The 143,140-nt window shown below is 43.6% G+C and overlaps 7 protein-coding genes, 1 long non-coding RNA gene and 1 pseudogene across 13 annotated transcripts; 7 read left to right on the forward strand and 2 right to left on the reverse strand.

Annotated features, from left to right (window-relative positions):
• Positions 1-9,041: 9,041 nt before the first annotated feature.
• Positions 9,042-11,380, forward strand: LOC120044573. Its single transcript, XR_005476562.1, has 5 exons — positions 9,042-9,152; positions 9,528-9,630; positions 9,740-9,898; positions 10,078-10,190; positions 10,856-11,380. It is a non-coding gene; the product is annotated as an uncharacterized LOC120044573 (long non-coding RNA).
• Positions 11,381-13,730: 2,350 nt separating this feature from the next.
• On the forward strand, positions 13,731-43,986 carry LOC120037845 (trinucleotide repeat-containing gene 6B protein-like). 3 transcript variants are annotated; one of them, XM_038983817.1, is made up of 21 exons: positions 13,731-14,020; positions 15,585-15,672; positions 15,941-15,962; positions 17,880-18,239; positions 18,386-21,085; positions 21,172-21,327; positions 21,423-21,607; positions 21,738-21,800; positions 29,796-29,954; positions 30,202-30,336; positions 30,523-30,681; positions 30,885-30,983; positions 31,180-31,375; positions 31,687-31,839; positions 31,968-32,135; positions 32,261-32,404; positions 40,594-40,686; positions 40,847-41,062; positions 41,253-41,323; positions 41,788-41,927; positions 42,168-43,986. In XM_038983817.1, the coding sequence occupies exons 2-21, from the start codon at positions 15,616-15,618 to the stop codon at positions 42,718-42,720; spliced, it is 5,829 nt and encodes a 1,942-aa protein (XP_038839745.1). In that variant the 5' UTR covers positions 13,731-14,020; positions 15,585-15,615; the 3' UTR covers positions 42,721-43,986. The 3 variants fall into 3 exon arrangements, with proteins under 3 accessions (XP_038839745.1, XP_038839751.1, XP_038839755.1); XM_038983823.1 differs by lacking the exon at positions 15,585-15,672; XM_038983827.1 differs by lacking the exons at positions 40,594-40,686; positions 40,847-41,062; positions 41,253-41,323; positions 41,788-41,927; positions 42,168-43,986 and adding an exon at positions 32,823-32,923.
• Positions 43,987-45,445: 1,459 nt separating this feature from the next.
• Positions 45,446-56,886, forward strand: LOC120037868 (casein kinase I). Of its 3 annotated transcripts, none has more exons than XM_038983837.1 (11): positions 45,446-45,737; positions 47,885-47,975; positions 48,207-48,317; positions 48,612-48,760; positions 49,159-49,387; positions 52,608-52,778; positions 52,942-53,090; positions 53,437-53,626; positions 54,045-54,184; positions 54,507-54,573; positions 54,706-56,886. In XM_038983837.1, the coding sequence occupies exons 2-10, from the start codon at positions 47,900-47,902 to the stop codon at positions 54,537-54,539; spliced, it is 1,248 nt and encodes a 415-aa protein (XP_038839765.1). In that variant the 5' UTR covers positions 45,446-45,737; positions 47,885-47,899; the 3' UTR covers positions 54,540-54,573; positions 54,706-56,886. The 3 variants fall into 3 exon arrangements, with proteins under 3 accessions (XP_038839765.1, XP_038839772.1, XP_038839780.1); XM_038983844.1 differs by having other exon boundaries at positions 45,446-45,603; XM_038983852.1 differs by lacking the exon at positions 45,446-45,737 and adding an exon at positions 45,823-45,955.
• A 2,100-nt stretch (positions 56,887-58,986) lies between these two features.
• LOC120037892 (transmembrane protein 184B-like) lies at positions 58,987-80,567 on the forward strand. The gene is made up of 9 exons (XM_038983861.1): positions 58,987-59,421; positions 64,977-65,213; positions 66,293-66,458; positions 76,852-76,942; positions 77,151-77,226; positions 77,320-77,411; positions 77,785-77,954; positions 78,112-78,306; positions 79,233-80,567. The coding sequence occupies exons 1-9, from the start codon at positions 59,359-59,361 to the stop codon at positions 79,457-79,459; spliced, it is 1,317 nt and encodes a 438-aa protein (XP_038839789.1). The 5' UTR covers positions 58,987-59,358; the 3' UTR covers positions 79,460-80,567.
• A 12,408-nt stretch (positions 80,568-92,975) lies between these two features.
• Positions 92,976-110,769, forward strand: LOC120037914 (probable ATP-dependent RNA helicase DDX17). 2 transcript variants are annotated; one of them, XM_038983884.1, is made up of 13 exons: positions 92,976-93,447; positions 96,528-96,684; positions 96,992-97,088; positions 97,277-97,410; positions 97,981-98,046; positions 98,180-98,321; positions 98,458-98,618; positions 104,998-105,170; positions 105,327-105,437; positions 105,596-105,657; positions 105,781-105,840; positions 108,854-109,081; positions 109,282-110,769. In XM_038983884.1, the coding sequence occupies exons 1-13, from the start codon at positions 93,392-93,394 to the stop codon at positions 109,722-109,724; spliced, it is 1,890 nt and encodes a 629-aa protein (XP_038839812.1). In that variant the 5' UTR covers positions 92,976-93,391; the 3' UTR covers positions 109,725-110,769. The 2 variants fall into 2 exon arrangements, with proteins under 2 accessions (XP_038839812.1, XP_038839807.1); XM_038983879.1 differs by having other exon boundaries at positions 105,596-105,840.
• A 310-nt stretch (positions 110,770-111,079) lies between these two features.
• On the reverse strand, positions 111,080-119,749 carry LOC120037904 (annotated as a pseudogene).
• LOC120044024 (MICAL-like protein 1) lies at positions 119,296-128,492 on the forward strand. Its single transcript, XM_038988617.1, is given in 16 exon segments — positions 119,296-120,458; positions 121,904-122,107; positions 122,243-122,384; positions 122,498-122,592; positions 122,741-122,865; positions 122,973-123,294; positions 123,297-123,510; positions 123,694-123,736; positions 123,831-124,986; positions 126,662-126,760; positions 126,855-126,972; positions 127,112-127,202; positions 127,352-127,425; positions 127,580-127,694; positions 127,805-127,848; positions 128,009-128,492. Coding segments are annotated over 15 exon segments (2,811 nt in total). The 5' UTR covers positions 119,296-120,458; positions 121,904-122,011; the 3' UTR covers positions 128,086-128,492.
• A 444-nt stretch (positions 128,493-128,936) lies between these two features.
• On the forward strand, positions 128,937-131,494 carry LOC120037932 (DNA-directed RNA polymerases I, II, and III subunit RPABC2). The gene is made up of 5 exons (XM_038983893.1): positions 128,937-129,077; positions 129,410-129,479; positions 129,761-129,891; positions 130,655-130,726; positions 130,858-131,494. Exons 1-5 carry the CDS (start codon positions 129,058-129,060, stop codon positions 130,946-130,948), a joined length of 384 nt encoding a protein of 127 aa, XP_038839821.1. The 5' UTR covers positions 128,937-129,057; the 3' UTR covers positions 130,949-131,494.
• A 4,598-nt stretch (positions 131,495-136,092) lies between these two features.
• On the reverse strand, positions 136,093-139,302 carry LOC120044574 (transcription factor Sox-10-like). The gene is made up of 3 exons (XM_038989239.1): positions 138,860-139,302; positions 136,996-137,261; positions 136,093-136,874 (listed from the first exon to the last, which is right to left on the reverse strand). Exons 1-3 carry the CDS (start codon positions 139,300-139,302, stop codon positions 136,093-136,095), a joined length of 1,491 nt encoding a protein of 496 aa, XP_038845167.1.
• Between the last annotated feature and the right edge of the window lie 3,838 nt (positions 139,303-143,140).

Consider the following 143,140-nt stretch of genomic DNA (forward strand, 5'->3'; position numbering starts at 1 on the left):
ACAGGTAAAACCACACAAACATCTGGTTGTTATCCACAAGGCCCAACAATGTGCAATGCACCCAAAGTGAATGACACTATTCAGACTGGAACTTGAAAAATCGGGAATGATATACATAAACTACATTCATGATGAGCCATGGTCGAAGGCTGTCATACATTTTTTTAATAGGGATGTACAGTTTCTATGCCCAGTGTACTGAGAGCTGGCTGAATGTGTCTCCCACAGGCTGCGTCAGGACTGGGAGGCAGGCAGCAGGGAGCTTGGCCGGCTGAAGGACATGCACCTGGAACAGGCTGTGAAATACTCTCGTGCCCTGGAGGATCAGGCCAAGGCCTCCGCACGTGAGAGAGAGCTACTGGAACAGGTATAGAGAGGAGAGGGGGCCAAAGGGTCTGATGGGTTGTTGAAGGAGAGGGATGGTGACTGGGACAGAAGAAAGCAGCTGGAGAAAGATAAAAGGATGGATGGAGGTATAATTTTTTTGAAAGAGCTGTTGGGACATGCCTTTATAGGAAGCCTTTTCCCTGGTAGGATTCCCTTGTAATACTCTTACTCAACCTTTTCTACAGATGGAGCAGCTGAAGACCAGACTGATGGAGGCAGAGAAAGAGACTGACCGTAGTCCTGTCTCTATTGCGCCAGTCAGAAGGAACAGTAGTGTCACCCATCGCACGAACGGCACCCCCGCTGTTCCCGAGAAGAGTGAGAAGCCACGACAGCACATTGACATTCAGAAGTTAGGTCACATTGAAACACAGGTGAGAGCCACCACTCAGAGTGAATCTGATTCACCTTCTGAGTTTGTGATGTTTTCCCGCTCCGACGGTGCTGCTCTAACTCTTGTATTGTTCCGTTTTGACCTCAGGCTCTGTTGGACATCCTGAAGCAGGACCGCAGGGAGGCAGCAGAGCAGACACACGAGCTGTGTGGCAACATCGCCAGACTACAGGGAGAGCTGGAGAGCTCTGAGGATTTCAGGGACAAGGTGAGAGCAGAGAAATAGCATATTCACACCATTCTGTCCCGTGATTCACTCTCAGAAGTCACTGAGCTGGTGACGGTTTTTCAAGTTGTCTTTGTTCAGGCTTCATAAAGTGTTAAAACATGCCTCTTGTATATCAACACAATTGTATTATTCTGTCTTTGATGGTATGGTGTGTTGTGAAGCTGGAGTCTCAGTGTGAGCAGCTGCAGCTGAAGGTGATGACTGGACTGGGAGACAGAACAGGAAAGGAGCATTTCCGACTTCAACCAGATTATGGAGCTAGAGAAGGAGAGGGACCAGGTCAGTAGGTCTGAGTAGGGATATGGGTTAGAATTAAGTAATCAATGTATGGTAAGGTTTTTGTTTCTGTTGGTTTAAATTGTTCATGGCTGTTTGGACACTGAATGCACATGCACAGAGGAATATTGAGGTCGGAGTGTTGAGTTTGAGGCCTTTTTGCTGGATAATATAAGGCCCTTCTCTGCATAGTTGCCCCTTTACTCACCGTAATACATCATTTTTGTCTAGTCACGCAGGTGTTTCCACTACTCAGTATCTCCCCCACTCTGTGTCTGTCTGTCTCCTCATAACTCATCTCTCTAGCACGTTCTCTCCTCCTTCCTCTGATACTGTATATCCTTCAGGCTCTGCGCAGTCGAGACAGCCTGCAGTTGGAGTATACTGACTGCCTATTGGACAAGAACCGTCTGCGTAAACGCATCGCAGAGCTTCAGGCCAATCTAGAGCAGCAGCAGAGAGAGCTGGAGAAAGAGAAGGACAGGAGCAGGGAGCAGAATTCCCCCTGTATGCACTGTGTGAGTCTCAGCTACTGTATGTACACACATTCTGTGTACACACTTTTGATTATACTTGCACAACACAAGTGTGTTTTCCCTATTCTGTCAGACATACAGTTTCACACACTCACAAAAATATGATAATCAAATTACAGTGTGGACCTGTTAGCCTTCTCCTGTACTCTTCTAATGTGATTGTCTCTCTGTCCCTCTCCTAGTCTCACCTGTCTCTGTGCAGCGAGGACCAGTGCTACGGGCCCTGCTGCTCCCCAGCCCTCTGCCCAACGGCACTCACCAGCTGCTCTGCAAGGTCAGAGTTCATCGCCATCTTATCATCTTCATTGGCAGCAGCTAGAATATTAGCAACATTATAGTGTTACCATCAACAGTAGCCACAACATTTATCTCTTCATAATCATGTAATAAATAGTCCTTGAGGAGTGTGGCAGTGTTGCTGTCCAACCCGTCTTTTCATTTGACTCATTCACAGAGTTGTACTGAAGTAGGTACCATTGAGCTGATCCCCGTAATAATAATGATCATTTTACTTGGCATGGTTATTCATGGTCTACTTACAGAGAATATTATTTTTAGATCAGGGTGAAGCAACTCCTGTGTGCTAATTAGGTCACATTGTTGTTTTGCATAGAGTTAGAGATATGATGTTTTATGTATTGTTTATTTAACTTTTGTTTATTACCTACTTCACTTCTTTGGCAATGTTAACATATGTTTCCCATGCCAATAAAGCCCCTTGAACTGAATTGAATTGATGTTGCCAGAGAGGAATTTGTGTAACTGTCAGCATGTTGGTACCTGTAGGATAGCTTTCAGTGAACAGTTGTTGATGATGTCTCTGTTTTCATTTCTGTGTCACAGTCTCCCTCTACAGACCAAACCCATGACCACTCCGAAGGTAAGCCTATATTTCAATTCAAATCAAATCAAATGTTATTTGTCACATGCACCGAATACAACAGACCTGCAGTAAAATGCTTACTTACATGCCCTTAACTAACAATGAAGTTTTATGAAAAATACCAACAAAAATAAGAAATAAAAGTAACAGATAATTAAAGAGCAGCAGTAAAATAACAATAGCGAGGCAATATACAGGGGGTAGAGTTGAGATGAATGCAGTGGTTCCCAACCAGGGGTACTTGGCCTATCCACTGGTGGTACTTGAGAAGACTCATGAGACCATAGGCTTACTGGCAAATGCACACGAGGGGGTACTTTAAGGGTACTCTGGCCAGAGCAAATATACTTGGTGGTAGAGTAACGGAAAAAGGTTGGGAACCACTGGATTAGGGGATTGGGGTTTTGCAAGGATAGCATTGAAGAAAAGAGCATTCCTGAGTTAATCCCTCTTTTTTTTCATGTTTACTTTATTTATTCTACATTTTTACATCACTGTAGCTGATGAAGGATAAACCTTGTATTTGAACTACTGTTTGAATAAGACATGGTAGAAATAGGCATGGCCAAAACAAATGTTTTTTTTTGACAACTTTGATGAAAGAGGATAGGCTTAGACTTCTAAATACTTTATTTTACATTTACATTTACATTTAAGTCATTTAGCAGACGCTCTTATCCAGAGCGACTTACAAGTTGGTGCATTCACCTTATGATATCCAGTGGAACAACCACTTTACAATAGTGCATCTAACTCTTTTAAGGGGGGGGGGGGGGGGGGGTTAGAAGGATTACTTTATCCTATCCTAGGTATTCCTTAAAGAGGTGGTGTTTCAGGTGTTTCCGGAAGGTGGTGATTGACTCCGCTGACCTGGCGTCGTGGGGGAGTTTGTTCCACCATTGGGGTGCCAGAGCAGCGAACAGTTTTGACTGGGCTGAGCGGGAGCTGTACTTCCTCAGAGGTAGGGAGGCGAGCAGGCCAGAGGTGGATGAACGCAGTGCCCTTGTTTGGGTGTAGGGCCTGATCAGAGCCTGAAGGTACGGAGGTGCCGTTCCCCTCACAGCTCCGTAGGCAAGCACCATGGTCTTGTAGCGGATGCGAGCTTCAACTGGAAGCCAGTGGAGAGAGCGGAGGAGCGGGGTGACGTGAGAGAACTTGGGAAGGTTGAACACCAGACGGGCTGCGGCGTTCTGGATGAGTTGTAGGGGTTTAATGGCACAGGCAGGGAGCCCAGCCAACAGCGAGTTGCAGTAGTCCAGACGGGAGATGACAAGTGCCTGGATTAGGACCTGCGCCGCTTCCTGTGTGAGGCAGGGTCGTACTCTGCGAATGTTGTAGAGCATGAACCTACAGGAACGGGTCACCGCCTTGATGTTAGTTGAGAACGACAGCGTGTTGTCCAGAATCACGCCAAGGTTCTTAGCACTCTGGGAGGAGGACACAATGGAGTTGTCAACCGTGATGGCGAGATCATGGAACGGGCAGTCCTTCCCCGGGAGGAAGAGCAGCTCCGTCTTGCCGAGGTTCAGCTTGAGGTGGTGATCCGTCATCCACACTGATATGTCTGCCAGACATGCAGAGATGCGATTCGCCACCTGGTTATCAGAAGGGGGAAAGGAGAAGATTAATTGTGTGTCGTCTGCATAGCAATGATAGGAGAGACCATGTGAGGATATGACAGAGCCAAGTGACTTGGTGTATAGCGAGAATAGGAGAGGGCCTAGAACAGAGCCCTGGGGGACACCAGTGGTGAGAGCACGTGGTGCGGAGACAGATTCTCGCCACGCCACCTGGTAGGAGCGACCTGTCAGGTAGGACGCAATCCAAGCGTGGGCCGCGCCGGAGATGCCCAACTCGGAGAGGGTGGAGAGGAGGATCTGATGGTTCACTGTATCAAAGGCAGCCGATAGGTCTAGAAGGATGAGAGCAGAGGAGAGAGAGTTAGCTTTAGCAGTGCGGAGCGCCTCCGTGACACAGAGAAGAGCAGTCTCAGTTGAATGACTAGTCTTGAAACCTGACTGATTTGGATCAAGAAGGTCATTCTGAGAGAGATAGCAGGAGAGCTGGCCAAGGACGGCACGTTCAAGAGTTTTGGAGAGAAAAGAAAGAAGGGATACTGGTCTGTAGTTGTTGACATCGGAGGGATCGAGTGTAGGTTTTTTCAGCAGGGGTGCAACTCTCGCTCTCTTGAAGGCGGAAGGGACGTAGCCAGCGGTCAAGGATGAGTTGATGAGCGAGGTGAGGTAAGGGAGAAGGTCTCCGGAAATGGCCTGGAGAAGAGAGGAGGGGATAGGGTCAAGCGGGCAGGTTGTTGGGCGGCCGGCCGTCACAAGACGCGAGATTTCATCTGGAGAGAGAGGGGAGAAAGAGGTCAAAGCACAGGGTAGGGCAGTGTGAGCAGAACCAGCGGTGTCGTTTGACTTAGCAAACGAGGATCGGATGTCGTCGACCTTCTTTTCAAAATGGTTGACGAAGTCATCCGCAGAGAGGGAGGAGGAGGGGGGAGGGGGAGGAGGATTCAGGAGGGAGGAGAAGGTGGCAAAGAGCTTCCTAGGGTTAGAGGCAGATGCTTGGAATTTAGAGTGGTAGAAAGTGGCTTTAGCAGCAGAGACAGAAGAGGAGAATGTAGAGAGGAGGGAGTGAAAGGATGCCAGGTCCGCAGGGAGGCGAGTTTTCCTCCATTTCCGCTCGGCTGCCCGGAGCCCTGTTCTGTGAGCTCGCAATGAGTCGTCGAGCCACGGAGCAGGAGGGGAGGACCGAGCCGGCCTGGAGGATAGGGGACATAGAGAGTTAAAGGATGCAGAAAGGGAGGAGAGGAGGGTTGAGGAGGCAGAATCAGGAGATAGGTTGGAGAAGGTTTGAGCAGAGGGAAGAGATGATAGGATGGAAGAGGAGAGAGTAGCGGGGGAGAGAGAGCGAAGGTTGGGACGGCGCGATACCATCCGAGTAGGGGCAGTGTGGGAAGTGTTGGATGAGAGCGAGAGGGAAAAGGATACAAGGTAGTGGTCGGAGACTTGGAGGGGAGTTGCAATGAGATTAGTGGAAGAACAGCATCTAGTAAAGATGAGGTCAAGCGTATTGCCTGCCTTGTGAGTAGGGGGGGAAGGTGAGAGGGTGAGGCCAAAAGAGGAGAGGAGTGGAAAGAAGGAGGCAGAGAGGAATGAGTCAAAGGTAGACGTGGGGAGGTTAAAGTCACCCAGTACTGTGAGAGGTGAGCCATCCTCAGGAAAGGAACTTATCAAGGCGTCAAGCTCATTGATGAACTCTCCAAGGGAACCTGGGGGGCGATAAATGATAAGGATGTTAAGCTTGAAAGGGCTGGTAACTGTGACAGCATGGAATTCAGAGGAGGCGATAGACAGATGGGTCAGGGGAGAAAGAGAGAATGTCCACTTGGGAGAGATGAGGATCCCAGTGCCACCACCCCGCTGACCAGAAGCTCTCGGGGTGTGCGAGAACACGTGGGCAGACGAGGAGAGAGCAGTAGGAGTAGCAGTGTTATCTGTGGTAATCCATGCTTCCGTCAGTGCCAAGAAGTCGATGGACTGGAGGGAAGCATAGGCTGAGATGAACTCTGCCTTGTTGGCCGCAGATCGGCAGTTCCAGAGGCTGCCGGAGACCTGGAACTCCACGTGGGTCGTGCGCGCTGGGACCACCAGGTTAGAGTGGCGGCGGCCACGCGGTGTGAAGCGTTTGTATGGTCTGTGCAGAGAGGAGAGAAGAGGGATAGACAGACACATAGTTGACAGGCTACAGAAGAGGCTACGCTAATGCAAAGGAGATTGGAATGACAAGTGGACTACACGTCTCGAATGTTCAGAAAGTTAAGCTACGTTGCAAAAAATCTTATTGACTAAAATGATAGTGCTGCTGGCTGGTGGAGTAGGCTAGCTAGCAGTGGCTGCGTTGTTGACTTAGTTTGAAAGTGTAGCTGGCTAGGTAGCCTCGGTAACTGGCTAGGTAACCTTGACAATTACTCTAAACTACACAATTATCTTGGATACAAAGACAGCAAAGACAACTATGTAGCTAGCTAACACTACACTAATCAAGTCGTTCCGTTGTAATGTAATAGTTTCTACAGTGCTGCAATTCGGTAGACGGTAGACGTTGGCTAGCTGCTGGCTTGCTAGCAGTGTTGCCTACGTTAGGACGAAAATAGCTGGCTAGCTAACCTCGGTAATTATGATAATTACTCTAAACTACACAATTACCTTGGATACAAAGACAGCAACGACAACTATGTAGCTAGCTAACACTACACTAATCAAGTCGTTCCGTTGTAATGTAGAAACTAATGTAATAGTTTCTACAGTGCTGCTATTCGGTAGACGGTAGACGTTGGCTAGCTGCTAGCTGCTGGCTAGCTAGCAGTGTTGACTAGGACGAAAATAGCTGACTAGCTAACCTCGGTAATTACGATAATTACTCTAAACTACACAATTATCTTTGATACAAAGACGGCTATGTAGCTAGCTAAGATCAGACAAGTCAAACCGTTGTACTGTAATGAAATGTAATACTACCTGCGGAGCGAAATGCGACCACTCGCTCCACCAGTGCTGCTATTCGGTTTGTCTGCAGGTTCACGCTCAAACTCAGAGGAGAATCTCTTGACACCAGTGAGTTGTTACATTACTCCACAACACTTTGTGACATGCCAACATATCAAAGCATCATGTCTCATCTTGCGTTCATCTATATTATATTAACAAATGTATTTTTCTCACTGAACAGTGTAGCTGTGAATACACACAGTATATGTGGATTATTGAATAATTAATCAACTTTTCAAGTTGTCAAGGAGACAATGAATAGGTTTAAATTGTGGGCCTGCATCGATACTTTAGTCATTCTCTATTTCACTCTTTGTTTGTGTCCTGTGTGTTTTACAGACAGTGGACAGTGAGAGGGATGTTAACAGGCTCTCCATCTTCCCCTTCTCTCCCTGTATGAACTCCATCAACCGCAGGGTCAACATAGAGTATGTCATACCCATAGAATTAGGAATTAGAATTATTATTAATTTAATAGGATATCTATGGTCATACCATAGCAGATCAACTTTTACATTATTCTCCGATATGGAGATATCACTCTCTTAAATCCCATGTTATGCTGTAAATGCATTTAAAACTAAATAAATGATGATGAAAAGTCCTCTTTTGTGATCTTATCCCTTTACAGGTTTGACCTGGACTCCTGGGGCAGTGATGAGAATGAGAACCTCACAGGTTTGGTTTAGTTCAGTACATCCCTCCTGTCTGTCTAAGTCTGTAGTTACCTGTAATACCTGTAACCCCGGCTAAGTATAGATGTGTGTAGTGATGTCTCATTATGTTGTGTTTCAGGAGTCCAGAGTGAGGTCTCCCTGTCGAACTCCTGTAGCTCACTGCATTCTCACCTCTTCCCCCCTGATCTCGTCAACCTGCCCCCTGTCCCACCTCACAAACCCAACTACAGCAGTCTCTGGTATGTCTCCATCTCTGTGCTGCCTACATCAGGACAGTTAATCCAACGTAGTGTAGGTATACTTGCTAACCCTTTATGGTGTGAGATATAATCTTAACTGTATACTGATAAGTGTAATTACCATCTCTCTTTCCACTTCCTCTTTCAGTTTCGAGCCCCTGTCCCCCGTACCTAGTCCCCCCACTACGCCCAAAAGAGGAAGAGGCAGCCTGGCAGATGACATCACCATCATTGGGGGCAACCGCACAGGCATCTTTGTTAGCAGCGTCAGAGCTGGTTCTCCTGCTGAGCAGTGTGGTCTGAAGGAGGGCAGTGAGTTACTGGAGATGAGAAACAGAGGCATACAGACAGATGGACAGGCAAACAGATAGTAGAAAAACAGCCACACAGGCCTGAGTATAACTGTCTCTCTCCTCCCTGCCCAGCTGGAGAAGGTTCTGTTTGGTGGGGGCAGTGTGCTGATGGGCCAGTGCACTGGAGAGGTGGCCCACTTCTCTCTGCAGTGGTGGACAGAGCCCTCTTCTCTCAAACACCAGACCAACACAGGGGGTGAAGTTCTGAGACAGCTTTTACAGTTGTTTTCCTTGACTGATGTGCTTTTTCAGTACAGTACACCTTTATAGTATATGGTCTTTATCCAGGCGTCAGACTGTTTATAGAACCAAAAAAGATAAAAGAATAGAGTGTGTGTAACTAACTGCCCACCCCTTTTCCTCTTCTCAGCTTACTCCAAGTTATGTGCCCAGCTCCCTTCTCCTACCTTCTACTGTGCTGACTCCTTCTACGTGCGCGTCAACCTGGACCTGGACCCTCATAGCGACCTGCCCTGTCTAGGGGGGGTGGGGTGGGGGGGGTGTGATGACATAATACACGTCACTGACACCCGTTACAATGGGAAGTACCAGTGGCGCTGCACCCTGGTGAACCCCCGCACAGCCAAGCCCTTGCAGGCGGGGGTCATGCCCAATTACAACAGGTAAGGGAGAGGTGCCACGTACTGTAATAATACCTTTGTTACAGAGTTCAAATGAACGGGTTATACAATGTAAGACATTTTAATAAGCATGAGAAGAAGAAACATTCCATTAATCTATAACAGACAGTTGTGCAAATGTTTAGCTTTGTTAGACTGCACTCACAGACTGCATGGGACACGTAGTGATAAATGTGTGTCCCCCTAAATCTTTCTCTATCTCAGAGCCCAGCAACTGTTATTGGTGAGGTTACGTACCTTAGCCCTGGAGCAGAAGGATTTTTTTTTTTTAAGTACGTCTCCTCTTGTCCCTACTGTGTGTGAATCTCTAGTAACCAAGGGTAACCAGACTACTGATTCCTCCATTCCTCACTGTAGGTATCCAAGAAGGGCTCTGAGCGTGTGCGATTGGTCAAGGCTGTGTCCCCCAGCTGTCGTGGGACTGGTTCCACCCCACAGGTCCTTTACACACTCAGCAACCGTAAGCTCCTCCCATATGACTTTATTTATATTTTTGTCCTTTGAAGACTATAGTAAGATAAAAATGCATGAACCTAAATGTGTGTGTGTGTGTGTGTGTCTTTGCTCAGGTCATGAGGAGCACCTGATTCCTTACAGTATGGTCCAGCCAATACAGGTCAAGACCAAACGGCCTGTCATCTTCTCCCCCTCCTTGCTCTCTCGCGGCCTCATAGAGAGACTGCTTCAGCCAGCAGAGTCTGGACTGGACTTCAACACCTGCCAACCAGGTACACACACACACACATGCTGACACACATGGTTATTTACATAGTGTCACTACACACTCAAATTTCAGAAGCACTAGTTGCATGCTTGTTGTCCTTCTTGCATGATCGGCTGTGTTTTAAAGTAATTACTTGTAGATATGTTGTCTCTCTACCGCTTCTCATGGAGTGATGTATTTCAGAGCCAATCCAGGCCACAGAGAGAAATATTAAGAGTGTTTTCCTGCTAGATGCTTCCACCCCAGAGCAGGCTCTTGGAATCAGTCTGCAGTCTATTCAGGATGTAATAAGCCAGGTATACACTCTTTCATTCATTCTCTCTCTCGCTCTCACACACACACACAAACAAACAAACACTTCCCATGGGGAAAAAACTGGTTGTGTCAATTTGTATTTTTTATTTAACCTTTATTTAACTAGGCAAGTCAGTCAAGAATAAATTCTTATTTACAATGACGGCCTACCCCGGCCAAACACTCCTCTAACCCGGACGACGCTGGGCCAATTGTGCACCACCCTATGGGACTCCCGATTACGGCCAGTTGTTATACAGCCTGTAATCTAACCAGGGTCGGTAGTGGCGCCTCTATAGCACTGAGATGCAGTGCCTTAGACCGCTGCGCCACTTGGGAGCCCCAAAATGTTGCTTCCACGCTATTTCTGTCACGTCTGCTCCCGCTCTTCCCTTCCCCTGGCGCTTGAGGGCGCCAGAATGCCTTGCATCACTCACTCCTGCCATCCATCACGTACACCTGCCTTTCCTCGTCACGCGCATCAGCGTTATTGGACTCACCTGGACTCTCTTATTACGTGTTCATTTTCTCCCCTATATGTGTCAGTTCCCCAGCTCTGTTCCCCGCTTCTGCAATGATTGTTTTTTGTTTGCTAACGCTGTTTATGTCTCGTTCCATGTCCGTTATTTATTAAATGTTACTCCCCGTACCTGCTTCGTCTCTCCAGCGTCATCCTTGTGATAGATCGTGACAGAATGCAGAAGCCATCACACGAAGCATCGGGGAGTACTGGCGTTCTGGTTGGTATAGTGGCATCGGCTCTGGGTCACCACCGATGGAACCGGGGGTGCCTAGCCTGCTCGTCGGGCTTCCACGCCCTAGCAGGCTCGAGAGGTTTCCTTGCCCGGGTTGGCTCGGATGGCGCCCATCCCACGTCGGGCCTCAGCTGGATCGTCAGTTCTTGTCTGCCCAGCCGGTCCAGGAGTTTTTTGTTTGTTTGTTTTTTGTTTTGTCGGTGACGTCGGGGGTGGATTCTGCCGCCGATGGAACCGGGGGTGCCTAAGCCAGCCCGTCGAGCTTTCATGCCCTGGCTGGCTCGAGAGGTTTCATTGCCTCGGTTGGCTCGGTGGCTTCCCATCCCACGTCACACTCCACCGGATCATCGGGTTTCCTCAGCGGGATCGACAGGCGTCTTGACTCAGCCGGATCGTCAGGCTCCCATGCCTCAGCCGGCTCGCCAGGCTCTCACGCTCCTGCCGGTTCGTCGGGCTTCCACGCCTCAACCGGCTTGCCCAGCGCCCATGTCTCGGCCGGTTCGCCCAGGTGGGACGCCGGGTGGCGCCCCTAGAGGGGGGGTACTGTCACGTCTGCTCCCGCTCTTCCCTTCCCCTGGCGCTTGAGGGCGCCAGAATGCCTTGCATCACTCACTCCTGCCATCCATCACGTACACCTGCCTTTCCTCGTCACGCGCATCAGCGTTATTGGACTCACCTGGACTCTCTTATTACGTGTTCATTTTCTCCCCTATATGTGTCAGTTCCCCAGCTCTGTTCCCCGCTTCTGCAATGATTGTTTTTTGTTTGCTAACGCTGTTTATGTCTCGTTCCATGTCCGTTATTTATTAAATGTTACTCCCCGTACCTGCTTCGTCTCTCCAGCGTCATCCTTGTGATAGATCGTGACAATTTCAACGAGAAAATGTTTTGTAATGATGCTTAATCGACGTGGAAAACTGAATGGATTTGAAAAAGTCATCAACATAAGGGAATTTTGTCTTTTTTCATCAAACATTTAATCTAAATCCAATGACATGGTGACATTTTTTTGTTGATTTCACATTGAATTCATGATAGTTGACAACTACACCTAATGTAAATCAAAACTAGAGGTTGAACTGTCTGTGCCTAGTGGGTTACCTTTCCCATATAGGTTTCTGTGTCTTGTCTCTCAGGACTAAACATCAGCATTAAACAACCTTCATTAGTTAACAGAGCATCTTTTTAAATTATTGAATAATTCATAATAATACATGGAATTTGTATAGCACTTTTCTAACACCCAAAGACATTAATATTAGTAGTTGGGGTTTGCCTACATTTGCCTTTGGCCACTAGTCACAATACAATAGCTTTTGAAAGTTCTTCTAAAAATAAAAATACAACTTATGACTGCTTTATGGTTAGGAAAAACTTTGGCCTTTAGAATGTTGCTTTCAAGACAACTGGAAACTCGGGAAAATAACGAGAGCTTAAAGGCGCTGCATTGTCAATACGTCATCTGTATTGACAATACAGTATTTACTGCGATGCGGCCTCCGCAGAAGTCAGAGCAAACATATTTTTTGCAGAGCAGCCCAGAGGTGTTGTGAAGGAAGTTGTTAATAAAGTGTGTTTGTGTATATCTAAGACTGCCCCCCATCTACTGTCAACCAATCAACCTTCCACTCAATTTGACCTCTGCATGCCTCTGGAGACTCCGTAATTGCGTCACACCATCCTTACGGCGCCTCAGACCACATTTTCGGAATAAGCGTGGTGATACGGCAGAGATATAATAATGCCGAGGTCAAAACAACTAGGAACTCGGAAAAATACGAGGTCAAATCATGACGTCAGTGATCTTAAGGCTAGAAAGTCGGAGCTCTAGAAAGAGGCCCGAGTTCACGAGATGGAATTCCGAGTTGGATGACCGTTCAAATCGATTTGCCCGTCGGAGCTCGTTTTTCCGAGTTCCCAGTTGTTTCCAACGGACTGAAGTCGGAAGTAGGAGATTTCCGAGTTACCAGTTTTATTTGAACATCGCATAACTTATATTAATTTTTCATTAATTTTGACGTTTTTGCTTAGGAGATTTTAGTCGCGCGATTTTGCATTTGACTATGATATTTGGTGCAGTATTTCTCAAGTGACGTGCCTAGTTTCTCTTTGAGACTGCACATCATTAAGTATCCCTACTGTTGACCAATCGCCGACGAGGGGGCGTAGACTTCATCGACCGACTTCCGCTTGCCTCTAGAGAAAAATGGTGTGCCCGAACTGCTGAAAAAAAACATGCCGAAGTCCAAAACAAACAAAAACGTCACAAAATGTCATCATAATATATTCACGAACTGTTCCGTCTGGGATGCATGCGGACGCCACTCGGCAACAAAAGAGAAAAACAACAACATGCTGGAAATGTTACATAACAAAGAGGGTATAAATAAGCAGTCAAATGAGGCTGGGATTTTGACGTCAGTCGTATGATACAGATAATACATTGTGTTCTGGAAAAGGTATGATAAAGAGAAGAGGGGGAATGCATTGATTATACTTATTATTATCTCATTCAGGTGCTGACTGTAAACCAAAAATGAGAACGGACTAGGTTATTGATGAGTTTTTGTTTTGCAATATCTAAGTTCACTGAGTTATGGTAGAGGTTGTTCAGGTTCCACTGTCTAGTTATGGTTCTGTACTGTTGCTTTGGCTTACATTTTTTTCTACCAAACTCGAGAAGTGTCATCCCTGATAACCTGGCTAATTGGATGTAAATGACGTCACGCTTGGGCGAGAATACGCCCCCTTGCTGCAGAGTGCAGATATCCATTCAGCCCCCCTCCCTCTGGTCAACAACACAAGCTGCACAGAAAAGCAAAATGGCCGATAGTAAACGAACCGACCTCACAGCGCTTTGCAACCACCAAGAGGTTATGCATGTGTAGTTTACAGCGAAAACTACATTCATACGAAAGGATATACGTTAACTGAATTTCTCGATTGTTAACATTTCGCCTTTTGGTGATGTTATTTCTTATTTGGTTTAGCCTTGAACTACAGTTAGATTGCTAAACTAGCTTTAGCTAAATAGGTCTGCAAGAATTTCTCAAAGTACTTTATGTTTGATTCCTGAGGTGAGTAACTAAAACATTATTTCACACGATGTAACGTTAAGTTGTTCATTACAATGTTGTAAAATGTGTGTGCTATTTTTTTCTATCCATGTTAAGTTATAAGCGACAGCTAGCTAACGTCAGTCAGCTAAGTTAGCTACAGAGAACGTCACTGAAGTTTTATCGTAGCTTCTTTGGCCTTGTCAGTCACTTCAGTCCAAAAACGACAGTTGATTGTACAGACAAGTCATACCATGAAGCAGTATTATTGTCTTGTGTGTATGCATGAATAATTTGTGAAACACAATCAATTCAATTGCTATAAACTATTTTCGATTACCACGGAGTACTCAACTAATCAACAGTATATATGTGCGGCCGATATGTATGGATATTTTTTTTTTTAAACTATGTATGGAGCTTAGCTATGTGAGGTGGTTAGCAAGCCGGCAGCTGTACGTCGTGTTCCCTACTAGGCTTTACCTTTTGAGCGGCAGTTAACGACGTCAAAGTCGTTCGCATGAAAGCGCTATCTTAGTTCATGTCAATACTATTTTGACAATTTAGCTAGATAGGTTAACACACGTTTGTATCGTTTGCGTGACTTTATTCTCGCGGAGTCTGTTTCGTCCGTTTTTTAATTTTACGGTCACGGGGCGTCCAGCTTGGGGCTACTCTGTACTCGAGCTCGAGGCTGGAATAGGCCTTTGCAAACGTCAGAGCGATACCACCAGGCAAGCTTCTGCTAGCTGATTTGTATTAAGTGGCACTATCTAGCATAATGTAACGTTAGCTATTATGGGAATTGTTTTTATTAAATGCCGCGTATAGATCCACATATAAAATTTTAACTAGTCAATAAATAGTTCTAGTAAAAACGAACATTAGATTGCTTGCTAGCTAGTTCTTAATCTGACAATTTTGAGCGGCTTAATTTGACTGCTGGCCTTAAATTGTATTTACAGACTAGACTACTACTTCGCAATTTGGACAAGCTCTTGTCCAAATTGCCAAAATGCCTCCCATAGCGCAAACTTGCTTTGTTTACGTTTCCCATACATACACTCAAAAGACCCCACATTTTCAGCTTACTAGCGTTTTCAGTGGAGCGCTTTTGTAAAGCCGAGTCAAACGGGGACTAAAACGAAATGCCACCCCGTGATACCTGACCCATCTAGCCAACTAGCTCGCTCTATCCTGCACACACTCAACTTCTCGCCATCTCTACTAGCTCGCTAGGCCTTGACCTACGTGACAATGAAATATTTCTACCAGCAAACGGGTTCTTTTATCTAACAGTCAGGTACTGCCCAGTCTTACATTTCCTCTCTGTTGATGTGCATGTATTACATGTTTGGAGTTGTAATCCTTTGCTTGAAAATGAATCATTCAGGGTGGCTACCACAGATTGTTGCCAAGGTTGTCTGCTTAATTCTATAGTTCTGACAATATTAACTAATTGTGTAAGTTCATTTTAATAAACTGTTGATAAAACGTTTTTAGGCAAGTCGCAGCAAATGTATGTAACTTCATGTTGATGCCTATCGCCCAATATCAATGCCCACATCCATTTAAATGTGCCCAGATAGGAGAATCAGGAAAGGGAACAGCAGTTCATGGAAGACAAGAAAAAGAAGAAAGAGGATAAAAAGAAAAGGGAAGCTTCCCAGAAGGTATATAATATCCACTTTTCATCTGGAAATTAGGCCTACATAATTCAGAGTGCTCTGGTAGGTTCCTCAAAACAGAGTTGTCTGGTGTTTGATCCAGGTTCATGGCCCATTGAAAGTCAGAGCCACACTGTTCCGGCTGTGTTTGTCGTGACAGCAATAATGATTTACTTGGCCTGTGCACCATAGTTGCTTGTGGTATTATCACTTGACATTCGTTACAAAAATGTGTTGGCTGTTTTATGGCACTGACGGTCTTCTATACTTTCAGGTGACTGAACAAAAAGTCAAAGGTAAGTTTTTTGTTGTTGTAGTCCTGTATATACAGTACCAGTCAAAAGTTTGGACACCTACTCATTCAAGGGTTTTTATTTATTTTTCTAAATTGTAGAATAATAGTGAAGATGTCAAAACGCTGAAATAACTCATGGAATCATTTAGTAATCAGTGTTAAACAAATCAGAATATAATTTATATTTTAGATTCTTCAAAGTAGCCACCCTTTGCATCTGACAGCTTTGTACACTTGACATTCTCTCAACCAGCTTCACCTGAAATGCTTTTCCAACAGTCTTGAAGGAGTTCCCACATATGCTAAGCACTTGTTGGCTGCTTTTCCTTCCCTCTGCGTCCAACTCATCTCAAACCATCCCAATTGGGTAGAGGTCAGGTGATTGTGGAGGCAGATCATCTGATGCAGCACTTCATCACTCTTCGTCTTGGTCAAATAGCCCTTACACAGCCTGGAGGTGTGTTTTGGGTCATTGTCCTGTTAAAAAACAAAAGATAGTCCCACTAAGCGCAAACCAGATGGGATTGTGTTTTGCTGTGGTAGCCATGCTGGTTAAGTGTGCCTTGAATTAGAAATAAATCAACGTCACCAGCAAAGCACCATCACATCACCACCTCCATGATGCACGGTCGAAACCACGCATGTGGAGATCATCCGTTCACCTACTCTGCGTCTTACGAAGCCACGGCAGTTGGAACCAAAAATCTAAAATTTGGACTCCAGACCAAAGGACAGATTTCCACCGGTCTAATGTCTATTGCTCGTGTTTCTTGGCCCAAGCAAGTCATCTTGTTGGTGTCCTTTAGTAGTTTAATTTAAAAAAATATATATTCATTATTATTTAACTAGGCAAGTCAGTTAAGAACAAATTCTTATTTACAATGACTGCCTAACCCGGACGACACTGGGCCAATTGTGCGCTGGTTTCTTTGCAGCAATTCGACCGTGAAGGCCGGATTCACACAGTCTCCTCCTATTTGGGCTGCAATCTGAGGTACAGTTAACTGTAATGAAATTATTCTCTGCAGCAGAGGTAACGCTGGCAGTCCTCAATAGAGCCAGTTTCATCATAGCGCTTGATCGTTTTTGACTGCACTTAAACGTTCTTAATGTTCCTTATTGACTAACCTTCATGTCTTAAAGTAACAGTGGACTGTCATTTCTCTTTGCTTATTTGAACTGTTCTTGCCATAATATGGACTTGGTCTTTTACCAAATAGGGCTATCTTCTGTATACCACCCCTACCTTGTCACAACTGATTGGCTCAAATGTATTAAGAAGTTAAGAAATTCCACAAAATAACTTAACAAGACACACCTATTCATTTACATTCATTTCAGGTCACTACCTCATGAAGCTGGTTGAGAGAATTCTATGATAGCTTTGCGCAAAGGGTGGCTACTTCGGCGTCAGGTAGCCTAGTGGTTAGAGCGTTGGACTAGTAACCGGAAGGTTGCAAGATTGAATATCCGGGCTGACAAGGTAAAAATCTGTTGTTCTGCCCCCGAACAAGGCAGTTAACCCACTGTTCCTAGGCCGTCATTGAAAATAAGAATTTGTTCTTAACTGACTTGCCTAGTTAAATAAAGGTTAAAAAAAAACTTAGAATCGCCAATATAAAAATATATCATTTATTTTTTTGTTTCTACATGATTCCATGTGTTTATTTTATAGTTTTGATGCCTTCACTGTTATTCTACAATGTAGATAATAGTAAAAATAAAGAAAAACCCTGGAATGAGTAGATGTCCATACTTTTGACTGCTACTGTACATCTGTAACACCCCTTCCTTTCATCAAACAAGATAATGATGAGAGGAAATGGCCAAGTTTATATTATGTTACATAACATTATGATTAGGATCCATTCCAGCTTTAACTTTATTGACTTGGTTCACTTGTTTCATTTTCCTTAAGTGCCAGAATCAACCAAGGCCAGCTCCACGCAGTCACTAGCCACTCCTGGCTCTGTGTCTCCCAGCCCTGGCCCCACTCCACCACCGTCCCCCTGCCCTGCAGCTGGGTTCGCTGTTCCTCCGGGTGGGAACAATGCAAACCGGGCGGCTGTGGCCAACGGACAGCCCCCCACCGGAACTCAGCGCTATATGCCCAGAGAGGTGCCCCCAAGATTCCGCTACCAGCAGGACCACAAAGTGCTTCTGAAGAGGGGCCAGCCACCACTGTCCTGCATGCTGCTGGGGGGAGGCAGCGGCAGGGGAGACGCACCCCCTCTTTCACAGGGAGATGCCCCCAATGCAACCACATCTGGATCCACAGGTGGGTCAACATTGAAATGAAAGGATGTGTTTTGGATCTGAAGTCAGCATTAAAATGAATATTCGTCCAAGTGTAATTAACATGCTGTTTTAACCTTCTTAACACGGTCCTCAAGTTAACAAAGTATGTTTGCTTATTATCTACAGATCCCAATCTGGGTTCACCTTCTCCTTCACCCCCTCACTCCTCACCCTCATCTTCAGTCGCTGCTTCTTCAACTTATGCAAATTCCACATGGGGGTTGGGCTCTGGCAGCCAGCCCCCTTCTCAGGGCTGGGAGAAGGTGATAGTGGATGGGAGTGACCTTGAAGAGTGGCCCAGCATTGTGGGTGGGGATAGAGTGGGTACCGAGGGAGCAGAGCTGGATGTCCCCAACAACAGCAGTGCCTCACGGACTGACAAATGCACCCAACAGCATCTGAGGACAGGAGGAGCAAGAGCTGGGAGTTCAGACAGTCCCTCCCCACCCCACTCTTCCCCCTCGTCACTCACTGAATGTGTCCTGTCTGGTGTCGTGTGGGGCTCTTCCAGTCAGCCTGGAATTGGAGTGGCCGCAGCAGCAACAGCAGAGGGGCCAGTGCTCAACAATTCCAAAGTCTCCTTTCTTCCTGGGACTCAGGAGAGCCCTCTTAGTGTGAACAGTGGGATTCCTGGTGCCAACTTCAACCCTAATGCCAACCCTTCAGCCTGGCCTGCCCTTGTGCAGGATGGAACGACAGGGCTTGGTGCAGCTACCACCGAAGCTGTGCCCTCATCCATCACAACATCCTTCTCTGCCAGTACCACCCATACTCATCCACTCTCCTCTGTGAATCAAGCTAGCCATCAGCACCAACTCCATGAAATGCCTGCCAGGGATGGAGAACATCTCCATGGGGACTGGGGGGGCTTGGGGCCGGAGCTTGGAGAAGGACCAAATCAAGGAGGCAGAGACCTTGTGGACAGTGAGGTTGTTGGAGGGAGTGAGCATCTCTCTGCCTCGTCATCCTCCTCCACAACCTCTTCCTCTTCATGGAGAGCCTTGCCTCCCCCCTCTAACCTCAACACAGGTGCCTCTAAGACTGACGGTTGGAACAGAGTAGGGGGAGATGCAGCTCAGGGGGAGGAGGCAAATGTGTGGGGCTTCGGCAGCCAAGGTGAGAAAGCTGGGTTGGCAGGAGATGAGGAATGGGTCAGGGGAAATGATGTTAGCTCAAATACCCCAGTGGTATCTCAGGGAGCATGGGATGGGGCTACAGAGGAGGGTTGGGGCGGTACACAGGGATCGACAGATGTCAGGGGTTCCAGCAACCCAGCAATAGGAAGTAGCGGTGGAGGCGAGAGTAGCAGCAGCAGTGGAGGTAGCGGTGGTGGTGGCGGCATATCCCAGGATTCTGCCTCACCAACATTTGCTACTATGACAACAGCTTGGGACAATCAGAAAGGGGTTGATGCTATGGGGGAATGGGCAGGTCAAGGTGGCAGAGGAAGTGGAGACCCCTCATCCTCCAGTGGAGGAGGGTCTAGGGCTGGGAGTCACAATCGGCACCAGGAGCATTCCCGCCACCGCTCCAGCAACCCACCCCCCAACCCTGAAGTGGCCTTACAGAGCGTGCTCAGCCGGTCGGACCTGGATCCCAGGGTGCTGTCCAACACTGGATGGGGGCAGAACCAGGTACAGCAGAATGTGGCCTGGGACCTGGATAAAGGAGCAGCCAGTCAAAATGAGGGAAGCAGTTCCCCTGCATTTCCATCTCAAGCTGTTAATTCTACTGGTCGGGCATCTACTTACCCCGCAAGCAACAGCACAATGACTACTGATCCATCTGCTGGGGCCCATATGCCTACTACGAACACTGGTCCTGGCCCTGTATCTTCAAAGGGCGGCTGGGATGACGAGTCAAATTGTGCTCCACCATCCAACATGCGGAATTCTACTGCCTCCAGGATGCCAGTGGAAGATATTGATGGCAGCCAGGGAAAGACGAGTGGAGCCTGGGGCGACGTCAGTACTTCAGAGAGCCATGGCAAAGGCTGGGGCAGTGAGGAGCAGGAGGGAAGAGACCGCAGAGGGGGCGGAGGAAGTAACTGGAGAGATTTCGGAGAACAGGGTGGCGGAAGAGGGAGTGGCTGGGGAGGTGGTCAGGAGGAGAAGGGGACTGCAGGGGGTTGGAAAGAGATGGGTAGGGAGGGAGGTGGATGGGGACAAAAAGGGGGAGGCAACTGGGCGCAGCGTGAACCCAAGACAGGCAATGGAGGCTGGGGGGAAGGGAGGGGCAGAGGTGGAGGCAACACGGACAAAGGATCTTGGGGTAACATAGATGAGGGAGGCCAACAGAGGAGTTGGGGAAGTGGAGGTGACATGGGCGGCAAACCGCACCAGGACTGGTGCGTGAAGCCGCATTCACCACAGATACCAAACAGCCAAGCGGCAACACTGAAATCCCCAAATCAACAGCAACACCAATCACAGACCCAACAGCCACCAGGAGGCTTGGGCAGGTCAGGAGGTCCTCCCACCCAGAATCAGAACCAAAACTCGGGCTGGACTGCTGGCCCCATCCCTCAGATCCCTGTTGGGCCTGCTGAGGCCCCTGAGCTCAGCGGGTGGGAGGAGCCCTCCCCTCAGTCCATCAGCCGCAAGATGGAGATTGACGATGGCACTTCAGCCTGGGGCGATCCCACCTGCTACAACAGCAAGAATGTGAACCTGTGGGATAAAAACAGTGCCCCCTCTGGTCAGCCACCGCCACTTCAAGGCAAAACTCAACAGGGTCCACCGACATCCGTACAACAGCCACCACCAAGGAGACAGCCTGCGATCCCAGCTAACCGGGACTCAAACCCTGGCAATGCACCTGGAATGGGTAAGCTATGCCCGATTTATTCCTTCGAAGGCTAACAACTTGCATTTCTGGCAGATTCTTTAATCTGATCTTCTCTGTATTACCAGGCCCAGGTATGTGGGGAGGGGGTGGCAACCTCATTGGACAATCTGTGGATAATGGCACTGCTTCCTGGGGGCAGACTTCTGATCCACCATCTGGCTGGGGAGACCCAGATAACTCAAGCAAAACTGCTGGTTGGGGAAACCCCTCATCTAAATCTGGTAAGACACTTCAAGGAGTTTTCATTGTAAGGCAAATGTGTTGTTGGTTGTTACTCCTTAGGACATTGCATGACCAATATTCGCATATCCCATAGGTTCAAAGTCGGTGCAAGAGACCTGGGGCAAAGGAGAGGGCCCAGTTCCAGCCTCTCGACACTCCAGTTGGGATGAGGAGGAGGACGTTGGTGGAGTTTGGAACAGCACAGGCTCACAGACCAGCAGCAACTACAACTCTGGTGGCTGGGGGCAAGGCCCTGGGGGAAAAAGAGGCAACATCAAGGTATTTTTGTGATTAGGGTCTGCTTGCTCAATTTTGTTTTTGTATCCTAAACTGTGGAACTATGAAAGACATCTTTCTGATTGAGGGAATATGTTTAGCTACATTGCATGTTTCTGTTTGTTCCCTAAAGGGTGGAGGTGGAGACAACTGGATGAACCCAATGACACGACAATTCCAAAATATGGGACTCATGGTAAGCCCTATTAATTATCGGAAGAAAGGATGGTGACATTTTCTGTTGAAGGGTAGGTAGCATAAACGTAACCACATGTAAAATATGGATTTGCATTAGAATACTCATCAAAAGTCCCAATACAAAGTTGCACCTCACTTTTACATTTTTTAATTTATTACATAAAACTGATCGGAATGCTGGAAAAAATATTTGCGGGGTGTGACATTGGAGGACCTGGCAAGTCAGTCTATTCCCTATAATGCAAGCCCTCTGCCTATTGGCTACATAGCTTTATTCAAGCCTGTCTCAAAATACAACACTGCCCCTTTAAGACAAATAAGCTCTTTACCTGACTCGTCTTTTAAAGGTGTCTAGAAATGTACATGTTTTGTGCTATTGTAGGAAGCAATCACTCCCCTATTACTGACTACAAATTATCTATAACTGGGCTAATAACTGACTTGTCTAGTTAAATAAGGGATAAAAAAAATATTAACAAATGTGCACATGACTACATGAGTACCCTTATCCTACTCCTCCTCTGGTGATGTAGAGGTTAATCCAGGCCCTGCAGTGCCTAGCTCCACTCCCATTCCCCAGGCCCTCATTTGTTGACTTCTGCAACCGTAAAAGCCTTGGTTTCATGCATGTTAACATTAGAAGCCTCCTCCCTAAGTTTGTTTTATTCACTGCTTTAGCACACTCTGCAACCCGGATGTCCTAGCTGTGTCTGAATCCTGGCTTAGGAAGGCCACCAAAAACCCAGACATTTCCATCCCATACTATAACATTTTTTGACAAGATAGAACTGCCAAAGGGGGTGGAGTTAGCCTGCAGAGTTCTGTCTTACTACCCAGGTCTGTGCCCAAACAATTCGAGCTTCTACTTTTAAAAAATTCACCTTTCCAGAAACAAGTCTCACTGTTGCCGCTTGCTATAGACCACCTACTGCCCCCAGCTGTGCCCTGGACAACATATGTGAATTGATTGCCCACCATCTATCTTCAGAGCTCGTGTTGTTAGGTGACCTAAACTGGGACATGCTTAACACCCCAGCCATACTACAACCTAAGCTTGATGCCCTCAATCTCACACAAATTATCAATGAACCTACCATGTACAACCTCAAATCTGTAAACACAGGCACCCTCATAGATATTTTCCTTACCAACCTGCTCCCCAAATACACCTCTGCTGTCTTCAACCAGGATCTCAGCGATCACTGCCTCATTGCTTGTGTTTGTAATGGGTCTGCGGTCAAACGACCACCCCTCATCACTGTCAAACGCTCACGAAAACACTTCAGCGAGCAGGCCTTTCTAATCGTCCTGGCCCGGGTATCCTGGAAGGATATTGACCTCATTCTGTCAGTAGAAGATGCCTGGTTATTCTTTAAAAGTGCTTTACTCACAATCTTAAATAAGCATGCCCCATTCAAAAAATTTAGAACCAGGAACAGATATAGCCTGTGGTTCACTCCAGACCTGACTGCCCTTGACCAGCACGAAAACATCCTGTGGCGTACGGCATTAGCATCAAATAGCCCCCGCGATATGCAACTTTTCAGGGAAGTTGGGAACCAATATACACAGGCAGTTAGGAAAGCAAAGGCTAGCTTTTTCAAACAAATTTGCATCCTGCAGCACAAACTCCAAAAAGTTCTGGGACATTGTAAAGTCCATGGAGAATAAGAGCACCTCCTCCCAGCTGCCCACTGCACTGAGGCTAGGAAACACTGTCACCACCGGTAAATCCACAATAATTGAGAATTTCAATAAGAATTTTTCTACAGCTGGCCATGCTTTCCACCTGGCCACCCCTACCCTGGTCAACACCCCTGCACCCCCCACAGCAACTTGCCCAAGCCTCCCCCATTTCTCCGTCACCCAAATCCAGACAGCTGATGTTCTGAAATAGCTGCAAAATCTGAACCCCTACAAATCAGCCGGGCTAGACAATCTGGACCCTCTAAAATGATCAGCTGAAATTGTTGCAACCCCTATTACTAGCCTGTTAAACCTCTTTCGTATCGTCTGAGATCCCCAAAGATTGGAAAGCTGCTGCGGTCATCCCTGTCTTCAAAGGGGGAGGCACTCTAGACCCAAACTGCTACAGACCTATATCTATCCTACCCTTCCTTTCTAAGGTCTTCGAAAGCCAAGTCAACAAGCAGATCACCGACCATTTCGAATCCCACCGTACCTTCTCCGCTATGCAATCTGGTTTCCGAGCTGGTCATGGGTGCACCTCAGCCACGCTCAAGGTCTTAAACGATATCATAACCACCATCGATAAAAGACAATACTGTGCAGCTGTCTTCATCGACCTGGCCAAGGCTTTTGACTCTGTCAATCACCACATCCTCATCGGCAGACTGAACAGCCTTGGTTTCTCAAATGATTGCCTCGCCTGGTTCACCAACTACTTCTCTGATAGAGTTCAGTGTGTCAAATCGGAGGCCCTGTTGTCCGGACCTCTGGCAGTCTCTATGGGGGTGCCACAGGGTTCAATTCTCAGGCCAACTCTTCTCTGTATACATCAATGATGTTGCTCTTGCTGCTGGTGATTCTCTGATCCACCTCTATGCAGATGACACCATTCTGTATACTTCTGGCCCTTCTTTGGACACTGTGTTAACAACCCTCCAGGCGAGCTTCAATGCCATACAACTCTCCATCCGTGGCTTCCAACTGCTCTTAAATGCAAGTAAAACTAAATGCATGCTCTTCAACCGATCGCTGCCCGCCTGTCCAGCGTCACTACTCTGGACGCTTCTGACTTAGAATATGTGGACAACTACAAGTACCTAGGTGTCTGGTTAGACTAAACTCTCCTTCCAGACTCACATCAAACATCTCCAATCCAAAATTAAATCTAGAATCAGCTTCCTATTTTGTAACACCGCATCCTTCACTCATGCTGCCAAACATACCCTCGTAAAACTGACTATCCTGCCTATCCTTGACTTCGGTGATGTCATTTACAAAATAGCCTCCAACACTCTACTCAGCAAATTGGATGCAGTCTATCACAGTGCCATCCGTTTTGTCACCGGAGCCCCATATACTACCCACTACTGCGACCTGTATGCTCTTGGTGACTGGCCCTCGCTTCATATTCGTCGCCAAACCCACTGGCTCCAGGTCATCTAAGTCTATGCTAGGTAAAGCCCCGCCTTATCTCAGCTCACTGGTCACCATAGCAGCACCCACCCGTAGCATGCGCTCCAGCAGGTATATTTCACTGGTCACCCCCAAGGCCAATTCCTCATTTGGCCGCCTTTCCTTCCAGTTCTCTGCTGCCAATGACTGGAACGAATTGCAAAAATCACTGAAGCTGGAGACCCATATTTCCCTCTAACTTTAAGCACCAGCTGTCAGAGCAGCTCACAGATCATTGCACATGTACATAGCCCATCTGTAAATATCCCATCCAACTACCTCATCCCCATACTGTTATTTATTAATTTTTTTGCTCCTTTGCACCCCAGTATTTCTACTTGCACATTCATCTTTTGCACATCGATCACTCTAGTGTTTAATTGCTAAATTGTAATTATTTTGCCACTATGGCCTATTTATTGCCACCTTCCTTACCTCATTTGCACACACTGTATATAGACTTTAACACTATTGTATTATTGACTGTATGCTTGTTTATTCCATGTGTAACTCTGTTGTCGCTTTGCTTTATCTCGGCCAGGTCGCAGTTGTAAATGAGAACTTGTTCTCAACTAGCCTATCTGGTTAAATAAAGAACATGCAGCTCTCGCTTTGATCTCAAACCAACCCCATCTGCTCATGACTGCTCATGCTGTAAACACAGTCCAGTTCAAAGTAAATGGGACAGATCCATATATGGTCTATTTGCATATAGAGCTACTGCAGCTCTGATATGTTTATGCCGCCCCGGGCTGTGTAGCGTACGGGCTGAGTAGTGAGTGTCAATGCAATAGAATTCTACTCCGATGCGTTCTGCCTACATAAACATTTCTTGCGTAGTTTTTGTTTCAGTATATTACATTGAAAGTGGCTAATATTGCATTGATTCGATCACAATTGCCACAGTAAAGGGATACGTTGATGGTGTTAACAAGAAACAACCTTTTCTGAGTCAAAATATAAGCTGAGATCTACCGCTCAGATTTTTTTTTAACCTACTTAAAACAACCTATGCAACATTAACCAGTTGAAAACAGTACTGTAGCGATCATGTTTGTGCAGTAAGCTATAGGCCCAATACATTATCACCACATATTAGCTTTGCTTGAATAGCCCTGCCAATGTATTTTTGTTCGGGCCATTTAAAAATATATTTATTTATTTATCAAAGTTCGAGGTAGGCTGTATGATCACACTGGTAATAGATCCATTGTTGTATTACTTGTGAGACAGCTGCGTGAGCACACATTTAAATAATTAGCTTTTTATTTTACTGTTCTTATGGGGCCTGCATCTGATGTTCAGTCTCAGCGGAGGGAGGGAGCAGCATACAGAGACTGCCTCTAAACATCATTCTTTGGTCTCCCTTTCCTCCACTGACCAAAAAGGGACACGGTCTTCCAGCTGATTGCAAAACTCGAATTGCACCGCATTATTGCACAAATTCATGTTACTCCTATGAACAGAGGGGGAAATATTCCTCTATTAAAATGACCCAAGCTGATAATAATAACGCAACTCTCTAGATACTTCCCTACTCATTCATTACTGCTGCATTGCATGTTTTAGCACTGAGTGGAAATGGGATGAACTCATTTCATGGCTTTTAAGTGTTGACAGCGCTGAGTTAAACTTGAACCCACTCATAAAATCTTTGCTGTATTCGTTGGGTCTCTCTGGTCATGGTTTTGAAAACTCACAGTATCAACTTTGCTGTAGCTTCCTTTTATGCCTGCTACGTTACTGCAGACACGGTCATCTGAGCCATCCGATTGGCCAGTGGTAGACATAGTGCACTTGATTTGCTCTCTGGGCCCACCGGGAAGGCAGAGATTGTGCCATAAGACACATGAAATGGTTCAAAATGGCAACCGTTCACCTACACGGCGCACAGGGCAGCTGAATTGGGTGCGTCTACCGACAACAGTGGTAAAAATAGGAACACATTGCTTTATCGTTAGGTTTTTATTTGGCGATCGACTAGGAATCCCTTCACTATCAACTGGTCGATCATGATTGACCGATTGGTGACCACTGAACTTTCTAGAGCAGTGAAGCTCAATCTTGTGCATCTCTCTGTGGGTTGATATTCCTGTGCGGCAGTCCCGGGGAGCTGTGTGGAATGCGTGCAGTTTAGAGGGACCATTGGTTAGCACTGCTTGAGTCGGCCAGTTGCTGTCAACACCTAGCTTACAGCTACATTAAAGTAAACCACATTTTTGGAAATGCATAATGCCATCTAACCAGTTATCAAATAATGTTACCAGTATATGCAGTCATCTTAGCAAGCCAGCAATTTTTATTTTAGCCTGCTAGCTAGCCTAGCCAGATAGCTAGCCAATCACCACTGTCGACATGGCTAAGTAGTAAGCCAGAGAACAACTAGTCTAGCACAGGGAGAAACCCACAGAACAGATATACAGCAGATATAAAGTAAAGAGAGCGGAGACTGAAACTTCTTATGGCTGCAATCCCGGTAACGGGATCGATATGACAACAGCCAGTGAAAGTGCAGGGCGCCAAATTCAAACAACAGATCTCATAATTAAAATTCCTCAAACATACATGTATCTTATACCATTTTAAAGGTAATCTTGTTGTTAATCCCACAAGTGTCTGATTTCAAATAGGCTTTACTGCGAAAACACCACAAACGATTGTTAGGTCACCGCAAAATCACAGAAAAACACAGCTGTTTTTCCAGCCAAAGACAGGAGTCACAAAAAGCAGAAATAGAGATCAAATTAATCACTAACCTTTGATCTTCATCAGATGACACTCATAGGACTTCATGTTACACAATACATATGTTTTGTTCGATTAAGTTCATATTTATATCCAAAAACCTCAGTTTATATTGGCGCCATGTTCAGAAATGCCTCCAATATCCGGAGAAATTGCAGAGAGCCATGTCAAATAACATAAATACTCATCAACTTTGAAAGATGCATGTTTTACATAGAATAAAATATACACTTGTTCTTAATGCAACCGCTGTGTCAAATTTCAAAAATCTTTACGGCAAAAGCACAATATTCAATAATCTGAGAACCGCGTTCAGCCACAAAAGCAAGCCATACAGTTACCCGCCAAATTGTGCAGTCAACAAAACTCATAAAAAGCATTATAAATCTTCACTTACCTTTGCTGATCTTCATCGGAATGCACTCCCAGGACTCCCACTTCCACAAGAAATGTTTGTTTTGTTCGGTAATGTCCATCATTTATTTCCAAGTAGCTACTTTTGTTAGCGCGTTTAGTACACATCCAAACGCTCATGCAGGTCCAGGCGAACGTCGGACGAAAACTTAGTTATATTACAGGTCGAATAAACTTGTCAAACTAAGTATAGAATCAATCTTTAGGATGTTATCAAATATTCAATAACGTTCCAACCGGAGAATATCTTTGTGTCTATAGAAGTAATGGAACGCAAGTCGATATCATGTGGAATGTGTGTGACCAGGACCTGGCTCTCTGTCAGACCACTGACTTAAACAGCTCCCATCCGGCTCAACATCACAGTAGAAACTTCATTCAACGTTCTACAGACTGTTGACATCTAGTGGAAGCCGTAGGAAGTGCAAACAGATCCATATCCTACAGTGTTTTCAATAGGCGATGAGTTGAAAATCGACCAACCTCAGAATTCTCACTTACTGGTTGGATTTCTTCTCAGGTTTTTGCCTGCCATATGAGTTCTGTTATACTCAGACATAATTCAAACAGTTTTAGAAACTTCAGAGTTTTCTATCCAATACTAATAATAATAATATGCATATATTAGCAACTAATGACTGAGGAGCAGGCCGTTTACTCTGGGCACCCCTGTGCACCTTTCATCCAAGCTACTCAATACTGCCCCTGCAGCCATAAGAAGTTAACAATTTACGGCTGAGTTGGCTACCAAAGAGCCAAGGAGAGGACTTCAGAGGGAGAGTCTGCATGCTAATCCAATAGTGATTTATAGTGCGGTAAATCCACATTGAATTTACACGGTTTCTCATCACTGCTGACACTCGATGTACCAGTAGGAAATCGAGCAGAGATGGTCAACTGGATTTAGCCGTAGAACGATTTAAAAAAATTATTGCGTGGACGGTCTGGGGGGGCCGGAACATAATTACAAATCATTTGTAGACTGCAAATTATCCACGATAAGCCCAAACCGATCTGTTTGACTGAAACATAATCATTTCAAACCTTGCTTACATTTTTATACAATCGCATCTTTTTATTATGCTTGGGAATACTTTGAACACATTTCCAAAATTAAAAATCACTTATTTATTGGTGTTTTTACAGTCTTATGTCCAACAATGAACCATTAAAAAAATCTATATTTTTGACACACAGAACTTGGCCCAAATAAGGCCACCAGTTGGGGAACCCTGAAATAGAGCTTGCAGGCTTCACAAACAACGCTCGGCACAACACCTGGTTTCATTCTGAATCCTGCCTTCCACTGGTTATACTAAGCCATTGAAGTCCTCTGGGATGAAATGAGCACCGCATACAGTAGATGTGCGCACGGTTCCCATACTTCACCAAACACTAGGAGTTGAGGCTTTGCAGATTTTGGCATGAATTTATATGGTTTCTTATTAGTGAATGCACGTAGTATCTCACCATGATTTGCAATGTAATTACATGCTAGCTTGGCTAGTAGCTAACGTTAGCCAACTGGAACTAGCTAGGTAGCATAGATTCTCAAGATGATGTTCTGAAGAGGTTTTTAAAAACACTAAAACATAACCGTGTTTGTAGTAATGGTTAACCAGATCGTGACTACTAAGTCTTTGATCACTCTGTTACTTTGAGTAAAAACTCAAGCTTCCCACTCCTTTAATAGGGCGAGGACTTGAGTCTTGATAAAAAGTTGGAAGGAGATAAGAGAGGGATGAACGACTACAGCGGTGAAATGCGGAGAGGAGGAAGAGGTGGCGGAGGCTACCGTATGCCCAGTTCCAAAGACATGGGGCCTGGAGACATGGGGCCTTACAGTGACAAGGTAAGAGAGTCATACTCCTGTCAAAGGGTTCAAGCTGTCCTTGAAGCTGTGCTAAGCAGTGTTTGCATGGTCTGTCGATTGGCCTAGGTGAAGGAGGCTAGATATGTTGACCCTATCATTAGCTAGCCAGCTAACATCAACTAGCTTTTTTTGTCAACTAACTTTATAGATATTTTCCTTTTATCAGCGCTCACTGTTCCTTTTTATCTTTTCATATTTAACTGTACTCTTATGTATATCGTTCCAGATGGGTGGTCATGGTTTATTTAGTGGCAGCGGTGGGATGCCTCAGTCTCGGGGAATGCGCCAGCCTGGGATGCATCCCATGAACCCCCCCCAAGGGTTACGCGGACAAGTCCCTCATCAATTCTTGTCTGCGCAGGTGCGTTGCCTGTGTTGTACCTCATGAATATTAATGTTTATTTGCAAAGTTGTTCCATGTTGGGTATGCGCAGGTGCTCAAAGTCAATAACAATATATTTTCTAGCTTGTCTTTAGATTACCATTTTGGAATATTGGCCAAGGTTGTCTAACAAAACTCTACCTTATATATTTTTTTACGTCACAGGTGCCGGGTCCCATGCTAAAGCAGATACCCTCTCCTGGCAGCAGTGTTGGAGGAGTAGGTGTTGGAGGAGTCGGAGGAGGGGTGTTCCCACCTCAGCTCTCACCACAGCAACTTGCCGTGCTTAGTAACATTTACCCTCATGTGCAGCAATTCCACCTGGTAAATATCGTCTCCGCCTCGATGTTGTGGTTCAGGCCGTCTGAACAATTTATCACAATTTTCAAAATTGCTCAGTAATTCAAATAATCTTGTATTGATTGTATATCAAGTAATTGTAACTGTAAAACTGCTACTACACTAGCTCTCTCAGTGGAATAGAATAGTAAAACTACTTTGTGCCTGTCAACTCCATACCCCCCCAGGCTTGTCAGCTCCTTCTGCAGCAGCAGCAGCAGCAGCAGCTCCTGCAGAACCAGAGGAAGTTGCCCCAGCCTATACGCCAGCAGACTGATCCACAGCAGGTACTGAACGTCCCATAGTAGTGTAGTGGCTTATCACTATACCTATAGCAGTTCGGACTAATTTAAATATTAGATGCAATAGTTGTGCTAGAATTTCAGTATGAAGTAGCTTTCTAGCCAGCTTGTCTTTTAGTCTCTTGATGCAGTGTTTGTGTACATATTTTTAATTCTTTTCTCTTACCCCATGTCTCCATAGCTGGCTAGAATCATGGCTATTCTGCAACAACAGAGACAGCAACAACAGGGAGTGGTAGGTGGAGGCAGTGGGAGCTCCAAACTGTCCCCATCTCTTGGAGGGGCACCAAAACAGCCGATGGCAGACTCAATCCCCCACCCTGGTATGGGTGGCCCCTTGTCAGATCTTCATGCCAAAACACAGGGGATGTACTCTGGTAAGTTGCTTAGGTTTGGTCTTCGTTATTATCTCTAACATATCTCAGTCCAATCTGTCAGTTTAGAGCAGTGTACTCAGTATGACGTCAAAGGCAAACCATTACTAAATCATATCCAACTAATTTGTGTAAACAGTAGCTCGTATATCACTGTTGCCGTGACGAAGGTCTTTCATTTAAATCACCTAGCAGCTATTCCGTGATGTTCGATTTCAGGGGGATTACACTGGCCCAGGTTTTATCAACACAGCCATCTTTGCTCATGACTGCATTGACTGAACCATCTGACCATGTTTTTTCTGGTATATCAGGTCTTGCTCCTGGAGGCAATCTGTCTGGGCTGGAGCTGGGCTCCATGGTGGGGGGGGTGAAGGATGGAGGAGGGCAGCAGTCCCGCTTCAAATGGATGATGGAGGGTCACTCTCCGGCCCCCTCTCCCCCAGATACAGCCCATCACAAGAATGGTGAGTCATTAAAATCCAATTTCTTGCTAATGACATGAATAATCATACCTATATAAAGCCATAAAAGGAAAAGCCATGTCACTGACAAATTATTTGTATTTCTGTTTTTGTCTTGTGTGCTATTGCAGGTCCTTTACCCATGGCCATGAAAGTTCGAGAGGGCTCCCCATATTCACAGTATGAGTTGCTCGGGGTTGATGGTTTGGGAATGCCCCCTCAGGGCCCTTCTGACAACTGGCACCGTACCCCTGGAAGCAAGATGGGCACCATGACTGGGACATCCAGCTGGCCCCCAGGTAAGCTGCTTTCAGTACCCCAAGTTCCTAATGCACAATTTTGACATGCACATATGAAACATTGCAGTTGCAAAAAATGTCAATATTGCCAGGCTCAGTCTTCCCTGTGGTTTCTGCGGTGACAGAGTTCCAGCCTGGAGTGCCCTGGAAAGGCATCCAGAGTGCCGACCCGGAGTCGGACCCGTACATGACCCCTGGCAGTGTGCTGGGCTCCCATGGACCCTCTAGCCTCAGTGACTCTGACCACCAGTTACTTCGAGACAATGCAGGTACTCACTGTTTCTGTATAAGTATTGAATGAGATTAAACCTATTGGCACACCTTGGGCTGTTGCAGTGACCGTATTACTGGCGGTCACGAGGGCAGTCGAACTGCCTGGTGGGGAAAGTATCCTCCATTTGCTATTTAAGTGCTTTTTTTTTTTTTTATCCCGCTGCCCCTGTTTTGGTGCAGGTGCACGCACGACAGTGGTCTGTTCTAAATCAAAACAAATTTCACAAATATATATTATTTAGTATATGTAAAAACAAGATTAAATCAAGAATAGTCTGACGGGGGACAATTAGGGTTGCAAAGGGTCTGTAAATTTCCGGACATGTTTCATGGGAAGTTGAGCCCTGGAATTTGGGGAATTTTGCTTAAATTCATCAAAAAGGTTAGCTTATAACAGTGGACCTTTTTTTGTAGGATACATATAAGGCAATTGTAGGTCTTGTGGCATATTTTGGTTAAACCATCCCCAATTCAATGGAATTGCAACCCTCTGCATGCACAGTGCATTCTTCCATCACATGTAGAGCTGATTCTCAAGATCTTGCACACTAATGAGATGCTGTTGAGCCCACACTACTACACTGTCTGAGCCAAGTACTACATGCTTTCTGGTAAGTTTTCATTACAGTACTGGGTGGGGTGAATATATTTTATGACATAAATCATTTTTTATTAACTAGTAAGTAGTAGCCTAGAGCAAAGTGTTTAAATCATTTCTAACTTGTTAACAATTTCTGCTAGTTAGTTTTTGCTTCCATGTGGGTTTTAGTTTGCTTGAGCCTGGTAACTGAGTGTTAATTCACCTGTTTCCATATGTTTCATTTTAAAACATTTATCTTACAAAGGAATTGTTTAATCTAACTGCTTAACTATTTATCTGTACATGGAATTGTATTTGTTTTTATTTACTCTTAAAAAAATTCTTTGCAGGAAAATGCCAAGGGCACTATCTGATGTGTGGAGACATTTCACTGCAGCTAATGTAGAAGGAAAAACTGTGTACATTTGCAAGTACTGTGCCCAATCATATGTGAAGAATGCAACAGATGCAGAATCATCTGGCCAAGTGCATAAAGTTCCCTCACTGCTCACAACAAGCAACCTCTGACAAAAGTACCTCTACTTCTATTCGAGGTGAAAATGACGAATCAGACACCTTATCGATAGCAACAGCTCATGGTCCTCCTGGAATCAGAAGTTTTTTTGACTCAATGGAGGAACGTAGTCAGAGAAATGCTGATGGATGTCTTGCTCGAGCTGTGTATGCAACTGGTTCACCTCTGATGCTCACAGGCAATGTGTATTGGAAGAGATTTCTGAATGTTCTTCGCCCACCATACACCCCTCCAACCAGACATGCTTTATCTACTCATTTGCTGGATGCAGGATGCAGAGTTCAGAGTTCAAATGAAGGTCAAGCAAATTATAGAGAAAGCCGACTGTATTGCAATCATCTCTGATGGGTGGTCAAATGTTTGTGGGCAAGGAATAATTAACTACATCTCCACCCTTTAACCAGTATTCTACAAGAGCACAGACACAAGGGACAACACACACCGGTCTCTACATTGCAGATGAGCTGAAGGCATTCATCAATGACCTTGGACCACAAGGTATTTGCACTGGTGACCGACAATGCGGCAAACATGAAGCATGCCTGTCTAAAGTGGAGGAGTCACACCCTCACATCACACCCATTGCCTGTGCTGCTCATGCATTGAATCTGCTCCTCAAGGACATCATGGCACTGAAAACAATGGATACACTCTACAAGAGAGCCAAGGAAATGGTTAGGTATGTGAAGGGTCATCAAGTTATAGCAGCAATCTACCTCACCAAGCAAAGTGAGAAAAATAAGAGCACCACATTAAAGCTGCCCAGTAACACCTGTTGGGGAGGTGTCATCATGTTTGACTGTCTCCTGGAGGGGAAGGAGTCTCCAAGAAATGGCCATATCATAGTCTGCCGATATGGACAGCCCCATCAAGAGGATCCTCCTGGATTATGTATTTTGGGAGAGAGTGGTAAGCAGCCTGAAACTCCTGAAACCTATAGCAGTAGCCATTGCACGGATTGAGGGAGACAATGCCATCCTGTCTGATGTTCAGACTCTGCTTGCAGATGTAAGAGAAGAAATCCGTACTGCTCTGCCCACTTCACTGTTTCTCCAAGCAGAGGAAACTGCAGTTCTGAAATGCATCAAAAGCGTGAAGACTTCTGCCAGAAGCCCATACACACCGCATCGTACATGTTGGAGCCCAAGTATGCTGGCAAGAGCATCCGGTCTGGTGCAGAAATCAACAAGGCCTATGGTGTCATCACTACCGTGTCTCGCCACCTTGGCCTGGATGAGGGAAAGGTTCTTGGCAGTCTGACGAAGTACACTTCCAAGCAAGGGCTTTGGGATGGAGATGCAATATGGCAGTTGTGCCAACATATCTCATCAGCCACCTGGTGGAAGGGACTTTGTGGATCTGAGGCTATTTCCCCTGTTGCCTCCATCATCCTCCAAATTCTACCAATATTAGCCTCCTCAGAGCGCAACTGGTCCTTGTTTGGGAACATACACACCAAAGCATGCAACAGGCTGACCAATACAATGGTTGAAAAATTGGTGGCCATCCGGGCAAATTTGAGGCTTTTTGAGCCTGACAATGAGCCATCCTCAAGGTTGGAAAGTGACAGTGAAGATGGGGTGTACATTGAGGAGGTCCAGGGAGAAGACATTGAAGCCTGAGAGGAAGACAACTAAAGCTTTAGTTTCTAGACTATCATTTTACAGATGTATGTTAAATGTTTTTGGGAGATGCGATGGATCATTGGGGATCATTCAATATTTCCTTTTGTTGTTCAGTGAAAACATCCCATGTGAAGAGTCAATTCATTGAATTAAACTTAAATTCATAACTAAAACATTTGTATTTCTATTGAAAGGATTTAATCATTTACAATTATCTACTTATGGTAAGGTTTGTTTCTATCTCCATATTATATGGTAAATATATCCAATACAAAAAAACATGTCGTGTCTTTGGCATCGTTAGATTGAAGACTTATTTTATTAAATCAATTCTCTGTAATTATTATTACGTGATTTAAACAAATAATGTAAATGTAATTAACTAGGAAGTTGGGGCACCAAGGATAATCTTCAGATTACAAAGTTATAATTTTCCTAATATAACTCTTCAGATATTTTATCTGATCAGTCTTCTAATTAATGAAATATTCTTTACCTCACGTTAGTCTCATTCCAAACGTCGTAAATTGTTGGTTATCTGCACGAACCCAGCCTTTACTATGACTCATCATACACCAATTGTCTTCATTATTTATTTACTAACTAAATAATCACAGAAACGCATAAACAAACATTAGAAATGGTTACAAGGAAATGATAGGGGCGGTTCCCTAGTGGGCTAAGCCGATATGACGGCTTGGTGGACCAAGGGAAGTGGGTGTGGTAAAGACAGTCACTACACAGTTGATAATTATATTAATCGAAATGCTAATCATTTGCACATGAACACACTCATTTGGGAATAATTGCAATCAATATATACTTGCTCCTAGTGTGTCGTTGTGATCTGTTGGAATCGTCAGTCCTTCTGTTGGAAAGTTCATCCGAGCGTCTCTCTCTGCTTCCCTGAAGTCTTTCGTGGTTAGAATGGATACTTCAGAGTACCATTCAAAAATGTTCTTATAGATTAGATGTTTTGGCGGTTGTCGGTCTTCGCGTCCCAGGTTGACAATTTCTAGCTGCAGACTAGTAATTAGTATCTAAGATTTGCTCTTATTCTGTCAGGATCGATAGTCTCAGAGTTTAACCATTTCCTGCCGTGTAGCCAATGCTCCACGTTGTATGGTTAGAAATTCAACAACCATTACAACCTTAGCTTAAACTGAGGTTTGTGGTCTCTACTCAAACCTTTGCCCCCTCAGCTGACCGAGGTAGGCATGGTCTGAAGAGGATTTTTTCAGGTGGGGGTTTTATTCGTAACAGTACAAAAGGGCTGTCCCACGAGCCAGATCATGTCTGCTCATGGGGGCGGGCCAATGACTTAAACTTTTTAAAGGGAATACAATTCTCTCACATTAACCTGTCTAGCCCCCCCCCCCCCACATTCCACTGAAAAGGCAGCGCGCGAAATTGCCAAAATATTTTTCCGCGATATTTAACTTTCACACATTAACAAGTCCAATACAGCAAATGAAAGATAAACATCTTGTGAATCCAGCCAACATGTCTGATTTAAAAAAAATGTTTTACAGCGAAAACACCACGTATATTTATGTTAGCTCACCACCAAATACAAAAAAGCACAGACATTTCTTTCACAGCACAGGTAGCTTGCACAAAACCGACCAAATAGAGATAGAATTAGTCACTAACCAAGAAACAACTTCATCAGATGACAGTCTTATAACATGTTATACAATAAATCTATGTTTTGTTCGAAAAATGTGCATATTTCAGGTATAAATCATAGTTTTACATTGCAGCTACAATCACAAATAGCACCGACGCAGCTAGAACAATTACAGAGACCAACGTGAAATACCTAAATACTCATCATAAAACATTTATGAAAAATACATGGTGTACAGCAAATGAAAGACAAACATCTTGTGAATCCAGCCAATATTTCAGATTTTTTAAGTGTTTTACAGCGAAAACACAATATAGCATTATATTAGCTTACTACAATAGCCAACCGCATTCATTCAACGCAAAGGTAGCGATAGCGGAAAAAACCAGCAAAAGAGATATTTATTCACTAACCTTCACAATCTTCATCAGATGACAGTCCTATAACATCATATTACACAATACATATATGGTTTGTTCGAAAATGTGCATATTTAGAGCTGAAATCCGTGGTTATACATTGTGAAAACGTAGCAACTTTTTCCCAGAATCTCCGGATATATTTCTGACACTCACCTAATCTGACCAAATTACTCATCATAAACTTTACTAAAAAATACATGTTGGATAGCAAATGAAAGATACACTAGTTCTTAATGCAATCGCCGTGTTAGAATTCAAAAAATAACTTTAGTACGACATACAGCTTACGTTATAGCGAGACAGCGCCTGCAATGAGGGTGGAAAATAATACTAAACATTTTCCACAGAAATACAAAATAACATCATAAATGGTTCCTACTTTTGCTGAGCTTCCATCAGAATCTTGTACAAGGGGTCCTTTGTCCAGAACAATCGTTGTTTGGTTTTAGAATGTCCTCTTATCCTGTCGAATTAGCAACCAAAGCTAGCCAAGTGGCGCGAAGCTGTCCATCGTCAACAAACGCAGAGAACGGAAAAAGCCAAAACTCCCGATAAACTTTCAATAATCTGATAAAACTATATTGAAAAAACATACTTTACGATGATATTATCACATTTATCAAATAAAATCAAAGCCGGAGATATTAGCCGTCTATAACGAAAGCTTTTCAGAAGCCAATGCTGATGTCCTTCCCGCGCCTTGCTGAACAAAGGAAATTTGGGGTCATGTCATTCCAAGAGCTCTCGTTTGACCTCAGATCAAGCTATACACCCCATTTCACCTCACTGCCTGTTGACATCTAGTGGAAGGCGTATGAAGTGCATGTATATCCATAGATTTCAAGCAAATGAATAGGAAGGCCCTGGAACAGAGCCTCGATTTCAGATTTTTCACTTCTTGGCAGGAAGTTTGCTGCAAAATGCGTTCTGTTTTACTCACAGATATAATTCAAACGGTTTTAGAAACTTGAGTTTTCTATCCAATAGTAATAATAATATGCATATTGTACAAGCAAGAATTGAGTACGAGGCAGTTTAATTTGGGAACGATTTTTTACAAAGTGAAAACAGCGCCCCCCCCCCCCCTATCCCAAAGAAGTTAACGGTTTAACATAGCATTACATCATTTCACAAATGGTTTAATCTTTACTCATTAATTTTATACAATAATTAGATGCAAACCTCATAATGGAGGCACCGTAGAAACAGAGTTATGGTAATGTAGCTGTATTGACTTTCATGAGGTCACAAACATGAAACCAAACAGACCGGGTCTTAGCTTGCTTCTCCACCGACTGTTTACACATTCTCCAAAACATGGATATTTTCTGTGATGTAGAAGAAGTTCATTTGTTCTACTGTTAAACTATATACACTGCTCAAAAAAATAAAGGGAACACTTAAACAACACAATGTAACTCCAAGTCAATCACACTTCTGTGAAATCAAACTGTCTACTTAGGAAGCAACACTGATTGACAATACATTTCACATGCTGTTGTGCAAATGGAATAGACAACAGGTGGAAATTATAGGCAATTAGCAAGACACCCCCAATAAAGGAGTGGTTCTGCAGGTGGTGACCACTTCTCAGTTCCTATGCTCCTGGCTGATGTTTTGGTCACTTTTGAATGCTGGCGGTGCTTTCACTCTAGTGGTAGCATGAGACGGAGTCTACAACCCATACAAGTGGCTCAGGTAGTGCAGCTCATCCATGATGGCACATCAATGCGAGCTGTGGCAAGAAGGTTTGCTGTGTCTGTCAGCGTAGTGTCCAGAGCATGGAGGCGCTACAAGGACACAGGCCAGTACATCAGGAGACGTGGAGGAGGCCGTAGGAGGGCAACAACCCAGCAGCAGGACCGCTACCTCCGCCTTTGTGCAAGAAGGAGCAGGAGGAGCACTGCCAGAGCCCTGCAAAATGACCTCCAGCAGGCCACAAATGTGCATGTCAGCATATGGTCTCACAAGGGGTCTGAGGATCTCATCTCGGTACCTAATGGCAGTCAGGCTACCTCTGGCGAGCACATGGAGGGCTGTGCGGCCCCCAAAGAAATGCCATCCCACACCATGACTGACCCACCGCCAAACCGGTCATGCTGGAGGATGTTGCAGGCAGCAGAACGTTCTCCACGGCGTCTCCAGACTCTGTCACGTCTGTCACGTGCTCAGTGTGAACCTGCTTTCATCTGTGAAGAGCACAGGGCGCCAGTGGCGAATTTGCCAATCTTGGTGTTCTCTGGCAAATGCCAAGCGTCCTGCACGGTGTTGGGCTGTAAGCACAACCCCCACCTGTGGACGTCGGGCCCTCATACCACCCTCATGGAGTCTGTTTCTGACCGTTTGAGCAGACACATGCACATTTGTGGCCTGCTGGAGGTCATTTTGCAGGGCTCTGGCAGTGCTCCTCCTGCTCCTCCTTGCACAAAGGCGGAGGTAGCGGTCCTGCTGCTGGGTTGTTGCCCTCCTACGGCCTCCTCCACGTCTCCTGATGTAGTCTCCTGGTAGCGCCTCCATGCTCTGGACACTACGCTGACAGACACAGCAAACCTTCTTGCCACAGCTCGCATTGATGTGCCATCATGGATGAGCTGCACTACCTGAGCCACTTGTGTGGGTTGTAGACTCCGTCTCATGCTACCACTAGAGTGAAAGCACCGCCAGCATTCAAAAGTGACCAAAACATCAGCCAGGAGCATAGGAACTGAGAAGTGGTCTGTGGTCACCACCTGCAGAACCACTCCTTTATTGGGGGTGTCTTGCTAATTGCCTATAATTTCCACCTTTTGTCTATTCCATTTGCTAAACGTATTGTCAATCAGTGTTGCTTCCTAAGTGGACAGTTTGATTTCACAGAAGTGTGATTGACTTGGAGTTACATTGTGTTGTTTAAGTGTTCCCTTTATTTTTTTGAGCAGTGTATATAGACACACAACTGGGAATGCAACAGCACAGGTAGCATCATTCTCTAATATGAACAACTTTAAGGTCTAGTCCAATAGTTGAGACTGAGCTGCTAACCAAAGCTCTGTAAATTGATTGAAATTAGCTATGTTTCCCTTGTGTTCTGGGGAACACTACAATCCTGGCAGAGTTTGTGAGTGAGGAGGAAGTGGTTCGCTATTTTGCACATTCCCAGGTTGGAGGTACGAAGGGGGCCAGCCCAGGGGCATGGGCGGCCCAGGGCTCGTCAGGTACGCGCACAACGGTGGCTTGTAGGCTATGTGTGAAAGCCAGGAGATACTAAATGTGTTCTTTAGTTAATGGTTAATTACTGTGAGACCGACAGTTACTTGATTGTAAGTCACCGGTTGACCAAGTTTCATGACCTCCACAGGCACACCATATGTTGTATTGCAGTATTTCTTGACACATCCTATCTCTCTGTTGCAGGGCCAAACCCCTCCCTCAACACCTTGCTGCCTTCACCAGGTGCCTGGCCCTACAGTGCCTCAGACAACCCCCTTGGCAATGCACACAGCACAGGTAGTGACATTCTCTAATATATGAACAGCTTTAAGGTCTAGTCTAATATTTGAGAGAATGAGCTGCTAACCAAAGCTCTGTAAATTGATGATGTATTGAAATGAGCTGTTTCCCTTGGTCATTTATTTTGGTGTGTTGAAAGTTGTGCTTTTTTCCTCAGCAAAGTACTCGGAGTACAAACCCAGCTGGCCCCCAGAGCCCATCGGACACAATAAGCCGTGGAAGACCAGTCGCGTCAGTTCCCAGCTGCCACGCCCCCCTCCTGGACTGACCAGTCAGAAACAGGCCTCGACATCTCTATGGGGCAGCGGAGCCCCGCGTTTGACCAGGGGCTGGGGAGAGGGCGGGGGCAGTCAAGATTCAAGATTTGGGACAGGTAATATTATATATCTGGATCAACACTAGTGATTTTAACTGTTTCCTGGCCAACTTGATACAAAACCATTTATAGCTGTTGGGTTTTCAGAACTCATTGTAGTAAGATATTTATTAAATATCGGCTTTACAACAGAAAAAAGATTGAAAGACTACCCTTTGTTTCTGACTGCCCTCTCTCTCCTCCGTAGGCTCAGCGTGGAATGATGGTGTGGCCTCCAGAGGCAGCTGCTGGCTACTGCTCAGCAATCTCACCCCTCAGGTACAGATGGAGAGAATTGATAAAGATGTTAGCACTAGTACCAATGAGCAGGGAGGGAATGAGCAGAAGGATGGGGGGGGAAAAGAGGGCCTAGGGATTATGTTGTGGGTGATTTGGAATTTTATGTTTTCTGACCCATCATCGAAGTGGAATTTATCACAGATATTAAATAAAATGGCCATTGAGAGAGGGGTGGGTATGAATTTCTTGTTCATCAGCATTCTCCTTCGGTGTATCCTATGCAAATGAGCCTGTGTAATGCGTGACCCAAGTGTAATTGGATTGTGAAGTTGACTGATCCATTTAATCAATTAAGGATTGCATGAATGACGTTGGCATGAAAGGGCTGCTAAGGGAAAAACAGAATGGGGAAATGTATAATTCTACTGCCCACCCTTTTACAGCCTCACACTTCCCCACCACAGACACACTGGTATCCCACTAAGTTTTCTGTTCTCCTACAGATTGACGGTTCCACACTACGGACTATCTGTATGCAGCACGGCCCCCTGCTGACCTTTCACCTCGGCCTGACCCAGGGCAGCGCCCTGATTCGTTACAGCACACGTCAGGAAGCAGCCAAGGCTCAGGGTGCACTGCACATGTAGGCTACTATCCCTTTACACACTAACAAACACTGTGCTGCTGCCTAGTGTAATGCTAAATGCCTGTAATTAAATATTTGCAAATTTACCCTAATGTTAACTCCATGCAGCATGTTTTTTATTTTACCTTTATTTAAGATTATAATGCTGAATTGGAGCCTGATGGCCATTCAGCTAGTACAATTTCTACTACTTCACCTGTTTTACTAAAGGACACTGACATATTTTGTTTTCTCCAGGTGTGTTCTGGGGAACACCACAATCCTGGCGGAGTTTGTGAGTGAGGAGGAAGTGGCTCGCTATTTTGCACATTCCCAGGTTGGAGGTGCGGAGGGGGCCAGCCCAGGGGCAGGGCCGGCCCAGGGCTCGTCAGGAACGCACACAGCGGTGGGCAACAGCGGAGGGGGCTCCCTGGGGAGTGAACGAGCAGCAATAGGAGCAGGAAACAATTTGGGTGGAAACAGCGGTGGAGGGGTTCTGGGTAGTGTGGGGCCTTCCAGCTCCGGCTGGCAAAGTTTGGATGGTACGGGCAGCTCTCCGGAGGCCACCTCAGCCCAAGGTCCTGGGCTTGGTATTTTTGCTCAGTGGAGCGCCAACGGGGCTGGGAAGGGGGTGGGGGGGGGGGTGGGACGGGTAGAGGCAGGGAGGTCTGGGCTCTGGGGTGGTGTGACCCCAGGTTACTCCAGCAGCAGCTTGTGGGGTGCACCCCAAATGGAGGACAGGCACCAAATGGGCAGCCCAGCTGCCCTGTTGCCTGGTGACCTGCTGGGAGGAGGGGCTGACTCCATCTGACACACCTTCACATAAGTATATATTTAGACACACGACATACACTGGGAAACACACATACATTTATAAATTACTAAATATAATCACGTAAACACACACACATACATATATAAATTACTAAATATAACCACGTAAACACACAAGCAGAAATGTGAGACATGCTTACACACATTCTCATGGCCAGACTTAAGCTATTATATAAACAAATGCAGGGACTGTTAGACGTGTAAGGCCTTTTTCCACAGATGAAGATTTCAACTGCTAGACTTGAACCTGAAAAATTTGTCTGTCGGTCTGAGAGACTGGCTGGATTGCATTGTGCTTAGTAGGTGATTTGATGACAGACTTGCATACACATGCACACACCAAATACAAACTAGCCTTCGGACAGATGGGCACTGTAACAGCATTACTCGCGTCATATAGGAAAACTATGTGATGCAGGACAACCTGCAGTTTCCATTCATGCCCCTTATGGAGACTGAATCAAAACACGTGCAAACACACTGCTCTGATTGATGACAACTGTATCTTATTGTGTATGTTAGTTTCTGTTTTGTATGGTTGTTTTTATTTTGAACAGTGGAATACTGAAATGTAATTGTTCCTTTCAAATGCTGACCTCCTACTGTTGTTTTTCTCTCAATCACGTTTGTTACTGTTACTATGATAATTGTTGAAACTCTGGCAGTATGAGGCAACATTGCATTTCTCAGAGTGGGATACTGTGTGTGGAATACTCAGTGTGGGTATGAGTGAGAATGAGACCAAGTAATAAACCCCTGTGTGTGAATGTGAGGATAATGTAGTGTGCATGTTACTGCCTGTCATGATTAGTGTGCGAGGCTGCTTACTGAAGGTCTAAAAATATGTTTTGAGTGCATTCGGTATACTGCTGACTGTGTTCAAGAACATTGGCACTAATGCTTAGTCTTTTTTTTTCTCATTTTAAGAATCTTTTTTTTGCAGACTCTTTTTTATTGTCCGAACTGCAATAATAAAAATAACAATTTTAATGATACTAAGAGCTGAAGGCATATGTATTGAGAAAAAGGACATGCCAAATCTTATCAAACTGTGGAGTGGTGGGGGGTTGTTTACAAGACACAGAAAAGAGTTACCGTGCGTCTATATGTTTTGTTGTGTATCGTTTTAAATTAAGACAGGCTTTAACACTCCTGTTCAGTGTTTCGTTTTGAGATTTTACAAAGAAATTTATTTAAACAAAGAGAACAAGATTACTAATAAAGATGAAAGTATTGGCTTCTGCTTGTCTTGTGGTCATTGAGAATTGTCCATCTATACAGAATGGCCTCTTATCCTCAGGTGTCCCAACACCGTTCACACACGGGTTCCTGTGTCCGCTCCACGTCACACACACTCAAATAAGCGGGTGTCCATCTGCTATGCCATCTTAACCAATCCTATTTACTGTACAAGCCCACACAGCCTGTAAGAAGCATGCGCATCTCCAGCGATCTATCATTTGCGGTGCAATTAGTATGACAGTATGGAGTATTTAAATCCTGTATGTGAAAAACCAGAGATGGGCAACTTTGATGGGGGTGGGGGCCACAAATCTGAACTCGTGGCTGCAGTGGCTTGCGGGTCTGAATACCGACATCCATAACCACACGTGCAGTCAGAGCCGGCCCTAGCCAATTGGGGAATTTTGTTGGGCACCCCACCTTACCAACAAAACATTTTGCCATGGGGTGGGGAGAAGATTTAGCAATTTTATAACACAGTTCCTGCAATTTTACTGATTTTGCCATAGGGTGGAGAGAAATGTTTGTAGTTTTGAATATGAGAGTGAATAACAAAATCAATGGGGAAACCTGTCGGTAATTTGACCATGATTACTACAAGTTTAGATAGCTGGCTAGACTAATTTATCAATCTAAAAAATGTTAGCTGATTAATTGGGCTAATTGAGTGACTGTCAGTGACTGACGTAACAAGAAAAAAACTTGATGCACTACCAAATTTGGAAATTGCACCGTGTGTTCTACTATTCTGACTTTCAACATCAAGTTTAGACCCCAACTGAGTTCCACAAAAGGGGGGGGGCTGCCAGTTGCCCATCACTGTGCAAAACCATCAGGGTCTGAGGTACCTTATGGGGACCTCCGCTGTTCTTTCACTTCTGCTGCTTGTGTCTAAACTCCAGGGTGCGGGACTATGGAGAACCCTTTGGTAATGTGGATGAGGACTAATGTCTGGATGGAATCTTCACTATCTCTAAACCAGAACCATTGCTATTTGTTATGATGGCTCTTGTCTTCACTCTATTATCCTTCATAACAATGTTCATAAGAATCTAATCTTCCTGCAAAGGCCTATTCTCTGAATAACTGAACAAAAGCCAACTCTCTATGCTTGCGTTTACACAAACAGCCCAATTCTGATCTTCTTTACACTAATCTTTTCATATCAGCACTTTTTCAGCACTGATCTGATTGGTCAAAAGACCAATTAGTGAGAGAAATATCAGAATTGGGCTGCCTGTGTAAATGCATATTATTTTCACTAATTCAGTTGTATCTATTTTCTGAGGCTGCCTATTCCTCAAATGTGTAACATTTAAGAATGTCTACAGTTGTAGCTGTTCTATTTCCTTAAGGCAATCCGGGTGCTTCTGACATCATCGATGTTGGTCAATGGTGCGTTGCAAGTAACGAGAGGGGGAGACAGAACTCTGATAGAGACGGCCATTCGTATTGAAGCTTCACTATCAACAAGGAGTATAGCCGATGCTAAAGGAAAATTGGGGTATGAGAGCCACCAGAATCCGTTCCCATCCTTCGCTGCCCGGGGCCCAGTCTGACTGACAACCTTCGGATCAGCACCGCCACTGAACCACCTCTCTAATAAACCTAATATCGTGTGAGTAGTGTACTGGGGAACCGACGAAACCAGGGGGGAAAGGGAACTTGATTCGACCGAACCGGAGTCTTGTATTCAGAGCGTCGCAGAGGGGGAGGGGGCGAATAGAGATGTCTATCACTGGAGAACATAGGGTAGGTAAGGGTGCGGCTAGAATAAAGTCAAAATGTTACATGATCGTATACACTGTCAACTATTTGTGAAGCTTGAAGGTATTTAAAATGGTGTGAATGACTGGTACATGGTTGAAGCGGCAAGCGTATTCTCGGGCTACTTACTAGCTAGGCACAACCACTGCTGTATACGGACAGTTGGTATTGTCACAGTAGCAACCTTTTGTTTGAAGTGTACGGTAGATGTTATTATTATTGTAACCAGTTCGACTTTTGAGTGATCTTAAATGTCACAACTATTCAACCTAGTTGAGATGCTTCCCTTTTGATTGTTACCAACGCAGCGACAGCTTTCTAAAAGATGACGTAAGAAGATGTTGGGTTGATGATACTCAAATCCGTAAAAGGATTTTGTCCATGCAAATGTTACATTTCACGTTGCCGTACCTAGCTAATACATTAACACTAGGTGAAATAGACTGGCATTATGTAGGTCTAGTTGTATTTTTTCTGAAAAAGTGTCCCTTTTCATGTGGTTGTGAAATCCTCCTAGCTTTTTGTTAAGACAGAATTCCTCTTAAAGAGAACGCATTGTAATTCTATGTAGGTTACAGGCCCACACTGATGAAATGATTCAAGTCAGTAAATACTCTGTAGTGTTTCATGGGAATAGTGGTAATGGTTGAATATTGCAATACATGGTGCCGGAGTGTATGATTTACACTGTAGTTACCACTTCCTGATCGTTTCCTACCAAAATATAAAGCCTGGCTCTGAACTGTGATCTATTGATAAAACCTCTCACATGACCCAGTAGGATTAATCAACTGCTAAATAATTAATGTTAGGCCTGAGCTGGGTCTCTACAGTTGAAATCCTCATGTTGTAATGAAACCTAACCCTTTATTAACCCTAATCCATCTACTGCCATCACATATGTATTTCTGTCTGTCACCTGATGCCTCTTCTGACAACACTACAGGCAATGGGAAGAACCTCATGCCAATTTTTTGGAATCATTTCCGGAAAGATATTTGGTCCCCCTTCGTAGTTTAAATATGCACAACTAGTCCTGCACAATTGATGACTTTTTCCATTCCCGAATTGGTATGCCCATTGCCACACAACTCTGAGTTTGACCGAGAATGCTTCTTCTTGTTCTTCCTCGTTCTGCTCTGTCATGAGCTACTTGCATTTCCAAAGTATTATGTTGAGAGGAAGTAGACCTGTAATCATGGTGAGGTATAATGTGGTCAGTGTTGTAGGATGGCCTAGGCCTAATCATAGGAAAAACATGACACGGTCATACACATACAATGAAAAGCTCTATAGTAGTTTAGTAATGAGAACTGACAGAATGCTTCCCATCTGTATGTACTACATTGTCAACTGAGAGATAGAAAAAGCTTTTCTTAGGCCACCTAAATTGGTGTGGCGCTCTATAAAGTATGCCTCATATCCTTCTCCAGGTCTTGCTCTAAAGTTCATTGCACAGATTCCTTTCTGGGCTTTGACACACATACAGCCCACGCAGCAGCGCCTTTGCAGTGGCTGCAGAATATGGCGTGGTTGAGGGTGCTAAATAAATGATGATCCTGCTCCAGTGTCATGTGCAGTTTGGCTCAGAAGACTCACTTCCTTCCCTCCCTCGTGTCTGCCAATTTCTACTATCTCGGCCCCAGCTGACTCTGGAGAGCTCTCCCATGCCCTTCCAAGCAGATATGTTGTTGCTCTTTCTCTTGTCTCTCTTTCGGGCCTTATCTTCCATATTTCCCTCTGTATTTCCCACTTTCTCTGTACCACCTCTCCTCAGCAGCCCTACAAATGTAATTGTGTGGCCTATCGCTGGAATCCAGACAGCTGTCTGCTAATCAACCCGCTCAAGCTACACACTCACTCAATTCATTTAGTTGTTTGCAGTTAATGGTCATCCTGTTTGGAATGTGTAAAGTGACCATTGTAAGATGGCCTACCGCTGGTTCAGGAAGAAATGTTCCATTAGTCAAAGTTTGCCTTCGATTCGAGGTCTAGTGAATTAAGTTGGATTTGTATCATTTCTGTTTCTTTTCATTTGCAAATTAGCCTATGCCAAGTGTAAAATATTAGACTGTACGGTCATGGTTGCCTCGTAACATCTTGGCCTCTTCTCGTCTGTTTTGTGTCCATAGTGAACTTTCAACACCATGGATCTGAGAGTGGGGAACAAGTACCGACTGGGACGGAAAATAGGGAGTGGGTCCTTTGGAGACATTTACCTTGGTAAGTGGAAGTGCTCCATCTCCCTCTGTTAGCATTTCTCTTCTTCCTTGTCCTTTTCTCCATTTGCCTCTGTCTACTGGCCTAGTCCCCATATTGGCTTTTATCCTCCTCTTAGCCTTACACTTTCTTTCCATTCCCTGGGTGTTCAACCGGAGTTTCTTTCCATGTTCATGGTTCACAAGTTGCTCCTGAGTCTAGCCCTGGTGTGTGTGTGTGCGTGCGCTTCCTCAGGTGCCAACATTGCCACGGGCGAGGAGGTGGCCATTAAGTTGGAATGTGTGAAGACCAAACACCCACAGCTGCACATCGAGAGCAAGTTCTATAAGATGATGCAGGGAGGAGGTGAGGAGAATGGGGGGGGGGGGGTAACTGAGAAGGAACATTAGTAAATGCCATATTGACACGTCTGAGTGTATTGGGATCTGTAAGTAGTGACTATCATAAATGATCAAATGTACCCAGTTATTGCATTTATTTCATTTCAGAAGTATCATGTTCACCAAAATAATGTGTTGAGCACTGAAACACTCTTTTGCTGAAGTTGTTGTTGTAATGACATTAGCCGTAAAGGATGTATGCGCAAGTAACTATGGTTAGATGTACACTAAAAGCTACTTCTTTGTGCCTGCCTGACAGTGGGGATTCCCTCGATAAAGTGGTGCGGGGCAGAGGGAGACTACAACGTCATGGTGATGGAGCTCCTGGGCCCCAGTCTGGAAGACCTCTTCAACTTCTGTTCCCGCAAGTTCAGCCTCAAAACGGTGCTACTGCTGGCAGACCAGATGGTACAGAACTCTTATGGTGTCATCTTTTCCCCTCAACATTCATTGTACTGTTTGTCCTCTATACCCTTTAACACTAACTCTGTCTGCTGTCCTAACTTTGCTTGTGCTGCTGTGTCACCCTTTTCTCTTAACTTGGCTGTGTAGTCGTATTACTCTTCTATGGTATTTGGCTGTCCTCTCTCCACTTCCTGTCCTCATTGTTCTTCCTTTTGCTCAGATTTGTTCTTTTACTTATTGTTTCTGTTTTTACCGATGTGCCCCTGAAGGCATTGGCTGTTGGAGGGTTTAAATTACTGTTAGCTTACAGTAAGGTTTCAAGGCTTTTACAGACCATGCCAGCAGAGCTTTCTGTTGTCTCGCTTCTCCTTTTCTTCTGAATCCCCCTCTGTCCTCTCCAGATCAGTCGCATCGAGTACATCCACTCCAAGAACTTCATCCATCGCGACGTCAAGCCTGACAACTTCCTCATGGGGCTGGGGAAGAAGGGCAACCTGGTGTACATCATCGACTTTGGCTTGGCCAAGAAGTACAGAGACGCCCGCACACACCAGCACATCCCCTACAGGGAGAACAAGAACCTGACGGGCACTGCACGCTACGCATCCATCAACACCCACCTGGGCATCGGTAAGGGACTTTTTAAGTCACCTCCTCCTGTTTGGCTGAAATATCTAAATGTCTTTATGAATGTGATTTCATTTTACCCTCCAATGCTCATGCCTAGTGTTGAGATTAGAGGTTGACCGATTAATCGGAATGGCCGAATAATTAGGGCCGATTTCAAGTTTTCATAACAATCGGAAATCAGTTATTTTTGACACTGATTTTGCAGATTAAAAAATATATATATATATTTTTACACCTTTTATTTAACTTGGCAAGTCAGTTAGCCAGGGAAAATGTAGAGCGCCAAATAAAAAAAATAAAAAGATATAAAATCAAACTTTCATTAAATCACACATATAAGATACCAAATTAAAGCTACACTCGTTGTGAATCCAGCCAACATGTCAGATTTCAAAAAGGCTTTTCGGCGAAAGCATAAGATGCTATTATCTGATGATAGCACAACAGTAAACAAAGAGAGTGTAGCATATTTCAACCCTGCAGGCGCAACACAAAACGCAGAAATAAAATATAAATCATGCCTTTGACGAATTTCTTTTGTTGGCACTCCAATATGTCCCATAAACATCACAAATGGTCCTTTTGTTCGATTAATTATGTCCAAAATGTCAATTTATTTGGCGCGTTTGATCCAGAAAAAAACAGCTTCCAATTTGCGCAACGTCACTACAAAATATCTCAAAAATTACCTCTAAACTTTGCCCAAACATTTCAAACTACTTTTTGACCACTGCGCCAGGGTGGTCTAGGGCACTGCATCGCAGTGCTAGCTGCGCCACCAGAGTCTCTGGGTTCGCGCCCAGGCTCTGTCGCAGCCGGCCGCAACCGGGAGGTCCGTGGGACGAAGCACAATTGGCATAGCGTCGTCCGGGTTAGGGAGGGTTTGGCCGGTAGGGATATCCTTGTCTCAGTATGTAAAAATGTAATAAAATGTATGCACTCTACTGTAAGTCGCTCTGGATAAGAGCGTCTGCTAAATGACTAAAATGTAAATGTAAAATGTTGTAATACAACTTAAGGCATTTGTAAACGTTAATAATCAATCAAATTGAAGACGGGTCTATCTGTTTTCAATACAGGATGACAACAAACTAACGCTACTTTTCTAGTCTTGCGCAACTCTCAAACAGTACACATAACGTTACACTGATTCCAGGTGGGCATTCTTCTTCATTGCACAAATGAATAACCTCAACCTATTTCCAAAGACTGACATCCAGTGGAAGCGGTAGGAACTGCAAACAGGTTGATTTAGAAATCTAGTATCCCAATGAAAACTCATTGAACAGACGGTGACCTCAAAAAGAAAAAGATCTGAATGGTTAGTCCTCGGGGTTTTGCCTGCTACATAAGTTCTGTGATACTCACAGACATGATTCAAACAGTTTTAGAAACTTCCGAGTGTTTTCTATCCAAATCTACTAATAATATGCATATCTTATATTCTGGGGATGAGTAGAAGGAAGTTGAAATTGGGCACGCTATTTATCCAAAAGTGAAAATGCTGCCCCCTATCCTAGAGAAGTTAAGAACACATTCTTATTTTCAATGACGGCCTAGGAACGGTGGGTTAACTGCCTTGTTCAGGGGCAGAACGACAGATTTATACCTTGTCAGCTCAGGGATTCAATCTTGCAAACTTACGGTTAACTAGTCCAACGCTCTAACCACCTGCCTCACAAGGAGCCCGCCTGTTACGCGAAGGCAGTAAGAAGCCAGGGTAAGTTGCTAGCTAGCATTAAACTTATCTTATAAAAAAACAATCAATCAATCATAATCACTAGTTATAACTACACATGGTTAATGATATTACTAGTTTATCTAGCGTGTCCTGCATTGCATATAATCGATGCAGTGCGCATTCGCGAAAAAGGACTGTCGTTGCTCCAACGTGTACCTAACCATAAACATCAATGCCTTTCTTAAAATCAATACATAGAAGTATATATTTTTAAACCTGCATATTTAGCTAAAATAAATCCAGGTTAGCAGGCAATATTAACCAGGTGAAATTGTGTCACTTCTCTTGCACGCAGAGTCAGGGTATATGCAACAGTTTGGGTCGCCTGGCTCATTGTGAACTAATTTGCCAGAATTTTATGTAATTATGACATAACATTGAAGGTTGTGCAATGTAACAGGAATATTTAGACTGATGGATGCCACCCGTTTAGATAAAATACGGAGCGGTTCCGTATTTCACTGAAAGAATAAATGTTTTGTTTTCGAGATGATAGTTTCCGGATTCGACCATATTAATGACCTAAGGCTCGTATTACTGTGTTTTATGTTATAATTAAGTCTATGATTTGATAGAGCAATGGTGGCACCAGCAGGCTCGTAAGCATTCATTCAAACAGCACTTTTGTGCTATTTGCCAGTAGCTCTGCTGTTTATGAATTCAAGCCTATCAACTCCCGAGATTAGGCTGGTGTAACCGATGTGAAATGGCTAGCTAGTTAGCTGGGTGCGCGCTAATAGCGTTTCAAACGTCACTCGCTCTGAGACTTGGAGTAGTTGTTCCCCTTGCTCTGCATGGGTAACGCTGCTTCGAGGGTGGCTGTTGTCGATGTGTTCCTGGTTCGAGCCCAGGTAGCGGCGAGGAGAGGGATGGAAGCTATACTGTTACACTGGCAATACTAAAGAACATATAAGAACATCCAATAGTCAAAGGTATATGAAATACAAATCGTATAGAGAGAAATAGTCCTATAATTCCTATAATAACTACAACTTAAAACTTCTTACCTAGGAATATTGAAGACTCATGTTAAAAGGAACCACCAGCTTTCATATGTTCTCATGTTCTGAGCAAGGAACTAAAACGTTAGCTTTCTTACATGGCACATATTGCACTTTTACTTTCTTCTCCAACACTTTGTTTTTGCATTATTTAAACCAAATTGAACATGTTTCATTATTTATTTGAGGCTAAATTGATTTTATTGATGTATTATATTAAGTTAAAATAAGTGTTCATTTAGTATTGTTGTAATTGTCATTATTACAAATGCATTTAAAAAATCGACCGATTTAATCGGTATCGGCTTTTTTGGTCCCCCAATAATCGGTATCGGCGTTAAAAAATCATAATAGGTCGACCTCTAGTTGAGATGTAGTGACTATTGTCCCCTTGTCCTTAGCTTATATATTTTGATACCACTCGATCCTGTCTATGTCCTAAATAGCAAATCATTCAAAGCTGTCTCCCGTTCTTCAGAGCAGTCTCGGCGTGATGACCTGGAGTCTCTGGGATATGTCCTCATGTACTTCAACCTGGGCTCTCTGCCCTGGCAAGGCCTCAAAGCCGCCACAAAGAGACAGAAGTACGAACGCATCAGCGAGAAAAAAATGTCCACCCCCATTGAGGTGCTCTGCAAAGGATACCCCTGTAAGTGACTACTAGTATCTGTCTGGGCTGTGACATTTGTATCAATGTGTGGACAACTATTTTCCTTCTCTATAGTGTTGTAACAAACGTTTGCATATACCACAGTCTCTCAATCCTGGGTTTTTGCTCACCCTTCCCTTTTATTGGCATTGCTTGTCTGCAGCCGAGTTCTCCACCTACCTGAATTTTTGCCGCTCGCTGCGCTTTGACGACAAGCCAGACTACTCATACCTTCGTCAGCTCTTCAGGAATCTGTTCCACAGACAAGGCTTCTCCTATGACTACGTATTCGACTGGAACATGCTCAAATTTGTGAGTTTGCCACACCAAAGCTCTTATTCTTTACAAGGAACTAAGTGCTACATTCTGTCTGTACACCAGGTCTCTCCAACCCTGTTCCTGGAGAGCTACTGTCCTGTAGGTTTTCACTCCAACCCTAATCTTGCACACCTGATTCTAATAATTAGCTGGTTGATAAGATGAATCAGGTTAGTTACAACGGGTTGGAGCGAAAACCTACAGGAGGATAGCTCTCCAAAAACAGGGTTGTAAAGCAGTGGTATACACTATCCATAGTGTCCACATAATCAGAATGATTTGGATGTAGTTTTCTATGTAGAGGTATGGGTTTGCTGTAACCTGTGTGGTCTCTTATCAGGGTGCCAGTAGGACAGCAGAAGACGGTGAGAGGAGGGGAGCTGACGAAAGGGACGAGCGTATCGTAGGAGGCCCTCGGGGATCCGCTGCACGGGGTCTCCCGCCAGGGCCAAACCCACCAGTCGCCAACAGAGTTAGGAATGGACCAGAGCAGGCCATCTCTAGCCCCGCCTCACGGGTGCAGCAGTCTGGTGAGCACACACCTGTGCTCTTTTTAACTAGAGCTATAGTTGAATGGAATAGGAACATTTAGGAAATTATCCAAAAAGGGCAAATAGAGCGAGTGTGTGACTTACACATTTCAGTTAATTACTATAGCTCCCTTCTGCCAATCAGTGTAATTTTGTAAATGCCGGATCTCTATGGCAAGACGCATCATTCATCCAAGTTTCATCAATCGTCCCAGTGCTGTCAGATTGCGTGTGACTAATTTACGAACGGAGACCGAGCCGCAGACCACTGCCCGATTTCATTGTGGGGGACAATGAAATAGCTTTTGATATAGATAAATCATTTTGTAAACGCATTGACAGAAATGACGGTTTGCAGTCAACAGTTCTATTTTTAAATAGAAATAGAACTGTCTCCCTTGTATTCTTCCTCTTTCAGGGAACACGTCGCCGCGGGCTATCTCTCGCGCTGAGCGTGAGCGGAAGGTGAGCATGCGGCTCCACCGAGGAGCCCCCGCAAATGTGTCATCCTCTGACCTCACAGCCCGTCTTGACCAATCCCGAATTTCCACATCGCAGGTACGCTAAAGCTACCCAAACATGCGTCATCACAAACCCTAAAACCCAGGTGCCATGCACCTGAGCCCAACTCCTACGACCAACTTTTTGAGGGGGAATATCAACTGGAAAAATGTCCACCCTTCCAGAAAAAGATGACATTTCTTGTCAAAGAGTCAGAGGACTTCCTATTAGTGTTTAGCTTCTATATTATGTAGCATGCAGTGGGTTGATTATTACTTTTATATTGTGCCACAGTTGCGGCACTCACTTGATCGCCCTCTTATTTGCACTCCAATTTTCAGAGTCATTTGTTCTCTCCCCTCCTTTTCTCTCTCTGCAGGTCAGCATGCCATTTGATCACCTGGGGAAGTGAAATATTCAACTCCACATGCACTGGATACTGACAGGTGAGGATGTCTCTTTCCCTAAGTTGACACGCGCAGGACTTAAGGAAATGTACCTAGTTTGTCAGACAGGTGATAAATAACAAGAAAACACTATCTACACATCCGACTAAAATACGCAATCTTCCCTTGCAGGGCTTCAAGAGATCCTTTGTCCCAGTTTTGTTTCTGTTGTGAATTTTTGCCAATTGGACAAATAAGTGGATCTTGGAGGAAAGGACAGAGAATCATAAACCGATGACAGTTGGTCAAGGACTGCAGGAATTTCTACCCTCCACCCTAACGTTGATGGGATAAACCTGGCCTATAATAGTACGAGGATAAGATAGTGAATAACACCCTCCTCTCCACTGACCTATTTACCCCATGGTAGCTTGGATCATGCACCCCCTGCCAGACACCTTTGTCCCTCCCCCACTATTCTTTGGGTGGCTGGCAGAGGTAGAAGACTGATTTTGGGGGTTGAAAAAGACAAGCGGGTGCTCCTTTGCCAAATATAGTTGCGGGCACAAACGCGTTCCAAACCAAGAAAAGGTCAACTCGAAATTTGGGCTTGTGTGGATTTAGCCATTTCTGTTTACACCTTCAAAGACCACACACACAAATGTACCCATGTATGTTTTAACCAGTTCATTTATAGAATAGTAAGGGGCTGTACTCATTGGTATGATTTACTGTGCATATTTTGTGAATAGATCATATTCATTTGGTGGGGGTCCTTTTGAGGCTTGGGCAGTTTTAATTTCTTATTTGATGTTTTAACTCGGAAAGGTACAGCTAAAGAGAAGGAATGGTGAGAAGGATGGAGAGATGGGTAGGTGGTAGATGAAGCCATGAGAAGAAAGGAAGAGCAAGTGAATATTAGCTGAAATGATGTTGGGTTCTTTTCCTACTTTATCTCTTACTGAATTGCTAATTCTCCACTTTAGCCTAGCATTTAGGCCACTTCAGCCCACTTTGGAACTGATGTTGCCCAAAAGCCAACACCTCACACAATGATTGAGGTGAACATGCGTTTTCTACCCTTCTCCTGCTTTCATTTATTCACACTTGTTTTTTTATCCTCCCTTTTTGCACACTTTGGTCTCCTTTTGATTTGTGTTCTTTGGTCATAATATTTGGTAGGTTGGTAAGGTCAAAGCAACCATGCTTATTTTAAGACTGTGCAACACTCTTAAGACATGGGAGAGTCACAAGCTTTCTTAATGTATTTGACCAGAGACTGCGATGAACAAGTTGGCAAATGATGGTGGCTATGGTTTTCATGATTGTTCTTAACGTCAACTTTTACATTTTATTTTTATGCTTTTCTTTTTGTATGTCTGATAGGAATGGACGAGCTCTGTACTTGATTGAAGGGGGGTGGCGCATCAAGTGCAATGGATTTTTTTATTTTATTTTTACTTCACTGTAAATATTTTTTATTTCTGTGTAAAGCCAAAATGTGGTTGGTTGTTTTTAAGGTGTAATGTCGAAATATACATACTAAATGCATAAATTGTGGCTGGGGATCAGAATAAAAAAAATTATTAAGTACTAAATTGGGAGGGATTTTAGAAACTTTTACATCGTCAACTGGGTCGTGTGTGTGTCGTCAGAAGTGTAGGTCTGGTGCATGGACTTTCAGAATTCCATAGGTCCCCTGTTAAGATCACAGGGCTGCTGGGGACAAACTGCAGGCTATACATTTCTCATGCCTCATTATTTGAGATTGTCCATCTCACTGTTCTTTTTCCGAAACTCCATTTTGTTTCTCTTGTGTACGAGGAAACTCTTGAAGTATTGCACTTATTTTTCCTATTTTATTACCAGCAGTTTGTTCATAGCCTGTTGAGAATTTGTCACTACTCTCCCCATCACTCCACTCAAAGCCTTTCCTGGAGGCTGTCCATGTTCTCCACCAAGGACCTGATATACGGCTGTCTACTTTTTTTTTTGTTTTACAAAAAAAGCACTCTTGAAAAAGGAGATGCTGACAGTGGGTTGACGTCATCGGTGCTTTCTATTGCAGAATAATTGGTCCCTGGATGTCATTTACCAGCACCCTTGATGTCATTGATAACTGGGACTCGGATGCAGTCACAGTGATGTCAGTTTCTGGTAATGACCTGTGTTTGCGACGTGTCCCTTTGGCAAGCCAGTGTGACCCAGTGGCAATGCAACTACGGGGAGGGATAGCGCTGGTCAGGTTATGGGGAGTATACACTTTATGTATTGCGTACTGATATCTTGTACAGTTCTTTAACACACTTTAACTTTATTTACAACAGTATTTGTGTATATTTTATGACGTAATAAAAAAATAAAACTTCCTCACTCTTTAGTAATTTGTTGAAATGGCTCTATTCTACTTCAGTTCTATGCACTTGTGTTGTGTACTGTTTATTTTTGTAACTGTAAAGTCGTGGCCAGAAGTTAAGAATGACACAAATATTAATTTTCACAAAGTCTGCTGCCTCAGTTTGTATGATGGAAATTTGCATATACTCCAGAATGTTATGAAGAGTGATCAGATGCAAATGAACTGAATTCCCCCCCCAAAAAATTCCACTGCATTTCAGCCCTGCCACAAAAGGACCAGCTGACATGTCAGTGATTCTCTCGTTAACACAGGTGTGAGTGTTGACAAGGCTGGAGATCAATCTGTCATGCAGATTGAGTTCTAATAACAGACTGGAAGCTTCAAAAGGAGGGTGGTGCTTGGAATCATTGTTCTTCCTTGGTTACCTGCAAGGAAACACATGCCGTCATCATTGCGTTGCACAAAAAGGGCTTCACAGGCAAGGATATTGCTGCCAGTAAGATTGCACCTAAATCAACCATTTGTCGGATCATCAAGAACTTCAATGAGAGCGGTTCAGTTGTTGTGAAGAAGGCTTCAGGGCGCCCAAGAAAGTCCAGCAAGCGCCAGGACCGTTTCCTAACGTTGATTCAGCTGTGGGATCGGGGCACCACCAGTACAGAGCTTGCTCAGGAATGGCAGCAGGCAGGTGTGAGTGCATCTGCACGCACAGTGAGGCGAAGACTTTTGGAGGATGGCCTGGTGTCAAGAAGGGCAGCAAAGAAGCCACTTCTCTCCAGGAAAAAAAGGTACAGGGATTGGACTGCTGAGGACTGGGGTAAAGTCATTTTCTCTGATGAATCCCCTTTCCGATTGTTTGGGGCATCTGGAAAAAAGCTTGTCCGGAGAAGACAAGGTAAGCGCTACCATCAGTCCTGTGTCATGCCAACAGTAAAGCATCCTGAGACCATTCGTGTGTGTGGGGTTGCTTCTCAGCCAAGGGAGTGGGCTCACTCACAATTTTGCCTAAGAACACAGCCATGAATAAAGAATGGTACCAACATATCCTCCGAGAGCAACTTCTCCCAACCATCCAGGAACAGTTTGGTGACGAACAATGCCTTTTCCAGCATGATGGAGCACATTGCCATAAGGGAAAAGTGATAAGTGGCTCGGGGAGAAAAACATTGATGTTTTGGGTCCATGGCCAGGAAACTCCCCAGACCTTAATCCCATTGAGAACTAGTGGTCAATCCTCGAGGCGGGTGGACAAACAAAAACCCAAAGCCTTTGACACGCTTGTAATTATACTTCAGTATTCCATAGTAACATTTGACAAAAATATCTAAAGACACCTAAGCAGCAAACTTTGTGGAAATTAATATTTGTCATTCTCTCAACTTTTGGCCACGACTATACATTGCATTTGGGAAATTACATGTTATTGTATCTAAAAGAGGACCATTTGAGGGGACTGTGGAGGTGTGACTGGGTCTGAAATGCTTTTTTTCAAAATTGAAATTAAATTGTCAATACAGTAATGAGACATCTCAGTACATATTTATATAAAGTCACTACACTTGAATACATGAAGATGTCAGGATTAATAAACATTTTACATTCAATTTGCATATACATTTTTAAAAGGATCTGGGTTTACATTTGTGAAATTATGTTAGAAAATATTGTTCTTGTCATTGACTAATTCTATAGATTTTAATAAATATTTAAGTTAAATTTTCCTGGTACGGATATATTACTGAAATTGAATGGAAGAAAACTTGGTTGCCCCTTTAATTTCTTTCACTTTGATACACAAATCAACTTTAAAATGGGGAAACTATTATCCAAATGTTTTGTGACAAGTTATTTTGGAGCGAGCTAAGTAATTGCGTTTATTTCATTAATAAGACGTATGTGTTTACAATGAAATGTGTAATATTATTCTAATGAAAACAAAGCTACTGAATGAATTAACTTTATACTACCTGGTAAATTCTTCATACACAAACACAAATATTTGAAATCTGGGTTTGTACAACAATGCAAGACCAGCTGGCATATACGAGTTACATCATGGGAAAGTGGCTGAAGGCGATGAAGCTACTGCGCCTGCGTGACAGCAGAAACGGTGGAGGAGTTTCGCTGTTCTGCTACTGTAAAATCTTAGCGTAGTGAATCGCTAGGAGAGATACAGGGGAATAACGGAGCCGAATTCACGAGCGTTCCCCGATACTCCTATTTTGAAATTATAGTGACTGAATAAAGTTTTTCTACATGAGATGGACTATTAGTACAGACACAAGGTTGTATTTACCTAGGCTTTGAAGAGTTTGCGAGCAGCTACCTAACTAGCGATGCTAACGTTAGCTAGCGAACTAGATGAAACTGTAAACATGGTTTAAATTGGTTTCTCACTTGACGTTATGTTGCAGTGATTTTAATTTAGTATGAATTATTATTTTATGAATGTGTGTCTGTCGTAGCTAATAACGTATTTAGGATACATGTATGCTTGGATTCAAACAGCCGCAGTGTGTACACAAATCAAACAACTGCAGCAGATGCAGGTAAGCCACCGCTCGCGCTGTGTTTTTGTGTTCAGAATGGATGGAAAGAAACTGTTTCCGAACGACGAACGAATGTAGCTTTCGCTTGATGACACAGCTGTAATTTCAGCTCCTGTTTTCATATTGTTGTACAATGACAATTTTCATAATGAAATCATCCCTAAAGAGGTTTTGGTTGCCTTTTTTCTATTATGGAAATGGGCTATTTTTTTAAATGTAGTCTTTGCATGGAAATTATGTTCATTTATTCTCACTACAACGCCCTATATTCTCCATAGTATGTTATGCCTTTAGTATATCTGGAGAGGAAAACTGCAAAACATTTATTTCGTTTCATTTTGGCATCAATGTCAAAAAGCCGATGTTGGATGACTGATAGGATTTAGGTCAAAGTACAACAGATGTTATGAAATACACCCTCAGGTTCAGTCAGCAGGAATTGATGGAGTCTCCCCCGTCGTGTGTCTATATGAATTATCTGGTCATTGAACCAAACGAAATGCACCAGACATGGCTCTCAATTACAACTGAACAGCAGTATACCTTATCAATATAACATGTTTGCTGTTTTTAGAAGCCATCAATATTGACCAATACTTTCATTCTTTACTACTGTCTCAACCCTTTCCCTTTTTCTTGAAAAGTTAAGCATTTGTGTCATGGGAAAATCACATTATAAATCTAATAGGCATTCATTCTCTAGGCCTATAAAGAATAGGCCTACATATTGTTGATATTCAACCTCAATAGTCATCAGTCAATAGTCTATGCTTATCACGAACCAATAGTTACTTGAGAAACCCAACTTGAGTGAAACGAGTGTGACACTCAAATGTAACTATCCCTCAAATGTAATGCATACAGCAGGCTTCGTCCAGCAGCGTGAGTCACCCATGGCCACGGCCTGCCTATATTTAGCCATGCATATTAATTGAATCCCCTTTTTAAATCAGTTTTATTCTGAATGATTAGGTTATTGCCATCATTGGACTCTAGACTGATGCATCTAGCGATCACATTACCTAGTGAGCATCACTAATGCCAGGATTGAGTACAAGGGTGTGGAGAATCTACTGTCCATCTTTCTATTGGTCACTTAGCCCACAGTTTCCCATTAGAAAACTGCTATCTGGCTACTTTGCAATACATCAGTATTACAGACCTAATGAGCAATAGGGGTCAGTCAACTTGCTGACTTTGGGAATTGATCATGTGCTGCTGATGGCTAAAAGACTCAAACCAATCTCATAAATGTTAACAATTTTTCTGTCATTCAATAAATTCCTCTCATTAGCTATACAGTTGAAGTCGGAAGTTTACATAGACTTAGGTTGGAGTCATTAAAACTCATTTTTCAACCCTCCACAAATTTCTTGTCAACAAACTATAGTTTTGGCAAGTCGGTTAGGACATCTACTTTGTGCATTACACAAGTAATTTTTCCAACAATTGTTTACAGAAAGATTATTTCACATATAATTCACTGTATCACAATTCCAGTGGGTCAGAAGTTTACATACACTAAATTGACTGTCTTTAAACAGCTTTGAAAATTCCAGAAAATGTCATGGCTTTAGAAGCTTCTGACAGGCTAATTGACATAATTTGGGTCAATTGGAGGTGTACCTGTGGATGTATTTTAAGGCCTACCTTCAAACTCAGTGCCTCTTTGCGTGACATCATGGGAAAATCAAAAGAAATCAGACTTGTAGACCTCCACAAGTCTGGTTCATTCTTGGGAGCAATTTCCAAACACCTGAAGGTACCACGTTCATCTGTACAAACAATAGTACGCAAGTATAAACACCATGGGACCACGCAGCCGTCATACCGCTTAGGAAGGAGACCCGTTCTGTCTCCTAGAGACGAACGTACTTTGGAGCGAAAAGTGCAAATCAATCCCAGAACAACAGCAAAGGACCTTGTGAAGATGCTGAAGGAAACAGGTACAAAAGTATCTATATCCACAGTAAAACGAGCCCTATATCGCCATAACCTGAAAGGCGTCTCAACAAGGAAGAAGCCACTGCTCCAAAACCGCCATAAAAAGCCAGACTACGGTTTGCAACTGCACATGGGGACAAAGATTGTACTTTTTGGAGAAATGTCCTCTGGTCGGATGAAACAAAAATAGGACAATTTGGCCATAATGACCATTGTTATGTTTGGAGGAAAAATGCTTGCAAGCTGAAGAACACCATCCCAACCGTGAAGCACTGGGGTGGCAGCATCATGATGTGGGGGTACTTTGTTGCAGGAGGGACTGATGCACTTCACAAAATAGATGGCATCATGAGGACGGAAAATGATGTGGATATATTGAAGCAACATCTCAAGACATCAGTCAGGAGGTTAAAGCTTGGTCGCAAATGGGTTTTCCAGATGGACAATGACCCTAAGCATACTCAAAAGTTGTGGCAAAATGGCTTAAGGACAACAAAGTCAAGGTATTGGAGTGGCCAGCACTAAGCCCTGACCTCAATCCCATAGAAAATGTGTGGGCAGAACTGAAAAAGTGTGTGTGAGCAAGGAGGCCTACAAACCTGACTCAGTTACACCATCTCTGTCAGGAGGAATGGGCCAAAATTCACCCAACTTATTGTGGGAAGCTTGTGGAAGGCTACCTGAAACGTTTGACCCAAGTTAAACAATTTAAAGGCAATGCTACCAAATACTAATTGAGTGTGTTTGTTTATTTATTTATTTAACCTTTATTTAACCAGGTAGGCAAGTTGAGAACACGTTCTCATTTACAATTGCGACCTGGCCAAGATAAAGCAAAGCAGTTTGACACATACAACAACATAGAGTTACACATGGAGTAAAACAAACATACAGTCAATAATACAGTAGAAAAATAAGTCTATATACAATGTGAGCAAGTGAGGTGAGATAAGGGAGGTAAAGGCAAAAAAAAGGCCATGGTGGCGAAGTAAATACAATATAGCAAGTAAAACACTGGAATGGTTGATTTGCAGTGGAAGAATGTGCAAAGTAGAGATAGAAATAATGGGGTGCAAAATAAATAAATACAATAGGGAAAGAGGTAGTTGTTTGGGCTATTTATAGATGGGCTATGTACAGGTGCAGTGATCTGTGAGCTGCTCTGACAGCTGGTGCTTAAAGCTAGTGCGGGAGATAAGTGTTTCCAGTTTCAGAGATTTTTGTAGTTCGTTCCAGTCATTGGCAGCAGAGAACTGGAAGGAGAGGCGGCCAAAGGAAGAATTGGTTTTGGGGGTGACCAGAGAGATATACCTGCTGGAGCGCGTGCTACAGGTGGGTGCTGCTATGGTGACCAGCGAGCTGAGATAAGGGGGGACTTTACCTAGCAGGGTCTTGTAGATGACCTGGAGCCAGTGGGTTTGGCGACGAGTATGAAGCGAGGGCCAGCCAACGAGAGTGTACAGGTCGCAGTGGTGGGTAGTATATGGGGCTTTGGTGAAAAAACGGATGGCACTGTGATAGACTGCATCCAATTTATTGAGTAGGGTATTGGAGGCTATTTTGTAAATGACATCACCGAAGTCGAGGATTGGTAGGATGGTCAGTTTTTACAAGGGTATGTTTGGCAGCATGAGTGAAGGATGCTTTGTTGCGGAATAGGAAGCCAATTCTAGATTTAACTTTGGATTGGAGATGTTTGATGTGAGTCTGGAAGGAGAGTTTACAGTCTAACCAGACACCTAGGTATTTGTAGTTGTCCACATATTCTAAGTCAGAGCCGTCCAGAGTAGTGATGGCGGGCAGGTGCAGGCAGCGATCGGTTGAAGAGCATGCATTTAGTTTTACTTGTATTTAAGAGCAATTGGAGGCCACGGAAGGAGAGTTGTATGGCATTGAAGCTCGCCTGGAGGGTTGTTAACACAGTGTCCAAAGAAGGGCCAGAAGTATACAGAATGGTGTCGTCTGCGTAGAGGTGGATCAGAGACTCACCAGCAGCAAGAGCGACATCATTGATGTATACAGAGAAGAGAGTCGGTCCAAGAATTGAACCCTGTGGCACCCCCATAGAGACTGCCAGAGGCCCGGACAACAGACCCTCCGATTTGACACACTGAACTCTATCAGAGAAGTAGTTGGTGAACCAGGCGAGGCAATCATTTGAGAAACCAAGGCTGTTTAGTCTGCCGATGAGGATGTGGTGATTGACAGAGTCGAAAGCCTTGGCCAGGTCAATGAATACGGCTGCACAGTATTGTTTCTTATCGATGGCGGTTAAGATATCGTTTAGGACCTTGAGCGTGGCTGAGGTGCACCCATGACCAGCTCTGAAACCAGATTGCATAGCAGAGAAGGTATGGTGGGATTTGAAATGGTCGGTAATCTGTTTGTTGACTTGGCTTTCGAAGACCTTAGAAAGGCAGGGTAGGATAGATATAGGTCTGTAGCAGTTTGGGTCAAGAGTGTCCCCCCCTTTGAAGAGGGGGATGACCGCAGCTGCTTTCCAATCTTTGGGAAACTTTGTAAACTTCTGACCCACTGGGAAAGTGATGAAAGAAATAAAAGCTGAAATAAATCATTCTCTCTACTATTATTCTGACATTTCACATTCTTAAAATAAGTGGTGATCCTAACTGACCTAAAACAGGGCATTTTTACTAGGATTAAATGTCAGGAATTGTGAAAAACTGAGTTTAAATGCATTTGGCTAAGGTGTATGTAAACTTCCGACTTCAACTGTATGTCCCACTGGCACTGATATACCCAGTCTGTCCTTCAGTGTGCTCCATAGAGATTTATTTGTGGCTCTCCTACGCTCGCCCCTGCTCTCAAACCAGGAGGAGAGGAGAAGGAGAATTTGGGTCAGTGGGCCCTCAGCCCATGTCACGCCAATTCGCTCTGTCTGACTGATTCACTCTGTCCCTGTGTTCTCTCTCTCAACTTCCATCCCCCTCTCACTCACTCAGCTCCTTCTGGTTCCCCTCTCTCCCCCTCACTCAGCTCCTTCTGGTTCCCCTCTCTCTCCCTCACTCAGCTCCTTCTGGTTCCCCGCTCTCCCCCTCACTCAGCTCCTTCTGGTTCCCCTCTCTCTCCCTCACTCAGCTCCTTCTGGTTCCCCTCTCTCTCCCTCACTCAGCTCCTTCTGGTTCCCCTCTCTCTCCCTCACTCAGCTCCTTCTGGTTCCCCTCTCTCTCCCTCACTCAGCTCCTTCTGGTTCCCCTCTCTCTCCCTCACTCAGCTCCTTCTGGTTCCCCTCTCTCTCCCTCACTCAGCTCCTTCTGGTTCCCCTCTCTCTCCCTCACTCAGCTCCTTCTGGTTCCCCTCTCTCCCCCTCACTCAGCTCCTTCTGGTTCCCCTCTTTCTCTCTCCTCTCCATATCTTATTCAGATTTTCTCTGTCCACTAGGATGTTAGTTTCAGCTTTAATTGTTCAATTGAATAAAGTAGTAGGTTTTTATTGGTATGCCTGAGACAACCATCCATGTGTGATGTGTTCGATAACCTGTTCCTTAATGGAGCTCCACCTTTTCTACATATTTAGCTACTTCTGTTAATGTGACTGTGAATAGCCAGAAAACCCAAAACCCACCATATCCCCCTGTTGTCTCCCTCCAGATGATGGAGGAGCTGTGGAGACGTGGCATGCCCCTGTCAGATCGAATGGAAAATGACTCCCCAGCCGATATGGCCCCAGGGTCCCCGACCACAGCGGCCCCGTCGGGCTCCAACGCCTCCTGGGTGCCAGACACCCCCCTGGTGACCCCTGAGGAACCATACTTCCTCATGACCTCCACTGCCCAGACCGTGTCAGGGTTCTTTGTCTGGACAGCCCTGCTAATAACCTGCCACCAGGTAAGGGGCTAGTTAACTCTTTCTCACACAAACACACACACACACACTCCTATGTTTTTCTGCATGTTGCATCTAACATATGCTTCAACTGTTTGTACTCAAATCATATGTTAGTGTGGTCTCACTGCTGCATAAGATGGATGCCTAGTGCCTACAGTAGTTTTCTCAGTATGCACAAATCAAATTGCAGATAGAAACTGCAGAAGCATATCAAGGCATCCCTTTAGATTCCTCACGCCTGCCAGTCCAGGTTGATTATGCACTCTGGAACACACCCAGCGTGGAACACCTCAGGCTGTTCAGCCATGATAAAGTAGTTGTGGCAGGTCTTCAAATATGTAGTCATGTTGCCTGCAGACCACTAACCTCCTATAGGTTCAGAGCTACTGAAAGGCCCAGGTTAATGATTCCTCTCCATTGTGTTGCTGCTCACACAAAGGGTTAAAGATGAGCCGTCGCTCTGACTACAGGTGTACCTAGCTCTGCAGTGACATCAGAGAGCGAGGGCCGTTGCCTAGCAACAAAGCTGGTACAGTGCTCTCTGTGTGCGAGCGCCCTACTGTTTGTTATTTTACCAAAGGTGTGTGTGCCCAGGCCAGGAAAGGTGATCGGTGTAGCATTGTTGTAAGTGGGAACCTGGGACAGGATGAAGTAGACAAAAGGTACTGATGACCTGAATGGAAAAACACAACACAGATCCTCTCATCACACACACACGCACGATGTCGACTGCTCTCCCCAGGATGTGGGCAGGACCACAAAGTCACAGTCACTGAGCCCTAGTGAAGTGAAAACACATTGATTTCATGAGACACTTGTTTCAGCTAGCCCATTTTTAGCTAGCTCACGTTGACAGAGCTGTGGTCCCTCTCAGGGAGAAGGAAGCTGTTGATTATTCAAACACAATTACCCTCCTTTCACTTCATTGTCTATTTAACTGTCACGTTTAGTTTTTAAATTATTCTCCTACAATGAAGTACATTATAATCTAGCCAGGTTCTTTAGGAGCTGTGATTAAATGATGCCCTCTTCACTCTGTCCTTCTCTTTCTTGTCTATGTATCTTTCTCCCTTTGACAGATCTACATGCACCTGCGCTACTACAGCTCTCCCAATGAGCAGAGGCACATAGTTCGCATCCTCTTCATCGTTCCCATCTATGCCTTTGACTCGTGGCTCAGCCTCCTCTTCTTCACTAACGAAGAGTACTACGTCTACTTTGACACGGTCCGCGACTGCTACGAAGGTGAGAACCTTCCCACCCTGTCAATGGTGTATGACTCTTACCTGTTAAAATAGTGTTTTTAAATGTATTGGCATGAATATAATTTTTTACATTTTATTTCACCTTTATTTAACCAGGTAGGCCAGTTAAGAACAAGTTCTCATTTACAACTGCGACCTGGCCAAGATAAAGCAAAGCAGTGCGACAAAAACAACACAGAGTTACATGGGATAAACAAACGTACAGTCAATAACACAATAGAAAAATCTAAATACAGTGTGTGCAAATGAAGTATGGAGGTAAGGCAATAAATAGGCCAATAGTGGCGAAGTTATTACAATTTAGCAATTTACACTGGAGTGATATGTGCAGATGAGGATGTACAAGTAAAAATACTGGTGTGCAAAACAGCAGAAAAGCAAAAACAAATATGGGGATGAGGTAGGTAGTTGGTTGGATGGGCTATTTACAGATGGGCTGTGTACAGCTGCAGCCATCAGTAGCTGCTCTGACAGCTGATGCTTAAAGTTAGTGAGGGAGATATGTCTCCAACTTCAGCGATTTTTGCAATTCGTTCCAGTCATTGGCAGCAGAGAACTGGAAGGAAAGATGGCCAAAGGAGGTGTTGGCTTTGGGGATGACCAGTGAAATATACCTGCTGGAGCGCTTGCTACGGATGGGAGTTGCTATGCTGACCAGTGAGCTGAGATAAGGCGGAGCTTTTCCTAGCAAAGACTTATAGATGACCTGGAGCCAGTGGGTTTGGCGACAAATATGTAGAGAGGACCAGCCAACGAGAGCATACAGGTCGCAGTGGTGGGTAGAATATGGGGCTTTGGTGACAACGGATGGCACTGTGATAGACTGCATCCAATTTGCTGAGTAGAGTGTTGGAGGCTATTTTGTAAATGACATCGCCGAAGTCAAGGATCGGTAAGATGGTCAGTTTTACGAGGGTATGTTTGGCAGCATGAGTGAAGGAGGCTTTGTTGCGAAATAGAAAGCTAATTCTAGATTTAACTTTGAATTGGAGATGCCTAATGTGAGTCTGGAAGGAGAGTTTACAGTCTAACCAGACACCTAGGTATTTGTAGTTGTCCACATATTCTAAGTCAGAACCGTCCAGAGTAGTAATGCTAGTCGGGAGGGTGCGGGCAGCGATCAGTTGAAGAGCATGCATTTCATTTTACTGGCATTTAAGAGCAGTTGGAGGCTACGGAAGGAGTGTTGTATGGCGTTGAAGCTCGTTTGGAGGTTTGTTAACACAGTGTCCAAAGAAGGGCCAGATGTATTCAGAATGGTGTCGTCTGCGTAGAGGTGGATCAAAGAATCACCCGCAGCAAGAGCTGCATCATTGATATATACAGAGAAAAGAGTCGCCCCTAGAATTGAACCCTGTGGCACCCCCATAGACTGAATGCCTTGAGAAACATCAAATACATACAAGTACATTTGTTTTAGAGAGAAAAGATACTGTGCTTGCAATTGGCGTGGTGACTGGAGGAATGTCCACCACAGCTGTTGCCAGAGAGTTGAATGTTCATTTCTCTACCATAAGCCGTCTCCTACGTCGTTTTAGAGAATTTAGCAGTACGTCCAACCGGTCTCACAACCGCAGACCACATGTATGGCGTCGTGTGGGCGAGCGGTTTGCTGATGTAAACAGATTGCTTCATGGCGGTGGTGGAGTTACTGTATGGGCAGGCATAAGCTATGGACAACAAACCCAATTGCATTTTATCAATGGCAATTTGAATGCACAGAGACACCGTGACGAGATCCTGAGGCCCAATGTTTTAAAGGTGTCTGTAACCAACAGTCTTGTGAAATCCATAGATTAGGGCCTAATTTACTTCAAATGACTGATTTCCTTATATGAACTGTAACTCAGTAAAATCTTTGAAATTGTTCCATGTTGTGTTTATATTTTTGTTCCTTATACATTCAAATAGAGCTGTGATAGACATGGTTTGTGGTCTGTTGCTCATCCTGCTGGTCTATGGTTTGATGTTGCAATGGAAAAATGTATTTGCGCTAAGCACAGGTGCATTCCATTGTTTGCAGTACAATGTTAAGGCCGAAACCTTTCTTTTTTTAAATTTTTTTATTTTATTTTTAATTTTATCCCCTTTTCTCCCCAATTTTCGTGGTATCCAATCGCTAGTAATTACTATCTTGTCTCATCGCTACAACTCCCGTACAGGCTCGGGAGAGACGAAGGTCGAAAGCCACGCGTCCTCCGAAGCACAACCCAACCAAGCCGCACTGCTTCTTAACACAGCGCGCCTCCAACCCGGAAGCCAGCCGCACCAATGTGTCGGAGGAAACACCGTGCACCTGGCCCCCTTGGTTAGCGCGCACTGCGCCCGGCCCGCCACAGGAGTCGCTGGAGCGCGATGAGACAAGGATATCCCTACCGGCCAAACCCTCCCTAACCCGGACGACGCTAGCCCAATTGTGCGTCGCCCCACGGACCTCCCGGTCGCGGCCGGCTGCGACAGAGCCTGGGCGCGAACCCAGAGACTCTGGTGGCGCAGCTAGCACTGCGATGCAGTGCCCTAGACCACTGCGCCACCCGGGAGGCCTAAGGCCGAAACCTTTCTGCTGTGCTACTACATGTTCTGTGTTTTTTAAAGCAATATCACACACATACTTTTTACTCTATCGGAGATGCACAAGTACTCACAACACATTTTTGGTTGACATACGTTCGATGATTGTGTTTTTGCGTCCCGTAGCAGGAGTTGGAAACAAAATCATTTTACAATAGTTTTGTTCTGAATAGAACCATTCTTTTTTGTTGTTGTTCTGTTCCACTTTTTCGACCTGCAAAATAAAGTTCTGAACCGGTTCGACCCCAAAAGATGACAGGTTTATAATGGTTCCTTTTTAAACCTCTGAAATCATATATTTTTTACATTTAACTCAACATGAAATTACTTCACCAATTATGCAGTATGGATAGAGCAGCTTACTATGGAGCGGGCAAACTATAGCTCAGTGAGTTGTTTACATGCTTGATGGAAAGACAAGTGTAGGACGCGAGGTGAAACTGACATTTTGTGGGTGGGGAGAGAGCGAGAGAGGGTAGAGACTTGGCTAGAAGCGCTGAGCATCTTGTGGTGACATTAATTATCTGAATTAGGCCCACAGAATTATACCTACGGAGGAGCGGCTTCTATGGAGGAACTTGTTTTTCTTTAAATTTCAGAGTTGGCTAAGAGCTACAGTGGGGAGAACAAGTATTTGATACCCTGCCGATTTTGCAGGTTTTCCTACTTACAAAGCATGTAGAGGTCTGTAATTTTTATCATAGGTACACTTCAACTGCTAGAGACGGAAAATTCAGAAAATCACATTGTATGATTTTTAAGTAATTAATTTGCATTTTATTGCATGACATAAGTATTTGATCACCTACCAACCAGTAAGAATTTCGGCTCTCACAGACCTGTTAGTTTTTCTTTAAGAAGCCCTCCTGTTCTCCACTCATTACCTGTATTAACTGCACCTGTTTGAACTCGTTACCTGTATAAAAGACACCTGTCCACACACTCAATCAAACAGACTCCAACCTCTCCACAATGGCCAAGACCAGAGAGCTGTGTAAGGACATCAGGGATTAAATTGTAGACCTGCACAAGGCTGGGATGGGCTACAGGACAATAGGCAAGCAGCTTGGTGAGAAGGCAACAACTGTTGGCGCAATTATTAGAAAATGGAAGAAGTTCAAGATGATGGTCAATCACCCTCGGTCTGGGGCTCCATGCAAGATCTCACCTCGTGGGGCATCAATGATCATGAGGAAGGTAAGGGATCAGCCCAGAACTACACAGCAGGACCTGGTCAATGACCTGAAGAGAGCTGGGACCACAGTCTCAAAGAAAACCATTAGTAACACACTACGCCGTCATGGATAAAAATCCTGCAGCGCACGCAAGGTCCCCCTGCTCAAGCCAGCGCATGTCCAGGCCCGTCTGAAGTTTGCCAATGACCATCTGGATGATCCAGAGGAGGAATGGGAGAAGGTCATGTGGTCTGATGAGACAAAAATAGAGCTTTTTGGTCTAAACTCCACTCGCTGTGTTTGGAGGAAGAAGTAGGATGAATACAACCCCAAGAACACCATCCCAACCGTGAAGCATGGAGGTGGAAACATCATTCTTTGGGGATGCTTTTCTGCAAAGGGGACAGGACGACTGCACCGTATTGAGGGGAGGATTGATGGATGGGGCCATGTATCGCAAGATCTTGGCCAACAACCTCCTTCCCTCAGTAAGAGCATTGAAGATGGGTCGTGGCTGGGTCTTCCAGCATGACAACCACCAGAAACACACAGCCAGGGCAACTAAGGAGTGGCTCCGTAAGAAGCATCTCAAGGTCCTGGAGTGGCCTAGCCAGTCTCCAGACCTGAACCCAATAGAAAATCTTTGGAGGGAGCTGAAAGTCCGTATTGCCCAGCGACAGCCCCGAAACCTGAAGGATCTGGAGAAGGTCTGTATGGAGGAGTGGGCCAACATCCCTGCTGCAGTGTGTGCAAACCTGGTCAAGAACTACAGGAAACGTATGATCTCTGTAATTGCAAACAAAGGTTTCTGTACCAAATATTAAGTTCTGCTTTTCTGATGTATCAAATACTTATGTCATGCAATAAAATGCAAATGAATTACTTAAAAATAATACAATGTGATTTTCTGGATTTTTGTTTTAGAGTCCGTCTCTCACAGTTGAAGCTATGATAAAAATGACAGACATGCTTTGTAAGTAGGAAAACCTACAAAATCGGCAGTGTATCAAATACTTGTTCTCCCCACTGTAGCTAACAAGCTTGTGTGTACTGAGCTGCACCAGAATTAAAAACACGTCTTACCTTTTTGTAGTTAATAAATCCAATGTGACATTTTATAACTATAGTATCCCTAACTAACGTTGAAAAAGTTGATCCATTCTTCTCTAATTTAAAATCTTTCAGGGCCTCCCGGGTGGCGCAGTGGTCTAGGGCACTGCATCGTAGTGCTAGCTGCGCCACCAGAGTCTCTGGGTTCGCGCCCAGGCTCTGTCGCAGCCGGCCGCGACTGGGAGGTCCGTGGGGCAACGCACAATTGGCATAGCGTCGTCTGGGTTAGGGAGGGTTTGGCCGGTAGGGATATCCTTGTCTCATCGCGCTCCAGTGACTCCTGTGGCGGGCCGGGCGCAGTGCGCGCTAACCAAGGGGGCCAGGTACACGGTGTTTCCTCCCTCCGACACATTGGTGCGGCTGGCTTCCGGGTTGGAGGCGCGCTGTGTTAAGAAGCAGTGCGGCTTGGTTGGGTTGTGCTTCGGAGGACGCATGGCTTTCGACCTTCGTCTCTCCCGAGCCCGTACGGGAGTTGTAGCGATGAGACAAGATAGTAATTACTAGCGATTGGATACCACGAAAATTGGGGAGAAAAGGGGGTAAAAATAATAATAATAATAATAATCTTTCTCCCAATCTTCTGAATCACACTTGTAACGTCAGCAGACTACAGCTACAGTTGAAGTCTGAAGTTTACATACACCTTAGCTAAATACATTTAAACTCAGTTTTTCACAATTCCTGACATTTAATCCTTGTAAAAATTCCCTGTCTTAGGTCAGTTAGGATCACCACTTTATTTTAATAATGTGAAATGTCAGAATAATAGTAGAGAGAATTATTTATTTCAGCTTTTATTTCTTTCATCACATTCCCAGTGGGTCAGAAGTTTACATGCACTCAATTAGTATTTGGTAGCATTGCCTTTAAATTGTTTAACTTGAGTCAAATGTTTCAGGTAGCCTTCCACAAGCTTCCCACAATAAGTTGGGTGAATTTTGGCCCATTCCTCCTGACAGAGCTGGTGTAACTGAGTCAGGTTTGTAGGCCTCCTTGCTCGCACACGCTTTTTCAGTTCTGCCCACACATTTTCTATAGGATTGAGGTCAGGACTTTGTGATGGCCACTCCAATACCTTGACTTTGTTGTCCTTAAGCCATTTTGCCACAACTTTTGAGTATGCTTAGGGTCATTGTCCATTTGGAAGACCCATTTGCAACCAAGCTTTAACTTCCTGACTGATGTCTTGAGATGTTGCTTCAATATATCCACATCATTTTCCGTCCTCATGATGCCATCTATTTTGTGAAGTGCACCAGTCCCTCCTGCAGCAAAGCACCCCCACAACATGATGCTGCCACCCCCGTATTTCACAGTTGGGATGGTGTTCTTTGGCTTGCAAGCCTCCCACTTTTTCCTCCAAACATAACGATGGTCATTATGGCCATACAGTTCTAATTTTGTTTCATCAGACCAGAGGACATTTCTCCAAAAAGTAAGATCTTTGTCCCCATGTGTAGTTGCAAACCGTAGTCTGGCTTTTTATGATGGTTTTGGAGCAGTGGCTTCTTCCTTGCTCAGCGGCCTTTCAGGTTATGTCGATATAGGACTTGTTTTACTGTGGATACAGATACTTTTGTACCTGTTTCCTCCAGCATCTTCACAAGGTCCTTTGCTGTTGTTCTGGGATTGATTTGCACTTTTCGCTCCAAAGTACGTTCTTCTCAAGGAGATAGAACGTGTCTCCTTCCTGAGCGGTAATGCGGCTGCATGGTCCCATGGTGTTTATACTCGCGTACTATTGTTTGTAAAGTTGAACGTGGTACCTTCAGGCATTTGGAAATTGCTCCCAAGGATGAACCAGACTTGTGGAGGTCTACAATTTTTCTGAGGTCTTGGCTGATTTCTTTTGATTTTCCCATGATGTCAAGCAAAGAGGAGCTGAGTCTGAAGGTAGGCCTTAAAATACATCCACAGGTACACCTCCAATTGACTCAAATGATGTCAATTAGCCTATCAGAAGCTTCTAAAGCCATCACATAATTTTCTGGAATTTTCCAAGCTGTTTAAAGGCACAGTAAACTTAGACCTGTATGTAAGCTTCTGACCCACTGGAATTGTAATACAGTGAATTATAAGTGAAATAATCTGTCTGTAAACAATTGTTGGAAAAATTACTTGTGTTATGCACAAAGTAGATGTCCTAACTGACTTGCCAAAACTATAGTTTGTTAACAAGAAATTTGTGGGGTGGTTGAAAAACGAGTTTTAATGACTCCAACCTAAGTGTATGTAAACTTCCGACTTCAACTATATGCTTTGGAGGGGGGCAAGTAACCTACATGCACACTGGCAAACATTTTCAGCCGGCATACGTGTGTGCCGACATGGCCATGCTCATATTTGTATCCATAAATTTACAGTTGATAGTCGGATCGGATGATACTAGTGATCGGAAAAAACGTAAATGTTTTAATATGCTTAGGTATTTTGCCAACATCTACTTATCTCCCTGTACGTTTATAGACCAAACAAGTTGCAGATTAGGAGCGGTGTGTCTGTGTGTCCTCAATTTGTAGCGGGCAGACAAGTTTGCTATCAATCAGAATGCGCGTCAGCATTTTTTATTTTAGTTTTATTTAACCAGGTAGGCAAGTTGAGAACAAGTTCTCATTTACAACTGCGACCTGGCCAAGATAAAGCAAAGCAGTGCAACAAAAACAACTGTACAGTGTGTGCAAATGTAGAAGAGTAGGGAGGTAAGGCAATAAATAGGCCATAGATGCGAAATAATTACAATTTAGCATTAACACTGGAGTGATAGATGTGCAGATGATGATGTGCAAGTAGAGATATTGGGGTGCAAAAGAGCAAGAAAATCAATAACAATATGGGGATGAGGTAGTTGGGTGTGCTATTTACAGATTGGTTGTGTACAGGTACAGTGATCGGTAAGCTGCTCTGACAGCTGATGCTTTAAGTTAGAGAGGGAGATAAGACTCCATTTCATCTTTTTCCCCTACCCTCGCCCCGCTTTTTAGATATTATGCACATTGATAGCTTGATACCAAACGCCCTTTCCATTTGATTTATCATAGTAGCAGGCTAACAGGAGGCAGCAGCAGTCTGAATGATCAGACCGAAACAGAGAAGTGAAGGTGATCGGGTGAAATTATGAAGCGAGTGGACAGAGAAATACAGCTTCACTCTATCCAATTAGAGTAGCAGGATCAATGTACAGCCCGCCCTTTTCTTTACAGACAAGCAAGCTGGCAAGTTGAGTTATTTAGACCATGTAGCACCTCACTTGACTGACATGAGGAAGATAATTACAAAAAATACTCTGATCAAGTCGTATACAGAAAATTACCGATATCTGTTACTATACTCGTTTTGTCCGACTACTCGGCACACCTCTAGCAGGACGACACTGGAAGAAGTTTCTGATTGACAGGGAGGGATTTGCATAGGCGCTTTGATTATTTTGTGGGACTTAAAAAATATATATAATGCCCGGAACGTTATTAACCGGTCCCCATGCTTTTAAAATAATGGTTCTGTTCCGGAGAAGAATAGATCACTTTCGTTCCCGGTTCTGATTTTGTTCCTTGAAAAATTAGTTATTTTCCAGTTTTCAGTTCTGTTCTCTGAACCAGTTCCAACCCCTGGTCGTAGTAACGAGTGTTTGGGAATCTGTTCTGTCCCCAGTGACAGATGGGCTTTGCGGTCTCTCTGCCTTTACGAGAGTGGCCATCTTTGTTCTCTTGTTGTTTCCAAGGCCTGCTGGGATTGCTGGGGAGGGGAGGCCTGTTCCCTAGCAACAGTATGCAAAGGACTGAAGCCTTGAAGAGTTTTAGAAACCACTCACTTATGAACAGATAAATTGTCTGGCTGTTCTGTACCAGCCGGCTGTATCTCAACAGAAGTAACATCCACAGAAATTGGCATTAGCATTTTGTTAGTGGTCACATAATACAGACAGGTGTGCCCCTTGGTTACCGGCTCTGCCATAAAATTATGCCTGACAAACTCTATTGTACGTACAATGTTCAACCCTATGTCTGTTTGCGGGGAAAAGGGGACCTCAGTGCGCTCAATGCATGAACGAGTGCTTTGCACTGCACATTTTGTCTACCTTGTGTCAAAGAGAGTTGTGTGAGTCTATGATGCGTGAGAGAATGCTGTGTGTGTGTACTGTATGATGTGTGTGAGTGCTGGGAGCGCATGGATTGACGGCAGGGGAGCTAACAGCTCAGCTAGGCTGCACAGAGTGGGCTCTCCCTGCCAGCACATGGCACACGCACAGGCAGCAGCTGTGGCCCCAGGGCTCCACACTGCTAAATATAGAGGGCCCCAGTGCTGTCATAAAGTTACACTCTCTCTCTCTCACTCTCATTCACTCACTCACACAGCAAAGTACACACACTGATGTTGTGTATTTATACATGCATGCTTGCAAACATTCGAATAGCAGGTGTCAATACCATAAGGATGCCACTGGGATCCCCATTATTGTCTACTCAGACCTCTATGCAGCGATATGTGTGCAAATACAATATACACGGAAAGCAAATGGAATAGGCAGGGGTCCTTTATGGCTGGAGTTTCCAATGCCAGAAAAGAGACAGAACAGGAGAAAGAGCAGCAAAGCTTCAGGATTGATTCGTCCTGTAGTTGTATCACCACCCTCAAATTAGCATGGACTGAACACCTGGGACAGCAGCTGAAACCATGCTTGCATCCTGCAGCCTCTTCTGCCCCGACAAACTGGAAGTGATTCAGTCTGACTGGAGAGGATTTTCCCTCAACTCTCCGTCTGTCCCAAGGAGTCGGGACCTACCACTGTGCTCTGTTCATTTGAAACAATTTATTTAATTTCCAAATCAATGGAAATCTCTATAAACCATTCAAATCTCTTAGATAAATAATTTATGCTAATGAATGGATTAAAATAAACAGGCGCGTATTAGATTATACCAGTACTGTACATGTGTTGTTAAATAGGATGGTAACTGAATAGTTTTGGACTAAACATTCAGCTGGATGGATATCAATATATGGGAATCTCTGGAATACATGTTGTCACACACACAAACACACACAGAGTGGGGGAGGGTAGCTTTGTGTGCACACAGTGGGACAGGGCGATGTTGATTCAAGCTAGAATGGAGGGCGGTTTAGCCAGAGGCCATTGGGGACAATGACTCAGTCGCTCATCTTGTTTTGCTTTCTGCACTGGCCCATGCACTGACACAGTACATCAGCATTCTGCTCATGGGAAATGGGGACCAAGGCCTTAATACTGTAGAGAGGAACATGGCCAATGCCTCTAGATAGAACATGTTTACTTCTGTTAGTGTTCTTTCTCGTAAATGTTTCTGGATTCTCAAGGGATGCCCAGAGTCCAAACAGACCAAATACACACAGACAGACAGATTGATTGGGGGATTGATTTTGGATATGAAGGCTTTGCTGGGTTAACCAAACGACTGCTGTAGTTGCATAGTGGCAACTACCCCCATATTCTCTCAACTCTCTGACACTGCTTACATGTGTTTGTGTGTGTTTCCTCTGCAGCGTTTGTGATCTACAACTTCCTCAGCCTGTGTTATGAGTACCTTGGAGGGGAGAGCGCCATCATGGCTGAGATCAGAGGAAAGCCCATTGAGTGAGTCTCTCTCTATTATCACTCTTTGTCCTCTCTTATTAAAAAAAAAAGACAATTCATGTACAATCCAAGACTGTCATTCAAACATCCCACAACTGCAGAATAGTAATGTGTATCAATACTTTATTGTATGGTTGAGACCTCTTTTCATGCGATTTGGATCTTGAGAACACAGACTACCAAATGCTTGTGTCTTGGCTGTCTACAGGTCCAGCTGTGTGTACGGAACCTGCTGTCTCTGGGGAAGGACTTACTCCATTGGGTTCCTCCGATTCTGCAAACAGGTATAGTGAAAGCCTTCTTCTCACACATTATTTGTGAGAAACCCTTACATATGAACAGAGTTGTTACACCATTACATATTCTCTCTCTCTCAGGCCACTCTGCAGTTCTGTGTGGTGAAGCCTTTGATGGCCATGATCACAGTCATCCTGCAGGCCTTTGGGAAGTACAGAGATGGAGACTTCAAGTACGTAGGGCTATGGGACACTCACTCATTCTACTCTATACTATATCAGAGTATTTGCTTAACCTGTGTTGACCTCAAAGTGAATTGTTTCAAAAGCCACAGAGGATTCATGTTTGTCTATAATATTTTTACTAGTCTGTACTTTTCTGTATGAACAGTTTAAATGTTATTTGTTTGTTCTCACGGATGTTTATTTTTACATTTACACTATTCTGGCTCTAAATCTGTTTTCACCGAAATGTCGGGGTTGTAGTTGTCAAGCATCTCAGAGTAGGAATTATATTACTTAATCTCTAAGACAAGACTGTGCTAAGTCATCCCTATGTGTTGACACTGTTCTGATAGCTGGCTGTGCCTCTCTCTCTCTCTCCAGTGTGGCCAGTGGGTACCTGTATGTGACCATCATCTATAACTTCTCTGTCAGCCTGTCTCTCTACGCCCTCTTTCTCTTCTACTTCGCCACCCGCAACCTGCTGGTCCCCTACAGCCCCATGCTCAAGTTCCTCATGGTCAAGTCTGTCATCTTCCTCTCTTTCTGGCAGGGTAAGGAAACCTCTCGATCGACACACACACGCAATGTATCATAGATAATGATGCATCCAAGTGTGCTGACCCTCTCTCCCAGATAATACACACAATGTGATTTGACAGTACTCTGATCCTCCTTCCTCGATTTCTCTCTCCCTCTCTGGGGGATAAGGTATGCTGCTGGCCATCCTGGAGAAGTGTGGAGCCATCCCTAAAATCAACTCTCCCGAAGTGTCAGTTGGGGAGGGCACGGTCGCCGCCGGCTACCAGAACTTTATCATCTGCATTGAGATGTTCTTTGCCGCTGTGGCCCTGCGCCACGCCTTCACCTACAAGGTCTACATGGACAAGAGGCTGGACTCCTACGGTAAGGATACAGAGGGAGGGACTATCCATGCAGATTAGAGATAAAACTGTTTAAGTAAAAATAAATCAAGTCATCACTAGCATATTAGTGTGTTCCTGACTAAATGACACAAGCAGTTGCTTATGTTTCTGGAACTGTGTTCAGTGTGGATTCAGGAAACTGGTTCTCCATGGTTGCTCTTCAAGTCTATTTCAGTGACTTTGTTCCACTGACCTGCTCTCGCTGTCTCTAAATGTTTCTTTCTCTCTTTTATTCTCCCTTTCTCTCCTTTCCACTCCCTCTGTTTTTTACTCAAATTTTCTTTTGTTGAATCCTTTTTCTCCTCTCATTTATCTTCCATCTCTTCCTTATTCTCCTGTTCTGTTCTCTCGCCCTTCTCCTTTTTTATTGTTCAATATTCATCCTTGTATATTTTCTTATGTCCCTCTCTCTTTATCTGTCTCTCGCTATCTGTCTCTCTCTGTGCTGCACTATAAGGGTCCTTTCCTATTTATGGACAGTACGGTAGGTCTACCACTAGCTCAGCTGTGTTTGGCTTCTCACTGCCACAGTACTTTCTGGTTGACTCCATTTCTGTGATGTGCTCATATTTTGTTATTCTATTATTTTTTTTAACTGTTTCTGAGATATAGAGTTTAATTTTGTACAAACAATTTATTTTGAGCGTCCTCAGTGCTGTTATACATTTGTATTGCCATTATTGTACAGTATGTGCTGCTTTTATCAATGTATTTTTTTGTGGTGTGTATGAGTTTTCCCCTTGCAATGCACTAGGAGCTCCACTGGCGGTTTCTGTCTGTTTGGTTCAGTAGTATTATGTGATCCTCCATTTTGATTACTCATGGCATTCAGATTGCTCACTGTAGGGTTCCACTCTTCCTTCCATTATCCCTTATCCTCCCTCTATTTCCATCCTCTCCCGGCAGGTCGCTGCGCCCCAATGAAGAGCATCTCCAGCAGTCTGAAGGAGACCATGAACCCCGGAGACATGGTGCAGGACGCCATCCACAACTTCTCCCCGGCCTACCAGCAGTACACACAGCAGTCCACCCTTGAGCAGCGTGGAGGGGTGCCGGTGTCCCGCAGCCACAGCAACCTCAGCACCCGCGACAACGAGAAGACCCTGCTGCTCAGTTCCGACGATGAGTTCTGAGCCCCCCTACACACCGACCGGTGGTACTACTGTGGGGTGGAGACGGGAGGGGCTTTATGGACTCTACTACAGTGCCGTACCAAATCGACAGGCTTAAGTCCTTTGGCTGATCCACTTCATTGCGTACATGTACATGAACATAGTACTCATATTCCTCAGTCTATATTGACAATACAAGCAACCTACTACATAGAGGTCCATTGCCATATACCACTGCCAATATGGATCAATACAAATACACACACACGTGCATAGACCATTCCCAGGTGTCTTCAGGCTGTGTGTTAACACTACAAAGACCTACCAGACAGAAACACTCACCAACGTGCATGCCATTGACATGAGTGCCATTGAAATATTGTCAATTATACAGCATCCCCCCTCACCCTCCTGCCAGCTCTGCCTCTTCCTGAAATGTTGCCAAATAGAGGGAGATCCCGCTTGGTCAGCAGGACCCTTTCTAACTTAAGATTTCGATTTCAGAGTCACTTGGATAAGACACTAAGGGACCCCGAAATCACTGTATATTTTGATGTTTATTGACCTGATGGTGTTCTTCTCATTTTAAACGAATCTATTATGAAGGGAGGTTATTATTATATGATGTGTGTTAGTGTGTGTTGGCATGAACAGGAAGGTACAGTGAGGATAATATAATTGGGGGATTTTGGGGGTCATTTGGGGTGTCCCGGAATGTTATGGTTGTTGTTGATGACGTATTGAGGGAACAGCTGTTGACAGAGGTTTGGCGTGGGCGACTAACATCGCTCACGCGGAGTACAGATGAAAGAGGAACTTGCTTCTCAGCAGAGCTGGACCCGGCCGCAGCAGACAGGATTAGAATCCCGTAATTGGGGCATTATGTGCGGCACAGATCAGGCATGTTTTTACCATCACGTTGGTGTAACGGTCATATCGCGCCGAACTGCGCATGTGCAGACCGTCTAATCAAAGGCTGTCTTGATAATGTTTTTTGGACGAAAATGAAAACTTGTCAGTGTGTCACCTTCACAAGGTTGGAGTAATAACATGTTCAACTACTTAAGACATTGACTCAAATCTAGGTTGTGTCTTTAGATTGAGAAAATAAACAACTCATTTCACTGTTCTCATCTCAAACCTCAGCCTGGTCTGTTTCGCAAGCGTTCCTGGAAGTCTTCAATGTTGCACCTCTGGGTTTAGAAACTCTGTGTGTGAAGTTGTCAAAGGGTATGGGGACCAAGCAATTCTTCCCCCTGGTGGCAAGAGGCAGAGAGATTTCCAGCCCAGCCTCTGGGAGGATCCTGTTGAGCAGAAATTGTTTCTTTGAATACATAGGCAAGCCGTGGCTATTTTCAGCATTAATATACTTCAGTTATGCCTGAATATAGCTGCTTTCTTCATCATGGCTGTTTTCTTGTCTTGTTAGGGTTGCTATGTTGCTGCTTAGTGTCACTAGCCTCACTGATTTTTCCTTTGAGAGGTCTTTTTGCTGAAGACAACACACAAACAGATCATTTTGAAACGTTTTACTCGTAAAAAACCCTCTCACTGAACTGTCAATTCCAAAGCTGCAGTTTTACAAAAAAATGTAAATAGGAACACTACCCATATTTGAATACCTGAGGGAAGTGTTTTTCTACAGCAGGGGTTCTTAAACGTTTATCTCGAAACACAAATTAGACATTTTTACCGTCCTCCCGTGACTCAAATCTTCCTCTAACGACCCAAATTAAGAAGAAATAGTGTGTTATTATAGATGTATTCTCATAACTCGCGACCCACCTCACATGCCCAGGGCCCACTTCGGGTTAAAAAACCCTGGTCTACAGGGTCCAATAAATACAGTACCAGTCAAAAGTTACTACTCATTCCAGGGTTTTTCTTTAATTTGACTATTTTCTACATTGTAGAATAATAGTGAAGACATCAAATTATGAAATAAAACATATGGAATCATGTAGTAACCAAAAAAAAGTTTTACAAATTTACAAATATTTTCTATTTTAGATTTCTCAAAGTAGCCATCCTTTGCCTTGATGACAGTTTTGCACACTCTTGGCATTCTCTCAACCAGCTTCATATGAAATGCTTGAAGGATTTCCCACATGCTGAGCACTTGTTGGCTGCTTTTCCTTCACTTTGCGGTCCAACTCATCCCAAACCATCTCAATTGGGTTGAGGTCGGGTGATTGTGGAGGCCATGTCATCTGATGCAGCACTCAATCACTCTCATTCTTGATCAATTAGCCCTTACACAGCCTGGAGGTGTGTTGGGTCATTGTCCTGTTGAAAAACAAATGATAGTCCCACTAAGCGCAAACCAGATGGGATGGCACATCGCTGCAGAATGCTGTGGTAGTCATGGGGGTTAAGTGTGCCTTGAATTCTAAATAAATCACTGACAGTGTCATCAGCAAAGCACCCCCACACCATCACACCTCCTTCTCCATGCTTCACGGTTGGAACCACACATGCGGAGATCAATCCATTCACCTACTCTGCGTCTCACAAAGACACAGCAGTTGGAACCAAAAATCTCCAATTTGGAGTCATCAGACCAAAGGACAGATTTCCACCAGTCTAATGTCCATTGCTCGTGTTTCTTGGCCCAAGCGAGTCTCTTCTTATTATTGGTGTCCTTTAGTAGTGGTTTCTTTGCAGCAAATCGACCATGAAGGCCTGATTCACGCAGTCTCCTCTGAACAGTTGATGTTGATGTGTCTGTTACATTTATTTGGGCTGCAATTTCTGAGGCTGGTAACTCTGATGAACTTACCCTCTGCAGCAGAGGTAACTCTTGGTTTTCCTTTCCTGTGGCGGTCCTCATCAGAGCCAGTTTCAACATAATGCTTGATGGTTTTTGTGACTGCACTTGAATAAACTTATCAAAGTTCTTAACTTCTTATGGCTGCATCCCGCTGCCGGGATCGATATGACAGCAGCCAGATAAAGTGCAGGGCGCCAAATTCAAAAAACAGAAATCTCATAATTAAAATTCCTCAAACATACATGTGTCTTATATCATTTTAAAGGTATTCTTGTTGTTAATCCCACCAAAGTGTCCGATTTCAAATATGCTTTTCAGCGAAAGCACTACAAACGATTATGTTAGGTCACACCAAACCACAATAAGCACAGCCATTTTTCCAGCCAAAGATAGGAGTCACAAATAGAGATAAAATTAATCACAAATCTTTGATGATCTTCATCAGATGACACTCATAGGACTTCGTGTTACACAATACATGTATGTTTTGTTTGATAAAGTTCATATTTATATAAAAAAATCTGAGTTTACATTGGCGCGTTACATTCACTAGTTCCAAAAACATCCAGTGATTTTGCATAGCCAGATCGTTTCAACAGAAATACTCATCATAAATGTAGATGATAATACAAGTTATACACATGGAATTATAGATATACCTCTGCAACCGCTGTGTCAGATTTCAAAAAAACTTTACGGAAAAAGCAAACCATGCAATAATCTGAGACGGCGCTCAGAACAATAGTCAAATTAGCCGCCATGTTGGAGTCAACAGAAACCAGAAATTACATGATAAATATTCCCTTACCTTTGATGATCTTCATCAGAATGCACTCCCAGGAATCCCAGGTCCACAATAAATGCTTGATTTGTTCGATAATGTCTGTTATTTATGTCCAATTAGCTACTTTGGTTAGCGCGTTTGGTAAACAATTCCAAAGTCACGAAGCGCGTTCACTAAAACCTGACGAAATGTCCAAAAGTTCCGTAACAGTCAGTAGAAACATGTCAAACGATGTATTGAATCAATCTTTAGAATGTTGTTAACATAAATCTTGAATAACGTTCCAACCGGAGAATTACATTGACTTCAGATGAGCGATGGAACGGAGCTCCCTCTCATGTGAACGTGCATGGTCAAAGAATGGTCACCTCATGGCAGTGGTGACTAATTCTCCTCTCATTCGGCCCCCCTTCACAGTATAGTCATCAGACAAAGTTCTACAGACTGTTGACATCTAGTGGAAGCCGTAGGAAGTGAATACTCATTAATATCTCGCTGTGATTTCAATGGGATCTTGGTTGAAACTTGACCAGCCTCAGAATTTCCACTTCCTGTTTGGATTTTATCTCAGGTGTTTGCCTGCCATATGAGTTCTGTTATACTCACAGACATAATTCAAACAGATTTAGAAACTTCAGAGTGTTTTCTATCCAATACTAATAATAATATGCATATATTAGCAACTATGACTGAGGAGCAGGCCGTTTACTCTAGGCACCTTTCATCCAAGCTACTCAATACTGCCCCTGCAGCCATAAGAAGTTAACAAAGCACACCTGTTAATTGAAATGCATTCCAGGTGACTACCTTATGAAGCTGGTTGAGAGAATGCCAAAGCTATGTGCAGAGTGTGCAAAGCTATCAAGGTAAAGGGGGGCTATATTTTGATTAACAATTTGTTGGTTACTACATGATTCTGTATGTGTTATTTCATAGTTTTGATGTCTTTGCTATTATTATACAATGTAGAAAATAGTCAAAATAATGAAAAACCCTGGAATGAGTAGGTGTGTCCAAACTTTTGACTGGTACTGTATATTTCATAGGTTTGAATGTTAAGTATAGGCTACATACACAAGTGATTGTTTTAATGATGTGCCCTATGCTGTGTCTTTTGATTAAAATTAATATATTATTCCTGAAAAGACAGGATATTGTATATAAAGTTGAACTAGATAATGGAATATGTTTATTGGTGGGTATAATAATGATAAAGCACAGAATGCTCACTTCTGTATCGTCTCTGCTCCATATTCCTTATATTATTTTGTTTCATACTTTTGTGTTCATTTGTATATTGGTATTATTCTGCTTTATAGATTCTGATGCAATTTTTTGTCTTTGTGGTGTTTAAACAACCGCAAAATAAAAAGACAGACAAAATTGAATATTTTCATTTGGTCCTTTAGTGTGTGTTGAGTGACTACAGAGTGAGAGAAGAGTCAGTGGGATTGATTGATATTGCGTTTGTTCATTTTTAGGTTGGCTGCATAAAAAGCTTAAAGTACCACTTTTAGGAGCTGGTCACTTCCCTATACAGAGAAGCGACAGTCTTCTGGTTCAGAGATGTATGATGCTACCAGGCAATATAGTTGTTCTGTTTAGACGCCAAGTTTTGTCACGTGCACAAGTACAGTGAAATGCCTTTCTTGCAAGCTCTAAAGCCAACAATGCCCTTAGTTATGTTTCAGTAGCTTGTAAAGTAATCCAAATGAATTGTTTAAATTAGAAATATGATCTGATTATCTTCACTTCCAATGTCTGCAATAGTGAACTTGGTGCTGTGTGGGAAAAGAGGAGCTTGGAAGACTTCTACACAGCCAACTGGGTCAGACAAAGTTCAGCCCAGAGTGAACCTCCTGCTCAGTGTGTATGAAGAGACAGGGAAAGGTAGATCGACGCTAAGTCACTCTGGTGGAGCTGCCTGCTCTGTATGGAGCACCTCAAGAGGCTCAACTCACTGATGAGTTGAGAATATACTGAGTTCAAAGGTCAATGACTTTATGGTTGTGCTGAAGCACAAAACCAAACAGAGAGCCAAGAGAAAATATGTATTAGAGAGCAGTCAGGAGACAATCCAAAAATGCAGGGGGCGATATCATGAGTCAAGACATAGCTCAGAGGTGCCAGTTCTGCTTCAGGCTGTAGAGAAAACGATAGGGAACACAGATAGATGCTATAGGACTAGTACATACTTGCATGTACAGATGTAGGATCTTACATTTTAGCCAGTTTGCTACAGCAGGAAAATAATCCTTCAGCAACAGGAAATACATTTTTCATAAGAGGAAATCAAGTCTGACATGCAAAGTGGAAATAACAAACTTGAGAAGTGAAGCCTTTTTAAACCTCAAATACACTACACGCTTTAAAATGAAGATCTGTATGTACATCTATCACTTTACTGTAACACAGAGATGGAGAACATGAGGATGACTATCAGATCTCTGGAGGAGAAGCTCAAAACAACAGGTAAATAGATGTTAAAATTTACGAAAATATATAATAGATTCAAATTAATTAAAGTATTTTAATGTCTATATGGAATGGCAAGCACAAAATACTGGGCTTCGAGCGCTGATACATTTTGATCAAACTGATACAATAGACCCCGTCATGTGTTTGCAAACATTGCCGCACGAGGGCGATGCGTGCAAGTTGGTGTCGAAAGACGGGGAAGTTCTTATAGAACGCCAGAAAAAACGCCTCTATTTACATGTTGCTTATGAGTACATTTCACACTACTTTTGGATTATAATTGGATTTAAAGCCTTGTATGAATGTCCTGCTTAATATATTGTGTGTGTCAACATCGCAAATCAACTGCATTATACTTCAAAAACACCAACTTCAAACAGTAAAATGTATTTTTGGCTAGCTTTTGCTACGGCCTATTATGTAAATGGCGTTACTATTCTAGATAACAACTGCTGCATCCAAAATAGTTATTTTTCAAATATCACAACCAAATTTTAAGCGTATGAGACCCCAAAAAAAGGTATTTTGTTTAGAAGTAATAAACATGTAAATCTAGGCTGTTGAATGGGCGCAGATAGCGATGGATTTCTTACTGCAGCCAAAAGTCGCGCGCCTCGGGTCTATATGGAGGAAGGATATCAATAGATGGCAATGCATTGATTTATAATATTGATCAGCATCATTATCAACTTACAGTTTGTCAAAAATATATTGCTGTGTATATACTGTATAAGAGGCAAACATTTCATTAACCATATTGTATCATTATGATGTGGTTAAAATGGACTGTAAGACTTAATAATGGCTCATCTTATTATAATTCAGTTGACAATTTGCTACATAAAGAGACATAACATGACCAATATTTCTGCCACAGCTGTCTCTTAATCTTCAGCTAGTATGAACTGCATGTGTAGTAAACATTGTATCTTGTTCTGTCACTAGGGAGATTGTCCACACTCCACCAGTCTCAGGAGAGTGCTGCTGGGGAAGACATTATCAAGAGTGCAACTAAAAACACCATCCTGGGAAGAGACGTGTTCAAGGAAGATGTCTATGCTGGATCAGTCACCTTTGAGTGTCAGAAGGAGATGGCTGACATCAATGGGAGACATCGTAACAGTGATTGACACTCCAGGGCTGTTTTGCCCAACAGTGGATAATGTAGAGATCATGAAGGAAATTGGTAAATGCATCTCTATAGCTGCTCCTTGGCCCAACGTCTCTCTCCTGGTCCTAACTGTGGGACGCTTCACTCAAGAGGAGATAGAAACAGGGAAGATGATCCAGAAGATGTTTGAATACAACACGTCCATGTACACCATTGTACTGTTCACTAGAGGAGATGACCTCAAAAGGAAAGATCATTGGAGAGTTTGTTGAAACAGCGAGGAACGACATACACCACACAATTCAGAAGTGCAGGGACTCATACATTATATATATATCATGGGCATTAATTCCTATATATACACACACACACACACACACACACACACACACACACACACACACACACACACACACACACACACACACCTTCAAATTAGTGGATTCGGCTACGTCAGCCATACCTATTGCAGACAGGTGTATAAAAATCGAGCACACAGCCATGCAATCTTCATAGACCAACATTGGCAGTAGAATGGCCTTACTGAAGAGCTTAGTGACTTTCAACGTGGCACAGTCATAGGATTCCACCTTTCCAACAAGTCAGTTCGTCAAATTTCTACCCTGCTAGAGTTGCCCTGGTCAACTGTAAGTGCTGTTATTGTGAAGTGGAAACGTCTAGGAGCAGCAGCGGCTCAGCCTCAAACTGGTAAGCCACACAAGCTCACAGAACTGGACCGCCGAGTGCTGAAGCGCATAAAAATTGTCTGTCCCTGGTTGCAACACTCACTACCGAGTTCCAAACTGCTCCTGGATGCAACAGCAGCACAAGAACTGTTCACCGGGAGCTTCATGAAATGGGTTTCCATGGCTGAGCAGCCACACACAAGCCTAACATCACCATGCACAATGCCAAGCGTCGGCTGGAGTGGTTTAAAGCTTGCCGCCATTGGACTCAGGAGCAGTGGAAACTCGTTCTCTGGAGTGATGAATCACGCTTCACCATCTGGCAGTCCGACGGACAAATCTGGTTTTGGCGGATGCCAGGAGAACGATACCTGCCCAAATGCATAGTGCCAACTGTAAAATTTGATGGAGGAGGAATAATGGTCTTGGGCTGTTTTTGATGGTTTGGGCTAGGCCCCTTAGTTCCAGTGAAGGGAAATCTTAACGCTGCAGCATACAATGGCATTCTAGACGATTCTGTTCTTCCAACTTTGTGGCAACAGGTTGGGGAAGGCTCTTTTCTGTTTCAGCATGACAATGCCCCCTTGCACAAAGCAAGTTCCATACAAAAATGCTTTGTCGAGTTCGGTGTGGAAGAACTTGACTGGCCTGCACAGAGCTCTCACCTCAACCCCATCGAACACTTTTGGGATGAATTGGAATGCTGACTGTGAGCCAGGCCTAATCGCCCAACATCAGTGCCCGACCTCACTAATGCTCTTGTGGCTGAATGGAAGAAAGTCCCCACAACAATGTTCCAACATCTAGTGGAAAGCCTTCCCAGAAGAGTGGAGGATGTTATAGCAGGGGGGGACCAACTCCATATTAATGCCCATGTTTTTGGAATGAGATTTTCGACAAGCAGGTGTCTACATACTTTTGGTCATGTAGTGTACCATTTACTTAACAACAATGATAAACGCCACGCTCAGGTCACAGAGCTCCTGGGTAAGATAAACATCATGGTGAAAGTGAATGGAAGGAGTTGCTACAACAATAATATGTTCCATAAAGTACAGGCAGCCAGCCCTAAGGGTGGAGCAAGCGAGAATACTGAAGGAGAGGAAGGAAAAGATAAAGAGAGAAGGAGTTGAGACAAAAACAAGAGGCAGAAATTGCTAAGTTGAAAGAAACCGTTCAGAAGGAGGTAAAGTGAGAGAAATCAGAGAGAGAGAGAAAAGGGGAGCTGAATTCAAAAAGAGAGAACCGAAGATACTGAAGCTAAGAGATGCTGAGAAGGAGAAGAAAATAAAGTTGGAAGAGGAGCTCAAAGAAAAGATGTTTGATGAGAAAAACAAAAGAGGAAAAAGAGCAGTCTTACCTGTAAAATAAATGCATGAAAAATAGATAAAAGACCTGAATATGGAGAGTGAGAGAGCAGCAAGAAAGAAACCAAAAAAATAATTCTGTGCTCCACTGGAGAAAGAGATTGCAAAAGCTAGAGAAGAGATGGGGGAGGTGTATAAGAAGGGAGGAAAGGGGCCTCCCGGGTGGCGCAGTGGTCTATGGCTGTGCCACCAGAGACTCTGGGTTCGAGCCTAGGCTCTGTCGCAGCCGGCCGCGACCGGAAGGTCCATGGGGCGACGCACAATTGGCCTAGCGTCGTCCGGGTTAGGGAGGGTTTGGCCGGTAGGGATATCCTTGTCTCATCGCGCACTAGCGACTCCTGTGGCGGGCCGGGCGCAGTGAGCGCTGACCAGGTCGCTAGGTGTACTGTGTTTCCTCCGACACATTGGTGCGGCTGGCTTCCGGGTTGGATGCGCGCTGTGTTAAGAAGCAGTGCGGCTGGTTGGGCTGTGTTTCGGAGGACGCATGGCTCTCGACATTCGTCTCTCCCGAGCCCGTACGGGAGTTGTAGCGATGAGACAAGACAGTAACTACTAACAATTGGGGAGAAAAAGGGGGTAAAAAAAGAAGGGAGGAAAGAATGGGACGAGGCAGGGCAGGGAATTAAGATGGGGTGAAGGAAGGGTTTATGAAGGGAGAGGAGGGTAAAATGGAGGGATATAGGAAGAGTATCAGAAAGGAGAGGAGGAAGGGAAACTAGAGGGATTTAAGAAGGATGATAAAGTAGGCTATGGGAAGGGGAACAGGAGGGATATGATGAAGGAAAAAAGATGCAATATCCAAACTAATGGGAAAGAGAGCAGTTGAGTTGGGTAGAGATGCAAAAGAGTACATATTTTGCAAAATCTGCTGTGATTGGAGTCATTAATGGGGGTAAAGGGAAAAGTAAGAAGAGGGGAATAAGGCAGGGCATGAGGAATGGCAGAGATAGCAGTGGGCTATTGCATTTTGTACAGTCCAAGGCCCTTGTGGTTGAGAATAGACCATCTTGTAACACTGTATTTGAGTATTTGTACAAACAAACAAGAACATGCAAGCCAATCTTTTAAAAATAGCTAAATTAATCTAAATCAACTTTACAGTTGATTTCAACCTCGACAAAACTGAGCTGCTCTTTCTCCCAAAGAAGGCCTGCCCACTCCAAGACCTCTCCATCACGTTGACAACTCCACGGTGTCCCTCTCCCAGAGTGCAAAGAACATTGGTGTGACCCTGGACAACACCCTGTCATTCTCTGCAAACATTGACTCGCTCCTGCAGGTTCATGCTCTACAACATCCGTATAGTACGACCTATCCTCACACAGGAAGCAGCGCAGGTCCTAATCCAGGAATCTTGGAATCTCACATCTAGACTACTGCAATTCTCTGTTGGCTGGGCTCCCCGCTTTGCATTCAGACCAAAAAGTAAATGTTTTGTCTCGTCAGACCACAGTATCTTTTTCCTTATGCTGTCAGTCTTTCACGTACCTTTTTGCAAACACCAGGTGTGCTGTCATTTGCCTTTTTCTCAGGAGTGGCTTACATCTGGCCACTCTCCCATAAAGTCCAGATTGGTGAAGTGCTGTAGAGACAGTTGTCCTTTTGACAGGTTCTCCTATCTCAGCCAAGGAACTACTTATGTCAGAATGGTCATTGGGTTCTTGGTCACCTCCCTGGCCAAGGTCCTTCTTGCCCAGCAGATCAAGCAGAAATGGAGCTGGTCTAGTATGATCACCAGCAAGGAAGGTTGTTGAACAAAAACCCAGTATGAAACCCTAAAATGTTGTAGTCTATAGTCCTCTTCAGAAAACCCCCCTGATGGAGTTCAAGATACAAGAATCATTAGAATAGCTTGCCTTCTGGCTGATCCATATGTGGTGTCTAGTTGGGTGGAGAAGAGGTTGGGGACTTGAAATCGGTGAAAGTAACTTGAAGTGGACTCGTGATGATTGTGTGTCTTCCGCCCAGAGGGATGGGGATGTTCCGCACCACGCGCCTCGGGATAAGAACGGTGATTTGCTTTGCTCTCTGGAGCAGGGCACTGTTGAAAAGAGTAATAACTGGGGTGGCGTTAAGTGTTGAGGAGGATCAACTGAAATGGAAGATTCCTGGTGTCTGTGATGCCCGCCGCTTGGTGCATCGCAGCCCTGATGGAGAGCGTGGTGAAACAGAGAAGACCGTCTGTCCTGCTGAGTTTTAAAGCAGTGTCTTTACCCGACAAAGTCAAGTTAGGATGTGTCAGTTATCCCGTGAGAGCTTTTCTCCCAAACCCATTACGGTGTTTTAGGTGCCAAGCTCATGGTCATATTGCAGCAGTGTGTAGGATGGAGATTCCTAGATGTGAGAAGTGTGCAGGAGGGCATGAAACAAAGGAATGTGTAGTATTGGTGGACAGAGCTGTGTGTTACCTGTAAGGGTACACATGGTGCTGGAGATCAGAAGTGTCCGGGGAGAGAAAGGCAGGTAAAGAGATCGGGGCGAGTGATCCTAAGAGAGTCCCTGTGAGTAGGCTGAGGCCAATACAGAGTGATAGGAATAACGTGCTTCAGTACGGTTGGTTTCTTAGCGTTCATAGCCAATCAACTGTACCACAGAAATGGAACTTAATCACAGAAAATAGATGTTGTGGTGGCAGCTGCAGAGAAGTACTTCAGTGTACGAGATTTTACTGCAGAAGTGTCCCGTCCTCACAGGCTGCCGGCCTAGTGTAGGATCAGATCGGGCCAAGTAGTGATGAAGTTTTAATGGGAGTAGGGTTAGTTAGTAGGGCAATTTCTCTTCCCTTTTCCCCATCCCTTTTTGTGTCACAAAGTGTAATGAACTCACATTCCAGAACACAGGACTAGATAAGAGAAATAGATGAATAGGGAGGACGTGACCGGACTCACAATCCAGTACCATAGATGGCGGTGTATTTACTTTTCAGTTGGTTACGATCCGCCAATACAAATTTAAAGAAGAACTCTAGCTAGCACAGGGGAAGCAGAGTCAATGAGGGGTAATTTGTTTCCAATGGATCTGGCCGTCGAGCTGGAAGAACAAGGACAAGGGCTTGAGGGAATGGCGATGTTAGCGAGCTATAATGAGAGGACGAGAAGGACAAAGGCTCCCGGAGTGGAGGAATATGGAAGGTGGATGGATGAATTAGAATCTATCCTAGTGGTGGCAGGTCGTGTAACACCAGAAGCGGATGCGATGTTTGATTTTGTTGGCGCGAGTGGAGTTGGTGAGAATGATAGGTGGACAACGGTGAGAAAGAAGAATGGAGCTAAAAGGGCTAGTTGGAAATTAAGATACATTTATTGTTGGAGTGCGTTTCACCAGCAAGGATGTTTTTTGGTAACCTGTTTGTGGTCTCAACGATGGTAAAGGACGCATTGGAAAAAGTGGAGTCGGTCAGAGGGACCAGAAGTGGTATGTTGTTGATTTTGTGTGTGTCACAAGAACAAAGGGAGGAAGCGCTGTGGCTCAACAAACTATCAACGTATGATGTGGAAAGCTAGGATTTTCCGAGTAGGACACCTGAAGTGGTAGACGCACGTCGACTGATAGATTGAAAGAAAGGAAAGCCTATTGTTATTATTGTCTTTTGATCAAGCATTTCTCCCAACTCATGTAAAACTTGGATATGTGAAACATGCGGTGAGACTGTATCTACAGAAGCTGCTACAGTGTTACAATTGTTAAAAAAATTGACACATGGCAAGTGTTTGTCGAAGGAATAAATATGTTGTAGTTGAAGAGTCAGATGAAGCACATTGCTGTAATTGTGATGGGAATCACGTTCCCATGTTCCTGGAGTGCCCTGTAAGGATGAAGGAGGTCGCAGTAGCTAGGATCAGGACTATCCAGGAGGTCTCCTATGTGGAGGCAGTGAAAATAGCTGAAAGAGCGAGTGGAGATGAGATGGCAGTGGATGCCCCACAGCCTGCAGTGAATGCAGTTTAGGAGAAGGATCCCGAAACACTAACAGTGAAGAAGGTGGACTTTGTTGCGTCTATTGTGCAAATTGCACTGGACAAACTAATTTAAAAAATATATATAACATTCGAAGAAACTAGACTTCATTGTGACGATGGCAAACATATTTCTGGATCTCCAGGACTACAGCCAAAATGTTACAGGGAATACTGAATGAATATACTGAACCTTTGTAGGGATCTAAATATACATTTGAATCTGACTGAAGGAGTACAGTTTGTTTTATTTACATTTGAATATTATAAGTATATTTTTTCACCTTTCCCTTCTCCCTATTATTTTTGCGTTAAAGCTTATCAGTTTTCACCCCATCCAGTAGGTGGAGGCATGCTCCTCTAACGTTGTTTGTGGACCGCCGTAATACCATAGAAGAAGAACTCTAGCTAGCTTAAGTTAATAACAATAACACTCGCTGCAGCGTATATAAATATTTGGCTGCAGTTTAGCTACCACCTGTTTGCGTTGATTTGTAGTAAAAACAAAACTAGCTACTTGTTCATTTGTCGAAATAACACTTTATACACGTTCGTTCAATAATATTTAGACTAATTTAGACTCAGATTTACAATTTTGTATAGCTAGCCCCCTAATGTTAAGACAATAAGGGCCTTAACTAGCTAGAGTTACTGTAACGTTGATAGCTTGCCGTTTTGAACGCGAGAATCTAAGGCTTGCCTGCAAAAACTTGCCACTGTTCCAGCGGATAAACATATTGTTTTATATATATATATATTTAGCCAACGAACTAGCTAGGTAGAAGTCAAGTGGTTTTTAAAATGAGGGGCGGTTCGTCGTATGGAGATCGGGACAGGGACCGTGGTCGCGACAGGGGGTAAGTCAGGCAGCTAACTTAGCTATTTACCTGGAAACCCGAAGATTAATTGCATTGATTCCTACGTCGGCATAAATTTGCGTTTGAATCAGTAAAGTTTCCCCATACGACCTCTGCAAGCCAGAATGTTGAATGAAATTATATTTTAACTTACTTTACCGGTTGGTTCTTTTGCAGGTAGGAATGTGAGAGTCGACAATATATCCACAGGACAACATACGCTAATTAATTAAACTTTTCAAAGCGTTGGTAGGTCGTTCAGATTTATATTAACTGAAGCATGGGCACAAGATGAAAAAACATGCGTAACAGTGTTGCTTCCATCCTTCTCCTCGCCCCTACCTGGGCTCGAACCAGGGACCCTCTGCACACATCAACAACTGCCTCCCACGAAGCATCATTCCACAAAAGCCACGGCCCTTGGAGATCAAGGGAAACAACTACTTCAAGGTCTCAGAGCGAGTGATGTCACCGATTGAAACGCTATTAGCACATACCCCACTAACTAGCTAGCCATTTCACACCGGTTACACTCACTCCCCTTTTGACCTTTTTTCCCTCATCAACCAGTGATCCGGGTCATGGCACCAATGTAAGCTAGCAATTTCACACCAGTTACACATGCACGCCATGCAAGGATACATGGTTCTGAGCACGTTACAGGTGATATAAATCTGCATGCGTTTTGATAAGGTGATTTTATTATACTTTACTGTGGGTACAGTGCATTCGGGAAGTATTCCAACCCCTTGACCTTTTCCACATTTTGTTATGTTACAGCCTTGTTCTAAAATGGATTAAATTGTTTGTTTCCCCTTATCAATCAACACACAATACCCCATAATGACAACGCAAAAACAGGTTTTGAATTTATTGCAAATGTATATAAAAAGTTATATTACATTTACATAAGTATTCAGACCCTTTACTCAGTACTTTGGTAAAGCACCTTTGGCAGTGATTACAACCTCAAGTCTTCTTGGGTATGACGCTACAAGCTTGGCACACCTGTATTTGGGGAGTTTGTCCCATTCTTCTCTGCAGATCCTCTCAAGCTTTGTCGGGTTGGATGGGGAGCGTCTCTGCACAGCTATTTTTAGGTCTCTCCGGAGATGTTTGATCGGGTTCAAGTCTGGGCTCTGGCTGGGCCACTCAAGGACATTCAGAGACTTGTCCTGAAGCCACTCCTGCGTTGTCTTGGCTGTGTGCTCAGGGTCGTTGTCTTGTTGGAAGGTGAACCTTCGCCCCAGTCTGAGGTCCTGAGTGCTCTGGAGCAGGTTTAAATCAAGGATCTCTCTGTACTTTGCTCCGTTCATCTTTCCCTTGATCCTGACTAGTCTCCCAGTCCCTGCCACTGAAGAACATTCCCGCAGCAGGATGTTGCCACGACCATGCTTCACCGTAGGGATGGTGCCAGGTTTCATCCAGACCCGACGCTTGGCATTCAGGCCAAAGAGTTCAATGTTGGATTCATCAGACCAGAGAATCTTGTTTCTCATGGTCTGCGTCCTTTAGGTGCCTTTTGGCAAACTAAGCGGGCTGTCATGTGCCTTTTACTGAGGAGTGGCTTCTGTCTGGCCACTACCATAAATGTCTGATTGGTGGAGTGCTGCAGAGATGGTTGTCGTTCTGGAAGGTTCTCTCATCTCCACAGAGGAACTCTGGAGCTCTGTCAGTGACTATTGTGTTCTTGGTCACCTCCCTGACCAAGGCTCTTCTCCCCCGATTGCTCAGTTTGGCCTGGGCGCCCAGCTCTAGGAACAGTCTTGGTGGTTCTAAACTTATTCCATTTAAGAATGATGGAGGCCACTGTGTTCTTGGGTACCTTCAATGCTGCAGGAATGTTTTGGTACCCTTCCCCAGATCTGTGCCCCAACACAATCCTGTCTCGGAGCTCTACGGACATTTCCTTCAACCTCATGGATTGTTTTTTACTCTTACATGCACTGTCAACTGTGGGACCTTGGAAAGACAGATGTGTGCCTTTCTGTGTGCATTTTCAGATCATGTCCAATCAATTGAATTTTTCCACAGGTGGACTCCAATCAAGTTGTAGAAACATCTCAAGGATGATCAATGGAAGACTGGGTAGCCATTTGCATCCTGTTATTTGCATTGCCCCCCCCCCCCCCCCCCCCCCTATGCTGCTGCTACTCTCTGTTACTATCTATGCATAGTCACTTTAATAACTCTACCTACATGTACATATTACATCAATTACCTTGACTAACCGGTGCCCCCGCACATTGACTCTGTACCGGTACCCCCTGTATGTAGCCCCGCTATTGTTATTTTACTGCTGCTCTTTAATTATTAGTTATTCTTATCTCTTACTTTTTTTAGGTATATTCTTTAAACTGCGTTGTTGGTTAAGGGCTTGTAAGTAAGCATTTCACTGAAAGGTCTACACCTGTTGTATTCGGTGCATGTGACAAATAACATTTGATTTGACCTGAGCTCAGTTTTGAGTGTCATAGCAAAGGGTCTAATTGCTTATATAAATTAGGTGTTTCTGTTTTTTATTTTTTCTAAATTAGCAAACATTTAAAAAAAAAACAGTTTTCTCTTTGTCAATATTGGCTATTGTGTGTAGATTGATTTTAGAATAAGGCTGTAACGTAACAAAATAAAGGGGTCTGAATACTTTCCAAATGCACTGTATATTGTCTTGCATTCCCACTGTAAAAAGGACCAACAGTGGTAACCGGTAGAGTATGTTTCAATGTCATTTTATTCAACATACTGGTTTGTAGAGGTTGTGAGTGGAAACTTTCCTGATCCAAACTCACATTTTTGCCCAATGTAGAATTCAATACAATTCAGCATTGTGTTTCCAGTCAAGATAGCTATATCTCTATTCACTTTAGCTAACAAGAATATCTAACCAAAGATGGATAGCTACAATGAATTTCTAAAGACCAGCTACTTAGCTAGCTAGCTATGTAATCCTCTTCATACCCTCTGGGACCAATAGACAAAATGTGATCCCTCCAATTCTTTCTGTCCTTGGCAAATGTTGTATACAGTGAGTCTCGCTTGAGGTAATCAAATACTAATCTATGTGCTTGTCATCTTGTTAGGAGTCCTCGTTTTGGGTCTAGCAGAGGTCCCCCTCCCAACAAGAAGTTTGGGAACCCAGGGGAGCGTTTGCGCAAGAAGAAATGGGACCTAAACGAGCTTCCAAAGTTTGAGAAGAACCTTTACAATGAACATCCAGATATCCAGCGCATGAGCCAGGTATTGCCCCACACCAGTGTGCTTCAGTCATGGAGAACCACAGGTGTGTGTGCATTTCTTAAAGCACATTCCAGTAGGCCTACTATGACATCTGATTCAACTAATCAAGGGTTTGATGTTTAGTGAATCTGGTTTATTTGTGCTGGGCAGTCTGCACAGTCTTGGTCTCCACAAAGATTGAACAGCGCTGCCCTACACTCTTATTGACTTAGTCTGCAGTTGTTGCCAGATGTGCCACCCATGACACTATTGGTGGACAGTTATTATTTTTTTCTTATTGTCTCAGATATTGTTTTCTGTCTTTCAGTATGACTTGGAGGAGTTTCGCAGGAAGAAGGAGATCACTATCAGGGGGTCAGGCTGCCTGAAACCTGTCAGTAGCTTCTCCCAGGCCCATTTTCCTCGTAAGTACAAACACTTTTCAGTACAACTGAACTGCCCTGGTGTCATTGTGAATATGCATATCGTTTTCACCTCTGGGAAACATCTATTCTGGCAGGTAATGTGGCCAATTGAACCTTAGTTTTGTTAACCAATGCAATTTATAGTTATTTAGTTATGCTTATAAGATGTTCTTATCCACTTCACCCAGAGTATGTGATGGATGTGCTGATACAGCAGAACTTTAAGGAGCCCACAGCTATCCAGGCACAAGGCTTCCCTCTGGCCCTGAGTGGCAGGGACATGGTGGGCATCGCACAGACAGGTTCTGGGAAAACCTTATCGGTGAGATGCAGCTGTAGCTCCGTCATCATACATTCACAAGAACAGAACAGGATGAACAAAAAGTTACAGCAACACTTAGGAACAATAGCCGCATGCACACTGTTCATATCTGTAGACATTTTTATTAATTTGTCTTTCTGCCCATTTTTACACATACCCCTGTGTTGACTGCCATACAATATTCTCAGTTATCTTGTCTTCCTTCTAGAGCCTGACCGATATGTGTTTTTGGGGGTCGATTCAGATTTTTTGAGGGGGACAAAACGTACCAATATGATATACCTGCAGATATACTGTTTTACAGTGAACAAATTCATTTGAACATTTTCCACACTGACTTTTCAGAAATGGCCATCCAAAAGAGCAATTGTCTAAGAAATATGCTGCAAATGTTATGTCTTACATGGTGACAGTAATGGCACATCATGAGAATGTCCACAAGTGTCCCTTTTTTCATCCTATTCATTGAATATTGGATATAGTGGAATTGATCGGGCTCTACTTCCTTCTATTATTAATCTCTCCTGCTTGATGTGAGGTGTTTATCACCTTGTTGTTGTATCTCCTCAGTATCTCCTGCCTGCCATTGTGCACATTAACCACCAGCCCTACCTAGAAAGAGGAGATGGACCAATCGTAAGTAATCCATTTTGGATGAATCTTACAGCATGTTTCCTATAATTGTTCATATGTTTGGATATCAGCCACTTCCAAAATGTATTTTATTCAGGGAGTGTTTTTTTTCTATCCCTGTCCTGTCTCTGTGCAGTGTTTGGTTCTGGCACCAACTCGAGAGCTGGCCCAGCAGGTTCAGCAAGTTGCTCATGAATATGGCAAGTCATCACGCATCAAGAGCACCTGTGTTTACGGGGGAGCGCCCAAGGGACCCCAGATCCGTGACCTGGAGAGAGGTAAGGAGGCTCCTCTGGAAAAAGGCATACACACTAGTCATTATAACCTATACGCTGAAGAAAATCCATACTCTTTTCCATTACGCATGTCTGTCTAAACCAGAGAAACCTACCCTGCTCTCTTTCTCCCTCCCAGGTGTTGAGATCTGCATCGCCACCCCGGGTCGTCTCATTGACTTCCTGGAGGCAGGGAAGACCAACCTACGGCGCTGCACCTACTTGGTGCTGGACGAGGCTGACAGAATGCTGGACATGGGCTTTGAGCCACAGATCCGCAAGATTGTTGACCAGATTAGGGTGAGCAGGGTTCTCTAGTCACTCAAGCAAAGTGACACTCATTTTACAGCTGTTATTACCTTATCTCTTTCCAGTGCATTAGATACACATTGACACATTTCAGGCCTGCCTAAGACCATATACACTGAGTAGGGCTGTCCCTCACAAAAAACAAATATTGGTTGACGAAATGTTTAAACTTATTTTTCCATATATAGACACTATGGGTTTGAATAAAATCAACTACATACAGTGGCTTGCAAAAGTATTCACCCCCCTTGGCATTTTTCCTATTTTGTTGCCTTACAACCTGGAATTAAAATAGATTTTTGGGGGGTTTGTGTCACTTGATTTACACAACATTCTTACCACTTGCAAAATATGTTTTATTGTGAAACAAGAAATAAGACAAAAAAACTGAACTTTAGCGTGCATAACTATTCACAAAGTCAATACTTTGTAGAACAACCTTTTGCAGCAATTACAGCTGCAAGTCTCTTAGGGTATGTCTCTATAAGCTTGGCACATCTAGCCACTGGGATTTTTGCCCTTCAAGGCAAAACTGCACCAGCTCCTTCAAGTTGGATGGGTTCCTCTGGTGTACAGCAATCTTTAAGTCATACCACAGATTCTCAATTGGATTGGGGTCTGGGCTTTGACTAGACCATTCCAAGACATTTAAATGTTTCCCCTTAAACCACTTGAGTGTGGCTTTAGCGGTATGCTTAGGGTCATTGTCCTGCTGGAAGGTGAACCTCCGTCCCAGTCTCAAATCTCTGGAAGACTGAAACAGGTTTCCCTCAAGAATTTCCCTGTATTTAGTGCCATCTATCATTCCTTCAATTCTGACCAGTTTCCCAGTCCCTGCTGATGAAAAACATCCCCAAAATATGATGCTGCCACCACCATGCTTCACTGTGGGGATGGTGTTCTCAGGGTGATGAGCGGTGTTGGGTTTGCGCCAGACATAGTGTTTTCCTTGATGGCCAAAAGCTCAATTTTAGTCTCATCTGACCAGAATACCTTCTTCCATATGTTTGGGGAGTCTCCCACATGCCTTTTGGCGAACACCAAACATGTTTGCTTATTTTCTTCTTTAAGCAATGGCTTTTTTCTGGCCACTCTTCTGTAAAGCCCAGCTCTGTGGAGTGTACGGCTCAAAGTGGCCTTATGGACAGATACTCCAATCTCCACTGTGGAGCTTTGCAGCCCCTTCAGGGTTATCTTTGGTCTCTTTGTTGCCTCTGATTAATGTCCTCCTTGCCTGGTCTGTGAGTTTTGGTGGGCAGCCCTCTTTTGGCAGGTTTGTCAGTCTCTCAGGGACCGAGAAACTGAAAAACAGCTTCTATCTCAAGGCCATCAGACTGTTAAACAGCCACCACTAACATTTAGTGGCTGCTGCCAACATACTGACTCAACTCCAGCCACTTTAATAATGGGAATTTAATAATGGGAATTGATGGAAATGTATGTAAAAATGTATCACTAGCCACTTTAAACAATGCCACTTAATATAATGTTTACATACCCTACATTACTCATCTCATATGTATATGTATATACTGTACTCTATATCATCTACTGCATCTTGCCATCTTTATGAAATACATGTATCACTAGCCACTTTAAACTATGCCACTTTATGTTTATATACCCTATATTACTCATCTCATATCTATATACTGTACTCTATACCATCTACTGCATCTTGCCTATGCCGTTCTGTACCATCACTCATTCATATATCTTTATGTACATACTCTTTATCCCTTTACACTTGTGTGTATAAGGTAGTAGTTGTGGAATTGTTAGGTTAGATTACTCGTTGGTTATTACTGCATTGTCGGAACTAGAAGCACAAGCATTTCGCTACACTCGCATTAACATCTGCTAACCATGTGTATGTGACAAATAAAATTTGATTTGATTTGTTGTGGTGCCGTATTCGTTCAAATTTTTCATAACGGTGCCCCGTGGAATGTTCAAAGTTTCGGATCTTTTTTTATAACCCAACCCTGATCTGTACTTCTCCACAACTTTGTCCCTGACTTGTTTAGAGAGCTCCTTGGTCTTCATGGCGCTGCTTGCTTGGTGGTGCCCCTTGCTTAGTGGTGTTGACTCTGGAGCCTTTCAGAACAGGTATATATATATATATATACTGAGATCATGTGACACCTAGATTGCACACAGGTGAACTTTATTTAACTAATTATGTGACTTCTGAAGGTAATCGGTTGCACCAGATCTTATTTAGGGGCTTCATAGCAAAGGGGGTGAATGCATATGCACGCACCACTTTTCTGTTTTGTATTTTTTTGAAAGTTCTTATTTTCACTTCACCAATTTGGACTATTTTGTGTATGTCCATTACATGAAATCCAAATAAAAATCCATTTAATTTACAGGTTGTAATGCAACAAAATAGGAAAAACGCCAAGGGGGATGAATACTTTTGCAAGGCACTGTATGCACTGAGCTTCTCTGATGCTTTAAGCACACTGTTTAATTAAATAATTAAGATGCAGGACTGGCGCACGTTGTCTCGCTCTCCTCCCTACCGTAGCAAAAAGGCACCACAGCACAGCAAGTGTTAATTGCGCTGTCTGTGCTGAAGCTGTAATGTAATTTCAGCCTTTTAGTTTCTTACTTGTTTCTGACCGAAAAGTTCTGTTACCGAAATCCCTAATTTGTTTTGGAAAAACATTCCCTCAACCCTCGCTCTCTTAAGAATAGCCCCCTTTTTTAAAACGTTTGCCTAAATGACATACCCAAATCTAACTGCCTGTAGCTCAGGCCCTGAAGCAAGGATATGCCTATTCTTGGTACCATTTGAAAGGAAACACTTTGAAGTTTGTGGAAATGTGAATTGAACGTAGGAGAATATAACACAATAGATCTGGTAGAAGAAAATACAAAGAAAAAAATGATCGTTTTTTTTCTACCACCATCTTTGAAATGCAACAGAATGGTCCCAGTTCCAGCCATCACTCTGGTTGTAATTCCGATGGTGTCCACAAGATGGCAGCAGTGTATGTGCAAAGTTTCAGACGTATGAGCGAACTACATGACATTTAGTGTGAAGTCACCCAGGTAGATTTGGGCAAATCGTGGAGACATTTGCATTCATATTCCATTTTTCTGCAAGAATATCGTCAAATCTGTATACTTGGACTTTGATTTAGCTTTTCCAGTAGAAGTAGCCATATTATAAGTTCAACATTTGCAAAACAACCAGTTTTCATAACTTCATAACTCTGAATATTATAATTTTTGTCCAAAATGAAAAGGCAAGCTGTCGTACAAGGTTAGTAGCTACATTTTACGACAGATACATGGTTTCCGGATACTCCCGTAAAGCCCAACTCATTGGCTATTTGGCTAGCTTGGTTCGACCCTGATTGGTGCTTATTTGACAAAGTTAGTCGTTCAAGTGAAGACCGCCTGCGTCATCGGCGTGCCATGAAGGCCTCGCTCTGTGAACAAATATGGTGTCCTATAGGATATACTACACCCCTAATGATATAGTGAAGTCTTGTTACGTTCTAGGATCTCTGAGGAATACATACAAACGCGATTTGACTGGTTGAAACAACGTTTAGGGTGAGATTTTCACAGATTCCTTTCTTTGCAAATTGAACGAGTGGAAATACAAAATCGATCGTGCATGCTATATGGACCTTTTCAGGATATGAAAAAGGATTTTATCTAACAAAATGACAGACACTTCATGTTATCTCTGGGATCCTTTGGATGATAAATCAGAGCAAGATTTCAGAATGTAAGTACACATTTCACCTTCAGAGGTGAATTTATCAAACCTATCGTGGTGAAAAAAGTGTTTTGTTGTTAGGCGCTCTCCTCAAACAATAGCATGGCATTTTATCGCAGTAATGGCTACTGTAAATTGGACAATGCAGTTATATTCACAAGAACTTAAGCTTTCAGTCGATATAAGACATTTATATGTACCGACATTTGTTGTTTCTCTAAAATCTGCGATGGTGACACAAGGCGCTGAATGATTTACAACTGTCCCGTTGACGGGACGCCGATCCCTAAGATATAAGTGAAACATGTAAACATCTCATGCATGTGACCAATAGGGCCTGACCTATAGCCTTTGATAATCACATCAATAAATCGGTTATAACAGTTGCTGTTAGATTACAATATTATTACCTTTTCTGACCACTTAGAACAGTGTAAACAGAAACTGTTCTAACGGGGGAAAAAATATATAAAGCCTTTATTACAGCAGACTAAAACCAGTTTCATGCATTCGTAAATTGCATTTTATTTATTGTTTAGGCTAATTATTTAAAGCTTCCTTTGTTATTTAATATGAAAACTATAATGTTTGATTGCATTTCAAACATGAATGTATCGTATGCTGTGTGATGTTATGAATGAATGATTGATTGATACAGGAGCCAATATATTGAAATATAGGCCTCAGTAAGTTAAGCTATTGAGACTAAACAGGATCCACTCTTAGGCCTACAGCTCCATAGTGGTTATACAAAGCCTACTAAAGATAACGACATTACTAATAATTCTAATATCAATAAGAAGAAGGGTATAGGAGCGAGAGCTGTTTGCATATTATGTGTGGCAAACAGGTGCTGTGAGATTACAATCACATTTTTCTGTTTGGAACAGTGTAAACAACACTAAATAAATAAGTAATACCAGTCTGTTCTAACAGGAAACAAATGTAACGCCTTTATTATAGCATAGCAAAGATTAAAAACATCCAAATCTGTGAAATTGCTTTATCCGACATTTTGCCATTGCATGAAGCCTGGTGCTCATGGATTCATTAGGCTATGAAACAAACACTCCAACAGAAGCAAGATTGGTCTTATTTCTGTAGATATGTACAGATGATTTATAAAGATCGGTCTTATTTCTGTAGATATGTACAGATGATTTATAAAGATCGGTCTTATTTCTGTAGATATGTACAGATGATTTATAAAGATCGGTCTTATTTCTGTAGATATGTACAGATGATTTATAAAGATCGGTCTTATTTCTGTAGATATGTACAGATGATTTATAAAGATCGGTCTTATTTCTGTAGATATGTACGGATGATTTATAAAGATTGGTCTTATTTCTGTAGATATGTACGGATGATTTATAAAGATTGGTCTTATTTCTGTAGATATGTACGGATGATTTATAAAGATCGGTCTTATTTCTGTAGATATGTACGGATGATTTATAAAGATCGGTCTTATTTCTGTAGATATGTACGGATGATTTATAAAGATCGGTCTTATTTCTGTAGATATGTACGGATGATTTATAAAGATCGGTCTTATTTCTGTAGATATGTACGGATGATTTATAAAGATCGGTCTTATTTCTGTAGATATGTACAGATGATTTATAAAGCCAGGCACATTTAACAGTTAGGCTATTGATTATAGACCTAATTAAGTTGGGGTTTCCTCAATTTTCTTAGACAATCAGGTTATGGCTGTTTCCTCGTTGCTGCTGCTGCTGCCTCTGCCGCGTTGTTCTCAATCCCAATATGCTGGTTAAATTTGCTATTATGCACATAGCAACAAAGGGAAAGGTGCCAATTCTACAGCGCACTGAAGATTGTTTCAGAACTGCGGACAGCGACTGTATCCAACGCGGGAGAAAGCGCATTTGTTATAAAATAATATTAGATTTATTAGTGTTGCACCATTATCTTTTAGATAATATAACCATATACAATTTCAGTATCACATCTTACAGTGATGGACTGTGCTCTTTCCATGACATAGACTGACCAGGTGAAAACTATGACCCTTTATTGATGTCATCCACTATAATCAATGTAGATGAATGGGAGGCGACAGGTTTAAGAAGGATTTTTCAGCCTTGAGGCAATTGCGACATGGATTGTGTATGTGTACCATTCAGAGGGTGAATGGACAAGACAAAATATTTAAGTGCCTTTGAACGGGGTATGGTAGTAGGTGCCAGGCGCACCGGTTTGAGTATGTCAAGAATTGCAACGCTGCAGAGTTTTTCACGCTCAACCGTTTCCCGTGTCTATCAAGAATGATCCACCACCCAAAGGACATCCAGCCAACTTGACACATTAGATTCCCTGTGGACCGCTTTCGACACCTTGAGTCCATGCCCCGATGAATTGTGGCTGTTCTGAGGGCAAAAGGGTTGCCACTCAATATTAGGAATGGTGTTCCTAATTTTTTGTACACTCAGTGTATATTTCAGTAGATGGACTACTACAAATTCTTTATTCCAAATGGCTAGTGGTTTCTAGTCTATATTCCCAAACTGCTGCTATACTGTAATAAAACATCTGATACTGCTGCTAGCTACTGCAAAATGTGCTTGTGTTTTTTATCAAGAGTTTCTAATGCTGCTCTCATCCCAGCCTGACAGGCAGACCCTGATGTGGAGTGCCACCTGGCCCAAGGACGTGCGGCAGCTAGCAGAGGACTTCCTGAAGGACTATGTCCAGATCAACGTGGGAGCCCTGGAGCTGAGCGCCAACCACAACATCCTGCAGATTGTGGACGTGTGCATGGAGAGTGAGAAGGACAACAAGTGAGGCTAATACTTGTTCACTCTACTCCACTGAAACATTAGCGTTAGTGAATGGGACTGTGTTGATCTAAACTGATGAGGCTTGGTCGTAGACCGATGTAACTAACTCTTCAAAGAGCTTTCATTGGCTAACATGTTCACTCTCCTTCTCCCCAGGCTGCTCCAGCTGATGGAGGAGATCATGGCTGAGAAGGAGAACAAGACCATCATCTTTGTGGAGACCAAGAAACGCTGTGACGATCTGACCCGCAGAATGAGACGCGATGGGTGAGCGAGGGAGGGAAAGGAACACACACACACACACACACTGGGAGTAATTAATTGATTTTATTGAATATAAAATACTTCTGGTCATTGGGTTGTACTACTTCATAACAATTCCCAGTTCTCTGATCATCAAGCTAACAAGTTGATTTGCTCCTCAGGTGGCCAACGATGTGTATCCATGGTGACAAGACTCAGCCAGAGAGAGACTGGGTGCTGACAGGTAAGACGTGGTTTATTAGGTGTATTATATGGGCTAGTATAGGGCTAATCGGTATTGGTTGTTGTCGTGACGCCTTCCTTTGTGTTCCTCAGCTGATCTCTTGGCATTTCCTCTCTCCTATAGAGTTCCGTAGTGGCAAGGCTCCTATTCTTATTGCTACTGATGTGGCCTCACGTGGTTTGGGTATGTACTGTGTGTTCAGAATTAAAGCACAGTCCCTCGGCATGAATACAAACACAGACATATTCCCTCAATGGGCTATGAGTAGTACACCTAATTGTGCTTAGATGTACAGTATACTAGCCTCATTGCATGTAAGAAACCCAAGAAATGTATAGATGTATTGAATTCATGAAATGACCTCCACAAAACACATTGAAGCAGATTTCTGTGAGTACTGTTGCCACTTTGTTTAATATGAAGTGTGGCTTTCTTGTCAGTAGTACTTCTTAGATACAGAGTATGTATTTAAGAAGTATGCCTTATTTCTGGAACTAATTTTTCTTTGTGGAATGCCAGGTCCCTTGACTAATGGAAAAATCCAACCATTGAGTAGATCTAAAAACATATAGTAATTTGAGCCTTTTGTCAGTGTGTGAAGTATTAACTTAAAATAATGGGTATGGAGAGTGATGCACCCCCTTATGGCAATCAATTTTTATAACCAAATTTTGTTTTGTTTCTGTGTTCATTTATTTTTTCATTTTGTTTTTGTTTTGTTTCCAAGTCTCTTCCGGCACTAGAAGCGCACAGGCCCACTGGAGCCTGCAGCCGGACCTAGGCATGACTAATCGAGCCTGAGTTGCGGAGAGAAACACAGGGGAGAGAAGGCCTGATTTATCAATCCCAGACATAGACATCTCTCAGAAAACCCAGAACAGACCCCTAAAAAAAAACTGCTGGGATTCCAAATTTTAAACTGGGGCGATCAGCTCAGAGGGCCAAGAGGGGAGCGGCCTACCACAAGCTATGCCATCAGCCTGCAACAGTAACGCACCATATGTAGTTCCTTTCATAAATTACACTAATATAGCTACACAATGCTAAGCAGGTTTGTTTCACTAAACAGTTTTAACGTTTTCAGAGGATTTCTCCATTCCCTTTGCTAATATGGAGCGTTTTCAAAAAGCCCTAGTTAGACATCTTTGAAGATACTAAATGAGGTTTGGCATCATTGGAGATCAATTGATTGATAAGTAGTTTGCCAGAAACATTCTTCAAGTAATTCTACCATACAGTATAGCTACCAGAAACATTCTTCAAGTAATTCTACCATAGAGTATAGCTAGTCTTAAATGTAGACAAATCATTTCCCCAGAGGTTAATAGATACAGTGGTGCGTTACAAGAAGACAGGAAAAGGCGGCAGGCCAAGTATTTGTCGCTTTGCTGGAGGCTCCCCTCTAAACTGCTCCTGCAGCCCACTATGCAGCCTGACACCCCCACCACTGGCTGTGCCGGCCTCTCCCTCTGCAGGCGTCATGTCTGGTCCTGGCTGGCAGGAGTCCTGGCCTGAAGGAGCCTCTATATATATCCCCCTCTCTCTGTCTATCCCTCCTTCTCTCTGCCCACCCCTTAATCTCTCACACTTTACACTGTCCATTTACCCGTTTATAGTCCACTGTTTAGAGATACATTCTCTTTCTACCTCGCCCTATGCTTATTCTGACCTTGGTCATGTGATCCCTTGGCCTTCTTCCCAAATCTTTCATGCTTTCATCTCTTTACTTCAAATATCAAATGACTCTTTGTGTGCATCATGCAAAGACAACCCAGACCTGTAGATTCAGAAAAATGGAAACGTTCTACCTGCGCTCAGCAAACCCCAGTCAGAATCATGTCCTGACAACATCTGTATATTCGCCCCTCTACAAATGCTCATGTTCCCTGGCAAAGTCCCTTAATGTTGAGTATTTTACCTCCACATCACCACCCCAGTGTCTGTTTCTTGTTACTGCACTTGAACCCCTGGGCTCCTGGACACGCTGTCAGTCTGGGAAGGACTCGGGGGGGACTTCCCTGGGTCTCTTCCATTTGTCTCCTCTGAACAGATTTCTACCAAAGACCTTGGATAATCTCAACAATAACCCCAGAAAATATCCCCCAAACTAGAATTAAACACAGGTATTCGCTAGAAACAGGAGAGGATGCTTACCATACAGGTAGTTACAGTAAGTCCATATTTAGACCCCTGAAGTCACATTGAAGTACCCAACAGTACAGAAACAGTAGCCCAATTTCCCCTATTCATGCTCCTGATGACGTGAAGAGGCAGAGCAAGGGTGTGGTGTCAGACCCAGTCCAGCCTGGGTTCTGGCTCTGCCACTCCAGTTGGGAGGGATGTGTGGAGGAGTGATGGGAGGGGGGAGGACCCATGTTGTCCTCCTCACTCTCCTACCCCTACAGACCTCCCAGGACTGGTCAGGGGGGGACAGAGGGCGCTAACCTTGTAAGTCATCTCTAATACGGGGTAAGTACCTCACCCCACCTTCCCTGTTCACATCCACCTCATCGGTCCGTAGGAAAGAGACATTTTTAACCCACAGCAGTGTTTTCAGAGCCCTATGTCAACTGTAATGAGAAACAGACTTTAAAAAAAAAGTTAAATTCCACCCTTTAAAGAAATCTTACCGTTGCCCGTTTTGTCAATGGATACAGATGTACCCCATTTATTTATTTGGAGTTTCAGCCCCACTCAAAATGGGTATGTTCAAACCATATTTGTCATTATTTAGTCTATCTGGTATTGATTGGCTGTTATTGTAACATTTTGGTCACGAAGAAGCGGTATATTCAGTGCTTGACCAAACGCATTTGAAATATATAGAGGCTGGAATACTGAGGAGCCCATTGTATTTTTCAAGGTACATAGTGTATTGGTTAACAAATAATATTGACAGTATTGTAGTTATGTTGGTGTAAGTAGGATTTAAGTGTTTCTGCATTATGTACCGATTACATTGTTCACTAGACAGGTAAGTGAGGTTTCAGAGTTAGATCTGTGTCTTATGGGTATTGTCTGTACCAAGTACATTTCTAGTTTTGCTTGGTGCACAAAGCAAACATCTCCCTGACCTTTCCACAGGTGGCATATTGTTGTGAAATGTTTCTATCAATCAATGCTGCTTTTCCTAACTTGTCCTTGTCTCTTTTCCCTCCCCATTGACTAACCCTCCCTACCCAACCTCTAACCCAAGATGTGGAGGATGTCAAATTTGTCATCAATTATGACTATCCAAACTCCTCTGAGGACTACATCCACCGTATCGGCCGTACGGCCCGTAGCACCAACAAGGGTACGGCCTACACATTCTTCACCCCGGGCAACATTCGTCAGGCCCGTGAGCTCATCCGTGTCCTAGAGGAGGCCCGGCAGGCCATAAACCCCAAGCTGCTGCAACTGGTCAACACTGGCCGTGGAGGAGGTGGGAGAATGAGGGAGAGCCTTCAAGGGAAATGTCTGGGGGGAAAGAGTTACCCCTCTAGATTTTTTTGAAGTGATTGACAGTGGGCTGTTGACTTGAGGTTTCTTCATTGTACGTTGAACAAGCTAGTTTTTTACAGTGTGTGTCCAGGTATTTGCAGAATTTTATAACAGACTTCATCTTCTCTCTTTGGAATGCAGGAGGCAGGTCACGTTTCCGTGGCAACGGCTCCAACGCCAACAACCCCAACCTGATGTATCAGGATGAGTGCAACCGGCGCATGCGCACCGTAGGCAGCAAGGACAGCCGGGGGAGCAGCAGCGGCACGGGAAGCAGCCGCGCCGGGGACAGGTCGTCCTCTTCCTACAGGGACAGGAGGGACAGCCGCAGCTCCTGCTCCTCCTACAACCAGTACCAGAGCGGGAGCAGCCAGTACAAGTCCGGGAGCAGCAATGGGGGCCAAGATCAGTCAGTGGGTCAGTTTGGTTCAGTCAGCAGGTCCAGTCAGCCCCCTCCACCCCCCTCAGGGCCACAGCCCCTCATGGCCCAGAAGTTTACCCCAGCCCAGCCCATGATGGGATTAATGGGGCACTCGCCCTTCCAGTTTGCTCCCCCACCTCCTCCAACCTCACAGAGGAAGTAAAGCTGGGGCTAGCCCTCACCACACATGCATACAATCCCCAACATCAACCAGAAAAGTCAGTTGTGTTAGGATTTAGATTGTCTGGTTTTGAGATTCTGGAATACTGTGCTTGAAATCTTGGCCTTAGCTGACATGAATCCAGAGGTGTTTGTTAGATTGGTGAGCATTAAAAATAAAGTCAGCCGATTTGTTGTGGTCATTCAACATTCCAATAATGAACTTGCCTGACTAACAAGTAGTTTGACATCAGTGCTTTGAAAGGATTTTTTTAAGCATTAAAATAACTGTACAAATGCAGATTGTCCTTTGAGTAGTTAGACCACAATTGAAGTGGAATACACTTGTGCTGAAATGTAATACTTATACATTTGTAGGTGATGAAAGCATTTTCATTGAGGTGCCGTCTAATTTGTTTCATGTTGCTTTTCCCACAAAATGCATATCCAGTGCTGTCAACAGTTAACTTTTTCAGCATATTGTCAAACGTAAAGGTTATTTCATTGTACAAACTGGCTTTCTTAGTATAGTGAACTAATGTGCTATTTTTGCCTTTCGGTGTATGAGGCAGGTGCTACCGTTTCTCGACAACTTTTTTTCTCAGCTCATTCAGATATTGCGCTTTTGGTTTTTCAGCTTTAGTTAGTTTGTACATAAGTGATTATTTTCCCATTTAGAATTTCTCTCTTAAAAGGTGATCAGTAATTCAGTTCCAGGACAGTATTTTGAAATATGTATAGACATGTCCTGACATGAGGTAGTTATTCGACTTATGTAGGTTACATTATTTTAATTGTTTATTTTGTGGGATCTTTCCAACCCCTCGGTAGCTGAACCATATAATTTCATGGTCTTGGGATATTGTTTCTCTATTGAACTATGCTTGTTTCTTCCTAGTGTAGGGATGTATAGGTTTGTGCTTTGCTGCTTCTCTGTCCTTTCCATCTGTAGTTGAATCATTCTAGTATGTAGACAAGACCGACCTGTAAAATCACTTTTTTACTGTCTGGTTTTGTTTTTCAGGTTTCAATAAAGCTTTTGAATGTTACGTGTGTCTTAACATTTTGTTTCTGTACTCCACTAGGTGAGGTATTGATGGTGCTCCAACTAGTGCTCTTAACTACCATTGTGTGAATGAGCTTGGTTAAGATTGTCAGACTCCTACATCTTAATACATATTTTCAATAATGTTCTCTTTGCAAATGTACATAAGTTCCAATATTTACAGAGTTGTATTGGAGATGCCTGGTGGAATGTGCTTGGGAGACTCAAGCCTTTGAGGAAAGAGTGATTCAGCAAGACAATTTGACAGACATTCATCTTTAAAACAGCGAGGAGTAAAAGACTCATACCCAAACTCACATATTAAATGTCTGAAAAGATTTATGGATCAAACGATTAACATGTAAAACCAACAAACCATCAAGGGACTTGATAGTGAAAACAATCCTTAAATAGGCACAAATGGCAGATTAAATAGGACTTCAGTGTTAGAATGTCTAATTCTACATGACAAGGATATCAGGCAAACCATTCTTCGTGCAGAAGGAGAGGAAGAATGATCCTTCATTATCACAGTAAGCAAACCTGGGAGCATGGTGGGGTAAACATTAAATAGGGTAAATGCAACGTCAACCGTAATTCAGCAGGATAGTTTACAGCTATTAAAAAAACTCAGATTAAGATGAGCCTTCCCCAAAACCTCCCAAAGGGCCCATTGCATGTCTCCCGGAGCATGAAAGGAAACAAATAGTATAAATTCTATGAATGAAGGACAACCTATTTGTTAAAAACAAGACATGGCTGTGACACACTGTCTGCTGTGCAATAGTACTATGTATGTTTGAAAGCAGCCAAATAAAGTTCTGTAAAGCTGCACAGAGGACATTACTCCAAAGCATAAAGCAAGGTAATCAATAGAAATAGAAGCATTTTTAAAAAGCAAGGTTTATGCAGTGTGAGTGAGATGCCAAATCTTGTCAATCTGTTAAAGATTGCCACGTGTCTGAAGGTGGAAACTGTGCTACAACTCCTCTTTCATCATGGTCTTCCTCTCCTAGCGTGAAGGTTAGCTTGTATTGCAACTGCACCTTCTCCTGGAAAATAAGAGAATTGAGGGTTGCAGAAATCTATTTAGCTTCATAGTTTATAATTACAAGAAAATGTTGGGGATGCCACAGGGGTATATAACAGGCCTTAAACGAGTGTCTAGTACCCTGTGAGGGTTGGCCAGCAGCATGATCTGTGTGATGGCAGCAGGTGGGAGGATTGGGTTGAAGGCTGGAAGCTCTGTTCCTGATGGGGGCTGTAGCTTCACTCTCATTGTCTACAACAGAGGTCATGATGTCAACCCTACAATGACAATGGAACTGAAGGTGAAAAGGCAGATTAAGAGAGAAGAGGTCTTACGTCAGGGACAGAGGCCTGGAAGAGGATGTTGCTGACTGGAACCGGGGCGGAGGAGAGCATGGAGATGATCACCACCAGCACATCAGCAAGAGAGGGCGGAGAGTCACGTGCAAAGTGGAAGAGCACCCGCAAACTGTGGCTATCAAACACCGTCACAGGCAACAGGCTGCCTGGATACAACAAAGAGTTTAAAACTGTTCAAATGTGATGCACTATTAGCATAGCAAGTAGATACTAAAAATATTATAGATACTTACTGGGCTTAATGGACTCAAGCGGCACAAAAACATCTGTCAGGGTAATTTCTATAGGGGGAATGACTGTGTGAACCGGAGAGGTGTCCAACAACCTATCACCTAGGAGAGCCACCGGGTGCTCAGGGGAGAAGGCCGGGATCTCGTAGAGTAGGTTTGAACGGTTGCTTGTCCCTGAAAATAGATAAAAGGTACTACATAAAATGTTGAATAATGTTGCTGAGTGTCTGTCATGTTGTTATAACAAGTTGGCATGGTCAGCACCTCATGATCCTTCATATATTGTTTTACTTCTACAGCACTTGAAGTGACTTCAAATCGTAATGAACACAGTGGTCCATCAATACTGTACTAAGCAGCAACATAACTGGCAGACTAATACGAATACTTGACACAAACATCTCCTGCGGTGTAAAACCATCCCATAGTGAAGGGTTAGTTACCATTTGACCTGCAGGCCCTCTGGAGGTAGGGACTGCTGCAGCAGCGTCTTCCCCAGCAGATCCAACTCATCTAAGGCTGAGCTTCCAGACGTGGCTCCAGTAGAAAGAGGCTGGGTGTAGGGGAGCGGATCTGGACTCAGTAGTACACGAGGCGCTGCTGGGATATCAGTAATATCCACACTATCGGAAGACTGTTGCAAAGAAAGCGACACCATGTGTAAGACACAGACGTGACACTTGTTGTTAAGGTATAATCATGAACCTGCCTAAGTAATGGCAATCAAATCAAATTCTATTGGTCACATACACATGGTTAGCAGATGTTAATGCGAGTGTAGCGAAATGCTTGTGCTTCTAGTTCCGACCATGCAGTAATATCTAACCTAACAATTTCACAACAACTACCTTACACACACAAGTGTAAAGGAATGAATAAGAATATGTCCATATAAATATATGGATGAGCGATGGCCGAACGGCATAGGCAAGATGCAGTAGATGGTATAGAGTACAGTATGTACATATGAGATGAGTAATGTAGGGTATGTAGACATTACATAAAGTGGCATTGTTTAAAGTGAATAGTGATACATAATTTACATCCAATTTTTTATTATTAAAGTGGCTACAGATTTGAGTCAGTATGTTGGCAGCAGCCACTCAATGTTAGTGATGGCTGTTTAACAGTCTGATGGCCTTGAGATAGAAGCTGTTTTTCAGTCTCTCGGTCCCAGCTTTGATGCACCTGTACTGACCTCGCCTTCTGGATGATAGTGGGGTAAACAGGCAGTGGTTCGGGTGGTTGTTGTCCTTGATGATCTTTTTGGCCTTCCGGTGACATCGGGTGGTGTAGGTGTCCTGGAGGGCAGGTAGTTTGCCCCCAGTGATGCGTTGTGCAGACCTCACTACCCTCTGGAAAGCCTTGCAGTTGTGGGCGGAGCAGTTGTCATACCAGGCGGTATTACAGCCCGACAGGATGCTCTTGATTGTGCATCTGTAAAAGTTTGTGAGTGTTTTTGGTGACAAGCCAAATTTCTTTAGCCTCCTGAGGTTGAAGAGGCGCTCTTGCGCCTTCTTCACCACGCTGTCTGTGTGGGTGGACCATTTCAGTTTGTCCGTGATGTGTACGCCGAGGAACTTAAAACTTTCCACCTTCTCCACTACTGTCCCGTCGATGTGGATAGGGGGCTGTTCCCTCTGCTGTTTCCTGAAGTCCACGATCATCACCTTTGTTTTGTTGACATTGAGTGTGAGGTTATTTTTCTGACACCACACTTCGAGGGCCCTCACCTCCTCCCTGTAGGCTGTCTCGTCATTATTGGTAATCAAGCCTACCACTGTAGTGTCATCTGCAAACTTGATGATTGAGTTGGAGGTGTGCAAGCCACGCAGTCATGGGTGAACAGGAGAGGGCTGAGAACGCACCCTTGTGGGTCCCCAGTGTTGAGGATCAGCGGGGTGGAGATGTTGTTTCATACCCTCACCACCTGGGGGCGGCCCGTCAGAAAGTCCAGGACCCAGTTGCACAGGGCGGGGTCGAGACCCAGGGTCTCGAGCTTAATGACGAGTTTGGAGGGTACTATGATGTTAAATGCTGAGCTGTAGTCAATGAACAGCATTCTTACATAGGTATTCCTCTTGTCCAGATGGGTTAGGGCAGTGTGCAGTATGGTTGCGATTGCGTCGTCTGTGGACCTATTGGGGCGGTAAGCAAATTGGAGTGGGTCTAGGGTGTCAGGTAGGGTGGAGGTGATATGATCCTTGACTAGTCTCAAAGCACATCATGATGACGGAAGTGAGTGCTACGGGGCGACAGTCGTTTAGCTCAGTTACCTTAGCTTTCTTGGGAACAGGAACAATGGTGGCCCTCTTGAAGCATGTGGGAACAGCAGACTGGGATAGGGATTGATTGAAAATGTCCGTAAACACACCAGCCAGCTGGTATGCGCATGCTCTGAGGACGCGGCTAGGGATGCCGTCTAGGCCGGCAGCCTTGCGAGGGTTAACACATTTAAATGTTTTACTCACGTTGGCTGCGGTGAATGAGAGTCCGCAGGTTTTGGTAGCGGGCCGTGTTGGTGGCACTGTATTTATTGTCCTCAAAGCGAGCAAAGAAGTTGTTTAGTTTGTCTGGGAGCAAGACATCGGGGTCCGCGACGGGGCTGGTTTTCTTTTTGTAGTCCGTGATTGACTGTAGACCCTGCCACATACCTCTCGTGTCTGAGCCGTTGAATTGCGACTCTACTTTGTCTCTATACTGATGCTTAGCTTGTTTGATTTACTTACGGAGGGAATAGCTACACTGTTTGTATTCGGTCATGTTTCCGGTCGACTTGCCCTGATTAAAAGCAGCGTTTCGCGCTTTCTGTTTTGCGGGAATGCTGCCATCAATCCACGGTTTCTGGTTGGGGAAGGTTTTAATTGTCGCCGTGGGTACAACATCACCGATGCACTTTCTAATAAACTCGCTCACCCGAATCAGCGTATACATCAATGTTGTTGTTCGACGCTATCCGGAACATATCCCAGTCCACGTGATCGAAGCAATCTTGAAGCGTGGAATCAGATTGGTTGGACCAGCGTTGAACAGACCTGAGTACGGGCGTTTCCTGTTTTAGTTTCTGTCTATAGGCTGGGAGAAACAAAATGGAGTCGTTGTCAGATTTGCCGAAAGGAGGGTGAGGGAGGGCTTTGTATGTGTCGCGAAAGTTAGAGTAACAATGATCCAGAATTTTTCCAGCCCGGGTCGCGCATTCGATATGCTGATAAAATTTAGGGAGCCTTGTTTTTAGATTAGCCTTGTTAAAATCCCCAGCTACAATAAATGCAGCTTCAGGATATGTGGTTTCCAGTTTACAAAGAGTCCAATGAAGTTCTTTCAGGGCCGTCGAGGTGTCTGCTTGGGGGGGATGTACACGACTGTGATTATAATCGAAGAGAATCCTCTTGGTAGAGAAGCTAAAAGGGACTCAATGGATTTGGTGTTACCTGTGAATATTATGCATTGCCTCGCATCATGTCTCCCTGTGTGAAGTGCTCAGTTCTCCCCTCACCTGGAAAGAGTCCCAGGCGGTAGAGTCCTCAGGCTGGGAGGCCGGGTTGGAGGTGTGGGTCCCCTCACTCAAACCTGGGAAAGATAGGCACAAAGTCACCCACAATTAACACACACAACATGGAAGTAGCAGAGGTCTTGGAAGACTTACCCAGTGACATTAGCTCATCGTCAAGGAGACTGATGCCCATCTCCTGGGAGGGAGCATTTAGACTGTCTGTTGGAGTGGGGAATTCTGGGTAGGAAGGAGGTGAAGTGTCCAATCCCGATAGATCAAGTAGTGCCGTACTACATCCTGGAAGAGATAAGTGTACAGTGAGAGGAAATCTTTAGCCCATGCATGTAATCATATACTCTAGTCCCCTCCTACCAAGCTTGTGTCAAGTGACCCTATCGTCCCTATGGATGCATGTGTCATTGACCCATTGTTGCTCACCTGTGAGCCTTTGTGTATTAGCTGAGTTGTTCCCATTCACCACCTCTCCCTTCACCTGCTGCCTGTACAGGTTGATGACCTGAGTCAGGCTGTCGTTGGCCTGGAGGATCTCCGCTGCCCGCCCACACACACACACACAATTGTAATATACTGTATATCGTCACCCACATATTCTTCTCTCTCTGTGTACCATACACTTAAACACATTGAGGAGTGTCTGAAACCTCACCCAGAGCCTCATCATTGTCCTCTGTATCACTGGCCAGTCTGAACAATGTGGGTCTCATCTTCTCACAGCGCTGGTACAAGTCCTAAACACACAAATACACACTATCAAATGTCTGTATCTGCATGCAGTGCTTTGTATACATCATATATAGGTGATGCTGTTATGGCACTGTGGGAGGTGTCTCTGTGGTTTGTCATAGCATGGTGTTGCTTGTGTAAAGGTGCCACAGACCTGGATGAGCTCTGCATTGCTCTGTGGGTTGGTGGTCCTGTCATAGTCCTCCAGCAGCTGAGTCAGTAGGCTGACACTCTCGTTCACATCCTGGATAGCGTTCACACGCTTGGACAACTTCTCCGCCCGCTTCTGGTCCTGAGACACACACACAGGTCAGGAAGAAGAAACCAGGGAGGGAGGAGGGGGAAGAAAAGTATCCTTTGTCCCTAAACTAACGGAGTCATGAAAGCACTGAATTATTCTGACAAGGAGACCACCCCTCAGGGCAGAGTGCCCACTTTCTCACTCAGTCCCCTTACATGACAGTATAGTACTAAAGCACTTAGGCATTCACTTTCTCTCCCATACTAACACACACAGACCAGATAATACAGTTCACACTATGCAATGTACATATCTGTATTACTGTAATGTAACAGCCTATATATCTACTTTATTCATACATTGAGGTGAGCTTGAGAAAAGAGACTACCTCCTGCACCATTTCCTGGATCAGTTTGTTGGCTGCTTTCAGGTCCTCAGGGTGAGTGCTGTTCAACAGGCGAGTCAGTGTCTACCAAGACACCAGGGAGGAGGAATAATTTAAAGTTAGGGAGAGGGGTGGTAAATGGAGTGGAGAATGCATTGTGAATCACATTTGTAATGAAGAATTAAAAAAAAAAAAAAATTATGTCTCTTTTGTTTAACAATGCCTTACCTTTGACTTCTCCTCATCCTCAAATATGGCATTTTTTGGTCTGGGAGGTGGAAGCAGGAGGAGTTTGTCAGCTGGAAGAATTGGGTCCTGTTTGACAATGCCTGGTAAAAAAATAAATAAAACATTAACAACTACCTAAACAACAACCTTGCATCCATCACTACCATAGCTACACTGCAGTCACCAAGTGTAGAACAGCTCACCCTGTTTTTTAAGCATCTGGTAGGCATCAGCGATCTTTGCCTCGTCAGGCAGCCCCAGTGTCCAACTATAGATGAGCTCCAACACCTTCTTCTTCACTGGCTCTGGAGCCCGGGTGCCTAGGTACTGAGGGAGAGAGCAGGAGCATGCTGAGTGAGAGCTTATCCATTTTTAACATACTTGCTCAGTGAAAGGCACAGACAATCATTACCTTTGGAGAGACCACTTTGATGAGCTCGTTGAGGAAGCGAAACTTGCCCACCTCACTGTGGAACCTTTCCCCACAGCTCTTCATGCACGTCTCCAGCACCTGGTTGTACACACATCACAAGTGAGTCAAAAAATTAAGTTATTCAATATAGATGTAGGCACACACACTAGACAGCAGGCTGTCAATTGTAATAGGAATCAGAGCCAATACAACACTGCCATCACTCAACTCACCACGAGTGCCTGCATGGACTCCCACTCCTGAGGTGATTGGATCTTGTGAGCCAGTAGCCTGGTGGCCAGCTGGGGTCTGAAATGGAACATAAAGAGTTTGATGTGGCTGAAGTTGGCAGCAAATCTATCTACCATTGACTATTGTATGACATGCAATTTTACCTCTCCCTCTACTCTAGACAACACCATGTTTTTATTGAATGACACAGATGTCAGCACAGGGTCATTGTCAGAAATCTTAAAATGTGGAATATGAAGAAATCGCTCCCCCATTTCCTGGTTGCAAAAATTCTAATAGTTTACCTAATTTCAGTTTATGTGGCAAAACAAGCAATGTATCGTGTAGAGAATCATTGTACCATCTAAACCTCTTAAATATATTATAAATAACTACAAATACAGTATTTTCAGCTGTATGAAGCTGGTGTACAAAACCAAAAGTATGACACAAAAATGAAAATTAGGAATGGGATGCATAGAAATAACACACAAAGAACAAATCTACCGCTTCTTAGACTTTCAATGAGAATGACAGATCTAGAACTCACATTCCTATGTGAATTTGGACATAGCCCAAAAAGTTCCATATTGCAGCTTTAAGTAACAAGCATGTACTCAGTACAGCTACTCCTGAGAGGTGAAAACAGTGCTAAGACGTGTACATGTTATGAGACACTGACATTCACATACCCCTCCAAATCATTGTTGAGCTGGTCACAGAAGGCCTGGGTGCTGTCCCAATCTGCGTCTCTGTTTAGTGGGTTTGTGGCCTTGTCTAGTGGGAGAATGAAAGAAATTGGGAAAAGGGGAAGTAAAGGTTCATCTGAATATTTTTCGATAATGACACATATCCATGTTTAATTCAGGTAACTGTGAAAAATGGAGATGAACATCAATCAATTCTGTTGCAGAACTGTTTTGAAAACAGATAATAGCAAGTACTTTAGCCTTCCAACAGTACTTTGGACACAACTTTGTAAGGGACTCCAACTCCAGTTCTCCCACTGACCGAGTGAACTAGGCTTCCTGCATTTGACAGCACTGTCCCATAGCTAAGAGTATAGTCACTGGCAGGATATGATTTCACGATCGGTGGCTTGCTGGTTCCCGTATCTAGCAAGAGTTAGATGCATTCTCTCTAGTCTAGATGGTTCTGGGAATCTATCTGGATAGCTAGTTAGCTCACGTTAGCTTTACAGCTGGCTAGCTTGCTGTTTATGAGAGGTCTAACGTTACAGCCCCTCTCAGTTTGCACATTGATTTTGCTTAAACTGTCATCTCGGTCGACTGCGACACGGTTATTTTTCCAAGGATGCATGCTCCAATAGCTCTCTATACAACCTAAATAACTTTTTTTTAAATACTTACTGATACGTGACTCCAAACTCTCGGTGTCAGGCGGCGCCGCCATCACTACGGGAACTCTCTTTACCATGAACGTGTCTCGCGAGGAACAAATTTGAGAGCTCCCCTTCTCACCTCTCCAACAGTGATGGGTGGATGATGAACGCAATGGCAGCTGGCACTGGCGCATAAGAATATATAACACAGAAAAAAGGTTATCATACTTTCTAATGAACCTTCTCGATCACACTGTAGTTGTTTATTGCAAACCTGTGCAGACAGTGCAACCAGTTTCAGATTTCTACCGGTTTTCTCTACCCTCTAGCGGCACGAAGGTGTACTGCTGTACATGTGTAGTCAGTACAGTTACGGTGTGGTACAGTAACGGGTTTGTTTTGGTGTTTATTCTTTGTGATCAACTCTTCGGGATAGTACATTATCTCGGAAAGCCACGATCGCTAAACAACGTAACACATTTATTATAATGTAACCCAAAAGTGATTGAACGAAAAAAATACTTGAGTGAAGAGATGTATTGTTGTGTCAACATTTTACAGCAAATCAACCCGTGAACGTGGACGTTGTTCGCTATTTTTTCCTTCAAGGATCTACTTCGCTGAGATTAGAGAATTTTGGGGAACAACACATTGGAAGCAAATTACAGTGAAGTCACATAGGTTTTCTCAGTAAAAACAATGTTGAACTTGGTTTGACTTGGTCGACAAATATAGCCAAGAAGCTAACGTAGCTAGTGGGTGTGCTAAACATATTTGAATATCCAGGATCTGACAGGTTGAGGTTGAAGTGGTTGTTGACTTTCTCAATTTAACATGGGAGGATGAAATTCTATCATGGGGTCATTGAAAGCTTTACAAGAATGGTGTGGCATAAAATGCAAAAATTACCCCAATGTGGAGATAAGGAACATGTCTTCTTCATTCAGAGATGGATTGGCGTTTTGTGCCATTATCCACAAACACCGACATGATTTGATGTAAGTATATCAAATAAATTAGAATAGGATTGTGAACTCTCCTGTGAGCTTCCCCATCCTCTCTACTACTGTGGGCCATGACAGCTCTGCCCCAGTCAGTGTGTTGTATGTGAGTACATTGTTGACAGTAGGCCTATAGGACGCACAGTCGGACTCAGTTCCGGCCTGTCCTTAGGCTGATCCAGAGCGGCTGGCAAACTCTACTGTAGCTGTAGCAGGGACCTGAATCCTGTCACAGTGGATTTGTCTGCCCTGATACACGGAACCACAGCATGGCCTAAACTCCAAGTTAACTCTCCTTAATCTTCCTCTCTATCTTTTCCTCTCCCCCCTCCATTCTTTAATGGAAATGTCTCTAATGTTAAACATGTAAAGTGTGGTGTGCCGCAGGGCAGCTCTCTTGGCCCTGTACTTTCTTCTATTTTTACTAATGACCTGTCACTGGCATTAAACAAAGCCTGTGTGTCAATGTACAAGGATGATTGAACCCTTCATGCGTCAGCAACCGCAGCTAGTGAAATCACTGGAACCCTGAACAGAGATTTGAAGTCAGTTTTAGAATGGTTGGCCAGTAATAAACTAGTCCTGAACATCTCTAAAACTAAGAGCATTGTATCTGGTACAAATCACTCCATAAATTCTAGACCTCAGCTGAATCTGATAATGAATAATGTGGTTGTTGAGCAAGTTGAAGGGACTCAATTACTTGGAGTTACCTTGGATTGTAAACTGTCATGGCCAAAACATATTGATTCAATGGTTGTGAAGGTGGGGAGAGGTCTGTCCGCGGTAAAAAGATGTTCTGCTTTTTTACACCACACTCCACATAGCAAGTCCTGCAGGCTCTAGTTTTATCTTATCTTGATTATTGCCTAGTCATATGGTCAGGTTCTGCAAAGAAGGACCTAGAAAAACTGCAGCTGGCCCAGAACAGAGCAGCACGTTTTGCTCTAAACTGTAATCGGAGGGCTAATATCAATACTATGCATGGCAGTCTCTCTTGGCTAAAAGAAGAGGAGAGACACGTTCTTGTATTCATAAGAAACATTGTGTTGAAAATTACAAATTGTTTACATAGTTGACTTACACACAGCACTGACACACACACTTACCCCACCAGACATGCCACCAGGGGTCTTTTCACAGTCCCCAAATCCATAACAAATTCAAGAATATGTACAGTATTATATAGTGCCACGGTGGCATGGAACTCCCTTCCATCACAGATTGTTCAAGTGAACAGCAAACCTGTTTTTTAAAAACAACAGCAGATAAAGCAACACCTCATGACACAACGCCTCACCTCTATTTGACTTAGATATTGTGTATGTATTGTTATGTAGGCTGTGTGTGATGTTTTACATTTATGTAGTTCTGTCCTTGAACTGTTCTTGTCTATTAATGTTCTGTATTGTGTAATATTTCATGTTTTGTGTGGACCCCAGGAAGAGTCGCAGCAGCTGTCGCAGCAGCTAATGGGGATCCTAATAAAATAACTAATCCCTCCCTCCCTCCCTCTTCTTCATTACATCCCAATGTGGTTGGGGTCTGCGATGGCCCATCATTTGTATCACGTAGTACTATTCTGCTTTTGCTCCAGAGACTTCAACTCCCTCTCCAAAGATAATGTTTATGAAAACAAGCATCTGGTGAGTTTTACGTAATTATGTTTTACCTGCATCCATGACTGTCTCAATGCATGTTTATGTTCATACATTGCACTACATCTTTTTATATTGTCCTATCTGTCTGGCATTTCATTATTGATCCCTGTCTCCTACCAGGTATTTGAGGTCGCACAGTCAAAGCTGAGCATCCCTGCATTGCTGGATGCTAAGGACATGGTGTCCACAGAAGTGCCAGACCGGCTAAGTGTCATCACTTACCTCTCCCATTACTACCACTGCTTTAACAAGAAGTCTCATGGTGTGTGGCTAAATTGTGTCATAGTCAAATTGGGAAAACAGCACATGGTTGGTTCCACCTTTCTTTGTTTGTCAATTGTGTGTGTATTCAAAGTGTTCATCTTTACTAAGCAGCCAGTCCAGACAGTTTGAAGACGCCATGTGTTGCAGAGTGCTCCAGTCACTCCAAGACACAACCTGACTCTCTTGGAGGTTTGCAGCCAGCCAAGGTAATGTAATAAAGTTGTTATGAAGCCAGCAATTTTTTATTACTTCATCTCAAATCAAAGTTATTTATCTCAATCTCCTCTTTCATCCCAAATTCTCACATTTCTTCCTCTTTACTGTTGCCATTGGCTGACCTCCCCTGCTCAACAGTCAAGGACAGAGGAGCGATCCAACAGTGGCAGGCCATGCAGCATTTGTGCCTCCTGCACGAAGCACGTCCACCTGGTGCAGAGACATCTCACTGGGGGGAAACTCTACCACCGCAGCTGCTTCAGGTAACACTACTGCTCAGAAGGCAACGCTAGCTTATCCTTATCTGCAGACAGGGAAATATAATCTGTGATTTGTGTCCCTCTCATGTCATCCTGTGTTTCTCTTTCAGATGCAGTGTGTGTAGCAGCACTCTCTTACCAGGGTCTTACAAAGAGGGGAGTGAAGTTGGCTCCTTGGTCTGCACCCACCACTTGACAGCCAGTCAAAATGCCCACCCCGACTACAGTAAACAAACTGGATCAATAGAGAATCTGCCCAAATTAGATGAGCAGGAGGTGACACTATCTCAGGGTGGATACCCGATCTCTCTGATTTTATTAGAAAAACAGACTCAGGTGAGACAGTTATTTTTGGAAGAGGAGAGACAGAGACAGAGGGAGGTGAGAGAAAGACAAGGCATGACACACTTAAGAAGCAAAGGCCACCCTGTCCTCCAAAGCCCACTGTAGAAGAGGGAAAGCTTGAAGAAGCAGGGACACGGCCCATTCAGACAACAGAAACACTCACTGTAACTCCAGACAGCGGTTCGGCTTCTGCAAGCCCTGGACGGCCAGCTCCTGCACCCAGGCGGGTGTTAGACTCCACCCCTCCTCGTCCTGCACCCAGAACCCATCCACCTAAAGCCATGGACAGCCCCCTTGTTTCTGGTGAGTAAGACAAAACCACCCACTCCAGCTTCTCAATTCTGACCTCACTTTACGACTGTATGAAGAGTATGTCATTGTTATCAGAATATTTCAGTACACTCAATTCTGTGTAGACTCCCCATCTTCTCCTCATATGAAACATATCCACTAAATGTTTCTCTGTCCATCTCCCTCTCTCTGCAGTTTACCCAGTTGATAATAAAACTTTACCCAATCCTTCTCGCAGGTAAGTTTGACATAACACATTATGTATCAGACATAACACATAATGTAACTTTGAGTAGAATTGTCCAATTTATTTCTTTAACTTTTGACATCAGGTTTGGCCAACCCAGTGGGCCCTGTAAACCCAAAGACCCACCGTGGCTGGAGCTTGTCCAGCCAGGGCCCTGGCCAAAGCTGCCCCCTGCCCCACCCCCTAGTATGCCCAAGCCCCCACACTCAGGCTCTATACCCTCCCTCAGAGGGAGTTGGTACAGAGTGAGAGAACCCCCTCCCAACCCCTTTGGGGAGTTTGAGGATGAGGAGGCTGATGATGATTACACAGGGGAAGATAACACAGTGAGTGGTGCTGAAGGCCAAGCACAGCCCTCAATGGTAACCAGCCAGACATGGTGTGGTACCAGTCAGTTAGCTGAAGCAACCAGCTCACATTGCCAAGCTCATTTAGAGGACACATCCAGAGAAGTTGACAAGTCTAGTATTGCTGGAGTGGATGACGCAGTAAATTTACCTGAAATTGCTAATGCACCAAAGGTAGAAAGTTTAGCTGAAGCAGGATGCTCACTTCCTGTATCTAATTTAGCAGAAGAACCTTGTTCAATTGGTATATCTGAGTCAGCTGATGTTGGTGGGATAGCTAACATGGCTGAAGCAGCTGGCGGACTTGATGTATGTAATTTAGCAGATGTTGGAGTTGGAGAATCAACCAACTTGTCCAAAGCAGCTAGTTCACTTGGTTTGTCTAATTTGACTGAAGCTAAAACCACAAGTTCATCTTACTTGGCTCAGGCTGCTAGTTCCCTTGATGTATCTAATCTAGCTGAAGTAGCCAGATCACACGGTGTATCTGGTCTAGCTGGAGCTAGTGGGTTAGGAGGTTTAGTTGGAGCAATTAGTGCACCTAACATATCTAATTTAACTGAAGAAGCTAGTTCATATGGTGTTTCTGAAGCTTCTGCCGGTTCACTTAGTGTGTCTAATTTAGCTGGAGTTGATAGCATATGCAGTGTAACTGGAGCACCAAGTGCTCTTGGCAAATCAGATATAGCCCAGAGCCTCTCTTTGCCCAAAAGTGTGTCTGTGCCAGCATTCTCCACTAGTTCAGCCTGTACCCGAAGCCACCCACCACCAACCTTGTCAACCAATGGAGCAGCAGCCAGTCCTTCACTGCTCAGACCCCCATCGCTCCCTAGTGTGTCTGAAGTGAGTGACTCTGGCCAGGTGCCCACCCCCTCTCCCAAAATACAGAACATATAAGCTTGTATTACACAACACATGCATATTATGCAAAGATATCAGGTTAACTTCTTATGGCTGCAGGGGCAGTATTGAGTAGCTTGGATGAAAGGTGCACAGAGGTGCCCATATTAAACGGCCTGCTCCTTAGTCCCAGTTGCTAATATATGCATATTATTATTCATATTGGATAGAAAACACTCTGAAGTTTCTAAAACTGTTTGAATTATGTCTGTGAGTATAACAGAACTCATATGGCAGGCAAAAACCTGAGAAGTTCCACTTCCTGTTTGAATTGTTTCTGAGGTGTCAGATTTTCAACCATGCTCTCAATTGAAATGACAGCGAGATATAGATGAGTTTTCACTTCCTACGGCTTCCACTAGATGTCAACAGTCAACAGAACTTTGTCTGATGACTCTAATGTGAAGGGGGGCCGAAGGAGACAGGAATGAGTAATCACTTCCACAGGCTGATCACGCATTCACCATGTGCCTTCACATGAGTAGGACGTCCGTTCCATCACTCTTCTGAAGTCAATTTAATTTTCCGGTTGGAACGTTATTCAAGATGTATGTTAACAACATTCTAAAGATTGATTCAGTACATCGTTTGACATGTTTCTACTGACTGTTACGGAACTTTTGGACATTTCGTCACGTTATAGTGGAGGCGCTTTCTGACTTTGGAATTGTTTACCGAAGGCGCGAACCAAAGTAGGTAATTGGACATAAATAACGGACATTATCGAACAAATCAAGCATTTATTGTGGACCTGGGATTCCTAGGACTGCATTCTGATGAAGTTCATCAAAGGTAAGGAAACATTTATCATGTATTTTCTGGTTTCTGTTGAGTCCAACATGGCGGCTAATTTGGCTATTGTTCTGAGCTCCGTCTCAGATTATTGCATGATTTGCTTTTTCCGTAAAGTTTTTTTGAAATCTGACACAGCGGTTGCATTAAGGAGAGGTATATCTATAATTCCATGTGTATTATCATCTACATTTATGATGAGTATTTCTGTTGAAACGATGTGGCTATGCACTATCACTGGATGTTTTTGGAACTAGTGAATCTAACGCGCCAATGTAAACTCAGATTTTTTGTTATAAATATGAACTTTATCAAACAAAACATGCATGTATTGTGTAACATGAAGTCCTATGAGTGTCATCTGATGAAGATAATCAAAGGTTAGTGATTAATTTTATCTCTATTTCTGCTTTTTCTGACTGCTATCTTTCGCTGGAAAAATGGCTGTGCTTATGGTTTGATGGTGACCTAACATAATCGTTTGTAGTGCTTTCGCTGAAAAGCATATTTGAAATCGGACACTTTGGTGGGATTAACAACAAGAATACCTTTAAAATGATATAAGACACATGTATGTTTGAGGAATTTTAATTATGAGATTTCTGTTTTTTGAATTTGGCGCCCTGCACTTTATCTGGCTGCTGTCATATCGATCCCGGCAGCGGGATGCAGCCATAAGAATTAAGTGAGTTTCAGACTGAAACTATTTTCCAACATGTTAACATAAAAGACAACATGTTTTTCTAAGATTCTTGCATAACAACATCGTCCCTATACTGTAGGTTATAGCCTACTCGAGATAGCTGCTTGGACTGTGTGTGCTTGAATATTACAATTGTGGATTTCACAGAAATGTCTTCAATCTCCAATTTAGCAGGTATGTAAGGAGAACCCTTTCAATCGTAAAGTCTCCCCCTCTGAGTTCCCCAAATCCAAGCCTGCCCCTGGACATGGCTTCCCCCTCATCAAGAGGAAGGTGAGAGGATATCTCAGTATAATGAAATTAACCCATTATCCAGTGTTTTCTCCGAATCAGAACAGTCCCCTAGTACACATGCATGTCTCCTCAGGTGCAGACAGACAACTATGTCCCAGTGGAGGAGCTGCAGGTGGAGCTGGAGAAACGAATGGACAGGCTGGAGCTGAGAGGGGTGGAGATGGAGAGAAGCTTGAGAGACTGCCAGAATGGTGAGTGTCTGTAGTTGTACGTGTCTGTAGTGTGCTTATTATTAACATCCAAGTAATTCTTCCGGTTATCATAAAAAGTGTTGTTGTTAGAGATTAATTGTTATTGAGAAAACTAGTGTCGTCCACCTGTTTGTTTCAGACCAGGAAGAGGAGGACATGTTGGTGGACTGGTTCACTCTAATACGTGAGAAACAAATGCTTGTGCGCAGGGACGCAGAGCTGGTATACATGTAAGTGCACTGACCTGAAATTATATCAAAGCAAGACAGCACCTTCATAACACCTTTATTATCTCTGCTTCTTTTATCATTCCCAACATATGGACAGTGTTGTAAATTAAATATTTATGGACCTGATGTATTTGTATGTGCACTCCAAGGGCCAAGCAACAGAATTTAGAGGAGAGACAGGCAGACGTGGAATATGAACTGAGATGTCTCCTCAACAAACCAGGTGAGTGGCCAGTTTTCACACGACCCTCCCTCAATTATCTACTACTCCTCAGCAATTATCAGTCTGCTATTATTAATTATGTGTTATGTGTTGTTATTTGACTAATCTAATTGTTTGTCTCTCCTCATCTCCTCCTCAATCATCATCCCCCCAGAGTGTAAGTGGAGTAAGGATGACCGTTATAGGGACCAGCAGTTGATGAAGGAGCTTGTCACCATCATTGAACAGAGGAACCACATCATCAACAGCTTGGATCAAGACAGGCAAAGGTGCATGAAAAACTCATAGATGAATACCGACAGCCATTGATTCAGACAAATTACATTCAGCAGATAATTGATGCTCTTGCTCATACCTACCAATGGTTTGTCTTTTTCAGGGAAAAAGAAGAAGATGTTCTGTTTTCCATGATCAAGAAGAAAGGTGAGGGGAAAGTATTTTCCTAGAGTGTTTATTTTGTTGTTGTCTTTTCTGTTTTCTCGTGTCTGTTCACTCTCTTTCATTCCTATTCCCTCAATACTACACCTCAGACTCCTTCATTTCTCAGAATTTGATCATGGTATCACTATTTCTCCCTCCTCAGATTTAAAAAAAAGAGTCTGGGAAAGACCTGAAGACGTTAAGAGCAAAGTTCAAGCCCGTGAAGATGCTGAGTCATAAAGACTCTAAGAGCAAAGGCTCTCTAAAGAAGAAGAACTGAGTTGGACTCGGGCTCACCCTGTAAGGAAGGAACAAATAGGTCTATATTTGTGAACAAATACACATTGAGCCACAATGTAATGTCTCATAATTGTACAAATACATTTATGAAGATTACGGGTAAGAGATGGAGACTCTTGGACTGTGGATGAGAGTGGATACGAATTAAGAGAAGCCTCTGATGCATTTGATGGATTTTCTTCCCAAGTGAAAAAAACTATCCCCATTATACCTCCCCATTACACTGCACTTTTTGCACAAGATGTGATTGCTCCTGCATTCCGTAAAGCCGTGGTCAGCCTATTATTTTTACAGTTCAACTTTGTTAAATTATATTTAATAAAACATTGTACTTTGTATGAACAGAATGTATTTGTATGATCATAATCTTTTGATAATGTTTTAAATGTCATTTTAATGTTTGTTTTTTTCAAATGTACCTCATACGCCTAATGTATATTTCAAGAAAATAGTTTTGCTACTCCAGATTGTGGCGATGCATTCCATTGCCTGTACAGTCTGATTTATTGGGCAAGATCTTTGTGAGATTTAGATTCACACTGTATTCAGATCTTTGTTATTTATGTCTCGCCAATGTGGTAATTAACCACTTCTTGATGATAGGTATTTTATCATGCTCAAAACTACATTATACGATCTAAAAAAATACACGTTTAGTTAGTATAATACATTTGGAAAAATAAACCTAAATATATATTTTTAACTATATATATATTTTTTTTTAAATATCTCGTTCATGTGTTGAGTCGCTCTGCGGAACTATATAATATGGTGCAGTTGATAGTCTACCAATTAAGTCGACGCACTACGCGGCCGGAAGTTGGTTAAACAGATTATGTCTAGATGTTAACAACAGTCTTGAAATTCGCTATAAAAAACACTCGTTTTTTTTTTTTACTAAAGTAAAGGAACATGTCCGACAACGAAGGAGAGTAAGTATATAGAATATTGTTATCTAAAAAAAAAAAAAGAAGTACAACGATGTATGTCGCATGTCTTTTTAGACTCAATTTAGGGACCTTCCATGTTCTCCCAGTGATTTTAGGTCAACGTGGTGACCTTTTCATTTTTCTCCCAGTGAGAACATGAATCACTGGGAGAACATGAAAGGTTCCCACGTTGAGAGCCTAAAAAGACATACGACACACATGTATTGTACTTAACCAATCTAACTGGTTAAATTAGCGCACGTTGCCTCAACACTCCACTGTTCACTTTTTCGTTTATTATTCTTTACACTTTACTCCTCTTGTTACCTCTGCAGTTTTGATGATGGAGACTTTGATGACGCTGAAGAGGATGAGGGATTGGATGACCTGGAAAACGTTGAAGATGTGAGTTTGCCACCTATTTGTTCTTCCTAGTTAGCAAGGTATTAACTCTTAACGTTATATAGTAAGCATCATTGTATCTGGACAGATTTATAGTGTTTTAGTAATCTCTTGTGATCTGTCATATTCCTCTGATGCTTTTTATTTCACTACAATCAATCCATTACTGTCTGTCACCTATTCAATGTTCAACAATTTCATCACCAATTCAAACTCAATTTATACAAATTCTCCCAACCTCTTGCTCTCTCTGTCTGTTTCTTGTTGTCCTGACCTGTTACTAGGAGGACCAAGAGAATGTGAAGATCCTGCCTGCAGGGGAGGGGTCGCAGGCCAACCAGAAGAGGATCACAACTCAATACATGACCAAATATGAAAGGGCCAGGGTGCTGGGGACACGCGCCCTCCAGATAGCGTGAGTACACCTCAGCAGTGTTGCAATATGCTAGGAAAGTGAAACTTCCGCTTCTTTCCAGAAATGTCTTTCTGCCCGTGAGTCCCTGTGAATAAAAAGAGCCCGTGTCAAGCCTCTTCGCTGAGAACTAGTAACCATCTATGGGTTTCTCAAATGAACATTTTGGAAGTTAATTAAAATACGATATAGAGATGACCTTTATCTCTTACATGGCTGTAATGCATATGTATGATTCCACCCATGTCTTGCCTTTACTCAAGACAGTCATTTGTCTAAAGGTAAATATCAATATTGTAACCGAAACTAGGTCTCAACTAGCTAAAAAAAAACATAATACACATGACAACTGACTGTATTCTAAATGATCAAATACGAAGATAAAGCTAGCTGTTTTGGTAAAGAATTAAAACAAAACATTCCAAAGCCAACGTGAATCACAACCTTACACCGTAATGTTTGAAGGAGCTTGGTGCCTACAGCATGGCTGACAAGATGTACAACAAAGGGAAAAAATGACAGCAGTGGACACGGAAGATAAATCTCCTCCCACGTGGATACCACGTTCCCAGCATATTACAACAGATGTTTATTTTTGCCACTACTACAGGTACCACTCACCTTGTGCTCTTGCCATATTCTCTACCTCAGGTGTCAACTGCAGGTTTAGTTGGTGACCGGTAATCTGCTGAGTATGTGGAGGAATGTATAGTCTATCTCTGTCATGTTGTCTCTCTCACTATTCATAACTTTCTCTGTGATATAGGATGTGTGCCCCAGTCATGGTGGAGCTGGAGGGAGAGACAGACCCTCTGCAAATTGCCATGAAAGAGCTAAAGTAAGCTATGCTTAATCTCATAGTTTTTTTTTCTAGTTTATGATGGAAGGAGTCTATACAGTTTGATACTTGGAGAGTGCCTGTTACTCTTCAGTATATGATTGAGTGTGTTTTTTCTGTGACTGTTACAGGTGCAGGAAGATCCCCATCATCATCCGGCGGTACCTTCCTGATGGCAGTTATGAAGATTGGGGCTGCGACGAGCTCATCATCACAGACTGAGCCAGACCAAACCGGACAGGCAGGGCCAGACCACCTCGCAACTCACTGGACTGGTGTGAGTGCAAGCTTTTGTTCCAGAAAGCATTAACACACCTTATTTAACTAGTCAGGGTCTATTTAAGACTATGATTCATTGATTAGTCAAATCTTGTGTGTTACTGCTTGGCTGGAACAAACGCCTGCATACATACTGGTCCTTTGCTATAACCTCACCTACACCTGCACTGTGCCAACCAGCTCTACAGACAACCTGCAGAGTGAAGTCATCAATTAATAAGTCTTTTACATTTTAGGCCTGTGACCTCTCCCACTGTATCTCCATTTATTTTGAAAGCATTGAAGCATATGAAGTGAAAGTAGGGCTTTTAAAAGCTATGTGCTGTTATTACAGCTGTCATTCACAAGGGAGAATTCTAACGCATGTCTACATTTACATTGTGTTAGGAAAAAATGTAATTGTGATTATGAATAGTTTTATGACGGGGAAGAGCAGTTGTTGTGAAAGAGCTCTTTGTTTTATTGTGATTAAATTATTTTGTAAAAGTACTTTTTGTATTTTTCTTACCCAACACAATTGATTTATTGCATGGAGGTCTCAATATGTGACTGTTTTTATAAGGTTTAGAGCAAAAAAAGTATTCGCTTTTTTCATGCAGTGTTAATTGCAAAACATCTGTAATTAAATACAAATGCTACAACTCACAAATTAATTTGAGTGAATAACTTGCTGAAACAATTTCAACTATGCTCTGAGCAAAACGTCTTTAAATGATCCTCCCAAGAACTAAGATTTCTAAGAAATCTGTGTCATATTTCTGAGATATCAACGTCATATGTTTTTCTTGGAGGCTGGCGGAAGTACTGAGTCACACTGACATGACCCAAACACAATTATAGACTGAAGGAATGTGTTGTGCTGGATTTTACTGTATCAGTTGTCTTTTACTCTGAATTGTACACTAAGTACAGATAAAACACCTATCCAACCCAACACCCCTAATCACATGGATATGTTTTCACAACAGTCAGTGTTCTTTCTCCAGTTTGAGTTCCACAGTCAAAAAGCTCTTTTATATTATCATGAAAGTTGTACCCATACCTCCTGATGATGGACAGATACTGAAACTGACATAGCTCTCACCCTCTTACTTGTTCTATCTACACACACTCAAACAGACAAGTACAGTCAGTTTGTTGTTTTAGTGGAAATGGCTTGTTATTGAGGCAATGATCCCTACCCAAGGTTGGGAGAGGGGGCTGAAGAGGGACCCTTGCCCAATTAGCAGATTTGGTGTAAGGGGCCATGACACCCCAGTCTAGTTTTACTCTAGTCCTTAGTGGGCTGACATTCCTACAGGCTGAAGGAGTAGAAAGAAAGAAAGCTGTTGGAAAGAAAATGAGGGATATGCCCAGGTCAAGCAGGAAGAAAATAGATCTTCTCTGCCTTAGTCAACCAGTGCCGTGCATTTTCTGGCCTGTGATGCTTTTTATAGGAAACCATTTCATTTAAGCCTCGTTCAACCATCCACATTTAATATCTTAGCTATATTTAGTGTGATTTATGAGGTCCACAATGGGGAATGGCATTGGCGGTATCTTTTTGCTTGTTTTTTTGGGTCGCAATAAATTTGGAAGACTCCCTGCCTGAGGATGGCACGGCATTCCTTTCATATGGGACCCAAGATCTTCACATGACCATTTCCTCAACCACAGAAAAGGGGCCATCGCTAGGGTAGATCCACTCTGATGATGGCGTATGTGCATAATGTCTGTCCTCTGCCCTGGGCCTACACTTACCTAACACCCTCCTGTGTTCTCTTGTCCCCCCATTCACCTCTGCTTGGAAACTTCTGTCCATTTTTATACCCATTCCACGAAACGACACCATTTGAATATCCTGCAGCCTCCCTCTTTTCCTCCATCATACAAGCATTTTGCCCACATCTCTATCTCTCTCCAGTTTTGGAATGTTTTAATCCCATTACAGTCCCAACCTGAGCAGGGAGGGGAGTTTGGGGATGGGTGGGGGTGCAGAGACTGTGCAGCCAGTATGAGAGTCCCTTTGTATCCCAGCGAGCTACAGGCCAGGCAGTTATGGGTATGGCTCCCTCATTGCCCCGTTTCCCTCCACCCCCTGCTCCCTCTCAATGGCTCTCTTTGTCTTACCAAAGTATCACACAGCCGATTAAATAGAGGGAATTAGAGTCAGGCTTAACCCACAACACACAATCACACACAAGCATGGACATAGGCATATACACACATGATTTAAACTGCTGAAGTGCGTGTAGTGGGACCAGTCAGAGCAGTGGACCATAGTGGGGTTCAGTGTTGTCTGTATGGTGCTGTGTAGCCTGTGCAAAGAACAGTAATATCCAGCAAAAGGGTTCTGTGCCTAGAGCTCATGGATGAGGGCTGCCATGGTTTTCAATATTCTGTAATCATACTCAGCCTAACTGAATTAGCCATGATCCATTCACTGAAATTGCTTTTGTTATGTGTATGAAACAATGAATGAGTTACTGCAAGCTGTGCATAACTGCTGTTGTTGCATCGCCTAGCCCAAGCCCTAACCCTAGCCTAATTATGTAATGTGAGGAAAATAAGAAAATAATTCACGTTGGCAAGTAGCATTTATGGTATATTGGAATTCACTGTTTGTTGTCCAATGTCATCTGACCTTTCTCAAGGCAGCCGGTATAAAAACATTAGTGGAGACAGACTTTTACAAAAGCAGAAAGAATACAGTTTTATTTAGTGTGAGAGAAATTCATTAGTCATCACGTCGCTAAGGTCTTGTTTCCGCTAGTATTTACAGGTTGTTTTGTTCTGCTGGCAACACTTACTGAGAAAACACAAAACACCAAAACAACAATAACAGTCAAGAGTTTTCAACACGGTGAAGAAAACCTGTTAACAGCGCATAAAAACATAATACCAGCAAATATAAATAATAATTGTAATATTCATAAGAACAAGCCATTCCTAAAGCAAGACGTAGGATTTAAAATGAAATGTCATGTGCTTCTTACACTCAAGACATAATGTACAAAAACAGCCCAAAAGTAATTCTGGGCCAAAAGGAAGCACTACCATTATTTAAAATAATAACATTGAAATCACATATATTAGAATAAAATTAACATACAAGGTATTATTTCACATTACAAGATGAAGGGGCATCCAACTTTAACTACAGGTACTGTTATTTTGGAGTTGTCTCTTGGTACCTCTCTTTAGAAAAGAACCCCTTGGATTGTTGCTATTCTGTTGCAAACAAGGGGTTGGTATTTCATTACATAAAGGCCAGTTTGAGATCTTACCCTCTGTAGACTCGAGAACTCATTCATGCATGCTATTACTCACTCAATCTCAGGCAACTGTGTTTCTATGATGGCATTTCAGAAAAGCCATAAACAGGTAGCAAAAATGTTACAACAACTATCTACAAATCTAACATTTTACACTGAATACGGTACACTGAGTGTACAAAACATTAGGAACACCTTCCTAATATTAAGTTGCAGCCCCTTTTGCCCTCAGAGCAACATCAATTCGCTGGGGCATGGACTACAAGGTGTCGAAAGCATTCCACAGGGATGCTGGCCCATGTTGACTCCAATGATTCCCGCAGTTGTGTCAAGTTGGCTGGATGTCCTTTGGATGGTGGACCATTCATGATACACATGGGAAACTGAAACTGTTGAGCATGAAAAACCCAGCAGCGTTGCAGTTCTTGACACATTGAAACCAGGGCGCCTGGCACCTACTACCATACCCCGTTCAAAGGCACTTTAATATTTAGTCTTGCCAATTCACCCTCTGAATGGTACACATACACAACCCATGTCTCAATTGTCTCAAGGCTTAAAAATCCTTCTTAAACTTTTCTCCTTCCCTTCATCTACACTGATTGAAGTGTATTTAACAGGTGACATCAATAAGGGATCATATCTTTCACCTGGATTCACCTGATCAGTCTCTGTCATGGAACGAGCAGGTGTTCCTAATGTTTTGTACACTCAGAGTATAGACACATTATGAATGTCAAACAATTGAGAAAAATGTGAGGGCAGTGGTGCAGACTTTTCAGTGTAGTAATGGCAAAACATTGACAATATAATGACATTAATAGTAAAGATTATAACAATGAAAATAATGTACTATGTCTACTGAAGATACATACTTAATGACCTCAATTTTGGTTAATAAAAGATGATTATATCAAATCATTATGTAGCATTGTCTTCTTATTCGCTATTCAGTTTTGAAATGTTCTCTGTTAAAGAGACAATGCTGAATCAACATAATAGTCAGTGCCATGGAAAAAAATATTGAGGTTGATAAATCAATATAGTGTTGAGGGTATGTCACCAAAGAGCTGTAATCAGGTCAGAAAAAATGTGTTGACCTTAATTCAACATCAATGTAGTACTGTAATACAGTGTCATACGGAGAGAAACAACTTAAATAATATTTTTCTCTGTCTTTAAAGTTTTGGTTTCAAAACTTTGGTCATTTTAATTTATAAAACATTTGTAGAAACAGATTTTCTGGACTGTATGCCCTTTGTTATAGATATACAGTATATTCCAATTACAACATAGGCAACTTGCCATTTAGCAGACAAATGCATCCAAAGCGACTTACAGTCATGTGAGCATACATTTTACGTATGCACGCGGTTCAGTCGATATAAGAAATTGTAAGAAATATGCCTCTGGGCCAATCACAGAATATGTCATTGATTATATATTGGATATTGTGTTACATCATGTAATTAATCTGTTTTCAACATGCCTGAGATGTAGATGGATGGGCTAGCCAAACAGTGGCACTCTGTACTGTTGACATCTTCACCTCATAAAACCATTTCAACGATAAGCCTCTAGATTTGAATACGGATTTGATTTATTCTCTCTTATCCAACCCTCTGAGTACTCAACATTGAAGTTATACACCACACGTTACCCCATAAAATCATCTGATCTCCATTCCTCCTTGGACCCTACTGGCCTTCCTGCATCTGGGCCAGACCAGAAGGGGATTCCATCTCTCCACTGCCTCCAACCCAGGTCTCCTCCGCTCTGTGGGTCTGCCGTTGGGGCCAAATCTGCACCAGAGCCCTCTGCTCCCGGTCTTTGTCAGGGCCGCGACAGGGTGGTGTAGACCGGCTGCTCCCAGTGCGTGGGGCTGTGTGACTGTGGCACGCTGGATGGGTCAGTGATGGCTGTATACAGGGGCCTCTGCGAGGGCCCCATGTAGGAGAAGGCAGAGTACAGCCCTGAGGCCTGGCTGGAGTGGGCGTAGTAGGATCCCGAGGCCTGGTGGTCAGCATACTCTGCAAACTGGGCCCTGGAGGCCAGTGAGGGGAAAGCAGAGCTGTAGTGGGGCAGGCTGAGGGGAGTGTAGGTGACATGGGAACCCCCTGAGGATGCTTCGGCAAAGTGTCCCCCCGAGCCGGCCTCACTCTTAATCTGGGCCTTGGAGGGGTCGGAGCCCAGAGGTGAGGCATGATGCTGCTGGTGCTGCTTGGATAGCCACGCTGCAGAGTGTCCACTGGCCACGGCCAGGGCAGAGGAGATACCGTAGGCATAGGGAGATGCAGAGGACCCTGCTGCTGCCGCTGACCCAGCACTCTGTCCAATCCCCGGGTGCCCATTGGGGGGCAGGTACTGGTCAAACTCGTTCACATCAAAGGGCTCCATGTTGGCCATCACCTCGTGGCTGATCTCACCGATGTCCACGTTGCCGAAATCAATGTGTGGTTTGCCTGACCCTGATCCAGAGCCACCTTCCGCTCCTACCCCCATTCCCCCACAGGAGCCACCTGCTCCACCACCCTTCCGCTTCCCATCGCCCGACTTCCCAGACTGGAGCTCCGTCTTGGGGGTGGTGGGTGGTGTAGGAGGGCTGTGGCTCTGGCCTGTGGGGAGACACAAAGCAGAGATGTCAGAGTTATTGTCAGCCTGGCTTGTGGTATATTATTTAGAATGGGGATGTGTGACAAACTGCATCGATAGGGCTGGTCAGACCCTGTGGCATACCTGCAGTATGTAGGTGGTGTCCATCAGCCAGAGGAGACCCCGCCCCCCTGACGTGGGCAGCCACGTCCAGGTGGAGGCTCTTGTAGTGCGATTGGCTATGGCTGACCTCACCCTCCGAGTGGCCGTCAGCTTCAGAGCCGGAGCCGGGTTTGCCGTTCTTTCGGCGGCGTGGCTGGTACTTGTACTCCGGGTAGTCCTTCTTGTGCTGCTTCCTCAGCCTCTCCGCCTCCTCGATGAAAGGCTTCTTATCACTCTCATTCAAGAGCCTATGAGGGAGAAAATCGTTTTTGAAATAACAATGATAGAACATTTTAATTTCAGCCAGGAGGAACTTAAAGTAGAGGTGTTTTGTGCTGCTGATTTGATGCATGTGTCAAACTCTAATGCAGTAAGCCATTCTGTTTGAATGAGGACATTACAGTAGTCTGAGAACATTTAACAGCATGTATTTTGATAACATGATGACCATAATATGTGTGTTAAGATAACAGTGACACAGTGCTGGTTCCTTTGACACCTCCACATCCCAGAGGTCAATAACCTTGTCCAACTCCAATAGAAGAATAATTACATTTTATTTACCAGGTGGTCTGTGTCAACTGGGACACATCCCCTTTTATATTCAATCTACTAAGTATTCTAGTATTTTACTTTTTTTTTTAAACGTCTAACTGGTGTAATGGCAACACACTCATAGGAAATGCTGCTATTCTCCTTGTTTAGCATTAAAACATTTTTAGAAAACAACAATTGACAATATTTCTACTGTGGCGATTATTTCTACCATCAGTTTTGCCTCTGAAACATTCACTTGATTTTCATCTCGTTCTAAATCGGATCCACCATCTTCACAGCTGCATCAGAAAACCTGCCCACACTAGGGGATTTTCGGCTGGACTGTAATGAAATTAAGACACAGGCTAAAGATGCATCCTGTGCACGTAACATAAATCCATATTACTGATGGTGGAGTCAGGGGGACTGGCATGAGAAAACACTGACCTTTGAGACTCCCAGTTCAGCATGTTTCTTGGCCAATTATACAATCATGCGCGGGCTCAAGGTCAAGTCTTTATCTAATTAATGTTGCCTCCTTATAAGGTTAATGAATTAGCCTCTCTGGGCCTTCCCATCAGCACGCATTTGTCTGACCTAGCAACAGTCCTCCATATCTGTGTTTTAAAGGCTGACCGAACTAGCCATTCAACCCATTGACCAGTAAAATCTTGGATATCTTTTTACATAGTAGGTTCTTTAATATGGCACTCTCAATTACAAATGAGAGGGCTATAAAAGTGTATATCTGCCATAATGGTCTGTGCTTTAAAATATATTGATGAGGGGATTACAAAAACCTCAGTAATTCCCACTGCAGCCATCTCCCTCCTAAACCACCATGAATTAAGTGGGTTATGAAATTGGGCATATCCAGTCACTATAATGTGAATACAAAAAAACGCATAACTACATGTTTTTTGTTTTCTGTAGGCTACATAATCAACATAATTATTTCTTTTTTTTTTTAGGTTGTAGAGCTTAAATCAACATTCCTTGATGGGGCAACTTTCTAACAAGCTTTATTCTGAGGTGGTAGAATATTATTTTAACATATCTCAGCTAATTTGGTTGAGAAACTCATTGCTGTAAAGAAGGGAACCTGCCTTGAAAAATCTCAAATCTATGACTTTTTAAGTTGTTTTGATGTTTTATGGGTCCATAATTCAAGTCTACTGTAGCATGAAGTGTCCTTTGAACTTTTGACCCAGAATGTTGTGACTAAGAACGCATTTGAACTTGTGTAACCCTGGATGTTTATTGTTGTTTATCAAAGCGGACCGACGCTGTAATTAACGCTTTCCCTTACCTCCATAGTTTCCCGAGGGTTTTGCTGAGCTCAGCGTTGTGGAGGTGGGGATACTGGTCTGCCAGTTTTCTCCGTGCGGCCTGTGCCCACACCATGAAGGCGTTCATAGGCCTTTTCACGTGCGGCTTGCTTTTGCTGCCGGAGTTTACACGCACAGGCATAGGTACGAGTGTCCAGTCGTAGCCGTTCAGCACCTGGCTCACTGCCTCGCGGATACCAATAGGAAAGCGATCGTCGTCTTCATCGGACTTGATGGAAATCCCGCCAGCTACATCGGATAGGGCGTCGTCGCCGACCCCCGTCAGCTGGGGCTGCGGTCCGGACAGGGGTGAGTCTCCTCCGCCTGCTGCACTGGAGGAGTGACCCGGTGACAAGGAGTGACCGTCGTCCGAGACCCCTGGACTCATTTCTAACTCAGATAAACTCTGCTCCTCTCCCGACATCTTTCCCCTCTTCCAAGAAAGCTTCCTCCCTCAGGTGAGTAACAGAAAGTGTACAGGGTAGAGTTTCTTGACCTATTCAACTACTAAGCCTAGGCCTATCCCTATGTCTGAACTAATGAAGAAGTTCACACTTTTTCAGGAATATAAACTATGCCTGTTTAAAACTAAAGGATTGCTTCTGTCACTCGAGGTCTCCTTTATATAAATTCCCAGTCAGTCTCAACTCTCAGTCTACGTTCTAAAATTCTGTTAGGATTCCTCATCAAAGTTCTTTCCATCCGTGTTGCTGGTATCTTACGCTGAGCGCGTATTGTGGATCCCAGTTTACCTGTTGATTCCCACCACTTGCTCCAGTAGAACAGTGTCCTCTCCCTTGCAGTCTTTGAAATTGGAGTCCTTTAGCTAAATACTGCAAAGGACATAAAGTAGAGTATGTATTAGAAAACAATACCCTAGTGAGTGAAATATAGAACATATTATTAAACTGGGTGGTTCGAGCCCTGAATGCTGATTGGCTGACAGCCTTGATATATCGGACCATATACCACCACAGGTATGACAAAACATGTATTTGTACTGCTCTAATTACATTGTAACCAGTTTATAATAGCAATAAGGCACCTCAGGGTTTGTGGTACATTGCTTGCTCAGAATACTTTCATTTAATTAGCATATAAAGGATGTAATAGAAATTATTAGGAAAAGTGCAAAATTGCAATCATATAGAAGCGAATCTGAAGCCCATACAGTTAGTGCAGACGGTCTGTTATTCTAGCCCAGGCCTCGACTCCTGCTGACAAGCTACTGTTTAAGGTTTGGCACTTATTGCAAGCTCCCCAGAGAGAAAGTGTTGGAATAATACGAGCCCGCACCAGCACAGGGCTTCGATTTATACCTCGGAGCTCTTAGATAAACATGGGCTGGCGCTGGAAATATAAAACGCGTGGGTACGTGTGTGTATGCGCGTGTGTGAATTGGACACTGTCTGTTTGAAAAAGTATAGGCTATGGGTCTGTATGCGGCCTATTGGGGTCAAATGTGTAGTTTTGTCCATAGAATCAACGCCCGCCTGTGTAGGCCAACACGACCTTAACGTTTTGATTAAGCGAACTTGTGAACTGTAATAACAAACTATAGGCTGTTTGTTTTGGAATTGATTTAATCGTTGAATCAGTCATATTGTAGAAGTTAAATTCATAATGCTTGTCTCTCTAGTGCCCAATTGATCCTTTGTAACATTTGGATGCCACTGACATGCACACTGCAATGGTGGTGAATTATCAGAGCATTGGCGGGACTGTGCCATCTCATCGTGTACCTCAACCACGTCCTGTTGTGCACCTGGTGGTCACAATTAATCCCCCCTCTCCTTTCTGTACGCCGATTTGTTATCCTGTCCACGCACATAGCTGTTGCCCCCATGATAGCGTTACATTGGTCAGTAGGGAGAAGAGCATGTGGTGGGGTGATGATGCTTCCTTTGCCACGGCCCAACAGTGTTTAATTACAGTCGTATTAGGCCTAATGGATCGCATTGCAACGCCGTGATCTTGCAAAGAGATTTGACCGGTGCGTTTTAGTCAATAAGGTTTTGACTAATACCAAAATGCAGGTTAGACGTTGCCTTTCGTGGCTCTCATCCAGCAATAGCACGCCTCCTAGTATTTTCTCGAATAGTTGGACCATATGTCTGTTACGTTGAAGCTTATTAACAAGTCTCTGGCACGGATGTTAATCCGAATAGGCCTATGTCGGTATGGGTATCTGCGCTCGCAACAAACGATCTACAATTGCGCGTCCGCATAAGAGGCTATGGGCCTACTTTTCATATGACAGGAGGACACTCACACAGGCTACTTAGAATAAAATATTGAAGCTTTATACACTATTTATACAAAAGTATGAGGACACCCCATCAATTTAGTGGATTCGCTATTTTAGCCACAACAGGTGTATACAATCGAGCACACCGCCATGCAATCTCCATAGACAAACATTGGCAGTAGAATGGCCTTACTGAAGATCTCAGTGACTTTCAACGTGGCACCGTCGTCGGTTGCCACCTTTCCAACAAGTCAGTTCCTCAAATGTCTGCTCTGCCAGCTCGATCAACTGTAAGTGCTGTTATTGTGAAATTGAAACATATAGGACCAACAACGGCTCATTCGTGAAGTAGTAGTAGACCACACAAGCTCTCAGAACGGGTAAAATTCGTTTGTCCTTAGTTGCAACACTCACTATGGGGTTCTAAACTGCCTCATGAAGCAATGTCAGCACAAGGACTGTTTGTTGGGAGCTTCATGAAATGGGTTTCCATGTCCGAGCAGCCACACACAAGCCTAAGATCACCATGCACAATTCCAAGCATAGGCTGGAGTGGTGTAAAGATCGCCGCCATGATGGAGTGGAAATGTGTTCTCTGGAGTGATGAATCACGCTTACCATCTGGCAGCCCAATGGACTGGGTTTGGAAGATCCCCGAATGCATAGTGACAACTGTAAAGTTTGGCGGAGAAGGAATAATGGTCTGGGGCTGTTTTTCATGGTTCGGCGTGGCCCCTTAATTACAGTAAAGGGACATCTTAACGCTACAGCATACAATGACATTCTAGACGATTCTATGCTTCCAACTTTGTGGCAACAGTTTGGGGAAGTCCCTTTCCTGTTTCAGCATGACAATGCCCCTGTGCACAAAGCGAGGTCCATACAGAAATGGTTTGTCGAGATCAGTGTAGAAGAACTTGACTGACCTGCACAGAGCCCTGACCTCAACCCCATCGAACACCTTTGGGATGAATTGGAACTAAGACCCGCAGCAGTGTTCAAACATCTAGTGGAAAGCCTTTCCAGAAGAATGGAGGCTGTTATAGCAGCAAAGGGGTGAACAACTCCATATTAATGCCCATGATTTTGAAATTAGATGTTCGAAGAGCGGGTGTCCACATACTTTTGGTCATGTAGTGTATGTATAGGCGAATAACGGGTTTGTAATGGACAATTAAGGCGACAATAATTGATGACAACTCCGATCTTGGTGATCTCGCCCATTCGAGTTGGTTGCAGCCAGAATAGAGTTCCTATGTTATACAATCGTGACAATTTTTTTTCAATTAGCAAATTTCTTTACAAAGAAACTATTTTCACCAGGTTGTCCTTCAGATTAGTTCAGAACTATGAAAGACACACGGTTTGTCTGTCCTGTGATTATTAAAGCAGGAGTTAAATGCCAATTTATGCTCGTCCACATTGAAAACTCGTATCTAATTTATTGTCAATATAGGCTCTACTGTATATATATATTATGTAGCCTACAGTATATTGATTGTTCTCTACAGCCCTCTTAAATTGTGTTTATGATGTCTAACTTTCCATCAATTAGGCTTTTTCTATAGCAACCGTAATTAATTTACATGAAAGAAGTAGACTCCAAAGCCCTTCTTATCGCTTGACCTAACAATAAATTGCCCTTGATTTACGAAAATATTTTCCCATGATTGATGCTGTAGTCTCTTTCCCTTAGTTAGTTGTAACGTGTTCATTTATTATAATAAAAAAAAAAAAACTTTAACATATCCAGAAATGTGGAATAGCCTATCTGAATCTGAGTTTCTTTTTATTCCAAAACAATTGTCTCTAAACAATTTAATAAAACGTGACAATTCTATGACCTATTTGAGTTTTATCGTGAATTTGGCCTTCGAGTTTGAGTTCTGATGCAGGTCTAGAATATTGTATGCATTGAACAGGTTGTTGGCACTAACCACTGATCAGAGATGACGAGAACACGTCCAGCTTTTAACGCATTATGAAATGGATGATCTTGTTGACTAACTTTCTC

Source organism: Salvelinus namaycush, chromosome 3, assembly GCF_016432855.1.
Source record: "Salvelinus namaycush isolate Seneca chromosome 3, SaNama_1.0, whole genome shotgun sequence".
NCBI lineage: Eukaryota > Metazoa > Chordata > Actinopteri > Salmoniformes > Salmonidae > Salvelinus > Salvelinus namaycush.

Bases quoted from the DNA above. Each gene is read 5' to 3' on its own strand.
- LOC120037892 (XM_038983861.1), top strand. From the start codon at position 59,359: ATGTATGCTTGGATTCAAACAGCCGCAGTGTGTACACAAATCAAACAA. The intron at 66,459-76,851 runs GTGAGAACCTTC...TTTCCTCTGCAG, and splicing joins GGTCCGCGACTGCTACGAAG to CGTTTGTGATCTACAACTTC. The intron at 76,943-77,150 runs GTGAGTCTCTCT...GGCTGTCTACAG, and splicing joins ATCAGAGGAAAGCCCATTGA to GTCCAGCTGTGTGTACGGAA.
- LOC120044574 (XM_038989239.1), bottom strand. From the start codon at position 139,302: ATGTCGGGAGAGGAGCAGAGTTTATCTGAGTTAGAAATGAGTCCAGGG. The intron at 137,262-138,859 runs GTAAGGGAAAGC...TCTCCCTCATAG, and splicing joins ACCCTCGGGAAACTATGGAG to GCTCTTGAATGAGAGTGATA. The intron at 136,875-136,995 runs GTATGCCACAGG...GTCTCCCCACAG, and splicing joins ACACCACCTACATACTGCAG to GCCAGAGCCACAGCCCTCCT.
- LOC120037868 (XM_038983837.1), top strand. From the start codon at position 47,900: ATGGATCTGAGAGTGGGGAACAAGTACCGACTGGGACGGAAAATAGGG. The intron at 48,318-48,611 runs GTGAGGAGAATG...CCTGCCTGACAG, and splicing joins TAAGATGATGCAGGGAGGAG to TGGGGATTCCCTCGATAAAG. The intron at 53,627-54,044 runs GTGAGCACACAC...TTCCTCTTTCAG, and splicing joins CTCACGGGTGCAGCAGTCTG to GGAACACGTCGCCGCGGGCT.
- LOC120037932 (XM_038983893.1), top strand. From the start codon at position 129,058: ATGTCCGACAACGAAGGAGA. The intron at 129,480-129,760 runs GTGAGTTTGCCA...ACCTGTTACTAG, and splicing joins ACCTGGAAAACGTTGAAGAT to GAGGACCAAGAGAATGTGAA. The intron at 129,892-130,654 runs GTGAGTACACCT...TCTGTGATATAG, and splicing joins ACACGCGCCCTCCAGATAGC to GATGTGTGCCCCAGTCATGG.
- LOC120037914 (XM_038983879.1), top strand. From the start codon at position 93,392: ATGAGGGGCGGTTCGTCGTATGGAGATCGGGACAGGGACCGTGGTCGC. The intron at 97,089-97,276 runs GTAAGTACAAAC...CACTTCACCCAG, and splicing joins CTCCCAGGCCCATTTTCCTC to AGTATGTGATGGATGTGCTG. The intron at 98,047-98,179 runs GTAAGTAATCCA...GTCTCTGTGCAG, and splicing joins AAAGAGGAGATGGACCAATC to TGTTTGGTTCTGGCACCAAC.
- LOC120037845 (XM_038983817.1), top strand. From the start codon at position 15,616: ATGGAAGACAAGAAAAAGAAGAAAGAGGATAAAAAGAAAAGGGAAGCT. The intron at 15,673-15,940 runs GTATATAATATC...CTATACTTTCAG, and splicing joins AAAGGGAAGCTTCCCAGAAG to GTGACTGAACAAAAAGTCAA. The intron at 41,324-41,787 runs GTACAGATGGAG...GTTCTCCTACAG, and splicing joins TCAGCAATCTCACCCCTCAG to ATTGACGGTTCCACACTACG.